The sequence below is a fragment of the Malaclemys terrapin genome, chromosome 1, assembly GCF_027887155.1.
Source record: "Malaclemys terrapin pileata isolate rMalTer1 chromosome 1, rMalTer1.hap1, whole genome shotgun sequence".
Lineage (NCBI taxonomy): Eukaryota > Metazoa > Chordata > Testudines > Emydidae > Malaclemys > Malaclemys terrapin.
In genome coordinates this window covers 310230343-310353994 of record NC_071505.1, presented here as the reverse complement: position 1 = coordinate 310353994, position 123652 = coordinate 310230343, and the positions used below count along the sequence as shown (strand labels likewise).

Sequence of the window (123652 nt, the reverse complement as noted above, 5' to 3'; positions counted from 1 at the left end):
GGAGTGCTCTATACAGCCATGCTGGAACCCTAACTTGATTTCCACTCCTGCGGCTCCCTTTCTAAGCGAAAAGAGATTGTGAATAGTGTAAAGGCCACGCACTCCACCTCTGAGAGACAAGAGTGCCTTGAATCATTAATAACCACAACCTTGATGGGCTCCCAGACTGAAGCCAGTCCCATTCAGAGTTTCAGCTGGAAAAATGAAGGCTGTGATGCAGGAGCCAAATGTTAGTCCCATCTCTTTTGTACAACTGCACCTGCAATAACCCTGAAAAATTGGCCAGAAATAGTTAAATAATAACCAAAAAATCCACCATGTTCACTCAAATGACATAGTTTGGAAAGGGCAGGAGAATACAGTTCTTCGGACTAAATGTTGTTTTAATTTATTTTGTTAGCAATTGACTATAATGCTGATGAGCAGGGACTACATGGGTAACAACCATGAAAGATAAAGATATGATAGAACAGTCTCGGTTGGGATCTCTGACTGCTTCTGTAATAAAATAATAAGAATGCAAGGAACATTTGCATAGGGATTTTACTCTGATTTCGTGAGTGATGCTGAATTTTGTTATACTGATCCAGGACCTACCAGTGCAGAATAGACCATGAGGAGAGAGGAGCTGGCTGCCAGACAATATATGTATAGTCTCCAGGCCAAGTTCAAGCCGGTTACCTAAACTCTTTCACCCAGTGTCCAAATTCACCTTATCTTAATTTCTGGATCTCCTTCCTCATGTCCTAAAGCCCAGACACAGGGATACTGCACTCCAGCCTCTCTCTCCTGGCCTCAGAGGGGCTTAGTGCTAGTGCTCCTCCTTCCCCCAGCAGCAGTTTCAATATTTTGAAAATCACAAGGAAGGAGAAATCCTTTATAACAGAGGTCGGCAACCTTTCAGAAGTGGTGTGCCGAGTCTTCATTTATTCACTCTTAGGTTTCACGAGCCAGTAATACATTTTAACATTTTTAGAAGGTCTCTTTCTATAAGTCTATAATATATAGCTAAACTATTGTTGTATGTAAAGTAAAAAAGGTTTTTAAAATGTTTAAGAAGCTTCATTTAAAATTAAATTAAAATGCAGAGCCCCCCGGACTGGTGGCCAGGACCCAGGCAGTGTGAGTGCCACTGAAAATCAGCTCGCATGCTACCTTCGGCACGCATGCCATAGGTTGCCTACCCCTGCTTTATAAGTTCTTCACAATGCTCTTTTCTTCCTTGTGAAATGCAGGTGGATTTTTTGGCCTTACAAGGGCAGCTATGCCCCTCTCTTTGCTAACCTCTTTTCTTCTCACACACACAGCTCTGAACTTTGCTGTCACAACACCCCTGTAATGTACAAGTCAGTAACCCTTTACTGGCCTGCAAAGTATCTGTCGTTATTGGCACTATCTGAATAACACAACACGTTAAAATGAGCTATCAAGTAAAAAACATCCCAGGTCACAAATTACACTCCCAAAGTAAAATTTAACATAAAGACAAAAGAGAAGGAAACAGATAGCAGGTAGATGGAAGGTACAAGCGATCATCAATTTGCATGGGCGCTGTGTTGATCTGCTGAGGGCTTGCTGTGTAAATGATAGATTCTGCCACATACCTATTTCTTTTGTACTGAAACCTTGTGATGGGATGTACCTGGCCCTTTGAGGCCCCCCTGCTGGAGGCCTCATGGTCCCCAGGAAAGGTTTCAATGGCACACGGGAGACCCAGGCTTTGAAAGGCCCATGTAATTCTCATTTTCTGGGACAGCCAAATGGTGGAAGTCAAAGGTTCAAGCTTTGAGAGGAAGGGAAAGGAATTTGCAAGCCCTTCCATTCTGCCAACACGAGAGCAGGTCAGAATATTGTTGACATGAAATTTCTGTGACATATGCTCTTTCAAAGACAACATTTTGTGGCGATTTAGTAAAAAATGGTGGGTTTTTTTGTTCTGGGGGAGACTCTCCCTCCACTCTGTAGCCTGCTGGCTAGGGATGTGGGACTTAAGTCCTGTCAGGGACCATGGGTCTTGCACCCTGCCCCACAGGGTTCTTAGGAGTTAGGCAGTCCCAACCTGCCATCCTGGGACCTGCTAAGGGCTGCTAGAGTAACAGAGCTGAACTCTTAAGAGGACTGCAGTCCTAAGCTCTGATTGATGGAACCCTGGGGGACAGGATTGGTCCCCAGCCTCAATTTAACCCAAACACAGGAACAGAAAGTTGTCCATGCAACTGTGTTCTTCCTGCTCAGGGGGGCTTCCCTGGCAATACCTGTTCCTGCTGCTAATCTCCTGGTAACCTGACCCTGCCTCTTGACAACTGACTCCCATTTTGCCCTCTGACCTGGTATATGACCCAGCCTGACTCCCAAATCCTGCTTCAACCACTAAATCAAACTGCCCACATCCCGGTTGTGATAAGTCCCTTCTGCGCCTGACGCAAAGCAATCTGGGATGAAAATCTCTGCTCTGAATCAGGCACAGCAGGGATTTGAACCTGGGTCTCCTACATCTCTACCCACTGTCCAGCCGACAGCATGCATGTGCATGCACACATACACACACCTCCCCTGACATAATTCCATTTTAGAAAAAATGTTCAAAATTTTGTTTTTATTCCCACGTGGAAGGGAAAATTTTGAAACCCCAAAAGTTGCTGCAAAATGAAATTATCCTCTGTTCAGCACCAATTTCATTAGTACCAGAAAATGCTACGCTTATATTTACTTCCAAGGGGTACTGATGGGTACTGTCTGTCAGATGAAAGCTGGCAAGGAGCAATGATGGTAGAGACACATAGTTGGGGCAAAACCAGTTTAAAATATTTTCTTGATGATGAGGAGTTAAACTCTGGAGTCAAACTTAAGTGGTTTTGTTTAAAATTAGTCCAGGCTATACAGTGTAGATGGGTACAATCATAAAACCAATAGAGGAGAATATGACATTTTTGCTCTAAAGAAATGTGATAATAGAAGTATTTAAAACCCCTGTGAAAAGACAGACAAAAAACCCAGCCACCAACATTTTTTAAAACTGCACAATATAATTTTATAAGACAAACTGCTGAGGAATATCAGTTTTGTCCATTATTTAATTAAAACATACAGTAAGAACAAAATAATGCAAATGTAGGTTTGTACTCATTTCCAGAAAATAGATTCATTTTGACAAACCACGTATTAAGCGGAAATAAATCTTGCAACACACTGATTACTTCAGAACAAGTCACCGCAGTCCTATACATTGTACTTTAGCTGTCAACAGCCAATTCATCTGTTCTGTAGCCATGACACTTGATTTACGTGTAACAGCACGCAGATGGTAAGATGCACAAAGCATGTACATAAGATAAAATGTTACAAAAACATTTGTCAAGTAAAATACATATGCAAGTCATCTCTAATATTTACAACAAAGAGTCTTAAATTACAGGATCATTCAGAAGGCATCTCGTAAATACAAATGCCACAGATATAGAAAAAGAAAGGCAGTCAATGAAAGGTAATGTATTTGTTATGGCAAAGAACCTTTGGCTCCCAAACTCCAAGTTATGATCATTTAAAAAATAAGTAAATGTGGAATATTTGTGTATTCTATCTTCAAACTCCTTCACTGCTTTTCACTGTTAAAAATCAATGTGAAATTCAGCATGGCAAAAGCCACTTGTAAAACAAACTTATTTTGTAGTAAGATCAAAACTCTTAGATGCAGTTACGTTTTGGCATTATCCCAACCCAAAGGAAACACATTCAAGGAAGATTGTTTTAATGCTTTTCAATCATAAAAGTCTGAGGTTATCTGCTCAATAGGTAATAAGGAAGGCTCTCCCCAGCCTGTGCTTTACCTACATGAGGCACAGCTGTGCTTAATTGTTGCATTAGAACATGAAATAACTTAAAGCAAAGAAAAATAGGATGACATTAATAGCTATTGAATTCTGATTTTTCTATTGATATGCACATGAAAAGCCATTTCATCAGGAGTCAGATAATGACAAGGTTCTTTTCAAGGTAGATTTTGATAAACTACTACCCATCGTATTTAATTTGCAACTGTTCTCCCATGAAGACTCTACAATCATGCTGAACTTCTTGGTTAATAGGTGCTTTGATTGTTGGATAATGTAACTGAGTGTTTAACTATGATATCTTCAAAACCCTGTGATGGAGTCTCCCTTTGGCCCATTTTGTGTCATCCTGCCATCAGGTGAGCACATTCTTAGACCACGGATGAATAAATTAGTCAATAAAATGTACATAAACATGCCATATTGATCTCTCTTTTTCCCACCTGGTGCAAGATTAGGCTGCATGGAAAGACACACAGAAGATGATAAATAAACCAGATGCATATGCAATATACTGTACATAAAACTTATCCTGAATAATCTGCATCGTGAAATGCTTTGCCTTGCATCTCATTGAAATGAATGAGGTTCTCCTGAAGAAAGGAACTCGTGTGTCCAAAAGCACATTCAAACCTTTGGCTTCATTTCCAAGGCTAAGCACCGCTATGCAAAGAAGAGTCTTTGTAGGTACTCACATGCCAGTAAGTACATTCAGAAATCTAACTTGCTTTCCAGTATTGCCACAGGGACTAGCTTTTTGGAGTGGAATAGTTTTTATCTAAGACAAGTGTATAACCATGGATGTGCCTCTCAAACTCTTTAGGCTCATGCCAGCATGACATAGAAAGCTGAGGGGGTGGAGGAACAGCTGGGTGTACAATGCAGCCCAGGAATCTTTTCCTGTGTCTAGGGCAAAACTTTCCAAATGTGTGTGGTGAAGCTAGGACTTCAAAAACGTCTGCTTGCCTACTGCATGTGCGTAACTTGCACTCATACAGCAGAACTGAGCAACTGTGCAGACAAATGGCTACTGAGAAATACAACATGGCTACCCATTTTAGTGGGAGCACAAGTTTAGGTTCCTTCATCTGGAAATACAATCCTTATACTTACACTGAACATTCAGAATTATCTTTAAAAAATCTGAAAGGAGTTGGCTTATATTACACAGACATTAAAAAAATACCCAGCAAGTTGTTTCGCTGGCTTTCCCGCACACTTTTTTTCAAATTGGATCATTGCTTAGAAAAAAAATGCCTGTGAATAATTTGATCTGCCATGAAGCAGTTCTCAAACATTTCAAGTTTTCACTCTACTAATAAATAGGAAAAAAGCACAAGCACTAAGGTTTACCACACACTGGACAATTCAGTTTAACATCAGCAGATCTTCCCAGTTATTGATAAGCTAAGTACAGAAGGCATTTCAAATGTACTGTTCCCAAAATGCATTACTTAAAGTTAAAACCACTTGTTAGTAAAAGGTCATGTATGTATTCATCGAAAATTGAAGTGTAAGTATTTTTCTAACACATCTATTGACAAACATTTATTGGTGTGCATCCTCAGTGAGCTTGTTCATGCTTTGTAGACGCTACTATGGTTATTAAATTATTTTACACTCCAACTTTTGGACTCTACAAGACTGGCTACAAGTAAAAATAGAAAGAGTAACAACAGCAGAGTTTAAAATAAGGCTTTTTACATTGTCAATAAGATGCCTTCCCATTAACCTATTATTTGTTCTTCACATATTTTTACACATTCATGGCAAAGAAGATTTTGTTCATTTGTCAAAGAACACCTTTGTTCTGGAACTGCCTTTATTATTAGATAATGCCCCTAATCAGCAGCATAGGAATCTTGTAATGGTAAAATATTTGAAATAAATCCTTTACAAACCAGTGCTGAAACCTATGGAGTCTCTCCTCCATACTTTTTAATAACTCTCATTAGCATTAATGAGAACTACACATGACCACTGGGAAAAATCAGTGCTGCCAGTTCCAAGATCCTATTTTCTCATACTGGATTTTTTTTAAATGTATTCTTTCAAATCAAACCATATATTACAGATCCTGGCCAGAGCTGACCTTAGCGCAAAAAAAAAAAAAAAAAAAAAAAAGTCATCCTTCTCCAAGAGAAACTGATGGTTCTCAGTCAAAGCCCATTTCTGATTCCACCAACGTCTTTTGTCCATACTGGTGGCATCTTCTCTTTAACATTTTGAAGTAATAAAAACCCACTGTCACTTGACTGATGTGTAAGAGGCTCAGAATCAAAGACAGCTTCAGGAACTTGATGGAAACTTTTGTTACAGTTCATACACTTTAAATTCCATCCATATACAACTTTCCAGTTAAAGTGTGAATTGTATAACCAAAGCTATCTAGTGCCAGCAGTCTCTCATGGTTCCTTAACTTTGCATTTTTGTATGTTCACATTAGCTTCATTTGATTAAAAAAACAAAACACTTTAGTTTTTACACTGAAACACAGGCATACTGGAATTACAGAGAAGAGTGTCACAGGATAAGAGGTGTGGGCAAGAAATGAAATGTATATGGAAGTGCATACTAGAATGCAGTATGATGCCTTGGTTGGAAAGAATCATTTGGTGGGTCCTTCCTCTTTCCAGTCCTTGTATGCAGTAAATACATAAATCCTTGCAGTCTTTTTTGTTCATTTTCCGTAACATGGAGTCAAAAAATGTCTCTGTTCTAACCTAGAAGATAAGGCCTTGCGGGACTTCCTATTGCCATTTGGCAAATGTAAAGAAACATTGAAAAAGACAGGAAGTGTTAAGGTCCACTAGTTTCTGCATCCACATCAAGTTAAATCAGGTGGGATTCACTCACCTGATCCTGATGGATGACCCCTGCTCAGTGATCCAAAGGAAGAGAAAAATCTCCTAAAGTCCCTTGCCAATATGCCCTGAGGGAAGAATTCCTTCCTAATCCTAAATTTGGCCATCAATTCACTATTAAGAAAAATGAAATGTTCAAATGACCCTACCATTAATGCAGTGCGACTAAAAAGAGAGATTAGATGCTGCTACTATAGAATAACAGCAATTTGCCTTCGTCACCAAGTGATGTGCTCCTCATTAGCAATGCTTATTGACGCATGTCAACATTTACTTCAGAACCATCTGGATTCTTCATCATAGAACCTCATGAACTTCATTTTCCTTCTAGACAAAGGTGATGTTTTTGGCTCAGGCAGAGCTAGGTCTTTACCTCCAAAAGAGAGAATTCATGGTTTTCCAGCTCAAACATGTTCAACTATGTCCCAAAGGTTCTTCTCAGGAAGACATCTCTCCTTCAGCCAATGTCCTTCCAATGACTTTGGCCCTCTCATTTCTTGAATGGGGTAAGTTTGTTGAAGGTGTGCCAGAAAAGGGATGGCTTTCGTTTGGGTTCTGCCAGGGCAAAGACCTGCTGCTGTGGAATGCTGGTGGGGACAGTGATGTGGCGTTGATGAATAGGATGTAAACTCTGGTGTGGAGGAGGCATGGGACATCCATTATAACTTATACCTGCAGAAGGAAAAAATGAAGAATGTGTGAGACAAATGACAAAGTAATCAACCCAGAGAAAATGCACAGAGCATATGGGCCAAATGCAGCTCTCAATGAAGTCTGAAACTTGCCATCATAGTCAATAGGAGTAGATCAGATCTTATCATATCTGACTTTCCACTTTTCTATTTTGGTCTTAATTTTGATTGGGTAAAAAACAAATAATTGTATGACCTCAAATAACTTTACAGTAGTGTCCAGAAAAACAGCAGTAGTTTCACAAAACCAGACACGTGCAGGAGCATTGTGCTTTTAAGAGGAAAGATAGTTAATGTAGCAGACACTTCGACTTTTTAAGCAATAGCTGGGTAATATTATGTAAAATGTTCTGACTGGTGAAGAAAAGGTACCTTGGAGGGGAAAATAGTTTTCCAAGGTAATGCTCCCTGACTTTGACATTTGAGTATTGAGATCACAATCTCCTGATCAATATTTTACAGCCATTGACCTGAAAATCTGGCCCAATTTGTAACATGCCATTTATTCATATATATTGAGAGATAGATATGTTTACATATTAATATGCATATAAGAATCTATCAACTGCAGATCAAAATTTTGACATTGATGAATTTGAACAAAGACAAAAGTCATGCCTCTTCCAACCTTCCAGGAAAGCACCCTAACCATCTGCCCACTCAGACCCAGGCTGTCTCCCAGCTGCTCAACTCATCCACTCAACCCATCAAAAAGTATCCAAATCTCTCTCACACACACACAAAACCATTTAGAATTTTATTTTGAATACAACAACATCTCAGTCCAAAGAATATTTTAAATCAACAGTGTTGAATTCTAGAGAGAACTTGGGTGGAAGGGTCTGAACATGGGAATGGAACCAGGGATTCCTGAGTTTCTAATCCCATCTAAACCACTGACACCCTCTGTACCTTTAAGCAAATCACTCAACTTCTCTGTTCAGGTCTTCTTTTAGGTGGGGCTAATACTAACTTGCCTGTCTGAAGGCTTTTGTGAGGATTATTTAGTAAATAGTTTATAAAGGGCTTTGAAGTTGAAATACATGCTAAATAAAATCACTTTAGAAAGTCTAACCCCAAAAGAGATTTGGAAAGGATCAAAGAGAATGACTATATTTGAATATGTAAGCAGAGTCTGAATGAGCTTTCCCTTGACATCTAGTGATGAGCTGTGGAAGAGGACTTCAGGAGCCGATCTCGTTTGCATGGGCACACCCACCTGGCCTAGGTGCTTGGCATGATGAGATTGCTTGCCAAAATGGTCACTTTTGACGGTGTGGGATCCCCAGTCTCCTTGTTATTGGGGCAGGAGTAATAAAGCGTTGTTATCATTATGTGAATCAAGGGCAGGAGAACTGAACTTGGCATTTCCCAATCGTGGGACTCACCCTCAACTAAACAGCACTCACTAGGCAGGGGACATGGGTTCCAAAGCCCAGTGAGTTGAGACCGGATAGGAACAGGTACTTGTCCCTCATTGGGTTCGTCTTCACTACCCGCCGTATCGGTGGGTAGCAATCAATTTATCCGGGATCGATATATTGCGTCTCGTTAAGATGCAATATATCGATCCCCGAACGCACTCACCGTCGACTCCGGAACTCCACCAGAGCGAGCAGCAGTAGCGCAGTCGACAGGGGAGCCGTGGCCGTCGATCCTGCGCCATGTGGACCCCAGGTAATTCGATCTTAGATACTTTGACTTCAGCTACGCTATTTGTGTAGCTGAAGTTGCATATCTTAGATCGATTCCTCCCCACCCCCGGTGTAGACCAGCCCATTGTGTGGGCCCTGCCTAAGGGTCCCAGACACCATCAGACTCTTCCTCTCTCTACTGTGTAATAACAGAGCCAATTTAGACTCAATTGAGAGTCTTGTTACATGCTGCAGGGCTGAAATCACTGATACCTAGGTCTAAGTATGAGACCTGCTTTGGGACAGTGTCTCTGATGTAAGAGACTGCCCAGTGTGCATCAGGTGAGGCTCCCCCACTAACAGCTGAAGTCACTGACAGCTGTGTTAAGTGGTGGGCCCTGAAGATAGTAGGGCAGCTGGTGGTGAAGCAGGGTGAGTGGGCAGAAGGGTGGCTGGCAGAGAGGGCCGGTGAATGAGTGCCCGAGCAGTGGCATGAGTAAGGTGCCTCCTTACACCCCCCACCTCCACCCAAGGTGGGAGGTGAACACTGCAGATACATCTCTGAACTCTGGGTCTGCACTGTCCAAGGACAACTGTGAGTGGGGTGCAGAGAAGGGATGAGCACATTAAAGGGACTTTGGGGTTGCTGAACTTAAGAACACTGCCCAACGTACTTGGGGGGTGGGTCTTTCACTCATGGTTTATGTTTATGAGTCCTGTTTGGGATGTTTCCCCAAATTAATGCCGAGTTACCTCCCTCCTTTTATTAAAAATTTTTTTTGCTACACTCAGACTCTGTGCTTGCAAGAGGGAAAGTATTGCCTCTTAGAGGTGCCCCGGGATGATGTGTAATTGTCCCAGGTCACTGGGTGGGGGCTCAAGCCGGTTTTGCATTGTATTGTTGAAAAGGAACCCCTCAATACTGAACCCGGCCCTTGTTGTTGCCAACTGTGACTGGCAGAAGGGTTACAAATATCTTTCATCATAAGTTCAATACTGAAAAAATAAATGATATATTTAAAACTTACAATAATACTTAAATACTGTACTCACCTTTAATTTTTCCATGCCTTGATTTTCTCGCATTTTGCATGGCTTGTTTCTTTTGATTTTCTGATATTTCCATTCCTGGATTTTAAAGTACATTAGGGTCTCAGTATTAAGATATTGTATCTGCTATTTGATAACAGTAAATTAAAAAACATTTGAGCACAAACTATTTTAAAATATAATTTATTGATTTTTAAATAATTCTTAATAGTAATGTACCATATGTTTTTGAGAAATACAGGTCCAGATTTTACTGTTTCACCAGTTTAACTCTGGCATTTCATTGGCATAACTGAGATACTAATTTGGCCCTTTGAGCACAAATTGATGCCAACCTGTGCTGAAATAATTATCTCCAGCTGGTGGTCATTGGGGATCTGACTAGCTACTTGTCATTTTACAACTCTCGCAGCTAAATTGGTGATGACAAAGCAAACTAACACCTAGGAAGATTATGTGGATTTATGACACTTTGGGGGCCAATGGATCCACAAACCAGCTATTGGATTGCTAGGAGAGATAAATATGAGGCTTGATTCTCTTCTCACTCACACTGGGGTAAACCTGGGATAACTAAATGAAGTCATTAGAGTTATACTGGTGTAAAGCTGGTAAGAGAAAAGCAAGGTTACAGTATGTATAGACATAATCCTGCTTGTATTCTGTAAAAGAAAACTGAGCCCATTTTCCTCAGACCAACACTTCAATTTTTGCTGTTCCTGTGTTTACTGTATTGGTGTTATACATTTTATCTATGTTGATACAAATGTAATAAAAATATATATTTTAAAAGCTGAAAAGCTACTCTAAGAATATGAATGAATTTCAAACTACGTCACTGTTAAACTGGCATTTTACAAAATATAATGTCTTCAGTTTGAACAAACCAGGTGGTGTTTTCTTTTAACAATGAGCTTGTAGCCTTCTTTGGTGTGTGTTATGCATGTCAGTGTATTGAGGGATATTAAATACACTTGTTTACACACTTACATGGTCAGTGTCATGTTACATGATACCATGGTCTAACCTAACACTAGTACATTACAGTAAATTGTTAAGTGTCTGAGGGATTTCAATGTGGCTGAGAGAGGCTGGCTCCCAAAGAGGACAGGCACCTGCTATTAGTGTAGCTAGAGGAATTTTTCCTTACATCTAATGGACTATGTTTTTGGAGTTCAAGTACTGATGTTCTAGTTCCATCTCCCTATGTGTGAGATTCATCTAATAACTGTGCATGTTGTTTGCAGCATATGAATGTGTTATATTAGCACAACTAAAAAGGTGTGTGCGGTGCTTCTCGTTCCATTCATATATATACAATGGACTGCAAAGTGCTGCAACCGAAAGCCAGGTGACCCAACAAAGCAGCCACTTGGATTCCATTCTGCTCTTCATTCACACTTTTCAATTATTTTGAATTCCCTGCACTTTTTGGCCTGCATTCATGGAGGAGTTACATCCCTCAGGCGACTGTTTTTAATATAATCTGACCATACTCTTTCAGTTACCAGTTATTCTTTTTATTTCATTTGTAATTATTCAATTCTTTTCTCTCTTCCTGGAGACAAAAAAGCAGCCAAAGAACTCAAAAATTTGCAGCAACAGGAAGCAGACTGTTTTCTTAGATCTACCATTAGTGGTTTTGGAGAAAGAGCTGCTGGTTGTGGCCCATTCCCAGCATGCACTTATAATAGCTCAGAAGAGTTGGATATGGGTTTGGGAGGCTCTGACCTCTACTGAAATGTCTTTGAAACAGAACTAGTCATTCAAGCTTTAGAATTTGAAGAGTGATTTATTTGTTCCTTGAATAGTTAAATTAGAGACTTCATCTGAATTCCAGCATGATAAATTACAAAATCAAACAAGATGTTTGAGGTTGAGAATACCAGAGGTCTTCCACTGGCTTTGGCTAAAGGATAGTCTTCAACTATGCCAAAAAAGTGAAATTTTAGAAAACAAACTCTCCTGGGTAATGGAGAAGAGATCCAAGCCATAGAGACTTATGAGGGCATATCAACATAAATAAAGTGGGTTTGGACATTAAATTTGAACCATCCCTTCTATAGCATAAGATACCTATATAACACAGGATACTACTAGGTCTGAACCATGGGCGCTGGAACGGGGCGGCCAGGAGGCATGGCCCCATCACTTTTAAAAGTGGGAGGGCTACGGCCTCCCACTTTTTACCTGCCTTAAGGGCAAGCAATGCGGGGTGGGACCTTGGGAGTAAGAGGAGGAGCGGGGGCAGGGCCATGTTTTGGGCGCTGGTAACTCCTCTAACTTCTAGGGAGCTTCTGGTGCTCCTGGTCTGAACAAGCATTTGAAATGTCTGATAAAGGATATTTTACAGCAGCCTACATGTCACACATATATGCAGTGATATATAAAGCTGGATTTATGAATCTAACATTATAGAAAATACATTTTCTTATTATTCTGTTTTTGTTTGCTACACACATCACTAATTAATATTTGTACAATGTTTTGTAGATATAAATCCCTAACTTGCACTCCTTGCATTGAACACAATGGAAATGTTGGGACTACAAGATATGCATGATCAAGCCCTCTATAAATGCTAAGTTATTATTGTCATCATTATTATAATGCCCACTGCCAGTTAAGTCATGAGATTATACATTCAAATATAATATGTAAAATAAAAAATTCAGGGATTTGGCTGCTGCAACTTTCCTTAGAATGGTATTCCTCAGTCTTATCAGTCTCAGGCCTTTTTATGTGGCTATTTTTGTTGCAATATTACTTTTGGAGGAAGGTTTGGCACCCAATCACCCATGTGTTTTCTTGTAGGAAGGTTCCAAACCTTCTCTCCCACCATATGAGTTTTGATAAACTGTACATAGCTCTGCCAGCAGCAGAAGGCGCCAGCAGTAGCAGTACTGTCTGGGTCTACTGGTCGGCACTTCAAAATCCCCAAAATGTGTAGTATTTGGGCTGACAAGGTGGGTGAAACAACAACTCTTATTGGACTAACTTCTGCTTGGTGAGAGACAAGCTCTCAAATTAAATAAATTAAATTAATGGAGATATCCCATCTCCTAGAACTGGACCTTGAAAGGTCATTGAGTCCAGCTCCCTGCCGTCACTAGCAGGACCAAGTACTGATTTTGCCCCGGATCTCTAAGTGGCCTCCTCAAGGACTGAACTCACAACCCTGGGTTTAGCAGGCCAATGCTCAAACCACTGAGCTATCCCTCCCCCTCTTGAAAGCTTAATTTGTTTTTTATCCAACAGAAGTTGGTCCAATAAAAGATTACTTCACCCGCCTTGTTTCTCTAATATTCTGGGACTGACACAGCTACTTCCTAGAAATTTGTGCTGTCCTGCATACTCTCTTGGTTCCATTTTTGTGGAACCCCCCAGAAAGGAACTGCTATAACTGTAAAGAGCTCAGATCCTGGCTCACAAAGCTAAAGTGGAGGAGCTAAGTGAACCCTGGAAAGGTCCAAAGATGAACAAAGATTAGCTGTTGATCTCCTTGTGCCCAGTCCAATTCACAAATCCCCATCTGCAATGTGCCCAGTCATCAAGTTTAATGGAGCTAAGGCCCATCAAGAATTTGGAAATTAAGTGGGGGCCGGGGTAGAGTGGGGATGTTGTATTTTGTTTTTGTAAACAAGGGAGCCCTGCTCCTTGATGTGACAGTCTTTTCACTATTAGTCCCTCATTTTTTGGACAGCTTGAGCTAGTTTGAGTCATTTTGTTGTGATAAATGGGATAGATTGTATATTAGTTCCCAAATGCACTACACTGTTCTTCTATTTCCCATCAGCCATCCTGCCCCAATGCACATGTTGTTTTAGAGCTCCGCTGGGCTAATATTCAGTAGTCTGGAGATGGGCCCAATAGTGATAAGTGTGTGCCTGGGCAGGGTGTGCACTCCATGTAGAAGCCGCTTCTGAAAACAATGGCTGGGGTGCCCAACAGGAGTATAGGCTCCCAGTGCACTGCAGAGCAAGGGAGAATAGGGAAACTAATTTGCAAGGTAGTTTGTTTAGTTGTCTCAGCTCCATCTTTTATTTTGGGTACCAGATACCCTTGGCTACTTGTAACGTATGGTCCATGGGGGAAAGTTAAGGCTGATGTTGGAATATTAGCTGGTAATGTCTTGATTTTTTCTTTCATTACGTGGCGGTGTGTGTATGTGTGTGTGGGGGGGGTGTTGAATGACGACTGATTGCTCATGACATTTATTTTCATGAATAAGGAGAAGGATAACTTTAGAGCCATAAACTATTGAGCTTCTCAGCAGGAGAGAAAATAATGGCCTAACAGAGAACAGCCACTATCTAGAATATATACACAAGAGGCCTGATTCTTGTTTCAATTACACCGGGGTAAATCAAGAGGAAGTCCATTAAAGTCAATGGGGTTACACTGGTGTGAGATTAGAATCAGCCTTGGCATACATAGGGATTGCTCCTATTTTATGGGTGGGTTGGGAATATAAGGCTCTTAATCATGTTAAAGTTTTAATGACTTGTGAGTTATGTCATCCAGGAAATCACATTCAGAGCACTTTGGATTTTAATTTGCTGTCATTTAGAGCCATTTCAGTCCTGAAGAATGTTACTTATGAGTTATCCCAGCTCTCCCCATTAAAGATAAATGTCATAACAGAGAGCAGCCATCATACATTACACACACACACACTGGGATTTTTTCCCTCCCACCATTGCCTTAGGAATGTAAAAATCAGTTTTATGTTTCCTATCACTACTGTCCTCTTATGTCTCTATTTTCTCAGTGCAATTCTGCTGAATCTTTTACCACTGATTTTATTAAACTGAAGCAGTTATGCCCAATATTAAACTGTGAAACAAACAATTTTAAATTAAAATCCCAAATGCACGAGCACACACACACACACACACACACACACACACACACACTACATTTTGGCCCAAAGCTGGTCCTAGGATTTGCTAGGCCCTATCCAATGTCAGACATGCAGGGTTCTACCCATTCCCCTCCTCACTTATGACTAGGCCTTTCCTCCTCTATAACTTGGCTGAGTGCTGCTATACTACATAGGTTGCACAGACCTAAGGATACTACTGCCTGGCTTTATAACAAAATGTTCTTAGAAAAGTGGCTGCCAACCACTAGTTCACTTATAAAGTGTAGTCCATGCTAAAAAGTTAGATCAACCTAGCTACATAACTCAGGGGTATGAAAAATCCACACTCCTGAGTGACGCAGTTAAGCCAGCCTAACCCCAGGTGCAGACAGTGGTAGGTCGATGGAAGAATTCTTGCATCAACCTAGCTACCACTTCTCGGGAAGGTGGATTACCTACGCCAATGGGAGAACCCCTCCTGTCAGCATAGGCAGTGTCTCCACTTAAGTGCTGCAGCAGTGCAGCTGCAGTGCTGTTGCTGTAAGTGTTTCACCTGTAGACAAGCCCTCGGTACTGGTATGTCAGGTTATTGTTACTGGCACTCTAAGCTCCCCCTCATGAGGTGAATTCTCTCACATCTCTGAAGCTGTGGAAGGCCCCCAATAACCCAGTAGAACTACATGAAGTTCTACTATGCAGTCAGAGGGAGCTTGAGGGATTCCACCCCACCCCATGCCCTAGAAGTCAGCTACACAGGGTCTCTTGCTGCATACCTGCTTTGAGAGGACTAGCGGGAGAGCAGGGGAAGGCCATAGAATGGGGATTAAGGAGCTACTGTTGATCTAGGGCTGCAAAAGTGGCTGTGGGGCAGTTTTACTGCTGCTCCCTGACCAAATAGTGAGCATTCCTTCCCCCATCCCTGTAGAATCTCCCTCCACAAAGCTTTTCAGCGGGGGGACAGATTTTTGCTCTCAATGAGTAGTCTGTGCTGCAGTCAGTGCACTCATCCTGCCTCCTGCTCTGTGTGTTATGCAAGATGTAACCCACCACAGAGCCACAGCCACTCCAATCCCCAGTCTCAGGATCACAGAGCTGACACAACTGAATGGGAAACAACAGACACTTGCTTGTATAGCTGAAGTTTGTGTCTAGTAAACAGGCACAGCTGCCCAAAAAGGGTGAGAACCCATTTGCACAGAGCCAAAAAGGAGAGAAATCCAAACTTTGCCTTTTGATTTAACACCTCCCCCCACACTGTACATCTTTGCACTCACCCATTTCTTTGTCTTCCTGCACTCTTCGCCTTTCATTTTCACATGCCTCCAGCCACCTTTTCTTATCTTCCTGTTTTTTTGCACAAAACAAATGAACCTCTTCTGTTGCTCTATTCACAGTTTTGAAAGCATTCTTGATATTAATGTTAAAGTCCTTATCTTTGCCATCCTCAATGTCCACAAGTTCCATCTCATCCAGATCAATCCGACCTTTGTAATATAACATGTCCCGTCGCAGCAGGTCCTTCTTACAGAACACAAGCTGATGGTCAAAAAGAAAAAAAATCCTCTGCTGGCTTTTGCCTTGCTTTGAGATTTTGGTCAGTTCGCCCGAGTGGATCAGTTCTGAGCTTCTGGCTAAAACATCCTGCCCCTAAAATATATAGAAGTGTATGTGTAATAAATAAATACACAGTTTTAAGCGATCATATTACTAATTATTATTTTTGTAGCATTTGGTCACACGACAGACAGAACTGTACTTCAGTTTCAATGAACTTTTTTAAAATCTATAAATATAAAAAGTAGATCAAGCTGCATTCACAAAAAAATATGGGTTTGATTCTGCTCTCAGTTTCACCAGTGCAAACCAGGCGTAACTTCATTGAAGTCAATGGAGTTACCCGACTGTAAAACTATCAAGAAATCAGAATCGGATATAATGGTCCCAACCTAAAAGAAAATACATTTTGTTCTCTTTCAACATGTCTTTGTAATCTCAAAGATACAAATACGTGTTATAACTGTTGCTCTTTCTGAGTAAGACATAAGATAATCAGTAATAGAGTCATTGCAAATGAAGTATCAGGGGGTAGCCGTGTTAGTCTGTATCTACAAATACAACAAGGAGTCTGGTGGCACCTTAAAGACCTATTTGGGCATAAGCTTTCGTGGGTAAAAACCTCATTTCTTCAGATTGCAAATGAAGCAACTCAACTTTTAACTGACCAAGGACCACATGAAATGTATGCACATAAACTACTACCATAGAAAAAAAGATGCCCCCCAGAAGTCATTTAAGTACATTTTAATCTTAAATATTTCATGAAAATGGAAGAATGATACCTACCTCCCAATCAACAATAGATACTTGCCAGCGTGCAATCTTGTCTATGCTTTCCAGCCTTCGTTTGCGCTCATTGATGAGGCATGCTACATTCTTCATGGCCTCATACGCTGCCTGTATATTGTTATAATCACTGTAAAGTGGAAGCAGATTTCAAAGACATTATATGCACTGGATATAACACATCAACACAGTTTACCTGACTGTCTGAAGCATGATTCTCTACAGTATCAATTTATCCCCCTAACCAGAGTTCTTAAATCTGAAGGGCCTGATTCCCCACTACCTTGCATCTTGTATAGTCATTTATATAGTTCTATGCTACCCTATCACCCACTTTGCACCGGTGTAAATTACTACACACAGGGCAAGGAGGTGGAGAATCAAACCTAAGCTGTGATATCCAGGCTCCATTGAAATCAATGGCACCAGTCCCATCAACTTCAATGGGGACATGGTTTCACCCAAAGAGTTTATTTATAACAGGAATCCAGTTGTGTAAAACAATGTTCTCTTTAATAATTTATTTTTAGATTATATTTTCCTCTCCCTCCTCCCCAATAGCTGGGAATGAGGCATGGGACTGGCTGGGGTGACTTGATAAGGGGAGCACAGCTTAGTGTCCCAGCTGCTTAGCTGCAATGTTATAGGCGGTGAGAGGAATGTCCTCTTCTGTCTCGTACAAGGATTCTTCTTAGAAAGGCCAATGAAAGGATCCAGAGGATGAGGAGTTGCTGAAATCTACCTAGCTGTTGTGAGTTAAGGGGGTCATGAGCACAAAGAAGGAGAAATGAAAGGAGGAAGGATTGATTCTTCTTCTTCTTCTTCTTCTGCATGGCTTGGGTAGATAGATATAAATTTGTAGTTGTTGCTAAGTTTGATAGCCCATACATTGCCGCAGCAGTGAGCTGGTGGAATGTCCTTCAGGCCCCCGGCAAAAGAACAAAGGGGACATTCAGATACGATGTGCTCCATCATTTGTACCTGGTGACCACAGGTGTATGCCTCATTTTCCACTTAAAGAGGGTTTGTTCACATCTCCCATGAGATGTCATGATGCGATTCAATTTGCACCAGTCTTTCCGACATAAATCAAAACCTGGTGGTTCCTCAAGAGGATCAACGACGAGCTGTTTGTTTTGAGCGGTCAAAGTGCTTCATGTGACTCTCCATTGAGCCTCAGCATCAAAGTTGGGTGTAAGGATCTTCATACGGTTCCATAGAGGGTTGCAAGATTTTAATTTTGTCTTTGGTGGGTTTTGCAGGTCACGGTGCAGTGGGATCCTCGAATTTGCATTGACATGAGTAAGAAAGCGAGATGTCTGAGCAGCTCTTCTAATCTGTGGAGGCTGATGTGCGATAGGATTGGGAACCAGTCAACTGGAGTAGATTTGAGCATCCCTGACACTATGCCCATAGCATTATTGAGTTGAGTGTCAAGGAGTTTAGTGTGACTACTATGAGACCACACTGGTGCACAATATTCAGCTGCAGAATATACCAAGGCAATTGCGTCTGACGAAGTGGGTATTCACCCACAAAAGCTTATGCTCCAATACGTCTGTTAGTCTATAAGGTGCCACAGGACTCTTTGTTGCTTTTTACAAGGCAATTGTTGCAGTTCATAAGGTCCGTGGACTGGAGACCCATGATGTTCTGGCCAATTTCTGATAAGTGCGACACTAGACCTGACCTTATCGTGGGTGTTCTCGAGGTGTTGTCGAAAGGTCAAACTCCAGTCCAGTGTAACGCCAAGATACTTTGGATTAGCTTCATGGCTGACGCTCTCACTGCAGAACTGCACATCAAGTTTGGTATTAGCCATTTTATTGTTCAGATGGAAAGCAGTTACCATGGGGTTTTTTTTGGATTAGGCATAAATTTCCAGCATTGGAAAGAATCAGCTACTCTGCTAAGATCTCAGGTTAGGGTGCAGCTGGTGGTATGTAGGCTTGTGTGCTGAACAGCTAGGGAAATATCATCCACATACATGAATTTCCTTGACTCTGTTGCTGGTATATCCACGGTATATAAATTAAAAAGTACTGGAACCCTGAGGGATGCCTGAGTTAAGAGTTCTTGGTCTACTGATCTGGCCATTAAGGTGTACCTTAAAGCAGCGATCCCCAGTCATCGCTGCCAAGAGGCAGATCATTCACCAGCAGTGAATGATGTGGGAGACCTTGAGAAGGAGGCCCTGTCTCCAGACAGTGTCGTATGCCGAGGACAGATCAACAAGTGAAGCTACTTGGTCACAGAAGTTTGGGAGGAAGACGAGAACCCTCTCGTGGTGCTTCTGTTAAGTGCTGGTGTTTTCTGTGCTCTGTGTTTTGTGCAAATCCACCAACATACCAATATCAATTGGCCACTGGATCATTTTACCGACCTCCCAGTGAACATAGAGGGATTGATTAATGGCTGCTGACAGGCTGGGCCATTGCATGTAAACAGGTGTTTGAGGGGCAAGACTGAGAGCCCTGGCTTCCCCTCCACTTCTGCAAATTTCCTCACGTGCTTCTGCCTTACCACCTGCACACGTCTGGATGTGTGTGTTCACAATCCACCTCCCTCTCCCTATTCAAATACCCACTAGAAACTCTCTTCTGCAACATCATACATAAGAAGTGAGAGTAACACTAATAAAATCCCACTAATGTAAGGGTGGACATGCCTTATTGAGTGACCGCACAATCTCATCACTGTTTCCCTTGCCCTTCCTACCTTAGTCCCCCTCTTTTTGGTCTGTCTATTACTGCCACTTGTTGTGTAACAGGTGCCCTTACTGGCAGACTATAAACTCTGTGTCTTTAACTGTTCTATGGTGCCTCTCACACATTTTGGGGCATTTGAAAAATAATAATTAGTTTTGAAATAAAATACTGAAGTTTAAATAAAGAAGAAAGCAGCTCCCACCAATCCAAAACAATCTTCTTTGGCCTGGGTTGTGTGGGTGAGTCTGGTGGAGGAGAGGGAAACAGAAAATGTGGGGGAGGCTGATGATACCCTGCCCTAGCTCTACCCACAGCCCAGTATTACTGGAGGCTCCTGCTCAAAAGTTACCAGCAGTGAAACAGCTACACATACTGGCATTCAAATTGATATCATGGGGCTTCCAAGTTAACCATGGAGATGAATAATGGCAGTAACCATGGAACTGAATGGCAATAATCCATCTCTCTTATTGGGCAAAATCCCGCACTACGTCCACGAGCAAAAATTTCATTGTATTCAATGGGAATTTTTCCAAGGTGAATACTGTAAACGTTGGACTCAGAGAGATTGTTTCAGGCTGGGTCTCTGCAGACTGGTTCATAGAGGGACCTTTTCCTTGCAACCGTAAGGGCTAGAAACACAAATTTTAAAGATAAAAGCTTAATTTAGTCAGAAAGTAAATCAGCACAGGGAAGTACTTAGAATGGCTATTTATTAATGATTTATGACTTCAATGGAGCTATTTTGATTTATACCAACACATTATCTGGCCTCTAGCTTTTACAATAAACAAAGATATTGGAGGAGCGCAAGAGGATAAAATCACCCTTTAACTTCTGACAGCCCAAGCTTGCACACAGATCTTGCCCATAACAGTGCTTTTCATGAGTTCATAGTAAAGTCAGTTAGTTAGGTCTCCGTTCAGCTTTGTATGGTTTATAGAGTGTATGCCAGAAACTCGGATTCACTGCTTGCTTACTAAATGAATGGACTATAGTTTAAATTACAGTCAGGCAATCCACATACTAAGTGTGCACTAGCACACAGTATACATTAATTCATCACTTAAATTAGCAGGAAATCATAAAGAACAAAATTAAATTCCTAGTTTTAAGTTTCACAATGACAATGCTCCAAGTAGATGTCAGACAGTGTGGGCAAAAGGCAGCAGCCTTGCTGGACTCCAACAGTGGTGCAAAACCACTCTCCTATTGTGCCATTGAGGAGAACTGCATGGCTGGTCTTGGCATACGGTTGTTTAATGGTAAGAATAAGCTTACAACCAACATTGTACTTCTTCATGGGTGCCCAGAGGACTTCGTGCCATACTCTGTCAAACTCTTGTCTTGAAGTCAACAAAGACATGGTAGATGTCCTGCTGGTTTTGTAAGTACTTCTCACATAGAACACGAAGGTTGAAAATCTGTTCTGTGGTACTTCTTCCAGCATGAAAGCCAGCCTGGTCTTCAACAATAATATTCTCCGCTTGTGGCTTCAATTTGTTCAATATGACTTTCAACATCACTTTGCTGGGATGTCTAATTAAGCTTATGGTCTGGTCATTTTGACACAATTGCAGGTTGTTTTTCTTTGGCAGAGTGATAATTAGTGACTGTGTCCATGTGGAGGGCCACTCACCGGTCTGCCGATCTTGTTGCAGATCTTGGTGAGTACATTACTATTTCTCCTCCAAATTTCATCAGTTAGGCTGGGATGTTGTCAATACCTGTAGCTTTTCCATTCTTGAGTGATTTCACAGCTGTCTCCAAGGATGTCCATTGCTGCCTCATTCATTACAGCATTGAAATTGTCGGTCGTTGTTTCTACGTCTTCCTCTAGAGCAAGCAGCGGGGCAAATTTTCCGCTGATCATTACTTGGAATGACTCTGCAATGTTTCGGTCTCTGAGTCTTTCTAAGTCAAACTTGGTTCTGGTGAACTTTGGCCTGACGATTTTCCTTAGCTGCAGCCAAAAATTTAGCATCACAAGGTCACACTGTTGGAGTCCGGCAAGGCTCCTTCTTTCGCCCACACTGTTCAACATCTACTTGGCGTACATAATGACTGATGCCCTAGAAGATCACATATGCACAGTCAGCATTGGGAGGTGAACAATCTCAAATATTCGGTTCACTGATGAAATTGATGGCGTGGCAGGCAGCAAAGATGAACTTGCCAACCTTGTGAAATGATTGGATGAAACCTCTCCAAAATATGGCATGGAAATCAGTGCAGAGAAAACCAAGCTGAAGACAAACAAATGTGATAGGATCAGCTCACATATCACTGCCAGTGGAGAAGAGCTGGAGACAGTGAAACAGTTCAAGTATTCAGGGGCAATCATCACTGATGAAGGATGCAAGGCAAGAACTGCGCAAACAACAGCAGCGGCAAAGCTAAAGCCAATTTGAAGGAATAAGAACATCTCCCTGGAATCCAAACTGAAACTGCTGCACGCATTGGTCATCTCTATTTCTCTGTATGCGTGCAAGACATGGACCCTTATGGCAGAACTTGAACGGAAAATACAGGTAGTAGAGACGAGATACTTCCGTAAAATCCTGGGCATCTCCTACTTTGATCAAATCACTAATGAAGAGGTCTGCAACATCATTACCCAATGCGCTGGGTCATATGAAGACCTCCTGACAACCGTGAAGAAGCGCAAGCTGAAGTGGTATGGCCATGTAACAAGATCATCTGGCCTATCCAAAATCATCCTCCAAGGGACAGTACAGGGGAAGAGAAGAAGAGGTAGACAGAAGAAGAGATGGATTGACAACATAAAAGAGTGGACAGGAATGGAGTTCGTGGAGACTCAAGCACTGACACACAATCGTCGGGGTGGAGACAATTGGTTGATTGCTCATCAATGATGGTGCGCCAACAACCAATGCAGTTATGGGAGTGATGATGATGGTGATGATGACAACAACAACAATGCACGTAGCTGAATGGTTCTGCGTATATCTCAAGATACAAGCAGGTTTTGCAGACTTTTGTTCTCTTATCTATTATAGAAAAGTCCTATAGAGTATAATGGGGATTAAACCAATATTAAATAGGGCTTTATAGAAATTACTACAATAATATAATTTAACAGAGAATGATAATCTTTCAACAGTTTTTATACCAAACTACAGAATTTATTGAGACTTGTACAGAACTAAAGCAGGTATTTAATCTCTATTAAGTTCTATAGTTTGGTTCAGTATTCTACAGAAAGGAGATCATTCTTTATTAAGCAGCACTGACTATGATTCCATGAAGAAGGCAAAGTCTGTTTCTGGTTACCACACAGGCTCTCTTAGGTCTGATAAACTGGGATCCTCATGGTGAGTTGAGAAAATGACAGCCTCAGTTCCTTTGCACATTTAGTGAACAAAATTAAACAGCTCAGACCAAGGGAAGCCCATGGCCTCTTTCCACACAGAGCACAGATAAGCATTTTCTAAGTGAATTTTGTGAGGGCTCTGAAGAAATTTTGAAGGGGAAAATGGGGTGGGGGAGAGACCAAAACAACTGATAAAACCCAAGACAGTTGAATCATGGGCATCATCTGGAAAAATATATACTGGAGAAGGGATTACAGGGTTAAGAAATAGTGCAGTAATAGCAAAGGAAATGGTAATTTCCTGAACTGGCTGCCAGTTAACCAAACACTGAATGAAGATCCATATTCGAGTGATTGTCAGATCACCGGAAAATATTCAATACCACCTTTGGAGGGAGTTTTTCTTGAGTAAGTTCCTATGTCCAGGGTTGTTTCCTACACTGAAGATAGTAACAATGAATGTAGATAGTCTGGGTATCTCTCATTAATATATTTTTCCACCACAAAATTATTGAGTCTTTCTATACTGGTTGTTTCTTCTTCCACCCCACCCCCTTTGATTCACTTGTTTCTTGCAGTATCTAACTACATCATTTCATAAGGATTTTTCAGTATCTTTTTTCCCCTTGAACATATTTTTCAATGTTTAATGCTATTAAACACTTTCAGTTTATGTTGTTCTTCTAAGACCATCTTCACCTCTTCTATCTCTAAGGGTGTATCTACACAGCAAAGAAAAACCTGTGGCTGGCTGGGCTCTAGAACAGTGAGGGGTGAGAGGGAAGTCAACACAGCAATGAAACAGCCCTGCAGTCCAAGCCTGGCAAGCCCGAGTCGGCTGGTTCAGGCCAGCTGCAGGTTTTTCTTTGCTGTGTAAACATACCCTGAGACACTTCTCTTTTCTAATTCTTCCCTTTTCTTCCCTACATGTATCCCTTATTCATTTTTCCCTTGGAATCACTAGTATTTTTTCCACTCTGGTTTACAAATCTCTTCTCCTTCCTTCCTTCCTTCCTTCCCTCCCTCTCTCTCTCTCTCCAGATCAGTCCCCTTATACGCAAGGGTGACTATTTAACATGTATATTGTTTCTGAAATATTTTTTCACATAGTCCCAGGATGATAAACATATTGGGTGAAATTCTGTCCCCACTGAAGTCAGTCACAGCTTTGCCATTGATCTTAAGGAGCCAGGTTGTCATCCACTGCCTGACCAAATCTACCTTAGACTGCTTTAGCAATAAGGTAACATTATGGTCTAAGACAGATCATTTTAATTCTCTCACCCATGGTCTTCGGTAGTATATTTGAATAACTCTGCAAGCTGAAGAGGGTATTTACAGATCTTCTGAACAGGTGTAAGGAGAAAGCCATCAATAGCAATGTCAATCATCTGCTGAAGCAGGCGACAGGCCTCAAAGAAGTGACGGTATTTGCTCTGTTTCATTAGGTTGGAAAGCTCAAGGCAGGCACTGGGATGATTGTTACAATACTCTGAGTAGATGGCAAAACCTTCTTGCTATAAAGAAAAAACAAAGCTTTAGCTAAAACATTCATCTTAAAAAGACAAAACCAAAAATCGATATTGAAGTTATAAAACACTTCTGGTTTCACTAATTAGACAGTTTGCTAAATTACACCCAAACTGAATAACAATCTATTTAGAAAACACAGAAGAATCTATTCTACAATTGGTAATAGGTAAAACTCCTGTTAATATGGATCGCAGGGGAGTGCATTGACTAGCAGTGCTTGCTGCTTTCTGAAACGGAAAAAAACCAAATATCTCTTTACTCTAACCAGATTTGTGAATTTCAGTCATACAGGGTTCTCTGTGAACACTGAAACAGAGGCCTCCACAAAATCACAATAATCAAACTCACTTTAAGAAGGAGTTTTCTTTGAGGAGCCTTGGAAATTGGAAGCCTCCTATGGTTATTGGTAAAGCTGAGCGAATAATAGATTTTTTGGTTAAAAATAATAATAATGATAATCTAGTTCAATTTGAACCAAACCAATTTTTAAGAGATTTTTTCAAATTGAAAAAATGTCATTTTGAGTTGAGTGAGATGTCTGAATTGACTCTAAACAATTTTTTGTTTAGTTTTTCTATTTGATCATTTTTGGGGTTTCTCCCCCCCACACACACCCTTTTTTTTTTTTTAAACTGGCCAAACTTGAGAACAGCATTTTCTTTTTAAGCAAAATGACTTTGAAAAAAAAAATGAGTATTTTTCAGCCTGAACTATTCAGTGAGTTCTACCCAAATACATGAATAGTTATTGAACCCTCCAAAATGCATTTTTCGGTGACATTTTTATTTGCCAAACTTTTTTTCTCAAGTCTATTTGGAGGTTATGTAGGTGATTAGCAATGATATGCGACTCTTTTCTCACCTTTATCAATCACCCTGGTTAATATTTTCTCTGGGAAGATACTGGATGTAGTTTTCATAGAACAAAATCAACTCAGATGCCTGCAGTTATGTAAATGTTAACCTGTGATCTGTGTTCCCTGTAAGCTGTGCGCTTGGGCTGCCAGGCAGGAGAGATTTAAGTGCCATTCTGTGCACAGGAGGCAACATGTGTTCAAGTGCCCCTCCCCCCCATGTTGCCCATCCTGCAGCTGCTCCTGGGACCTTCCTGCTGGCTGTGCAGAGCAGAAGGTGGGGGAGGGAGGAGGGTGCTCTCAGGATGTCACCCTCCCCCCACCCCTGTACCTCATGTCTGCAGAGCAGGGCAGAGGGGATAGTCTGGCTCAGGAGGACTAGGAGCTGCTGTGGTCTGAATGGTGAGTAGCTGTCGACTGAGTGCCTTTCTTAAAGAGACAGTGCATTGTTTCTGACATTTCCCCAGAAGACAGCTCACACAGTCTCTGTCTCTCTCTCTCTCTCTCACACACACACACACGGAGTCTCTGTCTTTCTCTCTCTCTCACACTCACACACAGTCTCTGTCTCTTTCTCACACACCTCCCAACACATACTTGTATTATTATTATTATTGTTACTTCTTGGTACTTCCTGCAATGCACATATATGCTCTGTAATTTTATTCTTTCAAAGTGTTATTTTAGTGTTTTGACTGGTCTATGCATTTCATAATTTTTATTTCTCTTACACTTAAATTTAATTCTTTGAGTAGTGAGTTCTAAAATGCCTAACCTGTCCTGGCTGGAGTAATTATCCCTCTGGTAACTTTTAAAATATATATATTATATCTAAGATTTTTGTTTCTACTGGTGGTGCATATAGGCACATACCTCAGTGCACATAAAAAAATGTATTCCACATATGGATGGAAAAAATTAGAGGGAACATTGCCTGTGATTGTTGGAAACAGTCCTGTTCATCTGGGACCTTGGGATCACCATAGCTATGAAAATGGAAAGACTGTTCACTTACAAGGAAAATAGGCCTACTCAAAGGGTGGAGGTGGAAAAAAGGGAGGGATTTTAAATGTTTTCATATAATCAGCACTAACTAAAGTGTCTTCCTCATGGTAGTTTAACATTTACTAATCATATTTTGTTTATTTCATAAGCAAAATGGAATTAAATGACATACATGTTGAAGAAAGCAGGATCCTATTTCACTTAAATGAGGTTCCTCTTTGTTGTACTGTTTCTCAAGATCTTTCAGAAACTTTCTTTGGAATTTGTAAATATCTTCAATGTTTCCAAAAATGGTGTTTAACTGAGCCGCGGTGAACATTCCTGTATGTTTACGACACTGCCGAATATATCCCTGGAAATAAAACAAGAAAACCTCTTTGTATCAAATCTGAAAGAGATCAAGAGCTTGAAAATGGAGTTTGTACTGAACAAGGCAACTCAATTTGATATTCTGCTTTCCTAGGGTTACCATTCGTCCGGATTCCCCCGGACATGTCCAGCTTTTTGAGCTAAAAATAGTGTCCAGGGGGAATTTGTAAATGTCCGGACTCTCCCCTTCCCCCACCCCCCCGCAGAGCGCGCGCGGCTAACAGGGCACCCGGCCGGATGGTGCCACTTACATGGGGCTCTGACAGCCAGAGAGCGCCACTCCTCCTCTCCCCTGCAGCAGAGATCACTCCCTCCCTCCCTCCCTGCATTCGCAGATCGCCTCCGGCAGTCTGGAGCTCCTCCCCCACTGCTGCCCAGCGTGCCGGGACGAGCGGCTCAGGCCGTTCCTGAGCAAGTTCACAGAGACATTAGGCGAAGGCCAACAACAAGGGAGCCAGGGGGTCGGAGAAGGGGCAGGGAGGTTCTGGAGGGGGCAGTCAAGAGACGGGGTGGGGCTTTCTGGGGGGGGGGGTGGATAAGGTTTTGGGCAGTCAGGGTACAGGTAGGGGGTAGGGTCCTGGGAGGCATTTGGGGGGCGAGGGTCTCAGGAGGGGGCAGTCAGGGGACAAGAGGCAGGGAGGCTTAGGTAGGGGGTGGAGTCCTGGGGGCGCAGTTAGGGGCAGGGGTGCCAGGAGGGGGCAGTCAGGGGACAAGGAGCGGGGGGAGGGTTGGAGGCTCTGAGGGGGGAAGTGGGAGGGGCAGGGGCGGGGCTAGGGCAGGATGGGGCAGAGCTAAGGCGGAGCTCCTCCCATCCTCTTTTTTGCTTGCTTTCCAAGGTTAGATTTTTGCAGTCTCTGATTTCAAGGCCATATTCACTACAAAACTGGATGTACAAATTCAGATGTGTGTCTGAACAGTTATGTTACTGATTCTCCCAATCCTAATTCTGTTTCACCCTAGAGTTGATTAGTCAGGAAGCCAGATGTCAGCACTTGTATAATATCTAATACAGAGCTGCATCTTATTGTTATAACTATCAATCCAGGAGGAGAAGAGCCTGCACTACCAGTTTTGCCACAGTGTTTAGTAGTAACTGCCCCAACTGTGCTATGACAGAGTTTGATCTTGCCTGTACAGATGAGACCAAATTCTGTAAAAACACTGTCTAAAGATAATCTTTGCTAGGGCTAGTGTAACCCACACACCTCTGGGTGATGGTGTTCTGTCCCATCTAGTGGCACCGAAACCACTTAGAGCAGTGGTGGGCAATATGTGGCCCACACACGGCCTGTTGGGATAATTTGCTGGCGGGCCGCCAGACAGTTTGCTTACGTTTGCACGGCTGCCTGCAGCTCCCAGTGGCCATGATTCACCGTTCCAGGCCAATGGGAGCGGCGAGAAGCAGTGCAGGCTGCAGGGACGTGCCGGCCACTGCTTCCTGCAGCTCCCATTGGCCAGGAATGGCGTACCGTGCGTACTGGGAGCTGCGGGCAGGTGCCGTGCAAATGTAAACAAACTGTCTGGCGGCCTGCCAGCATATTACCCTAATGGACCGCATGTGGCCCGTGGGCCGCAGGCTGCCCACCACTGACTTAGAGAGAGATTAATGAGTCTAAGGGCCATATGGCTTTGCAGTAGAGGCTCATGCACTAAGCTCCAGAGGTCCCAAGTTCAATCCTGCCTGCCGACGACCAGGGGTCTGTTGGTGTTACACTAGCGCATGGTTCTTGAGTATTTCAGGGCTTGGTCCCAGCCACATAGATAAGATTACCTTGTTATAATACGCTTGAAGTGCTACTGTGTTTAAACATTGCTTAAACACGGCAAAATCTATAGCATGGACAGGACCCAACTGGTACTGGAATGACTGCTACCTAAAAACCCAAATGCTCCATTAACAAATATTTCTCTCTCTTTTATATCTATCTGTATGGGTTCAGTTCAGTACATCTGTCTCAGTCTCTAAGTAGATATGTTACAATGCTCCAACCCCACAAAGCACTTGAAGTAACTTCTACTCTGCATTCAGTACCAAAGAGCAGGTAATACAAACAACTGTGCAGCCAGGAGGAAGAGAAAGGATTAGGGTTCTACTGAGGTAAGTGGTCAGCTTCTGCCGCTTGTCACAGAGAGGCATATGATCAACAAATATGTAGCAGCGAGGCACACCTGGCAAGCTAATAAATATCTGCTGTTTAACGCACTGTGGGGAGACTGGGATACAGTATGCTAAAATGGCTGCCAGAAAACATCTGTTGCACACAATAGGGTACGGAACCCAGGTGCATGTGAGCACTGAGGTTAAACCGTGTGGTTAGGAGATGTTTGCCGTGTGGTTAGGAGATGTCTGTACCTTTGGACGCTGTCAGGCATGTTGCTCCCAGATCTCCCCGTGAGCTGCAAGCACCAAAGAACTTGCAATTGCTGCAGTGAGGTAACTAGGTTCAAGCAGACTCTTGGAGTTTCTGAATACCATTTCTGGGTACTGCTGGGTGCTACCATGCATGTCCCTACCTTCCCAACCCCTGCCTTTTAAGGGAGGTGCCAATGCTTCAATCCAAGTTGGTGTTTTTTGCCTTTTGCTTTGGTGCACCGGCTCCCACAAAGGAAGTTATTTCTTGTGCAGATCTTGTAACTCTGGGTCAGCCTCTGGAGTAAATTTTTCTCTGACTCAGACCTACATGTAAGCACACCACCAGCCTCACTGTCCTGCTTGCACAGCCATGAGTGATTCACTCTTTGCTGAACTTGGGCACATTTATTCCCCTTGGAAAACATGTGCATTAGCACTGGTCCACTAAATGCACAGCCACTCTGTCTTTAAAAAAAAAAAAAAAACCACAGATGAACTGGATTAGTGATGTTTAAGAATTAATATCAGTGGGCCAAATCCTGAGAGCTCCAGCTCCTCCTGACATCAATGTATGTACTGATGTATCTCAGCAACAGAATTAAGCCAATGAAAGTTAACGTTAGTTTCTCACACATACTGCATCACTGGTATTCTTCTAGCAACTGCCAATACCTGATGCTTCAATGGAAGAGGAAATTTACCCACCATGAAGCAAGCCAAATGTGTCAGAGATACACATGTTGGTAAAAATCCCCCCTGACCTTTTATAGCTTATGTCCTGAAGTATAAGATTTAATTACACTTACCCTGGCATAGATAAAAAGTGTATCTTAATGATGATCTTGCTCAAGGAATTGAAATTTAGCAAAACATTTTAAAGATTACCTGAAAAAATGGGTTTGTGCCTTTGTTTTGTTTCTTTAGGCCAGATAAAAAATAATCTGCTTGTTTGCCACACTAGAAGGGCAGCTCTTATTATTTTTATTTTTCCTGGAAGATTCTATATATGACTGGAGAACTAATAGGACTATGACATAACAAGCAGAAAGGAAGTGAAACCTAACAAACTGAAAGGAGAAGTGATTTTTTTGGTCAGGCTGTTTACCATCCTTCATTGGTTCTTTTTTACTATTCTAACTCAAACACCCAAACCACACGTGGGAGAAAAAAAGTTCATAGTTAAAGGCTCAAACTTCAATTAAGGTGTGAGAATGCTCCTACTACAGGTCTCTGGTCCTCCAAGGAAACTCCAGCAAAAAACAAACAGAGAAGGTAAGTCTTGATACTACTGATCTTTCTGCAGTTTAAACAAGCAGAATATTTTTAAAAAATAGAATCCAATTTTTCATTTTTGAAGGTGGCCTGCAGAAAAAAAAGCACAAATCCAATTTTTCATTTTTTCCTCTGCAGGCCACCTTCAAAATGTTCAGACACTAAATTGTAATTAGATACCCCTCTACCCCGATATAACGCTGTCCTCGGGAGCCAAAAAATCTTACCGTGTTATAGGTGAAACCGCGTTATATTGAACTTGCTTTGATCAGCCGGAGTGCGCAGCCCCGCCCCCCCGGAGCACTGCTTTACCGCGTTATAGCCGAATTCTTGTTATATCGGGTCGCGTTATATCGGGGTAGAGGTGTACTACAGTATTACATGGGTTTACAATTATATACAGAAGCAAAGTGGTAGGAAAGCACTGCAGTCAGGAAAGCAATGCATTGTTAACAGGTACAAAATGAAGTGTTCTTTCAAAAAAGTATATTATGGTGTTCAATAAAGAAGAGAGTTAGAACTGCATAAGAGAGCATTCTCATTGACAGCCTTAGAATTGCAAGGATGAATCTTTTGACAACAGAAAATGCTCAAGTTTTCTCTCATAAGGGACATTTCTTCAAACTAGGTCTGTGGAATGCTCTAAGTCTATGGCTTGATACTGTACCTCACAGATGTCCTTGAGATGTTTGATATAGACTCTCTCCGTGTTCATTATTTCTTGTATCACATTGGTTCTCATCTGATCCTTGTTTTCAGCAATTTTTTGGCGATGTTTGCTAGCATCTGCATGTTGCTCTTCATCCTGGATGCTACCACAATTTTCTCCAAGTTCTTCCTGATTAACTCGTAGCTGCATTCATAACAGAAAAGACAGCTAGAGTAGTGCAGCAAGGTATTACAAAAACAAATGTTAAAAATTATTACAAACTTTATTTAATTACAATAAAGGCAGCTCATAACTGATTATTAATTATTATTATATAACTGGTCCCCAGTCCTAATAAGGTCTATCATGTAACTCTTATGCAAGTATTTCCACTGGCTACTAATGTAAAGGTTTCAGTAATGGGCCCACTCTTTCTTTCCGGGTACCCATATGGCCTTCAACACCATAGTATCCGAAGGCCATCATATAAATGTTGCCTGTATTTTTTGTTAACAGAAGTGCAGATTTATTAGAGAGACCATGAGCAGTGGGCGCTCATTGCCAATACTCAAATAAGTAAATTGTGGCTTTATTTTTCATGTTAAATTCGGATGACACTGATCTGAAGTAATCAATTACAGTAATTTCTTCTTTCCCCAATTGTCCTCCTTTCCCAAAGAATGGGGCACTCACACTCACACTGATATCTAAAGTTAAAAATACATTTTTCTGAAGTGAGAGTATCAGAAGAGAATGCTGAGTAGAACAGATGTTCCCACCTCCATCCCCAAAACTGCTGTGCTCTTTCTGTACATATTGACCACTCTTGAGTGGTATTAGTGCTGGTTCCTTTACCTCCATGGGACATAGTCCAAATAATAATAATGATAAGCTGGGTCTCTGTCCTCATTTCTATTTGGATTTTGAAAGGGTTACCCAGGAGTAAGTGACAGTAATATGTGGCCAAGTAGATTGCAAATATTTGGGCCTGATTCTCTTTTGCCCTGTCCCTTGTGTAGTCTTTTATGCCTGTGAAAAGTGGTCATAAGGTGTTACAATTTTGATTTGCAAATGCAAGGCAGTGGAGAATCAGGCACCTAATTTCAATTTAATATTGGTTTGGGGCATTCAGCATGAAACAAGGATATAAAGATATGAATGCTTAATCGAGAATAGCAACATTTAACAAAATAAAACAAACCATTGTTATATTGACATTTTACCAGGAAACTGATGTAAAGCTGCAATAATGCAGTGGTGAATCAGGCCCTGGTTGTAGAAAAGAAACAGACGTAGGTTACTAACCCTGACAAAGCTAGCTGGAAACCAGGCTTCCTTGTCTTCATTTCTTCCCCACCACCAGTCTTTGTTGGAAGCTTCAAGGACTCTGATGACATCCCCAGCTTTAAAGCCTAGCTCTTGATCATCCATAGTCACGTGGTCCCACAGTGCCTCTGCATAAACCATGCTGCCATCACTTATCAGCTGAAATGGGGGGCGGGGGGGGAAGAGAGTTGGTGAAGGACAAAAGCTCAGCAAAGACCAATCTGTAGACGGCTAGAAAACTAAACAAGCATAATTAAACAAAAAGGAGATAAATAAATACAACCTCTTGCAGGATGAGCTGAGTATTTTGAGAAATCTGTCCTTGTATAATTATCTGTCTGAGAAATTAGATAATGCAGCAAAAAGGTCTGGATCCCAGACTCCCAAGCTTGAGTACAGTTATATGAGGCATCATCACTTTAACCAAAAGGTTAGACATACTGGAAAGTATCCTCCTCTTACCTCATTAATTGCTAGCTGTTCCCCTCCAGGCTGCAGGTATCTAGGGCTGGGTTGGCAGAGCTCCTCATAACTGTAATCCTCCTCACTACCATTGTCATCAACTAAGGCAGAAGATTCAGTTCCACCATCTGTAACAACTAAAACAATAGTGACAGGCTTGAAACAGAGTAATTTGGTTTAATCAAAGCCTTCTCAGAAAAGCAAACATACAAAAACCATTTAATAAAAAATGTGAACATAAAACTGCCAATAGGCTAAGGCAAAACCCCTTAGAAAGTGCCTTTGCTCTTGAAAATATAACACCACCACATTTACTTAAGGAGTAATTTTCCTCTCATTTACACACCCATACAAATTGGGAATAACCCCACTGAAGCAAACAGAGCTACACAGAAGTAGACCTGGATGTAAACCATTAAAATTTTTGGGCCTGTGTCACAGGTAGGTAGATACAATAGTTTCCTGCAGGGTCCCTGGTTCAGGGGAAAGAACTTAGGTCCAGATTTTAAAAGGTATTTAGGTGTTGTTGAGCTCAGGAGTCCAATGCCTAACTTATTTAGGAGCCTAAGTTAATTTTCAAACAGGGTTTAGCCACTTAGGAGCCTCAATCCCATTGACTGTCAAAAACAATTTAGGCTCATAAGTGCCTAAGTCTCTTTTGAGAATGACACTTAGGGTATGTCTTCACTACCCACCGTATTGGCGGGTAGCAATCGATTTATCCGGGATCGATATATCGCGTCTCATTAAGACGCAATATATCGATCCCTGAACACGCTCACCGTCGACTCCGGAACTCCACCAGAGCGAGCAGCGGTAGCGCAGTTGACGGGGGAGCCGCGGCCGTCCATCCCGCGCCGTGTGGACCCCAGGTAATTTGATCCAAGATACTTCGACTTCAGCTATGCTATTTGCGTAGCTGAAGTTGCGTATCTTAGATCGATCCTCTCCCCCTTCGCCCCCCAGTGTAGACCAGCCCTTAGGCATTGCAATTCTGAGCACAGCAATGCCTAAATACCCTTAAAAATCTGGGCCATAATCTTTATATGACTCTTAGGCAGATGGTCAGAGGCAGCGGCCATAATAGGCCAGGTTAGTCTCCCCTAACTTAGGCCATGGGCCCACCCATACTCCGCCCCGAAGCTCCACCCTTGCTCTCCCTTCCCCTGAAGCCAGAAGGGACTCAGCTCGGGCTGGCGGCCTGGCAAGCTCAGGAAGCTTGGCTGACCAGCAGTCGAGGGGTTGGGCCAGTGCTAGTGTTACCAACTATCTAATTGCAGAAAATCGAACACCCTTGCCCTGACCCCTGCCCCGCCCTGACGCCACGCCTCTGCCCCACCCCTTCTCTGAGGCCCCGCCCCTGCTCACTCCATCTTCCCTCCCTTTGTTGCTCACTCTCCCCCACTCTTCCTCATTCGCTCATTTTCACTGGGCTAGGGCAGGGAGTGGGGTGCAGGAGGAGATGTGAGGGCTCTGTACTCTGAGGTGAGGCCGGGGATGAGGGGTTTGGGGTACAGGAGGGGGCTCAGGGCTGGGGCAGGGTGTTGGGGTGCGGGAGGGGATTGGGGCACATGCTCTGGGTAGCACTTACCTCAGCCAGATTCTGGAAGCAGCCAGCATGTCCCTCCGACTCCTAGGTGAAGGGGCGGCCATGGGGCTCTGAACACTGCCCATGCCTGCAGACGCTGCCCCCTGCAGCTCCCATTGGCTCCCATTAGGAGCAGCATGCAGAGCCCTGTGGCTGCCCCTTCACCTAGGAGCCAGAGGGATATGCTGGCCACTTCCGGGAGCCATGCAGAGCTGGGTAGGGAGCCTGCCAGCCCGCCGCACTGGCAGCACTGCCAACCATACTTTTAACGGCCTGGTCAGTGGTGCTGACCGGAGTCACAAGGGTCCCTTTTTGACTGGGTGTTCCGGTCGAAAACTGGACACCTGGCAACACTAGCCAGTGCTCGGACTGGCCTGGGGGTCAGGCCAGTACTTGGGCTGGCCGGTGGCCACGCCGGTGTTGGGCTGGCCGGTGGCCCTGGCAGCTGAGGCAGGAAGGCCAGTGCTCAGGCCGACCGCCGTGGCTAGGATGGGCTGCCCAGCAGCCACAAGATGCTAGGGTGGGTGGGCCGGGGCTTCTCTGGCCATGGTGCGGGTAGGGGTAGGTTCAGGGCTCCAGGGGGCAGGGATGAAAGGGGCGGGGCCGGGGTAGCCTCCCCGAAGGGGGGATTCATGCGCTGCCCTTGCAGATGGCCTGCAGTGTAATCCTGCATGGAGTAGGCTATGAAGGAGAAAAAAGCAGAGAGTAGAACTAGGTGGGAAATGGTTTTCCTATCCCATTAAAATTTTCAAGATTCAAAAAAAATTCTCCATTCTGTGGTGGGATGAAATCAAGCGATTTTGAATTTTTTTGTTTTTTGTTTTTTTTTGGTGAAGAAAGGCAGGAGAGATGGGGAGATTACGGCACTCACATGGAACCTGGGAGAGTCAGGTTCAAGTCCCTGCTCTGCCAGATTTGGAAGAGGGACTTGAACCTGACTCTCCTACATCCCAGGTGAGTGATCTAACCAGCAGGCTATTGGCTATTCTAGGTTGGATTTCTCCCTCTCTAACTCTTGTTTTGACCAGAAATTCCACCTTGAAGCTGAAAAACCTCCCCAGCAAAACTTTTGTCAAAAATTATACATTTCCACAAAAAGGTTGTTTTTTTGTTTGTTTGTTTTTTGACAAATCAGCATTTTTTGACAAAAAGCCAGCCAGCCAAAAAATTCCCAACCACCTCTACCAGAGAGGCTTGCCTTGCTTTTTGGATCACACGCAGATAGTCTGTACAGTGTAACCCATAGGTTTTCATGACAGTATAGATAGCCCTGTCTATATTAGTGCTTACACTTGCACCCTTGCAAGCATTTCCGTTTACATGGATACTAATTTTTCCAACAGTAATCAAGGCCATAGGATGCAGAGATCAGTTAAAACATTTACCTTGTGGCTTTCTTTCTTTAGAAGGGCACAATTTTGCCCTTAGTCTTGACATAAAACAACACAGTTATTCTACCCACCACAAAACATTTTAAAATACACATTCATATTAATGTCTCATAGAGCTAATCAAGGAGGCTGCAAAATTCCTATTAAAAAGTTGAGATCTCTCAGCCATAGGCTTACAAATCTGAAAACTAATAGAACTATATATTTTAAAAGTGGTATAATTTAAAACTCACTGACATTGTTTTCCCGAAAATCTGTAAATAAATAATATATACAAATCAGCTTCTAGCCTCAAATCTGAAGTGTTAAATTTCATCCCAGATCTCATTTTTACAGCCGCATTGTAATGTCAGTACTGACAACTGGTTTGTTGCAGCAAAGATAGTAGACATAAATACTCTAAAACATTTAACTAGAGATGAAAAAGGAGTGTAATTTTGGGGCTGGTAACTGCTCATGATTCCTTACCAGTCAAGAGGCTTCCATTGCCTTGGTAGCTAGATTTAAAACAAACAAACAAACAAACAAAAACAACAACCAATCACTTTCTCTCTGTATCTATTCCTCTAATGTTTACCGGCAGGAGTAAATATTTTACAGATAGGGATGGGTATCCCTGGAGCTCTAATGGATTGCAAAAACTTAAGACAATGTGAGCCTGATTCTGATCTCTATCCAGCTTTCCATTGGTGGTAACTGTTGATTGCAGTGGAGTTTACATTATTTACAACAACATGAATGTGATCAGAACGAAGCCCAGGGACACTAACACTTGATAATTTTAAATCAGAAACATTACAGAGAATAAAAGAGTGAACCTTCTACTCACACATACCCATCTGAAGGCTCTCCAGACTCCAAAATCGTGCCATTTCCCACCTGGCTACCATGCTGCTGTCAAAAACAACGTACAGAGTAGGGGCTTGGCCTTTAATAGGTGAAGCTTAGTCCTAAAAGGTTCACAGAGAACCAGAAAGGCTTAGAGCCTTTGAGCTACTGAAAATTCAGAAACAGCTTATTCATTGCTTTGAGCTTCTGTATGTGCATATCAGGCCGGAGCCTACTTAGAAACTGACAGCGCACTCACTGTTCCGTATAGCTGTGGGTTTAGTGGATCAGTGACATCATGGGGTACCCTTAGGGAGGAAGTTACAGAAAAGAAAAAACCTGTATATACAGTGTTCATTGATAATGTACTTACAGTCTACTGCACTGTAGCTAATGACACTGCAATGAAGAATGTTTTTCAGTCCTGTCAGTGCCAGAGAGTGTATTTGCTACTTTTCATTAAAGCAGCTAAATGTGAATTAGAGTTTCAACCTAAATTCAAAGGATACATCTCTTTTACTCCAAGTCACAGGAAAAAGCTATTGGGAGTTACAATTTCTTCTAGCCATATGCAAAAATATGTCTTCCAATACTGCTTTGCATAACATTGTGCATTTATGATATTATTCCAAAATGTAATGTGTAGGTATAACTATACACCCAAAGGTATTTTTCATAGTTCTTATATGCTGCTGTTACTTCACAACTAAACTGTGATATATTTGTTTGGTTACAAGTGACTATCACTACATTATAACCCAAATTCTAAACAGCAGCCAATTGCTCTGAGGGGTGATGGGGCAGAGGAGGCATTCCCTCACTCAGGCCACAGCCTCAGTGTAACTCTACCACAGGGGGTAGAGAAGGAAGGACACGAATAGCCACTTAGCCCTGTCTCCACTCATTCCATAGCCCACTTCAGCAATGACCCCACCAACCCTCTCATGTCAGAGCACAGGGGATGCTATGGAGATTAGTATCTATCATCCCAGCATTGTGCTCCCCTTTGCATAGGGGAATTGCATCGGTTCTAGAGGCAAGGGCAGGATTTGCCCCTACAGTCAAATCATGTACTCTTCAACAACCTGCATTTGTACTAATTTTTTGAAAACTGGTATAAAAAGAAAATCCTGAAATAATTTTAAAAGAAGTCATGGTGCTATATGTCTGTGGATGGGACTCAGAATTACTGATTCTCTATATGGAAACAACATCCTTTAGCTATGCCAGTCCTGTTACTAGGGGCTGGTTTCTCTAGTAATATGCTCAGAAAACCACCAAGGGACTTTGCATACAGCATATCACAACACCCACAGAAATCACATGGTTTCCTATTGTACCATCTCGGGGAGAGAATGAAATTCCAAACTTATAACAGAATATTAATGACGTTTGTTTACTAAAATCCAGGATCTGCTGCATTTTGAAGACGACCAGGGGACATGAAAAATACAGCTCTCCCGTCTGAATCATTGAACTGCACCATAATTCCCTGCTGAGAACAGACTTGCTGAATAATCAGTTACAATAAGCTACCGTATATTATGAAAAGCACATATACAGCACAGTTGCAAGGTGTCTTGCAATACAAATCAGTAAACAACTAAAAAATGAGTCATCCGTAGAAAATTCCTTTGCTTAAGTCATAAAAAGCCCCCAACCCTGGGATCTGCATCAACGACTGAAGAATTCACACTGAACAAGTGCTGTCCAGACAAAATCCTAAAACTATAACATAAAACAGGTTCACCCCTTTGAATTACTCTATCACACCTCTGAGAATGTGAGTAGGCAAATGAAAAAGGAATAACATAAAATATGGACAAAAAAATTAAGTTAAGATGGTTAGATCTCACTACATTGAAAACTCCTTTCAGTAGCGACTCAAGGGACCAACAAATACCTGTTTGTTAATTATGGTAGCTGTCTAATATCCCCTGGCCTTGGCCTATGTGAAGTCAATAGTGAACTGTCATTGATTTCAATGGGATCAGCATTTGCCCCCAAAAGTTCTGTATGTCCTTGTGGTCCCAGCCCCATGCTAAGCAAGGCAGCCAAAATATCACATGAGTTATTGTGGGCCAGTTGCTTGTTGCACAAGAGGATTGGGGGAAGGGGAGAAGGACGGGAATGAAGAAGCACAAATAACTGAGGACACCATCAGACATGCAGAAATCTAAATGACATCAACTGCATCCATAAATAAATGCAGACACAAAAAGAGAGGCCAAAATGAGGCATCCCTCACAATAAGAACACAACTCTGCACCAGCACCTCAGCAGGGCTTGCAGGGTTCTAGGCCATGTATATGAACATAGGTCCAGCCACATTCCACCTCTTTTCAAGTCGTAACAACTGTACAGTTTACACAGTTCCTTCTTTCCTAGGAAGAAAGAAGAAACATCAATACTGCTCAGAAGTTATTGCTTCAATATAAAAATAAAAGCCTAATCTCAGGCTTTGGGTCTTAGAATCAGGTTTTTCCATGGTAGGATTTCTCATTGTCCTCAGGTCTGCTTCAGAGCCCTGGTCTACACTACGAGGTTAGGTCAAATTTAGCTGTGTTACGTCCATTTTATAAGCAATGCGTCTACACACCCAACACCGTTCCGTCGACCTAAAGGGCTCTTAAAATCAACTGCTGTACTCCTCCCAGGTGAGGGGAGTAGTGCTAAAATCGACCTTGCTGGGTCGAATTTGAGGTAGTGCAGATGAAATTCGACGGTATTGGCCTCCGGGAGCTATTCCAGAGTGCTCCAATGTGATCGCTCTGGACAGCGCTTTGAACTCCGATGCACTAGCCAGATACACAGGAAAAGCCCCAGGAACTTTGAATTTCATTTCCTGTTTGATCAGCGTGGCGAGCTCAGCAGCATAGGTGACCATGCAGTCCCAGATTCGCAAACAAGCTCCAGCATGGAGTGAATGGGAGACACTGGATCTGATTGCTGTATGGGGAGAAGAATCTGTGCAGGCAGAACTCGGATCAAAAAGAACAAATGCTAATATATATGCCAAAATCGCACAGGCCATGGTGGAGAGAGGCTACAACAGGGACACACAGCAGTGCTGCATGAAAGTTAAGGAGCTCAGGCAAGCCTACCAAAAGACAAAGGAGGCAAACGGTCACTCCAGGTAAGAGCCCCATACATGCCGCTTCTATGATCAGCTGCATGGCATTCTGGGGGGGGACTCTACCACTATCCCACCACTATCTGTGGACACCTGCAAGGGGAGAGACTCACGCAACAGGGAGGAGGATTTTGTGGATGAGGAAGAGGAGGAGGAGGAGGAGAAGAATGCGCAGCAGGGAAACGGAGAATCCGTTCTCCCCAGCAGCCAGGACCTTTTCCTCACCCTGGAGCCAAGACCCTCCCAAGGTGGGTTCCCAGACCCTGAAGCCGGAAAAGGGAAAAGATCAGAATATGTAAAAAAAAAAAAAAAAAAAAGGCAAATTAACTATGTGACCTTCCATTATTCACTGGGACTACTTAAAAAACTCTGCAACCACTGCCAGATCATTTCCCAATATTTGTGGTATGGCCCCGACAGAACCTTATTTTCCTTTTTACTTTCCAGCTTTTTCCTGCACAGTAACCGACCCCACCATGAAACTCTGATTGGCTGTGGGTGAGGGAGAGTTGTCATTTAAATCCTCTCATGTCCAGCTAGCATGAACTGTAACTCCAAATCGAACAAGAGTCAAGTCTGTTGGGAAATTCTGAATACTGAATCTAAATTCCCACCAAACATGTTCCTGCTACCCCTAACAAGAACCTCATCTCTACTTGTGCCGCTTGCACATCAGAGACCCAAAAAACAGCTTTTAGTGGGTGTACACTATGCCCAGGGGTGAAAGTGAGCTGGTACGGCGTACCGGTAAGAAGCCGGTACTGGCCCGTACACAGCACGTTAAAGCGCTGCCACAGCAGTGCTTTAACGTCCCTGCTCCTTCCCCTCTGCCCGTAGGGACCCCGTACTGGCAGGGCCACCGACAGGGGAGGCAAAAGGGGCAACGATGTTAAAGTGCTGCCGCCGCACTTTAATGTCATTGCCCTTTTTCCTCCTCCCTCCCCCCCCCCGGCCGCTGACGGGAGGGGGGTGAAAGGGCAGCTGCCCCAGGGCTAGCGATTTAAAAGGGCCCGGGGCTCTTGGCTACCGCAGCAGCGGCCGGAGCCCCGGGCCCTTTTAAATTGCTGCCAGAGCCCCAGGTGGCAGGGGCCAGGCAGTGCAGATGGGCTGGCTGGGGGAGGCGGAGCACCCAGCCCGCATCCCTTCCACCCGAGGCCCTGCCCCTTCTGTGGGCCAGAGCCACCCCCGTACCGATAAGCATTTATTATTACTTTCACCCCTGACTATATCTATAATTTTATATTAGGTAACACAAAATAAAACTTTCCTATAACTAAGAAAAAATAGAAGTATTGCTCTTGCTGTCTCCTAATATTCCGCCCACTTGCCATCAGGACTTTGATTTAGAAAGCTATTCACGCATGACTTTTGTAGTTATAATAACTAGTTTGCTAACGTAATATCTAGATATGACCAGCACTGCTTTGATTTCACTCCTTTCCCAAATGATAGAAATCCTTACTTTCATAATCTGTTATCCTCAAACATTTATATTTATGAAACCTTGGATATACTAAAGCTAAAATAACAAAGAAGAAATTAATCTGAGGTAGCTGTATTTGTTAGCCAATGCTATTTTTCCAAAGATGAAAAAGAAAGCATAACTTTAAAAAAAAATCCCCACTTTATGATATTTAAAAGCCTGACTTCTTCATCCTAGCTCATGATGGATTAGTTCCTTACTCAGTGAGAAGTCCTACTGGAATCAATGGGATTACTCATGGTGAGAGGTACTACTTAATCATTTCAACTGGACTATAAATTCTTCTACACTTAGAACTGTCTCCAATATTGTAATATTTACACACACACACACACACACACACACACACACACACACACACACACACACACACTCAATACTACAGCCAGTAATTCCCAAATTGTGGTCCATGGAGCACCTGCTAGTGATCGGAGGAGAACTGGCTGGTCCCATTTCTAGCTGTGAAATTACATTAGAAGAGGCTAAAGGTACCTTGAATACTTACCTAATATTACTTTTCCATCTCAGTGATTGTCTTCTGTGGATTTTAGCATGCAGTATGTAAATACCCTGATAGCTAAAATAATGTATTTGTGGATTAAGGGTCTTCCTTCCCTGGAATTTAGATAAAGTTGCATGATCTAGTTAACAATTCAACTTGGAACTGGTATAAATCTGCAACAAATACAGGCTCCTGAAAAATTATTTGATTAATGCTCTTAATTTTTAATAAAGAAACACTGAAAGTGCTATTTGATAAGATCTTCCACTTCAGTCACAGTAGATCCTGATTTCAACACTACTTACTCCATGTATATATGGAGCAGTACAGTGAAGGTTGTAAGTGGCTTTACAGCAGCTATTCTTTAGAATACTGAAGTGAAGGGGCCTGAAGTGAAGAATGCACTTTGACTTTTTAGGCCCTTGATAATGAAAAATGTTCTCTAGTGTCTGAAAGAAGACAGATGGTATTGACCAAGCTTCTTTTTAATATCTCCTGCCAATTAATGATTTATGAGACGATACTATTGTTCTTGCTATCAGCTTGAGATAATGTGGCAAGTAAGTGCTAATGATAAGCAGAACTGGAGAATAAATGTAAGGGGCAAAACAAAAGGACATTAAAAGACACTGCTTCAAAAAGGCATTTGATTTTACAGTCCTTTCTAAGGATTTGTACTTCACATAAAACTGGATAAATGTCATGGGCTACATTCATTCTTGTAGTAAGTAGGTGCAACTCCCATACAAATCTCTGGGACAAATCCTTTGGTGATTTAGGGTTTTTCTACATTGGAAATTAATCTGAATTAACTAAAGGCGTGAATTTAAAGTGCTTAGTTAAAGTTCATTAAATCCCTCTCTGAACACTCTCTTTCAGCAGTTGCCACTTGACTTCTGAATGAGAGCCTCCATACAAAGGCTTAGTGTGCTTTAATGGACTTTAAATTTATACCTTAAGGGCACATCTTCGCTAGCCCCGTGGCAGTGCTTTAACATGGCTGTGTAGTCGTGGCATAGCGACCTCCACAAGAGGAATAGCTCCCAGAGCTGGGGCACCGTCTACACTGGCACTTTACAGCGCTGAAACTTGCAGCACTCTGGGGGGTATTTTTTCACACCCCTGAGCAAGAAAGTTGCAGCTCTGTAAAGTGCCAGTGTAGACAAGCCCTTAGTTAATGCAGCCTACCTTTCCACGTAGACAACCCTTCAGAGAGCAGTAGGGAGTACATGGATTGAAATATGAGTACAAGTGGTAAAGGGGAGCAACTTGAATCAATTTAACATTCAGTGAGTGTGCAACACAAGTGTAACTTGAGCGTAACAGGACAAGCACTAACAGGAAGGTATCAAGTAAAGCAGCTTCATCATAAGCTACTTTACCATTTGCATCAATTTACATCCTATGTGTAGTTTACACCCGCCATCCAAGGCACTGATGAATTGGCTCATTCTCTCCATTTTTGTAACACATGTGGTTTGTAACCCCTTAAAAAGACCTGTAAAACTTACCATTAGATGCTCTCATTTGCCGCCTCCGTCCCACTCGATCCAGGCCAATGGGGGTGCTTTGTGAAAAGGTGAAGGGCCGGAACCTGGCTGAAACAGCTTTATATGGGGGAACTTGGTGGGCTGGAACAGGTGGCCGTGTTATTGGCTACAGAGAGAAAAAAGAAAATCCATTATTATTATTAATAGTAAAAGCTACTAGTAAGCCAAAGACAGCTACAGGTATGAAATGGGGTTTCCTTACACTCTCAAGCTAACTATATGGACACTAAGAACCCCTAGTTCAAGCAGTCATTAAATTGATTGAACACCACATTCCATACACAATATTATGGTAAATATCTTATAGCATTAAGGTTCTCTGTTATATTAAAAACTCCATAACCTTCTGTTATGTTTAGTGACACTGTATATTCTGCTTTACAGTCTTCACTCCATAATATTCCATGTCTAAAATGCTCTGGTAGCTAACATCTCAGAACAGTTTACTGTAATGTCAGCCAACTATAAATATGTAACAGAATGGAAACACTGAAAAGAAAGAAAGAATAGACATTATACAACCAGGTGTGTTAATTTCCCAGAATGTTGTTTGAGATAAATGTCCTGCTGCTGAGGAACATACTTTATAGTTCAGCCAAAAAAAAGAATCTTAAACCTGATTTTTTTTCTTAGAGCTTATCTGCATGGCCCCTGGACTACAGGGGTGTGAACTGAAGTGTTGCACTGTCACTGCCCTGTGTAGACGCTGCTAGCATGAACTAAAAGGTACCTAGATCACATTAATGTAGTCCTGTTTGAAATGGGACTACATTAACGCAAATTAGGCATCTTTTAGCTTCTCCTGCCGACCGACATAGCTACTGACATTCATGAAGGTGGTTTTATGATGTCGACAGGTGAGCTCTCTCCTGTCAGCATGGTGACTACACGAGCGATCTTACAGCAGTGCAAATGCATCGGTACAGCTGTGCCGCTGTAAGCTCACTAGTGTAGACATGGCCTTAGTTTCTTAATTGTTTTTCCTCTTAGGCTTGTAAATTAAGCATATAGAAACACCAGATCCTCTCTATGAACTATTTGTTGACTCACTGGTATGACACAAGTGATTTACTATTGCGAAAGCTTTTTCCCCCGCACCAAGTTGTCAGACAAAACAAAACGATTTAACAGCACTTTTTTCACATTCCACTGATGTTCAACACTTCAAAAAAAAAAAAATCTGCTACATGAAAATTAGGCTTTAAAAGCTCTTTATGAAATAGTTCTGATATATGTGTTCCTCAATTATAAGTCTTTTTCATACATTTTAACTAGCAATTTAACTACCAAACACCAGACTGAAAAATATCTTGATATATTTTAATATGATCTAATTATTATTTCATTCTTTACAAATTTTCTCCTCCTATGGTATATCAATATCTCAGAACTGCACTACTGAACTAAAGCAAGAAAAGCAACTCCAAATTGTTCCATAACAAACACCCAATATCCACAATGCCAATTACTTTTAATGTATTTATTCCTGGGCAATTATAATTTAATCATTAAAGTGTTGATCCTGATCCCTTTGTAGGCAACAGAAGAACCGCCATTGAACTTCAATAGGAGCAGGATTGAGACCTAAATGTCCATTGTTATTGGTCATAAAAATGTACCTACCTTGGAAATTGTCCCATATTTTTGGTCTTAACTCCAAAAACAATGTATTTGTTTAACCCCATCTTTGTGGCAGAAAAGGCCAACAAAGGGGCCAGTTCAAGTAGTTACTCCTGGGGGCATTCTGTACCAAAAAAGTCTGTGCCAAAAAAAAAAAAAAAATTCTGCACACAGTATTTAAAAATTCTGAAAAATTCTGCAAATTTTATTTGTTAAAATACCACCACATAATCACGCCAGTTTCAATTATTTTGGTAATTTATTTCAAAATGCCTGTCTACAAGTATGTCTGTAACAATACAGACAGAAAAAAATTCCCCCAGGAGTAAAGAATTAAAGAAACCCCTGTTACAACCCAGTTCCTGTTTCTCTGCCCCCTTCCACTCCCCCGAAGCCCAGGCATCCAGAGGGAGAAACCGCCTGATGATCGGTCCCAGGCTTGCATGGAGTTTCCTGTGCACCGCCCTCTCCTTCCCTCAGGACATGCTGGGATCTGCAGCTGTCAGGAACCCACTAGCCCCCTCCTCCTCCACCTGTAGTGTCTTCATGTGCGAACTGGGTTCTGCTGGGTCCAATGGCCCCTAGTGGCGGCCAACAGCACTGCAGCCCATTTTGTGAGGGAAAGAAAATTCTGCCCGCACGTTAATTTCTGCAAAATTCTGCATTGCACAGTAGTGCAGAATTCTCCAAGGAATAAAGTAGTGTGTGTTTTTCCTGTGTGAATACCTGTCAATTAGAAACTGGACTGAGACCACTAATTTCTCACAAGCTACCCAAGTGCTGTCAGATTATATCAATTTTGGTTAGCTGCTGCTCATAAGCATATTTAAGCAAAAGAGATTGAACCTGAGCCACAACCCATTAAAGTCAATGGAAAGACTCCATTTCATGTTAGCAAATCCCTGAGACATCCAGTCTGGGATCCTGGTCTGTTCTACAATGTTTTTGAATGGATTATCCATTTAACTAGACGTGTGCTAATACCAAGCAGTTCATACCCATAGCTTTTTAAGGGGCTCGGTTTCAAAGGATTATAAATACTTTATTGTATTTATAATATTATTTGTATGCACCTCTCACTTGAATTCTACATCCTGTGTGTTGTAGACTAATCAAAAATACATGTGACCTTATTATAGACAAATAAGCATTTTTAAACAGCTACTGGAAATAACGTCCCAAGAAAGAAAGAGGGTTAGTTTACAATGCAAGCAAGATTATCCAAAAGTCAAGATCTTATGTTATGTTTTCTTTTTACAAAAAATTAGAGACAAGGAAAGCGAAACAAAGTATGTGATGTCAGCTTGGAAAAAGAGAAGAAAGGAAAGGAAATGTCCACTCTATTTTCTAGATTGAAGATAAAGGCAAGGAGGTGGAAGAATCTTTTGTAGTTTGCAGAGAGCACATCTTATATCTTACTTGTGTCAGCAGATCTTCTATTTCTTCTGTTTGGCTGCTCCCATAGAAACTGACCCCACCTATTACAGAGATGGGTCTTTGTTTTCGCCCTCTTTGGAGGCCTACTGTACTGATTTGAGCCGTAGACTCCACAGAAGCCAATCCAGGCTGACTTTCACCATCTACACAGTCTGTTTTCTGAGACTCTACTGCAACTGAATCTTCTGGTATTGAGAGACTCCTGCTTGCCAACTGACCATAGTCTGAGAGTGGCCTTGGCCGAGATCTTTTTCCAGAGCCCCATCTTCTGGGAGTGAACTTTTGTGCATCTGTCCTTTCTTCATCCTGGGATGGGGACATCCTCCACTGGTCATCAATAACAACCTTTTTAAAGGTGAACAAGTCAAATAAGCCACAGCATTTTCAGATACAGAAAAATTTTAAATATGTTTTTCATATGGCATATGGTTTCGCTTGCTATAAAAGTGTTACAGTATTCATAAACAACACCATATTATAATAAATGAAACTGACGCTTCAGGAACAAATTAAATACATAACTTTGCCACAGAGACATTACACTGTATGTAATGGCTAACGATGACCCATAATCATAAGCACGAATTAGGCAAATGAGCATTGCTAACAACATTACTATGATTGGATTATTATCTTCCCAGTGGCAACAGATCCCGACATAAATACCAAATTTGCTGAACAAACAGCCTGAAAATAATGTCTGCACAGAAAATATGATACACGGTTTTCTCTTTTTTAAAAGAGCTTTATGCAAACATTTAACAGAAATGTATTATTCTGCTCTATTTTCCTTCCACAATGAAAAGAGGTAACATTGCAGGCAGCTAACAAGGGTAGTTGTGAACTCGGCAACTGAGCACTGAGTCTGGGAATCAGGGGAACTGAGCTCTAGTCCTGTCTCTACAAGGGACTTAGTGTGTGACAATGAACAAGTCATAGGATCTACTGCTTCAGTCTCTAAAATGAAGATAGCCATGCTTACCCCCTTTTCAAAAGTGTTGTAGATCTGCTGGTGCTGTGCATACCGATTGTTAATTACTTTCATGAACAGTGAATTTCAGCCAGTTTCATTGTGACTTAGTGTGGGCTTTGGTTCATCACTTCCACAAGGCCAAAGCATGGATGCTTGAAAGGGAAATCTGAACTCTTACTGTGTGGCCTGATTCACAATCTATTGAGAACAATTTACATCTATATAAAATGTAATTGCTAAGATCAACCCACTGAAAATGATGCTGTTGCAGACTATGGGCCCTCGGGCTGTGTGTAGGGGGAGCAACCCATGGGAATTGCATAGAAAAGGGAGGTGGAGTTGAATGGAGGAGAAAAGGCTGCTCAGCTGCTCGCTCATCTACAGTACATAGCCACAGGCATCCTCTGTGCTGCAGCTTAGCACAGGGCAAAATCTGCAGGCATTTGGGGTAGTGAACTGTGGAAGAATTTGTAGGGCATGTGGTCTGTGTGTTTTTCTCTTAGTAGAAGTGGTCTTAGCTTACATAGCAAAGTCACTTGTGGGTTAACGTAGCAGTTTTTTGGCATTAAGTTCTGCTCTGTGACACCTCCAAAGACAAGCACAAGATGCATATACAGGTAGTCAAAAAGAGAGAACCAACTGCAGGCCAGCACATCCACCTGCCACACCACCAATACAGGGGGGAAGGAAGCTTGATAGGTGCATAGAGGGATGTCAGCGCTAGAGAACTGCAGGATTCAGTTCAGTGTCCTTAGCTTCTTTCCCTTGGCCTTTGTGTCTTAGTAAGGGAAGCATGTGGCAGAACAGCAGCCCTCCAATTCAACAGAATTTTGATGGTATATTTTCCCATTCCACAGATTTTTACACCAAAGGGAATAACTTGGCCTTATATTACGGTCTTTGTGTGGTCAACCAAAGGCTGCTTCAATGAAACCATCTTTGACCCATGGCAGAGCCAATGGATTGTAACAGAGATTTCAGTCCCTTGTGTCATGATAAATGCAACACAGAAACTCTTAAGCAGCTTTAATAGTACACAAGAACCAGAAAAGTGCTGAATCTGCTACAACTGGCATAATGCTCTGTAGAGAAACAACCTAACTTCTTGAACAATTTTGACTGAGAGCCAAAAGAGAAAGAGAGAGAAGGAAAATAGTATCCCTGGGCTGACAACCAACTTGGATGGATGCCTGATGAGATTTCAAACAGCTGAATTAGAAAGCTCTTTAAAAAAGACAGGCTATAATGGCTATAATGAGTCATTGCTGAGCTAGCAGACCCAGTTGTAGTAACGCAAACATACCACAAGCTTGTGCTGTTTGCTTTCGCTTCCTTCCTTCCTTCCTCTTTCCTCCAGCCCATTTTTTTATTATAGCTTGCATTACAATTTAGAAAATAGGTACTATCTTCTCAGTGCTCCTAAATAACAAATATTTCAGCCTGCGATATTACATTTATGCGAACGTTAAAAGATTAGAAATGACACATATTCAGCAAACAAGGAAAGCACTTAAGATACAATATTTGGTTGTCAATTAGAGCAGGGCACCATGGCATTTCAGCCATTTTCTATTGCTGGAATTTTATATATTCACAGAACATGCATAATCTATGTCTGCCCACCTTTTTGGAAGGCCACCATCATTAAGCAGCCAATTTTTGTTGGTCCTTCGAGTGCATCATTGTGTGCAATAATTTTAGGTACTACAAGGAATTTGTAGTCTAAATATTTAATTTGATTATTGCAATAAGAGGGGGGAATCAATACAGGTAGCATTCTGCACTAAATTATTCCACTAACAATGCAAAATTTATTATTATAAATAGAGCAAATAGGTACGAATTCTATTGCAATTTCTGTAGAGAACAATTAAAATTGATCTCAAACAAATCTATAGATCCTAGCAAATGGCTAGTACTTTAACTGGTGTAAATAAGGTTAGCTCCACTGAAGTCAATGGAGCTATGTCAGTTTGCACCAGCTGAGAATCTGGCATTTAAAAACTACTCCTCTGATAGCAGCAGCAGAACACAGATTTAAATAAGGTCCTAGAAAGACCTACCTTAGGGTCTGACATGGATAATGGAGCTCCACATACACACTGAGAGAGCAAGGAGTTGACTCGAGTCATTCTATATTTTTGTTTTACATGGATTTTTTTCTTAGAGAAAAACACATCCGAACAGACCTGCAGTGCAACTAGTAAGGCAAAGCATTCATTCCATGACCTTGTACTCTTATACTAAGGAAAGAACACGTTACATATCATCTCCTAATCTGCTGTTCACACTCCCATCTTGAGCAATAAACCTGTGCAAACAGACAGACTGTTCACCATTTGCAGCACTCCACCTAAAGTACAGTAGCAGATCCATATAGTAGTGCTTAATTTCTGTTTTCCAATACATGATGCTAAAGTACGTCTATTTTTGGGCCTAGATATGTAATCGATAACATAAAGCACTGATACAACAAAGAACATAACCCTCCCAAAACCAAAATCATAATCTCACTCCCATTGGTGATCAGTTACTTGCTAAGTAGTAGTCCCACTGATGTCAGTCAGAGGACTCATACAAGCAATTGCTTATCAGTGGGAATAAAGAGTTCATTATCTAGCAGGCAACCCCGATCCTGCAAGCGTTTAAGTATGAGTGTGACTTGTGACATCAGTGGGATAACTCATATGTGTGCAGAATGTACAGGTCTCAGGCCACTGGGCCCCAGTCCTGATCTCTTTTACACTGGTGTAACTCAACTGACTTCAAAGGTGTTACTCTTGCTTTATACTGGTATAAATCAGATCAGATCCACACACATTACTACCATCAGCATTTGTAAAGAGCACTACAGGTGGGCAGACTGCTTCATGTAGGGTGAAAATCACCCCTGTGCAGTGGGTCCAGCACACACCTATGCACCATTTCAGCACAACTTAAACCACCACCACCTTTGGATGAATTTCAACACTCCAGGGAAATTAAAGGTCTCTCTCGGGCTAGGTCCACACAGGAGTCTCCAAAATTATCCTACTGTTGATCTAGTTCTAAAGCAGCTCCATTAGTGCTAGCAATGGGGAATCAGTAGTGTTTTATATTTCTAGTGTAGAGAAGGCTCAAGGCTTTTGTCCTTGCTCAGAGCAGGTCTAGATCACATAACGGTAAGAACACTGGCAGTCGCTCTACACTAGCACTCATGGCTAGCACTAGTGGAGAAAGCTAATGTTGGGGAAATTTCAGAAAATCCCCAAAGCAGGCACAGCTTGAGAGAGACCTTAACTCCTTGGAGTGCTGAAGTTTCACCTTCCCATAAAGTTTAAAAACAAAATGTCTTAAAAAGAAAATTAGAGAGTTAGGCTGAAAGATCTGTTCTTGTACAGCAAATACAGTATTCAAATCTGTCCACCCTTCCCTTCCCTCATCACTTCACATAAATCTAAAATTAAATTCTTTGGGGCTTTATATTTCTCTTTACACTGTCAAGTCCCCAGGATTCTTGCAAGCACTGTAAAGGATAATAAAAAAAATAAACAAACATAATCACTGTTCAAGCAGAGTTCTAGTTACTTGCACTAATGTGGGAGAATAAAGGTTGTCTGGGGAATTAAACAATGCTTGTAACACTCCATTTTTCTTTTAGTATTTCCATAGTTTTTATTTTTTCACCATGACAGCATTCCTAAAAACGTACCATACTACATGAACAGTTGCTAAATCACAGCCATTACTTTCTATGACTATGTAATATCTCACTGTTAACCTCTTGTCTGTGGGCTGGCTGATCTCACAGACAGGGGGCAAGCTACAGCAGTTCCATAGTTAGAACCTCACTTACCAATGCCAAACCAATGTATAACTCTACTGACTTAACTGGAGTTATTACTGCAATAAGTATTATTAATATCAGTGTAAACCAGATCAGCATCAGACGTTTAGCAGCTTAAATCTTAGCTCAGTTTTTATAGCTAGATAAGGACCAGTTCTGCATTCATTCTTTAAGCCTGGTCTACAGTTAAAATTTAGGTTGACATAGCTACATTAGTCCGGGGTGTGAAAAAAATCCCATCCCTAAGCACCGTTGCTATGCCGACCTAACCCCCAATGTAGATGCAGTTATGTTGACAGAAGAATGTTTCCGTCGATGTAGCTACCATCACTCGGGGAGGCGGTGGTCCTACATGGACAGGAAAAACCCTTCAGTCAGTGTAGGCTGAATCTATATTACGGGGTTATGCCAGTTTAGCTACGGCACCCTACCAATGCCAGTGTAGTCTCCACAGTGCAGACATACCCTTAGACAAAACTAGTGACTTCATACATTCAGTCCCATGCATTGTCTTCTGTGGGAGTTTTGCCCAAATGAGTCCTCTGCTGCCAGATCTGTTGGTGTGATAGAAAGTACTGGTCTACTCTTAAAAGATTTAACAGTATAACCGTCTTTTAGGGGTGTTGCCAGTAAAAGACCTACTGTAGACACAGTTGTACTGATATAAAAGTGCCTTATAGCCACATAGCTTATTCCAGTTCCTGGACTGGAAAAAGCTATACTAGTATAAGCACTTGTATACCAGTATAACTGTGTCCATAAGCCCTGAGAGCATCAGCAAAGGTCTCTGTTGTTACCAGATATGATATTGTGGGGAAGCAGCTAGCTTCCTATTCTCTGAAAGATTAGCCTTTCTTCAATCTTGCTTCAGGTATCATCAGGATATAAGTTGATTCTCTTTTAAAGTCAACATTAGTAGTTCCATCAGGATCCAATTATTACTCAAATTTCAAGGTGTATCTCTGAGTTCATTCCCCTTATACTCCATAGCTATTTCTCACTAGAGTATTGAATTAACAGTTCTCAACCTTATCTGTCTGGCTCCACAAGGAAACTTTCACAGCGTTCCATTTCAGTATCTCCAAATTTTCCCATTTGCTCCATGCTGCACTGCTGAAGTTAGCACTGGCTAACACTCTCTTAGGCAATGTCTACAGTAGAAACCTTACAGTGGAACAGCTGTACCGATGCAGCTATGGCACTGTAAGATCTCTTGTGTAGCCATTCTATGCCGACAGGAGAGCTCTCACATTGACATAATTAAACCACCACCAACGAGCAGCAGTAGCTATGCTGGCAGGAGAAGCTCTCCCACTGACACAGCACTGTGAACACTACTACTTATGCCGGCAAAACTTATGTCATTCAGGGGAGTGGCTTTTTCACATCCCTGAGCGACATAAGTTTTGCCAACATAAGTGGTAGTGTAGACATGGCCTCAGCTGTTTCAAACTCTGCCTCTTTCATTTTCCAATTTACTCTTACTTTGATTCCCATGCACATGTAGCTATTCTTTGTACCTTCTAAAATATTGCTGTTTGTGTTGATGAATGTGCGGAGGTTTACAAAGCTAATCTAATGGTACTGTAACGGGGTACACTCACCTTTTGTAAGCGCCCCCTTGGCTAGGTGTGTGTGCCTGTACACTCTCTCTCCGATTGTCTCTGCTATGGGATAGAGCAGTGCTCCAGGACTCCTGCCCTGGAGACAATGTATTTGCCTTCTGGGGCGTCCTGGTTATAGCTCTCCAGCTGGGCCACTATAGTTCAGTTCCCCCTCTGGGGTGCTTCAATGTCCAGGCCACTTCCTCCAGTGGCTAATGGTGGGGTGGGGGGAACCCAGGCTTGCCCACTATTCCGGGTCCCAGCCCAGAGACCCTGTAAGTAGCAGCCATCTGCTGTGTCTCTTTAACTATGTCACATGGCTTCTCTAATTCCCTGGGCCACTTCCCCACAGCCCTGCACCATCTTCATCCTTAGCTCAGGGCCTTAGCCTAATGGAGTCTCAGCAACCAGCTCAAGGCTCCTTCTCGCTCTCCCCAGCTTCTAGCAGCGCTGCTCTGTCTTGAGGTTCTGTAGCTCCTCCAGCCAGCCACACCCCTACAGCTCCAGCAAGGAACTGAACTCCCTTTGACGGCCCTGCAGCTCTTCTTATACTTGGCTGCTGGGCCCTAATTGGCTGGATCCCACACAGCCCCTCTAGGCAGCTTGGAGACCCTCTCCACTGCCCTCTTTTGGGGTGTGGTGTGGCAGGGCATGAGGCCTCCAGCAGGGGGCCTCAGAGAGTCTGGTATACCCCGTCACAGGTGGTATTAATTGTCAAAGGAAAATTGGCTCTGTCTTCAACTGTTTTGCTAGTTGTCAGTCATGGTAGCATGAAAGTAAATAAATACCTTTAATGTTAGAACATAAGGACATAAGAATGGTCATACTGGGTCAGACCAATGGTCCATCTAGCCCAGTATCCTGTCTTCCAACAGTGTCCAATACTGTTGGAAGTATCCAACAGATACTTCAAAGAGAATGAACAGAACAGGGCAATTATCAAATGATCCATCCTCTATCATCTAGTCTCAGCTTCTGGCAATCAGAGCCTACGGTGCACCCAGCACATGGGGTTGCATCCCTGACCATCTTGGCTATTGGTGGACCTATCCTCCAGAAACTTACCTAATTCTTTTTTGAACCCAGTTACTCGTTTGGCCTTCTCAACATCCCCTGGTAATGAGTTCCACAGGTTGATGGCATTGTGTGAAGAAGTACTTCCCTTCGTTTTAAACCTGCTGCCTTGTAACAAGACAGCCACCTCCTGTATGCCACCTTATATCACCTAGAGTCATGCTACAGGTAGCCTGTCTCAGTTTCTCATCTTGGACTATTCAAATAAAACTTCACACAGGCTTTATGTGGTCAAAATACCCCTCCTTGAGGACTGGGTTTATTCATATAAAATGAACTCCACACAGAACTTAAAATCCCAGAACAAAGTCCATCCAAAAGTCCACACAAAGCAAAGGCTTCTCTTCCTCCTCCCAGGCGTTCCTGCCTGGGGCCTGTCCGGCTTTGGCAGGCCACTCCCAGGCCCAATTCTCTGCTAGACCCCCCCCCTCACTTCTGGCACACGCTGATCCTTGATCATTCCCCACATCTTCCTGCTGCCCTTTATAGGGGAATCATCTGTCCTTCATCAGGCCCCATCAGGTTGCTAACGCAGCACAGGTGTGATTCCTTAGTAATCAGGGTTGACCAGCCCCAGGCCTTCCAGGCATACCACCCTGTTACAGTCCCTCAAGTTTGTAGGTAGAACAAGAAGTGTAAAGTATATCCTATATGGCCTAACCAGTTACAAACTAATTTAAAAGTTATAATGGACAGGGCCTTTAGCCTTAGTATTTTCATTGAAAAGGTTATTTAAAAATAAAAATAATCAGCATCCTTTTTCTAACTTTCAGGGAAACTAGAGATAAAAATCTAATAATGCCTATGTAAAAAAAAATATGAATTTCTGATGGCAACTTATAAGCAGGTTTAGTAAGCTAAACAGAAGATAAAAATGCTGACAGAGTGAGTAACAAACAGATGAGAGCAGTTTGAGAGGTTTCAGAACTGAATGTTTTCATTGAAAACTTGCAGTAGATAATCCATCCCATCCTCACATATATGACAAAAGGCTCAAGGCAGACACTCAAGTACTGTACAAAGCAACAGAAAAAAAACCCCAAATGTTATTTTATGTAGCTACCTGATAGCTCTGATAACTTTAGTACAAATTTTAGTGTGTTTTTAGTAATGTGTGAAAATGTATGAACCTTCTTATTCCTACAAACCCATTGTTATAATTGCTGACTATTTAAGTACTCAAAGTTCCTGTGGAGTCTGAGAGCTGACAAATACTAAGAAGTCAATAGTAATGTCAGAATAGGTTTTACAAGCCATATGCCCCGGAACAATGTACATGAGCATGTGGGAACAATGTGGTCATAAATAATTTTATCATCTACACTTAACAGTGTAAAAGGCCAGATAAAGTATCTCCACCCAGTTAAATTATAGGAGCTAACCTTTGCTCTTTCTCTTGTTGCTAAACAGTGGCAGGAAACTTTAGCTGAAGCTCACACACATAGGGGCTCGTTCACCTGCACATCTACCAATGTGATATATGCCATCATGTGCCAGCAATGCCCCTCTGCCATGTACAAACCAGACAGTCTCTATGCAAAAGAATTAATGGACACAAATCTGACATCAGGAATCAAAATACTCAAAAACCAGTGGGAGAACACTTTAACCTGTCTGGTCATTCAGTGACAGACCTGTGGGTGGCTATATTACAACAGAAAAACTTCAAAAACAGACTCCAACGAGAGACTGCTGAGCTAGAATTGATATGCAAACTAGACACAATCAACTCCGGTTTGAATAAGGACTGGGAATGGCTGAGCCATTACAAACATTGATTCTATCTCCCCTTGTAAGTATGCTCACACTTCTTATCAAACTGTCTGTACTGGGCTATCTTGATTATCACTTCAAAAGTTTTTTTTCTCTTAATTAATTGGCCTCTCAGAGTTGGTAAGACAACTCCCACCTGTTTATGCTCTCTGTATGTGTGTATATATATCTCCTCAATATATGTTCCATTCTATACGCATCCGAAGAAGTGGGCTGTAGTCCACGAAAGCTTATGCTCTAATAAATTTGTTAGTCTCTAAGGTGCCACAAGTACTCCTGTTCTTCTTTTTACTGCTGGTTAAGGTCACAAAGATCATTTTATATTTGATGGATATGATCAATATTTTATTTACAAAGCAGTAAAGGGTCACAGATATAATCAAACTGACTACTGTGAAGGTTTTCCATGTCAGAAAACACAAAGCTCCTGCAGTCTTTCAAAATTTCAGGTGCAACAATCATTCCTACAATGAGCCTGAAGTGATACCAGTGTGCAACAACTCACAGTTGACTAGGTCTGAAAGATAGGCAATTTTCAATAGATTTTAGTGTAGGCATAGTCAATATACCAATTGTTACCACACAGATGAATATTTTTTCTTTAGACAGAAACTACAACAATCAAGATTTTGTTTGCATCTTTTACCATGACTTAATCATCCGCATTAACCATTCCATTTCATACACAGGATAAAAGTGTTCAGGTTTCCCTTATGGTTAAATGCAACTCCCACAAGCATATCCTTTCTCTGCCCTCCCAACTCTTCACCATCAATACTGTCATTTAAAACAAGGAAGGCTTTTAAAGCACTGGAATGAAATCATTCTTTCCTAGGAAGTGCAATAAATAGTAAATGATAAATATGTGATTTAATCAAATTCTACTCTTAGGGTTTGTCTACCTTAAAAATGTTTTGCACTGGTTTAATTGCTAATTATGCCTATGAAACCTCAGTGAAGAAAATGGGGTTGCATGGAGTGCTTAATTTGTAGTGAAAGAGGTGCTGGAACTACGGTGACCAGACGTCCGGATAAAATTGTAACTGACCCAATATTTAGTTGTTTGTCCCGCGTCCCAACCAAGGTACAGTTGGGATGCCATTTGTCCTGATATTTCGGCGTGGAGCGGGAATGGACTGGTCACCCTAGCTGGCAGGCTCCCTACCTGGCTCTGCACAGCTCCTGGGAAGTGGCCACCAGGACCCTGCGGCCCCTAGGCACAGGGGCAGCCAGGGGGGTTTCCGTGTGCTGCACCCGCCATGAATGCCAGCTCTGTTGCGGGCAATGGGAGCTGTGGCGGAGGGGCGCAGACCCCCCTGGCCGCCCCTATCCCTAGGAGCCAGAGGGACCTGCCAGCTACTTTCTGGGAGCCGCCCCAGGTAAGCGCTGGCGGGACCCAACCCCTGGCTGGCTCCAAGGGTCAGAAGTGGCAGGGAGTTCTGCACGCTGCCCACAAGTCCTGCCCCCGCAGCTCCCATTGGCATGGTTCCTGGCCAATGGGAGCTGCAGAGCCGGCACTTGTAGCAGACGCAGCACGTGAAGACCCCTCTGGCTGACCTTGACCCTAGCAACCAGAGGGACCTGCCAGGTGCTTCCCAGGAGCCACCCCAGGTAAGCACTGCTGGGACACAGCTCTTCCCCTCCCCCACTACCCAGTGGCTTTCCCCACAGCCCCGCCACAACTACATAGTGCCCCACACAGGCCCGCACTGCCTAGCACCCCAAAACACACAAACCTCCCCCATTGCCCTCCACCCCCTCACAGTCCCACACCACACCACAGGCCTCCCAGACACTCACTTCCCCACACCCTGCCTCCTGCCCTGGCCACACTCACCAGGAGGCAGGCTGTTCTGTATGGATCCAGATTCACCACTTCTCTGGGGACACACACAGCATCCACCACGCCTGATTGCCCCCCACACACATGCCCTCGGGTGCTAGGACGGATGGACAGCTCCAGGAAGGAGCCACAGCCCACTTCGCTGGCCTCACAATGACACCAGCCTATTTTCAAGGGAAGAAATAGGTCGGGGAGGAATAAAGCCTGCGGGGGGTGGGGGGGGGGGAGAGAACTCCAAGAGGGGACAGTGTGAAAAGCACAGAGAGGCGGGGATGCCCAGGGGCCCAGCAAACAGGGAATGGAGCCCAGGAAGGGGAGAGTCTTAGAGGGGGGCACTGGAGCCCATGAATGTAGGGGGCTGGAGCCTGTGAAAATGGGGGGCCCACAGGGGGGACAGAGCCAATTGAGGTGGGGGCTGCTGGAGCCCCTGAAGCAGGGGACGGAGCCCATGGGGGGCAGGGTTCACGGGGCGCTGGCTGTGTGAGGCAACTGGGGGAGAGGGACAGCCCTCCCCACATATGGACTGCTGCTGGGTCCGAAGCTCCCAGGCTCATCCACTGCTGCCTTTCACCAGCGGAGTCTCATTCGCTCTGGGAGGAGGGAGGCTGCCTGTTGTGTGCACATTTGAACCTCACCCCCTCCACAGCGCACGCCCCACTTTGCTGCCAAGGGCCTTGCGCCAGCACCTGGGAGTGCGCACGCACCAGGAGTCTGGTGGAGCGTGCTCAAGCTGCTACTGCTGCAGGGGCAGGAGTGGGCTCTGCACTGAGTGTCCCGGTGCCCTGTGCATCAAGCGGGGGGGAGGGGTCGGGGGTAGAGAGGAGCTGGCAGGTGGGGCTGGGAGCGGAGAGGAACCAGTGGGCTCAGCGGGGCCTGGGAGCGCAGTGCAAGTGAAGCAGGCCACACCGGGGCCCCTTCTGCGTATGGGCCCAGCGCCACTGAGTCACCATTGTAAACTCGGTACTGGAAAGAGCTGCCCTTTCCTTGAGGCTGAGAACAAAAGTCACGCTTCAAGTCAGCTGTCACCAGCCAGCTCTTTGTGACCAGGCTTAGTGCTGCACCAGATCCAGACCCACTCTTGGCGAAGCAGCTTTGGGATCCGAACGATCCAAAGTGAACTGAAGTCGACCATTTATTTTAAGGGGTGGAGCAGCACCCCCAGAAAGCTCTGCCATCAAGGAGACTCACTCTGCAGAGACAACAGAGAGGAAAACCCACCCCCGTCAATTGAGCCCGGGCGGCTGCTGACCCCCAGCCCAGCCCCAGGGCTGGAGTGTTCCAATGGTTCTCGGCACCCAGGGCTGAATGACAGCCCTGGAGCGGAACCCCTTTTGGGTGCCCCTAAGAAGGGCTGGGCAGGGCAGCTCGCAGGAAGTCCTGGTTCGCAGAGCCAGGCAGGAAGTCCCCAGCAGCCAGCTCTGTGGATGCAGCGGAAGGGCAAGAACTGCCAGCTGAAATGAGATGCGGCTCCGTGTTCAATGGGGGAGGCTGCTAGAATTGGAGTTGCCATTTCTAAGCTTTTTTTTTTTAACCACCTGTTTTTGGACAGGGGGGGGGGGTGGAAGGGAGGGGAGCAGGTGCCCCGTGGAGGTAATAGCTGCATCCTCTCCCCAGCAGTGTGTGTGCAGACCGGCCCAACTAGCTCATAGCGGAGCCAGGGAAAGGACATGCCTAGCCATGCTGGGGGCAGGGCTGCAGAGGCTGCTGCTAGAGCTCTGCATGTGCTGATTCCACCCAGGGCAGGCCCGGGCTGAGCTGCTGCCCAGGTCACTTAGCCACACTGGCGAGCAGGGGCTGCACCTGGGGGCATGCACCTGATTGATGTACAATTGGGACGCCATGCTTGACATAAACCCAAAGTTTGCCTTTGTGTAAGGGGACCGTTGCCCCTTACTAACACTCAGTGGGGGTGTTTTGGTTGGCTAGCTCCCAGCACTAAAAGGGGAGGGGTCGATGGGAAATCAGGACCCTGAGACTGACAGTCCCCAGGAACAATGGCAAGAGGCCAATGCTCCAGGTCAGCCTGATTGACAGGGCGGGCAGGCCAATCAGCATGACAGGAGGCCAGGGTGGGTCCCGTCCTCCATGTGAGTTGGAATTGCCTGGGTCAGACTGAGTGGGGCCAAGCTAAGGAGAAAGCAGGGGCCCAAGCTGAGCTGGAGAGCAGAACCGGGCCAGATCCAGAGGGGCCAGAGACTCAGCCACGGAGCCAGAGACGCAGCCCAGGGAGAGCAGATCCTGTGCTGGGAGCAGAGCTTCAGCCACAGAGCCAGGTGTGGTGAGCAAGTGGGGCCAGCCAAGGGGGGACCTTGGGCAAAGGGCCCAGCACAGAAAGACACCCCCAGACAAGAGCCCTTGCAGGCCAGACTGGGAGGGGGACCTTAACCTGATGGGGGGCTGACGCTGGGGAAAAGGGTCCCACCACTCAAAGCCCGGAGGTGTGTGGCCACCACCATTGCAAGTGTCCAACCTGCAGCATCCCTGCAGCAGAGCCAGGGCCTGAGAAGGAAATCTGGGACCTACAAGGAACAGACTGCGAAATGCCCTGATGTCCAGAGACACTGTTTGTGATGTTCCCTGTCACAGAGCGGGTGTTTTCCTTTAACCTCTCCCATTTTTCCTTATTCTTTTATTTAGATTGTTAATTAAACAACTTGTATTTGCTTTAAATTGTATGGAATAATCAGTGGGTCAGGGAGGTGCCCAGTGCACAGAGGGTACCCCGGAGTGGGGACACCCTAGCCCCTGTCCTAGGTGACCACAGCAGGGTTGGGGGTTGAGCCCCCCAGGAATCCTGGGCCCAGCCTTGTTGGGGTTACGAGGACTCTGCCAGACAGGAGAGTGGAAGGGGAGCCCTCAAGGGCAGGGAGGCCTCTGGGTAAAGGGAGTGGGAGCGAGGACTCAGATCCTTTCGCTAGCCCACTTCACTGGGGTAGTGCAGAAGCCAGGGAAGTTCCCCACAATAGCGAGACCATTCCCCTGCTTACATTTGCACAGAGGAGTGTTAGACTTTCTCTTATAGAGCTCATATGCTCTATTCCCCAATGTCCTGTAGCATCTCTAGGGGTAGTGCTAGTATGTGTGTTATTCGTGTGTTGGGCATTGCTCATAGAGGGCATAGTTCAGATTGCATTGTAGGCGTGGTGTGCACCTTAATTATTCATTTCCTGATTGTAAGCTGTTAGTTAGCTCCATGCATCTCAGCAGATGTTTCCATCCTCCCTCCTTGGGGTATGTCTACAGTGGGCCACTGTAACACTTCAGTGTAGACAGTACATATGCTGATGGGAGGGATTCTCCCATCAGCATAGGCATTCCACATCCATGAGAGATGGGTAGCTAGATCGATGGAAGAATTCTTCTGTCGATCTAGTACTGCCTACAGTGGGGGTTAGGTCATCTTATCTACAGCCCTCATGGGTGTGGATTTGTCACACCCCTAAGCAATGTAGATAAGCCAACTTAATTTTCTAGTGTAGATGAGGCCTTGGTCTCAGCAATGTGGTTGGCTGAATGCTCCCAGCATGCCTGTTCTCAGCTGAAAACTACAATCTCGGTGCTATACACTATGCCACACACTGAACAGGCTCATTCCACTCCTCACTCATCTGTGCATTGTACTGTATGCTTGTTTTATGCCAGAAGCTTGCCTGTTGTCAGCTCCCTAACTCCTCTCAGCACTGTGTGCCTGTTCCATGCACTGACCATGCTCATTCCCAGATCCCCATCCTGGGCTCAGCACTGTGGGGGCATGTTTTGAAAGGGAGACAGAAATGGGGGGTGTATAGAAGTGAGGACATTCAGCAGGGCTGAGCTGAAGCACCTCTATATCCTCTTCTACCACACAGCTTAACTACACTCCTCTGACCTCACTCTCCCTCCAGAAGCATCATCATCAGGAGGGAAGAGTGAGCCTGGAACCACTCCCTCGCTGCTCGACACAGGGGAGTTCTAGGCTCCTTCCCCTAATCGGGGAGCAGCCGTGGGGGGGAGGAGGGCAGAGATGACTTCACTTCCCTTTCCCGGAGCATGTCATTGTCAATATGCCCAGCTTTCCCCCTTCCCCACTATATTCTTGCTCTGTCAGCTCTCCTCAGCTCCCAGTGCATAAAGTCCCTTTGAAGACCATCCCTTATTCATTGAGATATCACAGAAAAACTATTTTTCTGGAACCTCAGTTCTCCATCAAAGCTCTAGCCCCTGAATTGGGTTTTCAGAAACACGGCATTTGAGCGAGCCTTGTACTACTGAGGATTGTTGTGTAGGGATATGCTGGCCCGTTAATAGCTGTGCTGGAGAACAGCCCTAGAGGTTGGCAAAGGGGCAGAGCCATCACGCTGCATCCTCCCAAACTCTACACTCCCTGCCCTGATCCAACACACCCCACAGTCACACTCACTGCCCCAATCACACTTATTCCCTAGCTTGGCACCGAAATAGTTATAATGATCTGAAAATATTATGAGCCGGTCATGTTGTGGGGAATGTATAGCAGGAACCCTTTGACCAAAAGACCATGCAACTTGCTTTTCTTTGACCACATTCAGTCCTACTGTTCAGGAAAGAGTGAAGGACATGAGCCATGACTGCATTACTCTTGGCTCTTTCATCTATTTAGTTAATGCTAATTGCTTTGACAATACTTATAAAGCAAAATCAGAGTCTGCACATGGGATTTAGAGCACTTTAAAGTATTGCTCTTAAAACAGAAATATTGGTCTCAGAGCAAGACTTCCAAAAGGCGCCCCCCTCAAATGCAGATAGAGAGCAACTGGTGTGCACAGCACATGATCTCTCAAAGCTGCCAAGGGTAGGGCTCAAATTCACAGTGCCTGGGTACAGCTCAAGTTCAGCGGCCACAACATGTCACCTTGAGCCTCCCACTTACTGTGACAACAGACTGCCTGCAAATCTTCTAGCTTTTAACAGAGTCTGGTCTTGCTACACATGTGCATTTCACTCTCTTAGGTATGTCTATGCTGCAGCAGCTAAAGTGACAGCTATTGTGCTGCAGCTGTGCTGCCACTGTAGCGTAGATGCTTCCTACATCAAGGGAAGAGGTTTTTCTGGTGATGTACATAATCCACCTTTCTGAGACGTGGTAGGTAGGTAGGTATGTAGGTAGACAGAATAATTCTTCCATCAACCTAACTGTATCTACAGTGAGGATTAGATTGATCTAACTATAGAGCACTGGGTGTGAAATTTTTCACAGCCCTTAGCAACGTAACTAGGTCGATCTACGTTTTGGTGTAGATCATGCCTTAGGCATGACTAGTATGTGCCAACCTGGAGGATTAGAGCCATGTTTGAACCCCAGCTGTGTGCAATAAAACATTAGAAGAACAAGGTGATTTTGTAAACAACTGATTTTGTAGGAGCCAATTGCTCAGATGACTACAACTCACTAAGCCGGTCCTGCACCCTCATGAGGCACAGCAAATTTCAACACAGTCCAAGTCAGCACGTGGATTTTAGAGCACCTAGAATAGTTAACCTGTAGACAAAAAGCATCACTCAACCTTAGTTACACAGAGCTGCAATTGCTATATTTTAGATTTATAATTCTTCATTGTCCTGCAGGTAGAGCACTGTGCTTGAATTATAATAAAGTTGATGTAATTTCCCCAAATTACCACTAAGGCTACTTATATGGAGTAGTTTGTGCTGTCATGCTTGTGGTAGACAGAGCCTATGCATCAGAGAGTTTGGTTTCCTCTGCTGTGGCAAATTTAGACCAACAACTAATTTCAGCAACTTCAGTGGTACGTGCGAGTCCACAAGCAAGCCAGTGAAGTGTTGTATGTCGTTAGTATTTACAATAATGTGTACATCTTAGAATAATAGAATTGTAATACTGGAAGAGACTTCGAGAAGTCATCTAGTCCAGTCCCCTGCACTCATGGCAGAACTAAGTATTATCTAGACCATCCCTGACAGGTGTTTGTCAAACCTGCTCTTAAAATCTCCAGTGATGGAGATTCCACAGCCTCCCTAGGCAATTTTACTCCAGTGCTGAACCACCCTGACAGTTAGGAAGTTTTTCCTAATGTCCAACTTAAACCTCCCTTGCAGCAATTTAAGCCCATTGCTTCTTGTCCTATCCTCAGAGGTTAAATAGAACAATTCTTCTCCCTCCTCCTTTTAACAACCTTTTACGTACTTGAAAATTATCATGTCCCCTCTCACTCTTCTCCAGACTAAACAAACACAGGTTTTTCAATCTTCCCTCATAGGTCATATTATATAGACCTTTAATCACTTTTGCTGCTCTTCTCTGGACTTTCTCCAATTTGTCTACCTCTTTCCTGAAATTCAGACCCTAGAACTGAGCACCATACTCCAGTTGAGGCCTAATCAGCATGGAGTAGAGCAGAATTCCTTCTCGTGTCTTGCTTACAACACTCCTGCTAATACATCACAGAAAGGTCTGCTTTTTTTGCAAGTGTTACATTGTTGACTTATATTTAGCTTGTGATCCACTATGATCCCCAGATCCCTTTCTGCAGTACTCCTTTAGTCATTTCCCATTTTGTATGTGTGCAAATGATTGTTCCTTCCTAAGTGGAGTGCTTTGCATTTGTCCACATTGAATTCCATCCTACTTTTCTTCAGAACATTTCTCCAGATCATTTTGAATTTTAATCCTATCCTCCAAAGCACTTTCAGCTCCTCCCTAGTTGTATCATCAGCAAACTTTATAAGTGTACTCTCTATGCCGTTATCTAAATCATTGATGAAGATATTGAACAGAACTAGACCCAGAACTGATTCCTGTTGGACCACACTCGATATGCCCTTCCAGCTTGACTGTGATCTACTGTAACTACTCTCTGGGAACTGATCTCCAAACAGTTATGCACCCAGTTTATAGTAGCTCCAACGAGGTTGTATTTCCTTAGTTTGTTTATGAGAAGGTCATGCAAGACAGTACTAAAAGCCTCACTAAAATCAAGATATACCATATCTACTTATTTTCCCTCCCTCCACCCCCCCCCTCCAAGAAATCTATTAGGTTGGTTTGACATGATTTGTTCTTCCAAGCTGCTAGTTACTTATCACTTTATTATCTTTTTTGTTTGCAAGTTGATTGCTTAATTATTTGTTCCATTATCTTTCAAGGTACTAAAGTTAACCTGATTAGTCTGTAATCCCCCAGGTTGTCCTTATTTCCTCTTTATAGATGGACACTATATTTGCCCTTTTCCAGTCCTCTGGAATCTTTCCCATTTTCCATGACTTTTCAAAGATAATCACTAATGGCTCACATACCTCTTCAGTCAGCTCCTTGAGTATTCTAGAACTCAGGCACCCACTTCCAATTGTCCCGGGGGGTGCTCAACCCCCACTCAGCCCTAGGCCCCACCCCATCCCTTCCCCCATGCTCCCACCCCCGCCTCTTCCCACCCCACCACTGGCCCCGCCTCCATTCCACCCCTTCCCCCAATGCCCCACTCCTGCCCTGCCTCTTCCCACCCCACTTCCCCAAGCACGCCCCATCCCCACACCTCCTCCTCCCTCCCAGTGCCTCCTGCACACCGCGGAACAGCTGGTAACGCAGGCAGGAGGCACTGGGAGGGAGGGGGACAAGTTGATCGGCAGAGCCGTTGGAAAGCAGGAGGCGCTGGTAGGGAAGGGGAGAGATTGGCTGCCAGTGGGTGCTAAGCACCTGCTAATTTATTTCCATGGGTGCTCTAGCCCTGGAGCACCCAGGGAGTCAGAACCTACATTCTCCAATGTATTTCATCAGGCCCTGGTGACTTGAAGACATCTAACTTGTCTAAGTTAAAAATTAACTTGTTCTTTCCTTATTTTAGCCTCTGATCCCACCTTATTTTCCACTGGCATTCACTATTGCTACTAACCTTTTTGGTGAAAACTAAAACAAACAAGTCATTTAACACTTCTGTCATTTCCACATCTTCCATAGGACTCGTCTTTAGGGAGGACAAGAGCATGGGAAATATTCCAAACCCATCATCATACTTAATCTATTGATGCCAGCTGAAAGCAAAATGTGTGTTACAAGTGCTATAGAAAAGCATAATGCAGAGGAAACTAGATCTCAGCAAGGGCAGCAAAATCCTGATATCTGGGGGGAATTTAGCTCTTGCCTACACACAAAAACTTCACCAATTTAACTAAACAGATTTAGTTACATTGGTGCAATCCTCTTGTATGGACACTCTTAAGTCACTCCGTTATAGCTGAAAAAAACTGACAAGCCAAATTAACATAAGGCATTCTTAAGCTGATTTAAGTGTCCTCACAGGGGAGTTGTGCCAATTTAGTTAAAATCAGGACAATTTGCATGTGTAGACAAGGTCTTAATTTTCAGTTCTAGTCACAGATATAGATTAACAAAGTTTCATGAAGTTTATTTGCTAGTTCTCTGGTAAGTACTTACTAATTGACTGGGTAGGGCAACTAAGGCCTGATCTACACCTAAAAATGAGATCAACCTAGCTACACTCAGGGCTGTGAAAGATTTCACACTCTGTGAACATAGTTAGGTCAACATAAACCCCCATCATAGATGAGCTAGATTGACAGAAGAATTCTTCTGTCAATCTAGCTATCCTCTCTCAAAGAGATGGATTAACTACATCGACAGAAAAACCCCTTCTGTCAATACAAGAAGCAGCTATACTACGTGCCATTGTAGTGTAGAAATACCCCAACACTTGGCTATTTGACCTTTAAACAACTTTTGCCAGTCCTTTGAAAAGGAGAAGGCTAAAAAGAACACAGGACTCAGCTGAGTTTAAGAGAAACAAGGTGGTCAGATTAGAAATGTAGAGACACCAAGGAAGTCTCTTTCATTAAGGGACAGACCCTGCAAACACTTGCTCACATAAGTACTCTGTTTTTAATACTATAGTTAATCTACATTAGCCAAACATGAGTTGCCCCTCAGCTTGGTTAGAAGTACTTTGGTAAGGACTGCCAGGAGTAGGGGTTTCCAGGGTAGCCCTTACTGCTCCACTGACAGTAACAACCAAAGACAGTGGACATCTGTAGTGAAATTGACAAGGATACATGCTCTAGGGAGCACCCAAAACAAGGCCTTAAAATAAATAAATAAATAAGTAAAATGGTCTCAACCTTCTGCTTCCTGAATTTAGTAGCTGAGTAGACCCCCAATCCTTCATGCTGATCTGCACAGGCTAACATTTGACTTCAAGGGGCTCCTCATGGGTGCAAGAGTTTGCCCCTACAGAATAGCTTGTAGTCTCAGGGCTTAGATCACCCATAACTCACTTCAAAGAAAAACACATTTGGGATAAGTGCGCTATGTCCTTGTCACCCAACTTCTGGGAGAAGGAAAGAGAAAGAAGAATAGATCCAGAAAAGGCTGCAGCAGAGCTATGAGCAATAGTGCTACTAAGTATGATGATGCAGATTTGTTGGTTAGAAGACAAACAGGTTATCCAAGTAGGTATCTCATTCCCTCTGCCCCATATCAAGGCAATTCCTCAACATAAAACTATCCTTTGAGGTGTTTTGACCTTCCTAAAAGGTCAACCCAAAAAATTTAGGTAACAAGCATTTAGGTAACTTTCAGGGGTTTATCTTAAACTAACTTACCTGAGAACAGTTTGGGGCCTGAGGCAAAGGAATATGTCGATTACGCTTAGATGGAGTCTGTATAAGATTCAAACTGGACTGTACCACAAAGTCAAAATCTGGATCTGAACTTTCCCCAAGTTTGCTGGGGCTCTGTGGTTTTGGCTTGGCTTGGGCCTATCTCTGTTCAGCATGATGTGTATTGCATATTTAATTATGTAGATGTGACCACAGAATGCTAATGGATGCATTGCATAAGTGTACAGATAAGATCCAATGAAACTCTGAACCTTTGGAGGATTGCCCATCAGCGTGTTGTATTTATCATTAGGACTCCATCCTAAGATTTGTGTACTCGTGCTATCCAAAGTTATATCTTAAATGATAGCTTATTCTGAATGCTCTGAAACTGCCACAAATGCATTTTTTTTGGGGGGGGGGGGGGAGAGGAGGGGAGAGAATGCAATGCTGTAATGGAGAGGTAGAAAGCAAAGCTATGAAGGAATCCCAGTCAAAAGTTCAAACCAGCATGTCGTCACGTGGCATTTAGGGTTGAGCCTACTGGCTGAATAAGCACAGATTTAAAATATTTCTCACATCTGAGGTGACTGTAAACTTGGGCACAAAGCAGATGCCATAGCTCCACTCTGCTGGGAAATGTGGAGAGAGCAGAGCATGCTCTCCCTCCCATCCATGGCAACTCAGGGATTGTCTACACTGACAGTAGCACTTAGTGAAGACACTATCTATGCTGATGGGAGAGCTTCTCCTGTCAGCATAGGAACTCCATGTCCCTGAGAGGCAGTAGCTATGTTGACAGCAGAAGCCCTCCTTTTGACATAGCACTGTCTACACCGGGGGTTAGGCTGGTATAACTATATCACTCAGGGGTGCGGAAAATCCACGCCCTGAGCGATGTAGTTATACCAACATAAGTTGGTAGTGTAGACCAAACCTCGAAGTGACTATGGCTTTATGGCTCTGGATGAGGTGGGGAGCAGATAGGAAGAGAAGAGAAAGTTTCCACTCGCCGTGGACGGCAGGTTCCATGCACAATTTGTATCCAGGTATCCACCAAGTTAACATTGCTCCTTGCATTATTAGCTTCCGCTCCATGCCTGTATCCTCCTCACAAAAGGCACAAACATTTCCTTTGTGCAGGCATGGGCAGAGAAGCCAATGGTTGAATGCCCTGAGGCTGAGGGGGCCATTAGAAACTCCACTGGATTTTCCTGAGTTCTTCATCTTCCTCTTGTGGGTATCACCATCTGATGTGTCTCAAAATACATAACTACCACTAGTGCAGGGTGTGCATTTCAGTTTAGACAACTGAAGGAGATAAACTGCAAAGAAAACTCACAGAAGTACTCCACATCCTCACGGGTAAAAATCATAGTCAATATTAACACCAAGATTTGGTTATTTTTAGATAAGTGTCAGAAAACAGGACATAATACAATATTTAGTAATAACCTATATGTCTGATGTACACATACATCAAAACCCATGTCTTTACAGCAGTGGGAGGAGAAGGCAGGAGTTTGGATTCAATGCTTGATATCATGGTTATAGTTCACCACTAGATGGCAGTTAAGTAGCATTAATTCTGTCATTTAACTGCTACATATAGTTTCCAGGAAATGCAACTAACATACATTAGCATTCTCATGTCTCCAGGCTGTTAAAAAGCATCTCTGCATGTGCACTCTGGGTGTGAAAACTGCAGAATGAAGCAGACTGGTTTTGTCATCCCAAGAACTAATGAGAAACTCTTCTACGGCCCTGATGCATATATAGTACATATTTCCCAATTTTACCACAATTCTGAGTATCACAGTAATCTATTTTTAATTGTATTACTTTGTCCAGAAGAAAGATGCTGCTTATAATGAATATTTACAGTCACTTTTTACAATATGCATCAGGCTTCAATAACATAAGAAATCCTCACCCATCTCAAATCTATAATTTGACTAGCTGAGATTTTTGTGATTTATAATTAATGCCGGCACTCCACATTTTTGTAGAAGTATAATGGTCATTCTGACAAACAGGAGGCAGCAGAACATATCATAATCTTCTGATTTTATAAACTTTTCATCTGGGATACAAAAGGGAGAGACCTTATGTACAATGTTTTTGTTTTGTTTTTGGGCGCACTGGTGCAGTTAAACCAATGTAGTTGTATACCCTTAGCACAGATGGGCTGCATCAGTCTAAACTGTGACTTGCACCAGTTGTACTTTGAAAGTTAGGTAAGTCACAGTTTAAACAGGTGCATGATGTCTACACTAGATTTCTGCACTGATTCAGCCTAGTGCAAAACCCACACTGTACATAAGACCTTAACTGTGTCCCATTTACTCAAAAATGAAGCACTATAACTGGCCACATCCATTGATAGTGGTAAGTTTTTAATTAGGTGCAATGAAATCAATTATAGTTAATAGCAACATATTAAGTCTCCGCCCATCATTTTAAAAACATTAATAGACAACTACAGGTAAAATAATTGACTGCTTTTGAAATATGCCTCCAAATATTTCATTAATTTACCAACAATCATTGCTGGTAATGCACAGTAAAAACAACTAGAGGTTTGATTTATGTTGTGCTTTTCAACCCCTTTGTGCTCTACAAACATTAACATTTTCTGGTCCAAGGGAAGAGTGCGACCTACTGAATTAACATGACTGGACGGAGCACCACTTACGTGTTCTTCAGCAATCTCCCAGCCAAGAACTGACCCAGCCAGTCCTGGCTTAGCTTGGTAAAATCCAACATGATCACGTCACAAGGTGGTATAACCGCAGGCCATAATAAACTGCCCTTGAAAATGTACTTGAGCAGCTTTGGTGCCAACACTTTCTTTAATATTAACATGCACAGGGAAAAATAATTTGATGTTAGCTTCCAAACCTGGTATTTAAATAAATTTTTAAAAAAATCATTGCTTGCTGGCTGTCAGCATATTTTAGCAGTAACAAGCTGCAACAGCTCCTAGCATTCAGGTTGTCATTTTTGTATGAATAAAAACAAACCTTGCAACTTAACATCTAACATATAGTGGGGTTTGCTTTCCTTCTTACCTCTTCCTTCTTTTCTTCGGTACCAGAAGCTAAATTGAGGCTCAGCTGAGAGTGGCTGCTTATGCCACTGTCTTCATTTCCATCATCATAGTACCCAGTTTGCACTGAGTCCTGGAGGCAAACAGGATTTCTCCCCAACTTCGGAGCAGGTAACTCAACTCTTTCCTCGCTTTCCATTGAGCTCAGTGACAGTGTACTGTGACGATCCGGGCAATGGAAATTAATATTGCACTTGACCTTCTCAGCACTGGGGCTCTGAGGTTTAGGGGCAGTGGGCCTAAGAGGAATGCTAGGCTGCTCAGACTCACACGTAAACTGGCTGGTACTTTTTGGTTCATCAGAGTCTTCATAAAACACTTCATTAGGAAGTGCACTAAAGTCGTTAAAAGCGTGTGAGGAACGGACATCATCTAAGACACATGATAATGTTCTGAAGCTGTTGGTCTCACCAGTAAATACATTTGTTTCAGTGTCTGTATCCTGAGAAACAGTTGGACTATGAAGATGTGGCGTTCCAGAAAAGGTAGAATCTGGACTGCACACAGGGGAAATGCACCTCCGTCTGTCATTTTCATTGCTACTAGAAACCCTGCGGGAGTAGTCATCATGTAGTCTGCTGTTTGGCCTTGTTCTCTGGTTTTGTTCATTCAGAGGAGTCATCGTGCTCTTAGGACCATCTTTCTTCCATGCAACATCTGTAACATTGCTTACAAGTTTCAAAACTCTGTCAAAATCCTTTGCTCTGATAGGGCTCTTCCAGCGTTTTGACCGTCTCTCTGGGTTTCCACTGGCTTTGTCGGAGTCAGCAGAGGAAGTGCTTCCTGTCCTTTGTGGCACTTGCTTTTCACTTGCAATCTTGAGGTCAGTGAGATTTGAGGTGGACTTTCGTTTGAACGAGCTCTTTTTCAGAAAGTTTAAGCTATCTGTGCTTTTGCTTCTCCTGTAGATAATCCTGTTGTTTTCAGGATCTTTCACTAAAATTTCACAGATCTTTGGCTCCTGGGTGATGGGAGACGTTGGCCTCGTGCAGTTCTGCTGACTCTGAATTTTATCGGTGTCTAATAAATTGATGCGGCCAACACCATAGGCGCGTCTGATACTGCGTGATCGGTGAGTATTCCTCAGGAAGGAATCATCACTTTCCTCTACATCAGAGCAATCAGAAGCCAAACCATCCACTGCATTATGGGAATCATGTAAAGGCCCTGAATAAGAATACCGGTTAGTCTGAACTCTCACCACTGCACCATTCGAGACATGTTTTCCCACAGTGTTCTCATTTAAGACATCTGAGCTTTCTCTGGCCTGAATTCCTTGAAGAACTGAAGATTTTAATTTCTTGAAAGATCCCATTTTTCTAATGGAAGACAAAGCATTCCACGTTGAAGAGCTGCCCATCACAATCAGAGAACGAGGCCTTTCCGAGTTGGAGGTAGTTCGTTTCCTAGGGGTGGAGAAAAAGCGCATGATTTTTGAAGGGCTGAGATGGTCATCTTGTATTTCCTCTTCAGCACTGTTGTTGCTATTGCATCCCCCATTGCTAGTTATACTTCTTGGTTCTTTATTATCCATTACTATACAGGTAACAGTGGTGCCATTTCCGCAGCCATTCTGAAATGTTGTCATGTCCTCAGTGCCATTAGCATGAGGGCAGAAGGTGCTATGGCTCAGATCCACAATACCATCTTCCTCAGTTGTCCCAGGTCCCAGCCCTTCATCTACTGCACCTCTTCTTGCCTTGTTTTCACATCTACTGTGTGAACTGTAGCTGAGCTCTTCAGACTGCACTGCCTGCATCAAGAAAACAAAGCCAGCAGTTAGCCATTTTCCCCCCCACAAAATTCCCTACGAAATGAGACATGGTTCCCTATGAATAAAATCAAGGACTATTAACTAAACAAAGCTATATCATGGGGCTCGGGGAAAAGCTGTTAATAGTTCACTTTAAACAACAAGAGGTATACTTATGTTCTGTTTAGTTATTTAAAAGACCAATTTAACTTAAATATGTTTTTGTTTATCTGACTCAGATAATCAAACCTACCTTAGCAGAGCAAATATACTGTAATGCTATGTGAGTTATTCTACCCAGTTTAACAATACATTTTAAGCAAATATAGTCCCACCTCTAAAGCACATTACATTATACTAACTATTGCAAGAAACAAAATTATAAGACTGAAACACAATGACAGATGCTTCAGCACTTGCCTTGCTCTTTCTTTTATACTTAACTTGAAGCAAAATGGAAACTTAAAAAAAAATACTATTCTGGGGGGGCAGAAAGGAGAGAGAGATCCAGCCATTTTTCTCATCACAGTACTAAGTTCCTAAATTCCAAGACACATGACCATATATGCAACCAAGGGGAAAGACTCGCATCAAAAAGACTGAATGCCTTCAGACTTATAAATTCCCTATCATGTGCCACCTACTCCTAGAATATTGTTGACATAATACAACAATAATAGAATATGTTTGTTGCTATCCAAGGGCCAAACTTTGATCACTTTACTCATGCATGGAGTATCACTGAAGTAATAAATGCAAGACACTCAAGTATCTCGTAATTTCCTTAGCAGACAAGCTTAAGTCAGTCAAATCTACAGCAATGTAATTTTCTCTAATAAAAGAAAAATATATAAGCAGGTATTTGAAGCAGTAAAAAAGTAGGCAACGACATATAAAAGCCTGTCCTGATGATGTGCTGTTAGAAGAATGACCTAGGGCAGCTGATGGTGGGATGTGATGCAGATGAGCACGGGAGGAAGCAGCACGTGTTGTGCTTCATGTACTACAAACAGACAAATTAGGATTCACTGGGTTGTGCTTTCCTGACCTTTTGGTTTATATACTATCCACAGGTGCTGGGAGGGATGGAAATTAAACAAGGGTGGTAAACAATTAATTAAAGTTCAGGGACCCTCAACCTTAAGCAGCTACTGCCCTTACCATGAGAGCAATGACAAGTTTCCTTGGTACTGTCAAATTTTGCTAGGGCCAGTGGGATCAGAAATAGCCCATTCCTCGATACCTGGGTCTTGGCCATAAAATAAAAAAAAGTAGGACATGTACAGATATACTAAACGAAAGAAGTACCCGTGAAATCTGCTCCTTACGATTAAAAAAAAAAAAAACAAAACTGACCAAGCTTCAGAGGGTAAGGTCTTGGTCTCAAGTAGTCATGTGAACTTTAAAGGCTAATTTGAAACAGGAAGTAAAAGCCCCCTAGCAACCAGAGAAGCCGGGAAGAAGCACTTAGGCACAGCGTGAAGTCAGAAAGCTTCCCCGTTCACAGGGTTTAAACAAGCCATTCCCATCACCTCTCCACACTTGGCAGGTCAATGAATATTAAAGGGAGAAGCCCCAGTTGTAAATGTACCAACCCTCCCCCACCCCGTGCACATATAAACAATTATCGCCACCTGGAGTACAGTACATTCAAAAGTGCATGAAGCTTTTTAATGGTTACATTTCCCCCTTAGCATGAATCCATACTAAACACACTATAAATAGTAAACAGTGCACATGTCAAATTATAAGCAAACATAAGATACCCCAAATCTTAAGCTTTTAGGAGTCTTTAAAAATATTGGATCCAGACTTTCGAAGTTGAGTCCCTCCTTTTGGAAAAAATTTAAATGGAGGTTTTAAAATCTTGTTCCCTATGGAGTGTGTTTCGATGTGACGCTTAAAATCCTCCTCATATTTTTTAATCCCCCTCATTCAAATTGTCTCAGCTTGAGTCTGCCTGGGAGAAGCTTATTCTAACGATTTAACAGAAGCTTTGTTAACTAGAAATGGGCAAGAGCTGTCTGACTAAGTCCAAACGGCTTGAAGTTCAAGCCTGCCCCTCATTTTGTTTTATATTCAAAACTGCTGCTACTTTTACTCTATTGTCATGCAAAAACAAGAGGATTTTTGAGCAACATGGTTTTCACCCCCCAAAACACGCCAACTTTCCAAGTAACGCATCTTTTCATAACATTTCTTCCACCCTTAGCACTAGTCTGGTGGGAGAGCGGTGTGTGCAGAGAGAAGCACACCTAAAAATAATGCCACTGAGTCCAGTACAGACCAGATGCTTATATTTCGGGTCCTCCAGTCCCTCAAGAAATAACTACAGGGGGGGGAGGAGACAAATGAAGGGCAGCGAGAAGACTAACTTGCAAACGTTATTTACCCAACACAAGGACGGTAGAAAGCACGCCGCACACTCCTGGTCCCATGGGGCAGCCAAAGCCCATTCATGCCTCAGCCACCCAGAGGGGCCTGGGGTTTCCCAAGTGTCGTCAGTGTTCGCTTGGTCTGGCTCGGGCAGAAGCACCTGCCCCGCTGCTCACCAGAGACGGCCTCACCCATCCTCCCAGCAGGAAAATCGCAGCTAGGAGAGCAGAGAAAGCGGTGTCCCCTCCCCTCCCCTCCCTGCCCCAGTGCGGGGACTGAGAAGGAGCAGGAGCCCATTACCTGGGAGGAGCTAGTAGGCACAGGACAGTAGGCAGGACTCAGAACCCGAGGGGGCAGCCCCGCTCCCAGCCCTACCCGCAGCAGCTCCAAGGAGTCCTTCCCCCGCGCTGCTCCCCTGGAGACAGAGCGATCTGTTTCCACATCACTATGGCAGCAGCCGGGAGGGAAACGCTAGACCCACTGAGGGAGGAGGCAGCTCTTCAGAGACTTGCAGGAGCAGTGCTGGGTTCAAAGGCTGCGTGCAGGGGCTGTGCAGAGCAGCCTGAGGAGAGGCGAGGCAGGGGAAGAAGCTGGTCTCTCTCACCAGCAAAAGTTAGTCCAATAAAAAAATATTACCTCACCCACCCTTGTGTCTCGCCCAGCAGCTACTATGTCAGGTTGGGGGCCTGCCGCTGGCCTTTCTAGGGAGGGGCTAGAAGAAGCTATTCTTCCCCCACTGCTCGTTTTTCAATGACAGATTCCCCAGCCTTCCTCAGCAAGCCAACAGGCGGGGGAGTGTCCCAGCTGCTGGCCCCCTCTGGCCTTTTCTCCCCTCCCACCTGGGAGGCAGAGTCCACGCTCCCCTGCATCTGCAACTAAAACAAAGTTGGCCCAGGCCTGGGGCTGCCGATAAATAATACTAGGAATACTTAGCACCTAGCGAGTGATTTACGTTTTCAAAGTGCTGTGCACACAGTAATTAAGGGGCTGATTCCCCTTTCCCTCCCCTCCGCCTGCAAGAGACAAAGTGGGGCTGTTTGTTGTGTTTGAATTTAATTATCATCCTATCAAAACAGATAAAGATTAAACTAGGAGGGTGGTGGCATTTGCACACATTAATAATGAAGCAATTGCCCTTCCGTATTGGGTGTCATTGCTGCTTACTTTGTTCAAGTCGGCTGCCAATTAGGGATTGAATATGAAGGAGGTGGGGGAGGCAGGAGCAGGAGAAATTGCAGCCCTCCAAATTATCTGTTCTCCTGATCTTAATTTTCAACAACCTCCCAACCATTGAATGTATTTCTGGTTCCCACACCCTCTCCTCAGCTGTTGGTCTTCTACAAGTTGCATTCTCATTTGCTGTATTGAGAAAATATGTACTTTAATCTTCAGCTTCAAAGCTAGTCTTCCCCACCTCTTGCAAAGACTTTCACTTGTAATGCCTGGTTTTCCATGTGAGTCTTCCAAGCTGTGGTTGGTTTAAAACACTTACCTTTTTATTTCAAATGTGTAAGGCCAAATCCATCCCTGGTGCAACTCCATTTATTTCTATAGTTACTCCACAGGTGGATTGGCCCCATAGGGTTGATGCTGTCAATGCAAAACACACAGAATTTGTGATTGGAGAGAACCAGTACTCCGTGTCAGGCATGCCCTGCCTCATTTTGCTATTCAATATATATTTCTAGTTATTACATGTGGCTGAATTTAATTATCTCTGCCTTTGGTCAAATTTTCATTATGTACATTGTCTTCAGCCACTGTTCCACATTCCAATAACAATCTGGTATAAAATGATCACCTTCATATCAAACATCTTCCTCACTTAAATATTTAAATTGCAGTAATGTCTCAGCCATCCTGGCCCCATTATGTAAGGTGCCATGCAAATATATTGTCGGCCCTCTGCCAGCTAATAGTAGATGTTGGGTGATGCACATCAGTTTCCCATTAGAGAAAAAATCAGTGATGCAGAGTAATCAGTGATGTGGGGTATTTCCTTAGGGTAGCTTGCTTTATTTACACTAATACACCAGTCCTTTAATGGAGGTAGTTACAAACAGCAAGAGGGCAAACCTCTTTCAGAAATTTCAGCCCAAACACCAATGCCTGGTTCCCGGGATTCAGAGTAGCAGCCATGTTAGTCTGTATCCTCAAAAAGAGCAGGAGTACTTGTGGCACCTTAGAGCCTAACAAATCTATTTGAGCATAAGCTTTCGTGGGCTACAGCCCACTTCTTCGGATGCATATAGAATGGAACATATAGTAAAAAGATTATATATATATATATATATACACACACACACACACATACAGAGAACATGAAAAGGTGAAAGTTGTTCTCTGTATGTATATATATCTTCTTACTATATGTTCCAAGCTTATGCTCAAATAAATTTGTTAGGCTCTAAGGTGCCACAAGTTCTTTTTGTGGTTCCCAGGATATGACTCTGTCCCAAGCATTGACTTGAATTAAAGAGATTAAGACAGAGAACAATCGTAAAACCTACAATACCATCCAAGTCTGAACAGTGCTTGCATGCAAAGGAAAATAAGACCATCTGGTGACTCCTACCAAAACCATATAATAAATAACAGTCCCTGATCCAAAACACTGGGGCACAAATCCTCAAAGATATTTAGACACCTAATTCTCATTGATTTCAATGGGAGTTAGGTGCCTAAATAATGTTGAGGATCTGGGCCTTATGGCTGGTCTACACTGGGCATTTACATTGGCATAGCTACATCACTCAGGGGTGTGAAAAATCCCCAGTGTAGACAGTGCTAGGCTGATGGAAGAATTCTTCCATTGACCTAGCTACCGCCTCTCAGGAAGGTGAGTTACCTATGATGACAGGAGAACCTCTCCTGTGAGTGTCTCCGCTGAAGCAGCTGTAGTGTTTCAAGGGTAGAAAAGCCCTTAGAGTCTAAAAGGTGACATAGCAAGTGGATGAGACAAATGGGCCAGGGGAAATGTGGTAACACATAAATATAACAGCATATGTGGAATTCCTAGCCAGTCTGTAGTAGTGACTGTAGCTTTTCACCTGCCTAGCCATTACTAGGCTGTTCTTTATTGTATGTGTTAACAGACAAGGTGAGTTTTGAGGAAGGGCTTGAAGGAGGACAAGATACTGGCTTTATGGATCTGGACTAAGGAAGCCCCAAAGTGCTTATTAGAGAAACGGAGAATGAGTCTAGAATCACTAGTGGAGTGATGGCAGGAGGTGGTCTTGGAATAAGATAATAGGTCTGATATCAAGGGAGGGGCTAAATTGTGGAAGGGTTTGTAAATAAGGACAAGAAGTTCGTGTTTCATGCATTAGAAGAGGGGGAACTTATTGAGGGATTTAAAGTGGGGGTGACAGACTAGAAGGTGATTTTATGATCAGCATTTGGATGGATTTGAGGGGGTAAGTACATCACATTGTACATGAAACAGCAAATATCAGAAATGGACTGTAAATATAGTTTTACCACGTTATAATAGTGCAGTATATCAAACTTTCACTCACTCTCTCTGATAGAAATATTGGTTAAGTGCCTATAAAGTTCTGCAGGTTTGACCTCATATAATGGTCACTCTTAAAAACTTGCCTTGGATAATTAGATAAGATTGTTACATCACTGTTTGTAATATCCCTTATTCTTGTCTCTACATACTATAGGGAATACCTAGAATGTTGCGATTACTAAGGTAACGATTATATAAACCTCTGTCTGAGGTGACTGCATGTTTCTAAGGCTACATCTACACTACAGGGGGGGAGTCGATTTAAGATACGCAAATTCAGCAACGTGAATAGCATAGCTGAATTCTACGTATCGCAGCCGACTTACCCCACTGTGAGGACGGCGGCAAAATCGACCTCTGCGGCTTCCTGTCGACGGCGCTTACTCCCACCTCCGCTGGTGGAGTAAGAGTGTCGATTCGGGGATCGATTGTCACGTCCCAACGGGACGCGATAAATCGATCCCCGAGAGGTCGATTTCTACCCGCCGATTCAGGCGGGTAGTGTAGACCTAGCCTAAGACTGACTGCTGTATTTTGTATTTCACAGACCTGTTTGTGTTACATACTCGGTCATCCGCTTATGCTAAAACCCATTTCTGACTTTTGTGGTTTCATTGGGTCAAAGTACTGCCCTTGCATACATGTATACAAGTTCTGAATTCAATGGGAATTTTGTGAGTATCTGAGGACAGATTTTAATTTGCTGTTATCGAGAATAATGAGTGTCTGTACTTTCTCCTTAACTTGGATATCCTTTTTTTTAAATAGGCTGATTCAGACCCATATATACAGTGCCCCAAGTGCAGCTATATCAAGGTCTACTATAAAGATACCAGCCAAAATTATGGGGATTGCCCTAGTGTAAGGAAGAAGAATATGGCCCAGTATTCTTCTTTTAGATTTGAAACATTACTCTATTTTTCTAGCACATATTTCTAGGAAAGAAAGGTGCATAGATTCCCAACAGCTAAGGGCTTGTGTACACTGGCAATTCACAGCACTGCAACTTTCTCACTCAGGGGTGTGAAAAAATACACCCCAGTGAGCAGCAAGTTTCAGTGCTGTAAAGCGCTGGTGTAGACAGTGCACCAGGGCTGGGAGCTACGCCCCTCATGGAGGTGTTTTGGTTTTTTTTAAGAGCACTCTGCAGCGACCACACAAGGCACTTTAGCGTTGCCAATGTAGACTAGCCCTAGGACATGGCCAAATTTCAGTAAGTTAACTCTTCACAGAATATAAATGTCTGTTTCACTATTCCACAAATACAAAATGTCACCCACGTTTATTACCAAGGCAGGCTGCTTTAAAGCAGAAATAGTGGCTTGTTTTCCAGTTTTTCCTTTCTTGAGAAGATAAATGTTATTTGTTACTAGAGATTGTGCAAAAAGATGGAAATAAGAAAAATTGAATAGCACTTGTATAGGTACTTCTGAGAAGGTGCATTATACCCTATTATTTACAGACTAATTGACCCCAGCTGAGTAACAAAGGATGTAATTCAATCAGTGGTTGTGCTGGCATTATAAACTGTGGGAGACCAAGTCCAAAAGAACTCCAAGAATAAATTCCAGATTGGTACATGCACAATGGTATTATTAATTACTTGATAATGATAATCACAAATAGCCATAGCAACAAAAAATTTAACTTGTTTTAGAAGTTTAAATCTGCGATTTAAAAGAGGTTTAAAGTGCATGTGACAAAGAATGAGAAGGATTATTTGAAGTGCAATACAGGTGGAAAAGGATTATAAAAAATGTGACACTGGAAAAGCGATATTAAGATCTTTCATGGTGAAGGAGCAAGATGAACTAGAAAGTGAAATGGAAGCTTTTAGTGGATATTGATATTTTTTCAAATATCACAGCACATCAATGGCTGCATGTCAGCAGCTCTTATCTAATCAAGATTGTCATCTTCCATAGTCTCAGGGTGGGAAAGTCTGAAGGAGAATAGTTCTGTTACCTTCTGTATGAAAGGATACTCCCAATGGAGGAGGAGGAACCCCAATGCTCATCCATTGATATTTTGTGATTCTTTCCTTTTAAATATACTTTTAAAATTCCAGTTTTAAAATAAGAATGAGAGAGAGAGACTGGGAGCTTATTAATACTCAAGAAAACCATGGCAAAAAAGAATTTGCTATACTGCACACAGCTGGGCAGGATGGTGGGGGGGTGGGGTAAGTGCAATATTCTGAATGTTTTTTTAAAAAAATCATCCTACATTAATAGGTACCAAATGCAATTTTGAATAGGTGGAAGTATTAGAATAACTGATTCTCTTTCATTAAACTATAGAGTGTTTTCTGAGGTTTACAGTATTTACCTAATGTTGCAATTTGTATCTGTCTTTTGCATCTCAGACAGACAAAGGCTCTGATCCTGCAAACAATTACCCTCATGAGAACCTTTACAAGTCCCACTGGGGATATTAGGCTGAGTCATGCTCTCAAGGAAATTAACAGCAACTCCTCTACTGAATTCAAGGGGAGCAGTATCAAGCCCTTAATTTGGACAGTTTAAAAGTGAGGAACAGTAGCACATTTGAATATGCACTGCAAACTAAGTTTGTCTGTTTTATGTATAAATTAGGTTTCAAATATACTAAGGTTGTTTCTATTTGTGTAAGTTTCTAACAGGCATAATAATACACCAAAAGGAATTCTCCAAATTCAATAGCTCTGTCATCTTGGCATTCCAGTTCATGAATCATCCTGTTAAGGAAAGGGCTCAAAGGGCTGCTTGGTTTAAACTGATTAATTTTCTTAATTTGACAGAGGCAAGTGAGGAGTCCTCACCAATACAAGTCTCTTCATATAGCTACTTTATAATTGTTCACTAAAAGCCAGGTTCTGATGCTCTTACTCACTAGCGTGGCCAGATAGCAAGTGTAAAAAATCAGGACGGGCATGGCAGATAATAGGTGCCTATATAAGGGAAAAAACCCTATAAAATCGGGACATCTGGTCACCCTATTACTCACATTAATACCTAAGTGAGTAAAGGTATAAATTCCAGCTCATTGAGCTACATCTGTGCTAGCTCTGATCGCATTCTAAAAACAGAAGTGTAACGGCAGCAGGAAGAACTAGCCACCCTGAGTAAATCCTGTCCAAGATCATTGGTACAAACTCTGGGTGGCTAGCCCCTCCCACTGCTCACGGCTTCATTTCTACTTGAGTATTCTAGCTCCATCAGGGCTAGTGCGGGTATATCTCCTGGAGCTGGAGTTTACACCTCCAGCTCTAGTGTAGATATATCCGTGCTGACTGCAATAGGACTGCTTGTGGAGTACAGAAATGATCAACGCGAGAAAGTGTGTCAAATATGGTTCCAAACGAGTGCTGAAATACAACTTATAAATAACTGAAATAGACTTCAGTTTTATCATTTAAAATGTTCTTTTGAATTTGCGTTGAGAGATTGTTTCACTTAGTTCGCTGCACTCCATTTGGCACACAGACCTAATTTAGGGTGGACACAATAGCAGGATGGAATGACGCCATCAATGAAAAAAAGACCCCTATGTACCAGGTTACCATTGTCCCCTCTCAGTGTTGGTCTTACTCATCCACCTACACGATTGCAGCTGCACACAACTTAACGAGGGACTCGGCCTTTCACTCTGTTCGAATGCTATTTATATCCCCATTGAGTCTCACTGTGATGCTATTATTGTGTTCCCATCCTCAAGAGGCATTATTAAGACAGCATGACATGAAGAGATGCTTCATACTACAGAAGAGCTGTTTTCAATAAATAGCTCATTGTGTCCAAACATAAAGACAACTTCCTCTTTCCAATTAGGAAGGCTGCATTCTACCTTTATCTTGTGACTCACAAAAGTTTAAGGGAACAAAGAAAGAGGGGAGGACTGTGGAGATGCAAAATACAGAAAAGTGGGAAGGAACAGAGATTCAGCAGTGAAGTGTGTTGCAAGTTTGGGCCCATGAACATTTTCTCTATGTTCTTGTAAAGTTATTAGAAATAGATTTTCTGTTAAGTGAAAAGTACATTAAGATGCTCGGGGAACCACATGTGGAGAGGAAAAGATACTGACTATAAGAGACAGCTAGAGTGGGCTCTTTGTTAGCACTTGATTATAGCCATTTAGATTCTATTTTTTTCTGTTCTGCTCTTTTCAGGTTCGTATACCACACCTATCACCCAGGTATCAGATTGCCTCATTGCCGTAATTTATCTATTATCCTTATTCTTAATATTTATATTTTAAAAAACCTATTAATAGCTCTTTATAATCCCCTCCCACCAAATAACTATCAAATTGTAACCTTCCCATCCTGTCATCACAACTCTCAACCGACCCCCACCAAACATACCTGGGGAAATAAATGGGTCTTGCAGTACGCTCAGGAGGATCAAAAACGTGGGCTCTTATAGAGCAAGGGGTTCTGAATTCTAGAGCTGAGGCCCCCTCACAGAGGCTGCCCTGCTCATTCAGTAAGTGACATTTTAGTGAGATTAAATAACAAAGGATAGGTGCACTCTCTGAATCAAAGGAACCGATTTAAGGCTCAATCTTGTTTCTGCTAATGGTCACCCCTTACATACTACTGAATCATGGAGTTTGGTCAGCTGTGAAGCTGGACCAAGCAGATTTGCACTGCCATAGAACCACAAGGCCAGCTGGACTGTCTGCTACATCAGAAGTTTGCTGACATATTTGCAGGTAGAGCTCTGCAAATCTGTGGATATCTGCTTTATATCCAAGGATATCTGCAGACCATGTTTGTGGATCACGGATGGATATGAATCCAAATGTTATATCTAGAGCCCTGCAAATCTGCAGATACCCACGGACTGTGTTTGCGGATCGGATGTGGATACAAATTTTGTAACCGCACAGGGTTCTACTAGGAGACACAGCTGGATATTGACTCTTCTCAGCTTGCATACAGAATTTCCATACAAAGAGAGATATGAAGCTTGAACACCAACTTCCCTACCCCCCAGCATCACTAGATAATTCTGTCTCTGAGACAGACTAACAATGGTGAAATGGACAAGGAAAGAAAGATACCCCACAACTTTATTTTGTTCCCTGAAGTTTCAGTTCAGTACCACAAGCCCCTTTCCATTGCAAACAGACATTGCACGGTGTTCATCCAATCACCAGACAGGATCCTTCTGCCATGTCATCTTCCAAGGGAGAAAGAACTGCTGTGACTAACGTTTCCTCAGACAACCAAAGTGTTCTACATCTGTGTTTTGTTCCCTTCCCAACCTTACCCCAACTCCAAATCCCATCCTGACCCCTCCCAATTTGATTCAGATAGACATTTACTAAATCATCCCAACATACTGCCATCCCACTGTCATAATTCCTGAAGTAATTGCACCTCTCACCCCTTTGTAGCCTCTATAAGGGTATCCCACTGGGTCTCAGGCCTCTAGCAATCACCTTTTTCAGGGCATGGAACCTGCAATCTCTTGCAGACCTGGGATTTAGGTTGCATTTCACTGTGATCACTGTAGCAAGTCTGAGTTCAGTTCAGCACTTGTCATCCTGCTCTCCCACAGGGGCTATAACAGGGTTAACCAGTGACCAACTTCATAAAGCCAAGTATTTATTTAGAACAAAAGCATTACAGAGAGAACCGATCTGCAAGCAATGAACAGCTTTACATGCAGGTCTTAGCTTATCAGGCAGCCATCCATCTTCCTCTTGCAGACCCTGGTAGGGACAGAGTAGTTCAAGTCTCTTACACACCATCTGTGTACATTAGTGCTCATTGGAGGGGAGGGATAGCTCAGTGGTTTGAGCATTGGCCAGCTAAACCCAGGGTTGTAAATTCAATCCTTGAGGGTGCCATTTAGGGATCTGGGGCAAAAATCTGTCTGGGGGATTGGTCCTGCTTTGAGCAGGGGGTTGGACTAGATGACCTCCTGAGGTCCCTTCCAACCCTGATGTTCTATGATTCTATGTTGTTTGCACATCATCCATAGCAGGGGGCAACGTTTCATCTGTGAGGCACAATGCATCCCACTGCTTCCTGTTGTGCTGGAGGTAGAGGAGTAAAGGGTGGACAGAGTAATTTGTAACACCCTCAACATGTAGCATGTCCTCCATCCTGAAGGCTGGTGCTTAAGAGGAGGCAAAGGAGTCAAGGTTCTACCTTATCCCTTTCCCAGGTATAAAAATCGACTAAAAATCTAGCTGCTGAAGAAGTGCCTTGTAATGAAGCAGCCAATACAGTTGATTAGAAATTATTTAAAAAAAAATCTCTGCAAAGTTCCACTAGTTCATATCTACGTTTATTATATTTACAGAAAAAACTGAAGCAACAGGTCTCGATAGCATGACTGAGCCAGTATGATGCAAGAGAAATACTCAACAGGCTTAACAGAGCTGTTATCTTGGTTGCTATGCCAATAAGCTCTGGACAATTACAGGTTTGTAAGTGCATAGGAAAGTCTCAGCAATCCAAGTCTGAACTATGTTAGAAAAGGGGAAGGGGGGAAAAAAAACCTCCACAAGAATTCTGTGCCTCTAGTCTATTTTCCTGTGTTATTAGTGTTTTAAATTAGCATGAGGACTTTTATTTGTTTAGTCTCTTTTTACAATTATATATGGTGAACCTCAGAGTTACGAACACCAGAGTTCCGAATTGACCAGTTAACCACACTCCTTGTTTGGCACCGGAAGTACGCAATCGGGCAGCAGCAGAGACAACCCTCCCTCCCTCCCCCCCAAAAAAAGGAAGAAAAAGAAAATACAGTACAGTAGAGTGTTAAACATAAACTACTAAAAAAAAATAAAGGGAAAGCAGCATTTTTCTTCTGCATAGTAAAGTTTCAAAGCTGTAATAAGTCAATGTTCAGTTGTAAACTTTTGAAAGAACAACCATATAGTTTTGTTCAGAGTTACGAACAACCTCCATTCCCAAGGTGTTCGTAACTGAGGTTCTACTGTATTGCCTTTATTATTGCATAGTGTAAGCTGAAATTAACATCCGTGGGCATGTCTACTGTACCAAAAGATTCAGCTATGATCTCTCTCATGTTTCTATCTATATTCCAATAAAAAAAGTCTTCCTCTTGCTAATTCTACCTCTGGTTTGTCGTATAGCCGCCACATCTTTGATTTTTTTTAAAGTTATTTTCCTTTTAGTTTCAAGTAAACTGCTTGATCACAAAATCTTGTAATGGGAAAGTTATAGAAAGAATACATTAAAATAGGGATACAACAATGAAAAGCTTCATAGGTTACGAAAATGACAATATAATTTTGGGATAATTTCCCATTAAATGATGATACATGTGCTAAGAATGCAATGTGGCTGACAGCTTTAACTATGAGCCTGTTATTATTAAGGCTACAATTTTGGCACAGAAGCCATAGTGTTTCCAGTAATCGTGAATTTGAATAAAATACATGATGAGCCCGCTCTGCAGTGGAGCCTCCTGTCCTGGGGATGGGGAGGGCCCAGGCCTGCCTCCACTTACGCCAGAGACAAGGGGGCCAAAGGGCCATTGCCCCCTTTACATTTTAAACCAGCGGATTGTCAGTCGGGAGGGTAAGGTAAGGAGGCCCTTGGGGAGAAGGCAGCGACTCCAGGAGGATCGGGTTAGTGGTATTGAGGGCTCCCGAGGGTTCAATGGGGATTGGGCTGGTCATGAGGTCCTCCCTCTAGGGCTCTGGGAGGATCATCTGGTGACCTTTCTGTAACATATTGCTTTTTTCTCTGCACCTCTGCCATGAAATTTACTAAAAATTTCCATGCCAAAATCGTAGCCTTAGTTGTTTTACTATTATTATTACAAGCCTTTATTTGGTATCCATCACAGTGCTATCTCCTCTTGCTTAATAACCATCTTCTTCTTTAATAATACTAAAATCAATGGCAAAATTTTCAAACTCGGGTGATTAAAATTCAGCATCCCTTCATATTTTGGCAGCTAAATGAATGGCTAGCTTCCTTTGCATTGGATCACTGTATACATCATTTTAACTGACAAAAGTCAGTAATAAAAATCTCAGATTAATTGAAGCTACAAGTAGCTCATTTCATGCAAGCTATGCACAGGGTTGATATCAACTCCTGTTATACGTAGGGTGCCCAATTCTTTCCTCAGACAGTCACAACTCCCAGTGACTTCTATATGAAGGCTGAATTGGCACCAGTAAGACTAACAGCCCGAAAGCTAAAAATTTAAAATTACTTCATTTCCCTTCAGTAGCAGCCACTGTCTAATTAGTTAGGGTCATAGAATCATAGAAGATTAGGGTTGGAAGAGACCTTAGGAGGTCATCTAGTCCAAACCACCTGCTCAACACAGAACCAACCCCAACTAAATCATCCCAGCCAGAGCTTTGTCAAGCCGAGTTGTAAAAACCTCTAAGGATGGAGATTCCACCATCTCCCTAGGTAACCCATTCCACCCTGCTAGTGAAATAGTTTTTCCTAATATCCAACCTAGACCTCCCACATTGCAACTTGAGACCATTGCTTGAGACCCCCTTAAGGTAGTTGAAGGCTGCTATCAAATCCCACTTCACTCTTCTCTTCTGCAGACTAAATAAGCCCAGTTCCCTTAGCCTCTCCTCGTAAGTCAAGTGCCCCAGCCCCCTAATCTTTTTTGTTGCCCTCCGCTGGACTCTCTCCAATTTGTCCACATCCTTTTTGTATTGGAGGGGCCAACACTGGATGCAATACTCCAAATGTGGCCTCACAAGTGCCGAATAGAGGGGAATAATCACTTCCCTCTATCTGCTGGCAATGCTCCTCCTAATGCAGCCCAATATGCCATTAGCCTTCTTGGCAACAAGGGCACACTTGACTCATATCCAGCTTCTTGTCCCCAAGTCCTTTTCAGCAGAACTGCCACTTAGTCAGTCGGTCCCCAGCCTGTAGCGGTGCATGGGATCATTCCATCCTAAGTGCAGGACTCTGCACTTGTCCTTGTTGAACCTCATCAGATTTCTTTTGGCCCAATCCTCCAATTTGTCTAGGTCACTCTGGACCCTATCCCTACCCTCCAGCATATCTTCCTCTCCCCCCAGCTTAGTGTAATCCACAAACTTGCTGAGGGTCAAATTATTCCACTAGTTGGGCATTTACTTGGGGGGGGGGAGGGGGAGGAAACTCAGCAAATTTAGACTCACAGAATTTCCCTAGAATGATTCCACTGGGCCTGAGTTTGACTTCTTATTGAAGTAGCTAAGGGTTCCACTTCCTAAACTCACAGATCCCCTGAGCTCTGCAGATGGCCCATCTGTCCAGAGGCCTTGTACTTCTGCACTACTGTTGGTCCCCACTTGGACTAGTGGACCTGGTTTCCAAACTGTGCTGGGGACCACCAGTATGTTAATGCTGACAGGGACAGCACTAATTTACCCACAAACATGAGTTTCTGGGGTCTGTGGTGCGCCCCCTCTAAGGCCCTAGCCTGCCTCTGCACAGCTGCAGATCCTGACCACTGAAGAGCCCCCCTCAGAAAGAAGGGAAATGATGCCATAAATGTAATACTTTCAATGTCTCTGTGTCTCCCTGCCAAGCTCAACCTTCCCCTCCCACAGAGCAAATAGGCCCTTTGATTTAAAAAAAAAAGCAAGGTCTATCTACAGAGTCCTTTTCTTAGTGTCCTTGGACTTCGAATGAACTCAGTTATTCCAGTTGCTGTCAAGAATGAACCAATTGGAAATAAAAGTAGAGGTCAAATGTTCAGAATTTCACCAGTATTGGAAACAATGCCAAAGTCTTTAAAAAAAGGAAAATTCACATCTCAGACAGAGCAGATAGTGTTGTGGTTGAAGCACTGGACTGGGACACAGGAGTTCTGCGCTCTATTTCTGTGCGACCTTGAGCTCTCACTCTTTCTCTGTCTGAATTCCTCATCTGTAAAGAAGTGGGCGTAATAATACTTCCCTACCTCAAATGGGCATTGTGAGGACAAATCTATTAATGATTGTGAGGTGCTCAGATACCATAGTGATGAGTGCCATACAAAAGCCTATATATGAATAAAAATAATCTACTGCCCTTGTGCACCTGTGACAAGAACCAAAGCAAGAAGGCTAGTTTTCCAGAAAGAGTTCAGGCTAAGGTGGCTGTTGGAAGACCTTTCTACCTGATTTATTTTGATGCTGGAGTTTCTGAACTTGACTAATTTGTGTCTTATATAATCATGGTATCATTCTGAACCGTAAGATTGCAAGTTTCCTTACAACAGTAGTTAATTTACTTCAATAAGTCCTATCTTTGCATAAAGATTCCAAATAACAAAATGGACAGTTCTATTTTTGTCAGTGACTTTATCCCTTTTAAAAGACCTTGTCAAATCTCAGGTCAAAAAACGTAACTGAAATAACTTAGGGTTACCATATTTCAGCAAGCAAAAAAGAGGACGGGAGGAGCCCCGCCCTAGCCCCGCCCCTGCCCCTCCCACTTCCCGCCCCCCAGAACTCCCAACCCTCCCCCCGTTCCTTGTCCCCTGACTGCCCCCTCCTGGGACCCCTGCCCCTAACTGCCCCCCAGGACTCCACTCCCTATCTAAGCCTCCCTGCCTCTTGTCCCCTGACTGCCCCAACCCTTATCCACACCCCCACCCCCAGACAGACCCCTGGGACTCCCACGCCCCATCCAACCACTCCCCACCCCCTGACAGCCCCCCCCAGAACTCCCAACCCATCTAAACCCCTCTGCTCCCTGTCCCCTGACTGCTCCGATCCCTCTCCGCACTCCTGCCCCCTGACAGCCCCCCCCCAGAACTCCCAACCCATCTAAACCCCTCTGCTCCCTGTCCCCTGACTGCTCCGATCCCTCTCCCCACTCCTGCCCCCTGACAGCTCCCCCCCAGAACTCCCAGCCCCCCACCTCCCCCGCTCCTTGTCCCCTGACTGCCCCCTCCTGGGACGCCTGCTCCTAACTGCCCTCCAGAACCCCCCCCCACCTAAGACTCCCTGTTCCTTGTCCCCTAACTGCCCCCTCCTAAGACCCCCTCTCCCAACTGCCCCCCAGGACCCTACCCCCTACCTGTACCCTGACTGCCCAAAACTTTCTCCACTCCCCGCAAAAAGCCCCCCCCCGTTTCTTGACTGCCCCCTCCAGAACCTCCCTGCCCCTTCTCCTGCCCCCTGGCCCCCTTACCCTGCTGCTCAGAACAGGGTGTTGGGCTCTGTGCGAGCCGGACACGTGGCTGAGCTCCCCAGCACAACAAAACCCGGTCCCTGGCCCTGCACAGCGCTGCTGGACCGGACTGCAGGGGAGAGCTGCCCTTGTATCAGCACAAAGTGCTCTCGCTCCCGTTTTGCTACGCTGCATGGCAGAAACCGCTCCCAGTTGCAAAAGGGGAGGGCTGCACTTTGTGCTGATACACTTGCTCAGAATGCAGGGCGGAGCTCCTCTACAGCTGCTCCGGAGTCCAGCCCGGGACTTTCCTGCAGCCCTCCCAGCCGCTCGCTCTGCTCTGCCGGGGGAGGGGGGAAATCCCGGACATTGTGAGTGATTTACAAATTCCCCCCGGACGCTATTTTTAGCACAAAAAGGAGGACATGTCCGGGTAAATCCGGACGAATGGTAACCCTAAAATAACTTCAGCACCGACCTCTCCTCCCCAGTGGCGGATTAATAATTTTGCCGCCCCTAGGCTGGGAAAAAATTGCTGCCCTGGCCCCGCCCTGACTCCGCCCTTTTCCTGCCCCCATTCCAACCCCCTCCCCAAAGTCCCCGCCCCAACTCCGCCCCCTCCCTTCCCCTATTGGATCCCTTCCCCAAATCCCCGGCCCAGCCTCTTCGCCCAGCATGCGGCGTTCCCCCTCCTCCCCCCTCCCTCCCTGCCCCGCAAAACAGCTGTTTCGCGGCGCAAGCACTGGGAGGGGAGAGAAACAGGACGCGGCGGTGCGCTTGCAGAGGAGGTGGAGGTGAGCTGGAGCAGGGGGGCGGGGCGTGGAGAGGAGGGGAGCTTCTGCCCCTGCAAATTTGCCGCCCTAGGCCTAGGCCTTATCGGCCTAGGCAATAATACGGTCCTGTCCCTCCCCCACCTCCATGAATTTGGCTGCCTGTCTGTTAAAAACTGAGGCAGAGGTTTGAGCCCCAGTTCTAGAGCAAGTAACAAGGGAGGCAGTTTGTGACACTCCTAGCCTGGGGTTACTATTGCTCTAACTTGTACCATGGGGCTTGTGACATCTAGGGAATAGCAAAGCATAAGAATGCTCCGGCTCCCAGCCTGCTGTGACATTTCTAGAACACATTCTGTGCTCTGTGTGTAGGGTGACGAGGCAGCAAGTGTGAAAAATTGGGACAGGGGTGGGGAGTAATAGGCACCTATAAAAAACAAAGCCCCAATATTGCGACTGTCCCTATAAAATCGGGACATCTGGTCACCCTATCTGTGTGTGGTGTTTCACTCCACCACATGTTATGCCATGGACCCCTAGGTCCCCATCTCTTTCCTCCACAGCCCATCCTCATGCTCCCTGCTATTCAGCCTGCCTTCCTAGCTCCCCCTGGTCTCTGTGAGGACAGTATGGTAAATCGGGGCAGGCTGGCAGTGCTGGAAAATGGAACTGGCTGATGGGTATAAAAAATACCATTGTCTAATCTTGGCGTAGCTCAAACAGGTTATTATGAGTAAGGGGAATAATTCTCTCTGTGTATTTAGTTTTTAAATGTCAGAAGTGGCCTGTGCCTGAGATATTATTGGAATATGTGTGTTTGGTGTTTGTACAGATAGTGGTTGTTTAGTGAGAGGAACCCAAAGAAATGCAAAATTATCAGGGCAAAAGTTCAATCAGGGAGTATTTTAAAATATTGCCTCTGCAAAAGTGAGAAAATACTTTCATTTAAAAATTACATGGAAAATACAATTCCATGAAGAGTTATTGTGCCAAATATGAAAATCAGTCATTAAACAGAGGGATTCTAATTCTGCTTTATATATAAATCCCAAAGGCCTCCATAATGCATATGCCCATATATGTACATACATTATTTCTATATACCTCTAAAATCACTGTTTATAAAAATCATTCAGTAAACATACTGCCTGGAATAAATTCTTAAAGTGGTTAAAAAAAATATCTATAGCCTTATCTACACTAGGAAAAATACCCATTGCTGACAACGGGACCAGCAATTGGTTCAGCCAAACCTTTAACAGTGTATTAAAATCAACTCACTTTAAATCTGTTTTATCCATGATTTTCTTGTTCTACACTTCTGATTAGACCATGTTTAGCACCTGTTCACCTGACCCACTGCTGACATCCACTGTCAGCAACGGGTAATTATCCGAGCTAGACAAAACTTATGTGAAAGTTTTAATTCTAAACATCTTAAAGATCTGTAGGAAATAATCTTTTCACGCTGCTTTTCCTGTGAAAGAGTAAAATATTACAAACAGAAGAGTAAAAAAGTGCACCACCGTAACCAGCTATCTCAGCTGACTGATATTATCCTAACCGAGCCAAATCAAGAAAATATATGAATTAGTTTAAAAGCCTTTTGGAATTCACTGGGCCGTTATTTATTTATATATTTGGTATGCAGTGTTTTTTGTGGTCAGATCAATACTTTAGTTTAAATAGTTTATGTTGCAGCCAATAAATACACTAATCCCATAACATTCTATGCACAATGTTCTGTACTCTGAATTTTAAACACTTAACAAAGAACTGTGCATGAAAGATCCTAAATTTGTGCTTGTAAAAATAGTCACATTTGAGAATATTTTTAGTTGTAGATGTGAGCACAACTGGGAAAATTTGGGTTCTAAATATAAAAACAAATTAATTCTAGATTTAAACTGGTGTTAAATGAAAGGAGAATCAAATCAAGAGTTTTCAGTGGGTTAAGTCTCACAGTATTAAACATGTTTACATTTTGTTAATATTAATAAAATTAATATTAGTATGTAAGAACAAACTCATTAACACAAATAGGAAAATTATCTTCCCAGAGAGAATGATGTCTAATTGCTACAATTTCCTGCCATGGAATCTAATGGTGCCTGCATTTTACAGTGAAAGGATTTGATAAATGCTTCTTTGTTATGGAGAGCCCACTCTGTTTACATAAACTTCCACTTATATTTCCATTTTCCTTTTAAGGGGCAACCTAGTCATTTTAGCTTCCTACACATGAAAAATGCTAGATTAGCAAATTGTACCTTAGGTACACATGTGCCTCTCATTAATTTATGACTGTCTCCTACTCCACCTCTTTTTCTCACTTACTTCTTTTTTACTTTTGTTTACTCACAAGAAACACCTGGCAAACTCATCCCAGCAAACTGGCCATTCAGCAACTTGCTTCAGTGTAGCATACTTTTATCTGTACTGATTTCAGTTAAAATTAATCATTAAAGCCTTGATCCTGCAAACACTTACATGTCTGAGTAATGTTATGCACATGACTAGTCCCGTTCACTCACATGCATAAAGTTACTTATGTAGTCACATGGGACTATTCACATATGTAGGTGTTTTCAGGATTGGGGCCAAAATAGTCTCCAACAGTCGGGTGGTTTACTTCGAGAAGACACAGGTATTATCACATAGAATTATTTATCAAAACTAAACTAGGGCTCATCCTACAATCCCTAAAACAGCCATTGCTCCTTCCTTATAGTCATTTCTGTTTCAATTCTGACAGTCCAACAATGCTGCAGGCACTCTCCTCTGACAGACTTGAAGTGCAAGTCTGCATGCAAAATTATGTTGTTTTTTTCAGTTTCTAATTAGCACTAGTAGCAAGTGAATCCAGAACAAAAGTCAACTATTTTCTCCACACTTTCTTAATGATGGCAAGTGCCATTTACTAGTGAAGAGAGAGAATTCCATTTGTATACAACTCTCTTCGGTTATAAACAACACAGCAGTCTAGACCTGTTTCTCTGGAAAAGTTATATAAATTCCAGAGAAGGAGGAAGAATAAACACTCTAGTTTGCACATATTGTGCCAAATCCTGGTCTCATTAAAGTAAATCTGAATTTTGACATCAACGTCAATTGGGGCAGGGCTTGAACTATTTACTTGTTTTCCTAAAATGTAAGCAGCTGATCTGTTTCCTAAGTGCTGTCTCATACTTTTGACCTTTTAAAATTTCTGCTGTGGTAGTGCACATTTAAGTAATAAGAATTACATAAGTGTAATGGGCTGAAGCCTGATCTTACTGGAGTCCATAGCAAAACTCCCTCTGACTTCCAGTCGACCAGGATATTATTCGGCATACAAGGCCTACTCCAGCTCCTACTGAAACAAATAACAGGACTCCCACTGAGCTGGATGAGGCCCAGAGAGTCCACAACAATTGGCACAACCGTATTACTGAAAACACTTTTCCAGAACTGACCTTGAAAAAATGTTCAGGACTTGGCTGGCATGGATAGTTCCTAACAAACCAGTCCCCTAAGCTCCGATTTAAGTGTCTCCTGAATCAGCTTTAGCCATCTATGTGCAAAAGACTTCAGAGTTGTACAATATACAGGTGCAATAACATGTAATATACAGATATTCTATTTAGATAAATTACTCAGATCATCCACAACCATAAAAAACACTTTTCTACAGTGGTGAAAGTCACATAGAAGCTAAAGACACTAAAGAGTGAAAACATTCGTCTCAATCTAATATTCTGATTCTGGACACAGATCTGTTCTAGTAACACAAGATACAGGATTTTTTAAAAAATTCTTCAGCACCTAATTAGAACAACTGAGAACATAACAAACACTCAACATAATTAAATACCAATCCACATACCTCAATTTTTAAGTCTTCCAACAGCCATTGATTCTTTTAGATGAGATTTAATGTAAGTGCATGAAAATCCATTGCATGAAAATATTACACAACTACCATATGAACCTTGTCTCACACTAGCGCACAGAAAATCTGCTTGGTTTAAAGTGCCTGCTGTTGCCTGGGTATTAAGGGCCAGTCCTGCATGGTGCTGAGTGCGTTCCACTCCCACTGGGCGTGAAAGCCACTTGGCACTTCACAGGAACACTCAGTACCTTTTCGGATCGAGCTCTAAGTTAATATATAACGAATGGTTCCAACCAGTGTGTGAAATCACCAAGTTAAACATATACTTACAAAAATGAAGCAACAGAAGAAATCAGCATAACTTATACTGGTATTTCATTAAAGGCTCCTTTGTTTAAAACATTCATGTTCATTTGCTCATACTGAAGCAAGAGTTTAAGGACTGGCTTATTGTGTCAAATATAAAATTAGTACGTGGAGAAAGAAGAATGCAATATAAGAAGCTAATAACCACAGACGTCTAGTTAAATATTGTGCAGGTTAAGAGATGTTTACAATGGATCGGAGTCCATCATGCGTAAATTGCATTTGACAATGTCGACAAAATGGCAAACCAAGAGGAACACAGGTCAAACATCCATCTGCATAGAATTTAAATAGGAACAAGCATTAAAGATAGACCATACCATTTATTTCTACTATTTGCACCTGCAAAAATAATGACTGTGTGCAACAAGATTAATTACTGTAGTAGGTGAGTGAAAGTGAAACAGGCAAAAATAAAAGTTTGGGGCTTAATTATAACTCTGAAGGGTGCAAAATACTATCGGAGGGGGAATGAGTGGGTAGAGCAGCTTTCAGAAACCACAGATATAGCACTATATCAAGATGTAAGATAGACAGGCATCTCTCAGGCCTGGTCTACACTATAGGGTTAGATGGACACAAGCTGCCTTGCATGAACCTAGCTGTAGAAGCCTGTTATTGACTTTCAGGAGCCATCCTACAATGCTACACACTGACAATACAATTGATACAAGCGCTCCTGCGAGAGCGCACACAGGTGATTTAATCACTGCTGTGGCTGTGTGTCAACGTAAGTTAGGTCAACATAATACTGTAATGTAGACATGACCTCACGGAAGTGGCCATGCTTTGGGCAATTTGCATTACACTGCTCTACAGCCAAAATGCTTCTGAAATAAATGTAGGCAAACTTTACTAATTCTGGGTCACTGAGAATGAAAATGATGCTTAAAATTGTTGATTGGCTCTAGTTTTCAAGATATGCTATTGGGTCAGTATATACGACCCTTGACTTGGGAATGGTGGAGGATAAGTGAGTTATAAAGGGAAGGGATCTCAATTTAAACCAGAAATGACTAAAATACATTTTTGACTGGATCTATGAATAAATCTATGACTGGGTTTGGACAGTACTTGCTTTTTAGGCAAAACAATGAATGATGCAATCTGAAGCTGGTATTGCGTCATACATGATACGAATTGCATCATGTTATTCCTAGAAGTCATGGATGATGCAATCATAACAAAGTTTACATCACTCTGCTGAACAAATTGCCCTATATCAGCTCTAGAAATCATACAGTGTGGTGCTCTCTTATTTGTCAGTGTTTGATTTTGCAAAGGGACGCATTTCTGTTTAGCCAAAGTGAGCAGAGATGCCTCGTACTTGTGTGAACAGTGCACATAATTTCTGCTATGTTTGTGGTGAAGTGACTTTTGCATCACAAAAGCGCAGTATAACCACTATGGTTAAGAAAGCCTATCACCTTTATTTTGGCTGCAAAATTGGAGATCAGGACAAGAGGTGGGCCCCACACATATGCTGCAACACTTGTGCAACAAATCTTTGCCAGTGGTTGAAAAGGAAAAGGAAATCTATGCCTTTTGCAGTGCCAATGATTTGGAGAGAGCCAACAGATCAAACCAGCAATTGTTACTTCTGCATGGTGCCTCCAGTTGGGAAAGGTGTGTCAAAGAAGAAAAAGTGGACTGTGCATTATCCAAACATTCCATCAGCTATACGCCCAGTACCCCATGGAGAAGGACTGCCGGTTCCTGATGCACCAGAATCATTCTCACTTGAGTCAGATGAGGAAGAGGAAGAGGATGAAACTTCTGGTCCTGAACCATCAATGTCACAGGACTCACATTTTCTCCCATCCTCCTCCTCTGAACCACACCTCATAACACAAGGTGAACTGAATGACCTTGTCAGGGATAAAAACAACAAGGAGTCTGGTGGCACCTTAAAGACTAACAGATTTATTTGGGCATAACAATAAATCTGTTAGTCTTTAAGGTGCCACCAGACTCCTTGTTGTTTTTGTAGATACAGACTAACACGGCTACCCCCTGATACTTGTCAGGGATTTGGAACTACCCAAGAGTAAGGTAGAGCTGTTGGGCTCCAGACTACAGCAGTGGAATCTCCTGACAGGTGATGTTAGGGTTTCCATGTTCCATGACCGTCAAAAGGATCTTGTCCCATTCTTCTTCATGGAAGGTGATCTTGTAGCCTGCAACAACCTCGATGGTGTGATGGCAGCCCTCAACATCGTTCACGATCCAGATGAGTGGAGACTGTTCATTGATTCATCGAAGACGAGTCTTAAAGCTGTTTTACTGCATAATGGCAATGTTTTGCCATCAATTCCAGTTGGTCATGCAGTCCATATGAAGGAAACCTATGACAACATGAAACAACTTTTGAGGTGCATAAACTATGACCAACAGCAGTGGCAGCTCTGTGGTGATTTGAAGGTTGTTGCTCTCTTGCTTGGTCTGCAGACTGGACACACAAAGTACTGCTGTTTTCTCTGCGAATGGGATAGTCGTGCAAGAGATTCCCACTACATCAAGAAAGATTGGCCACTCCGACAGTCATTGGAGCCTGGGAGGAAAAGTGTTCAGCATCCACCACTTGTTGAATCAAGGAAGATTTTGTTATCACCCTTACACATCAAGCTGGGTCTGATGAAGAACTTGTCAAGGCCATTGACAAAACACAAGCAAGTTGCAAGGACCGTCGTGGAAAATTTCCAAGGTTAAGTGAAGCTAAGATAAAGGAAGGTGTCTTCGTTGGTCCTCAGATTCATGAACTTCGAGATGATGCATTTGACCATGCACTGCGTGGCAAGGAAAAGACAGCATAGAAAGCCTTCCAGTTAGTGGCAATAAATTTTCTCGGAAATAACAAGGCAGACAACTACAGGTTGTTGGTGGAAAACCTCCTCAAGGCATACAAAAGCCTTGGTTGCAACATGTCACTAAAGATACATTTTTTGCACTGTCATCTAGATTTTTTTCCACCGAACTGCGGAGCAGTGAGCGACGAGCACAGCGAGCGATTTCACCAGGACATTGTAACAATGGAGAAATGCTATCAGGGCAAATGGAGCCCATCAATGCTTGCAGACTATTGCTGGACAGTGACAAGAGATGCTCCATTTAATGAATACAAGAGACAAGCCAAGAAGCGCTGAGTAGACACTGAATAGGACTAAACTATGTACATAATTTTTTTGCCTTTTGTTTCATAATAAATTGTATTTATATAACCCTTTTGCTGATTTTTAAAGTGTTACATAAACAGGACAGGTGAAATATCATGTAAAGCAACCATAAACACATGAAAAGACCTAGGTTTACAATGTATGATTAAAACTCTACTATCTACACAATATACATAAAAAGAAGAACAGGAGTACTTGTGGCACCTTAGAGACTAACAAATTTATTAGAGCATAAGCTTTCGTGGACTACAGCCCACTTCTTTGGATGCATCCGAAGAAGTGGGCTGTAGTCCACGAAAGCTTATGCTCTAATAAATTTGTTAGTCTCGAAGGTGCCACAAGTACTCCTGTTCTTCTTTTTGCGGCTACAGACTAACACGGCTGCTACTCTGAAACAATATACATAGACATAAAATGTAAAAACTTAAATATCTTAGAAACAGTAGCCAATCAGTTGTTTTAATTGTCATATTTGAATTCAACACATCAAAATACATAATAAATAGCACATTTTATCTCTGAAGCAGACGACTTCTCAAAAGTTGTAGACCAGTGTTACAGATAGGCAAGAGCTCCACTACTTCATGCTCTTCAGTGCTAGAAGCAAATTTACAATTGCCTATGTAGCTTCACTGGGGTAGGAGAAGTACAATTTGGCCATTTATCTGTAGAGGCAGGGGCAGCAGAAGCTTCCTAACTGGGTGGAGATGGAGGGGGAGGGGAGGTGTGGCGGCTATGGATCAGATCACTGAAGTCAATGGGAGTATTTCCTTTGACTTTACTGAGCTTTGCGTAAACCCCGTGTTACAGGGCTCCATCTGATGTAAAAGTTGTTATATCGTTAAAGGACAGCCAAAAAATAACTACATTTTCCTTAGCCTCAAATCAGTCACCAGAGTCCTCATTTCCTGTGCTGCCATGTAAATGTATATTTGAGATGATGCTGTGGTGACACAGCAGACTTTGTTCTGTGGTTTGGCACTTCACGAGAAACTGAAATTTAGGTTCAACTGTAAAGTAAAAGGTCAATTCCCAGGCAGGTCACAGGTACAAAGTGTAACTAGGCATTTTAGTACTTGGGGCAAGCAAACATATTTGAGCCCCTTACCAGTTTTTTTCATCATTTTTTTGCTCTATTTCTCTACCCCCAGCAGCTTTGTGCCCTGGGCGGCTTCCCCACTGGCCCCATCCTGGTTACAGTCCTTCACAGGTATGAGGAAGGGAAGCAGGAGCCAGAATCAGAACCAGAAGGCCAAAAATAAAATAAAATAAAATCAGCATTCAAACCCACAAAGAAACTTGTCTGACAAATCTCTTGGAGATTTCTTGTCTTCATATGAGGCTTAGAAAATCAAGCACTGGTGTAGAAGACATTCCGAAGTTTTAAAGCTGCAGAATGCCTGTTTTCCTGGGCAGATTTACAGCAGAATTGTAGTTAACACCTCAGTAAGCAGAATAATCTTGATTGTCTTTCCCCTCAATGTACTGTATAATAGAAAATAATATTTTGCATTTCTATTACACCTGTCAGCTCAGGATCTTAAAGCACTTTACAGACATTAATGAAATTAGGCCTTACAACTGACATGTGAGTTAAGGCCTTAGTATACCAATTATACAGATGGGGCAAGTGAGGCACATATAGATTAAAGCCCAAATTTTCAAAAGTGGCCTCTACTTTCAGATGTTTCATTTTCTGGGTTGCCAACCTCAGACCCTAAGATACCAACATTTGAGGCATCTAAAATGAGTGGCCAATTTTGAATATTTTGGCTTTAGTGACTTGTTCAAGATCCTAGAGCAAGTCAGTGGCAAAACAAAAGGATCTGTTACTCTTACCTTCCTGCTGAAAATGCATGGCTCCATTCTCGTGATTTATTCTGATTTGACAGCTCAGTCCCTCTCAAGTTAGAGCCAAAAGGCAGTAGCAATGACTCATTTAAAACTGAGTCAACATAGACGAACTAAGGGGAAGGGAGTCTCTCCATTTGTTTGGAACATAACCCAGAACAGACAACTGTTGACAGAGCAAACTCGTTAAAAGAACTAATTTGCTGAAAATGAATTTTATTTGTTCACTGTGGTTCTTTCATATATCCCATAGTTACCTAAAATAGAAGCTGACAAACAAGTCCAAAAGAGCCGACAGCAGGCCAATTAATCAATCATTCAGCATGACCAGTTCTAATACTTGTCAAGGTGTCAGTCAGGCGGACTGGAATGGTCTGATTTTCAGAGATGCTGCAATTCCTGTTCTATTCTGTTCCGTTCAGATTCACATCACCATAGTACTGAGCATCTTCAATCTGAGTTCACTGGGAATTGTGGACTTCCAGCACCACTGCAAATCAGGCCAGAAGTATCACAAACTCAATGATGTGCTAATTCAATCTTTACCTGCAGTGTCATGCTCTGAAAAAGCTGTGAGAACTTACTTGCCTGCAGGATAACAGAACACTCTCTCTGGTTCTCAATGGCTCCACTTAAGACAGGCAAATGCCCTTGTTATCCTGCAAGTCATGAAAAGGGATACCTAGAAAATATGGACAGAGGAAGGTAAAGGTGAGGATCCTTAGAACTGTTTGACATTTCAAGACTAAGGGCTTGTCTTCATGTTCAATGCTACAGCACTTTAGTGAAGACACCGACGGGAGAATCCACCTCCCCAAGAGGCGGTAGCTATGGAAGCCTCAGTTCAATTCCTAGGGCACAGATGTCCTCATCACCACAATCTCTAGTACTGTTGCCATCCTTGGCAGCAGTCTCAGCAGACCAGTGAAGGGTACAGGCCTGGACACTAGATTATCCTGCTAACACCTACATGGTAAAATAGCGCATATCTACCTGGGGGTTAGGTCGTTACAACTGCGTCGCTCAGGGGTGTGCATTTTTCACACCCCTGAGCAACATAGTTGTACTGATATAGGCCTGTAGTGTGGACCTGGCCTAATTTCTCCAGCAGGAATAGGAAAGTTCTTTGAATGATTTCAGTGCATTCTAGGGCTGTAAAACTAGGGGCTTGTCTACACTGGCACTTTACAGCGCTGCAACTTTCTTGCTCAGAGGTGTGAAAAAACACCCCCCTGAGCACAGCAAGTTTCAGCGCTGTAAAGCACCAGTGTAGACAGTGCACCAGTGCTAGTAGCTATGCCCCTCGTGGAGGTGGGTTTTTTAAAGAGCACTGGGAGAGCTCTCTCCCAGCGCTCTGCCATGACTACACTGCCATGTTGAAGCGCTGCCGTGACAGCGCTTTAACGTTGCCAGTGTAGATTAGCCCTAGTCCCTGTGCACAGTTCAACAGCTGTAAAGTTCATGGTAGCTGGAATACTCCAAAGTATCTGAGATTTCTCACAATGTCATTGCCACTAGGTCAGTAATTTTCAACCTTTCTTCATTTGCAGACCCTTAAAAAATTTCGAATGGAGGTGTGGACCCCTTTGGAAATCTTATACATAGTCTGCAGACCCCCAGTGGTTCGCAGACCACTGGCTGAAAACCACTGCACTAGTTACACAAGGTAAGTGAGGTAATATCTTTTATTGGACCAACTTCCGTTGGTGAGCGAGAGACAAGCTTTCAAGTCACACAGGGTATGTCTACACAGCAAAGAAAAACCTGGCCAGTGCCAGCCGACTTGCAGGGCTGGCTCCAGGCACCAGTGGAGGAAGCACATGCCTGGGACGGCCCGTGCTAAGGGGCGGCATTCCATCCAGTCTGGGCTTTTTTTTTTTTTTGCTTCGGCAGTGTTCGGGAGCCGCACTCCCAGCGCTATAAGCTAATCCCCTTGTGGAGGTGGAGTACCTGCAGCGCTGGGAGAGCGACCACACTCGCACTTCAAAGCGCTGCCACGGGAGCGCTCCCGCAGCAGCACTTTGAAGTTTCAAGTGTAGCCATGGCCTAAGAGTACCTTTCCCAGACCTGAAGAAGAGCTCTAGCAGACTGTGTGGCTCAAAAGCTTGTTGCTTTCACCAACAGAAGTTGGGCCAGTAAAAGATACTGCAGTCCACCTTGTGTCTCTAATATCCTGGGACCAACATGGCTGCAAACACACTGCATTGCCACTAGTTGGAAGTCTCGGTTAAATTCCTAGGGCACAGATGTCCTCATCACAACAACCACTATTACTATTGCCATCATTGGCAGCAGTCTCAGCAGATCAGCCAAGGATATAGGCTTGGACACTGTATTACCCGGCTAACATTTACATGGTTAAGTCCCTTCTTGCCACACATCTGTAAGACAGTGTGGGGAAATCTGGCTCCTGATTCCCATGCTGTACTTGTTCTGTGAATAACAAGAGTTTCGCTCTCCAGGGCTATCAATTCAGCACTTTTCATTAGCACTAAAATCACTTGAGGATGTAGAAACATGAAATAATAATTCACCATGTGTGGGTCTTAACAAGTCTTTCGCTACATTAAAAGCAGCAAAAAATGGGAAGAAATGGAAATAATATATCACTGTGTAGGCTACCTCTGCATATTCTGTGTGTGTTTCATTGATAGCGCTTAAAATAAACTCAGCAATTCCACACAACACACAGCATGCTCTTTTAAGTAGGGAAACTCTTCCTCCAAATATTTAGGATAGCAACAGGAATGTAATAAAGGCAAAGATCCCATCAAGAGACCAATTCCTCACTGGGTCACAGAAAGCAAATAGATGTATCCACTAATTACTGGGGACAGAAGGAGAAAGGACTGCAACTTTAAAAGGTGTTTTAAACACTCCTGCTATGTTTTTAACAACATTGTTTCATAGCTGTTGAAAAGAGGATGGTTTTTCGCCAAAGAATTGCCATCGCAGAGGTACAATTGAGGCACTAGCATAATGCTCAGGGAGGATAATATTCTTTAAAGGACTTCAAAGTGCTATGGCTGCCATTTAACAAAGCACTCCATTGCCTCCTCACCCCTTCAATTGTGATTCTCTGAAGCAAGAGGGGGGAAATGTATGTTCTTTAAAAGACCATTAAGTCATTTTTTAAAATAGCAGCTTTGTTTAAAAGCCCTGAAAGAGCAATTCCTGCTCCATAGGTGTTACATAATCATTTCACTGTCCCATGCATATTGGATTTAGACAGTGATGTCAGATGCTGGCCTTTATGAGGAACGGCTCAATCTCCCCTTGTTTAGCTGGCTTGGCAGTTTCTGGAGCAGGATTCCATGACAGTAATGAAGATTGTACAAGAATTGCTATGTCAGACTTATGTTCTATTAGTAGTCAAGGAGTTGCATGAAGTTTTTTTTATATTGAAATTTAATAAATGGTAATTAGTTGCTTTTTTTCTTCCTTTCATGCACACATTATACACGGGCATACATATTTCACATCCATAAATACAAAACCGATACATGTAGATTCTTGTATGGTAAAATTCACAGAATACAGGCCCTACGTAAAGGTTTATGCAGCATATGAGGCCATTGGCTGTGCAGTGTTAACAGTAGAACGCAGTGGTATTTTGGTTATGGAAGCAAGGTGAAGTGCCTGACACTATACAAGGAGAAGATCTATTCAATATCATGCCAGATAAGAGCAGGTCAGCATTTTATGAAAAAAAAACCCACCTCTGCCCTGGGAGTTTATAACTAAATCGGAGAAATTCAATACAAATGACGAAAGATCAGGTGCAAGACTTGGGGCCAGATTTCCAGAAGAGCTGAGCTCCCATGTAAGCACCAAAATAAGAGCCTAGCTTGCCTCAAGCAGACCCGATCACTGCACTTACAAATTCTTAACCTTCCTAGAGGCAAGGAATCAAGAGGCAAAGATAGAAGGAGACTCCTGAATGAATTGATAGTCCTAGTTGGGCAATTTGTAAACATGCCAACTTCTCTAATACAATCTAATAGTGTTCTGAAGCAGCCAAACAGTCCTCATTGATCCTTTCAGTGATCACAAATTACTAGTATCAGGCAGGAAATTCATTTTAACATGTTTTTTGTCAAGATTTTTATTTACCCTGCCATATTAATTGCAATAGATTAATTAGTGCACTTAGCTATTTCAACAATAACTAGTACTACTTGGGTTTGGATTTGGTTTGTTTGGTCAGATAATGAATTGATATTCAAATTGAACTAGTTACATATTACTGGCTATTTAGAGATAGGGTTGTCTAGTGGTTAGAACAGGAGGATTAGGTTGTATTCCATATTCTGTAACTGAATCACTGTGCCCCCTTGGGCAAATCATTTGCTCTCTTAGCTTTAGTTTTCTTGTTTGTAAATGAAAAATAAAATCAGGTGCCATAAAGAGCCGAGAAACTATAAACACATTAATCATTACTGTAAGAAAGATCTATGGGGGGGATGACAAGGATAATGAGACATACTCCTCACCACTGAAAAGTGGTAAGCATTGCAGGATACATAAATAGATTGAGGATCTTTTGGAAAGAGTGACATGTCTCCTCTGGTAAAAAAGGAAGCAGCAGCAATGCTCTCTTTAATTTGTGAGCATTACATACAGAAATTATTTCAATCTACTTACCCTGTTTGCAGTGGCAGTAAAATACAAATGAGCCCTTAAGTGCCTGAACTTCTGTGAACATCTTCAGCCAACCTTTAGCTGCCATTCGTACACATTTATAAAAGCCTTTTTTATTTTCTCATCTTAGGAACTGGGGGATTTAAATTGCAGAGATAGATGAAAGATAAACACATTGGGATGTCAAAGAAATATCTACGTAGTGCAACAAAATTTCATCCAAGGCAACTAAATATGATTTAACATCCTAATTGGAATGACTAACCTACGAACGTCTCTACTCCTTAATTTTACCGGGGAAAAAATTCATTAAGACAACAACCCAAGATAAAGAATGAGCTTGTCGCTCATTAAGTATAACAACATGCATCTGTTGTAAATGAGCCGGATCAAGCTCACTTGACAAGAATTGGTTCTATCCCTGACATCTTGTTTTTACATGCCAATACGGTTATGATTTCATGCTATACGCACACCAAGTAGTGTGAAAGAACACTTTAAAAAATAAATCTTTTCTGTTACATACATGTGTGTGGAGAGCTACAAAGAATCCTATTTGTTTACCTTGATTAAGCAAATGAACTGTGTTTCCTGGGAACATAAAACATTTGTATAGTGCAAAGAAAGATGTCAGAACATAGGAAAGCAAAGGAGAAGGACTTTGTGTTCTCATATGAAAACACATGAGGTAAAATCCTGTCCCCACTGAAGTCTATGGCACAACTTCGATTGACTCCACCAGGGTCAGAACTTCACCCATGGATGGCAGATTCAACTACATTAGTAAGATTCAAAAGCCCCTAGCAATGAAACTGCCAGTGTCCACAAGGGTGAGTCATGGTAAGAGAGGAGGACATAAAAATAAGAGACACAGACCTCAGCAAAGGGGATGTGGCCAGAGCACCTGTACAGTCCAGCTATTCCTGCTATCCGTTAGAGGCAGCTGGGTGCAGATTAGATCAGTCTGAAGGCAGCTCTAAATTGCACCTCGGGCTGAAGTTGCTCACAGTCAGCCCCAGGATTGGAAAGCTGCTAGGGTTGCATAACATGATGTTTACCCACCTTCTACCCCCCGCATCAAATGCACCTCATCTGGACCCGAAAATCTGGGCCTAAGACTGACTGACTGACTTTTACAAAATGTACTACAGAATCTTTACTACTTTGTTATGTAGTTGTGATAGGGTGTGTTCCCCACACTCATCTTGAAGAGGTTAAGGGAGGCCAGAGGGGCCAATTAACCTATTAGGCTGCAAGATGGGAGAATTAAGAATTAAGGCTGAGAGGAAAGCCCTAATTAGGGAAAGCTCACCCGTGCAGGAACAGGCAGTAGAAAGGGGTTGTAGGGAAGTAGTTTGCAGTCGCTCCCTGCAGGAAGGGAGGAGTGTTTGTGGAATAGAAATTAGTCCACAGTTACTCCCTGAGAGGAGAGAGTTTGCGATGGCAAACCCAGAGTGGGGGAGTCAGACTGAGTAGGAGACTCTGGGAAAAGGCAGCCAGGTTCAGGATGGTGCAGACCTCGGCTGCATCATTAGAGGGTCCCTGAGCTGGAACCTGCAGCAGAGGGCAGGCCTAGGTTCCTCTACCAGCCACTGGGGAAGTGGCCCAGACCAGACAGAGGAGAGTAGCCTGCCTGGGACAGTTTGCCTGACTTTGATACTCCTGAAGGGGAGGACCATGGTGGCCTGGCCGGAAGACCACATCACAAAGACTAAGCTGGAGTGAGAGGGGACAATGAGTGAAGCGATCACCAGAAGAGGGCCTCAGGCCCAGAAAGAGCTGATCCCCAGAATGGCAAGGAGGCAGCGCCACCTGCGGTGAGCGTACCCCGTGACAGTCATGTTATCATAAGCAGTTAAAATGAAACTACATGTCTCAAAACAAATGAACAAAACACACTTAGTGATACTGTGTCCTGAATTTAAAAAAAAGAAAAGGGTCTGTTAATTTGTGCACAAAATTGTTAGGCCCCAATCTTGCAAGCGACTCTGCACAGGGGTCACCCACACAGAGCTCCTTGCAGGATCAGGGTCCTTACTCTGCAAAGGGTCTCCCATCACTTGAGTGAATTAGTGTGTTTCTACCATACAATATTTCATTTCCAAATCAAATATTTGACTGTATTTATGGGACTGGCTTAGTCTCAAGGTTTCTAGTGTCCATCTAGGGCTGAGCAAAAAGGTTCCCTGCTTAATTAATAGCTCACACTTTGAAGTTAGTGCGTTACTAATGGAAGGAACAAATGCTTCATATAATTTGGTTTCTGCTCAGTAACCCTTTGCCATCTGGGTCTAATTTAACTAATGGCCAAATAATTATTTACTCAATAAACCCCAGGAAGCATTAACTACACTATGTTAAAGCATCTCTAAAAAGCAACTCAGAGAACTTTAAAAGACAGCCTTAACAGCCTTTCTTCTCCAGGCTAGGATAGAAGCTCAGCTGTGTTTTCTATCACACTAAGCGGCCAGGTTGTAATTTCAGCAAAGTTTCCATTCATACCAAGAAATTTAAGGACCCTGGTGGCCGTGCTCCTATCTGTCTCTGTAATTTCACTGTGTCCTACATCCTTACCCCGCTCCATCGGCAGTGCTCACTCAGGCCTCGCCACATGACACCGCCTTTGTCGCAGACTGATCCGTTATGGCTGCCATACCAGCTATTTAGCACAGCCTGCATACAAAATGAGGTTCCTAAACATGCCTCCAGTACTCGGGATTCCTGCTCCCATCTGAACCAGTGGCAACGCTCCCTGTTGACTCAGAGTCATAGAAATGGGGGGCTGGAAGGGACCTCGAGACTTCAGATCTTTATGGCTGATCCTACAAGGTGCTATCTGCAGGGCCTTCTCAACCCACCTTCTAAATACAGACAGTGGCTCAAAGCCCCAATCTTGCCCCCATTTTTTTTTTCAAAATCATTTTGCTTGGATAAGAAGTAAAAAGAAAAACCAAACAACAACAACAAAAACAAGCAAGTAGCATTCTGAGAGCCCAGTGTCAAAAATCAACAAGCTCTTCAGTATACGGTTTTCTCTATCCACGACTGATCTGCTTTGATTGACAATACCTTCATTCTCTCTTCCAGGAAAGCATCTCTTTTAAAGTGTACTTCAAAATGCACCTTTTCAGGGATCGTAGGGTCATTATGTGGATGGATGCAACACTGGGTAACAAGACTAATTTGTGGTTTAAATTTTTGTGAGGGAGACTTAAGAAATGGCTGAATTCACAGAAGCTCGTTATTGTCTGTAGTTAATGTGTGCAAACCTTTCCTTCCCCTTCGATTTTCCCAGCAGGGAGACAAAGAAGGAAAAGATATCCGAGGATTGTTAGATGGTATAATGCCTTCAGCAATCAAGATGTGTAATCCCTTATAATGATGTATGCATTTCCCTTTCTAAATTGGCATTGCTTGCCATTAAGAATATCTTCATGCAGATAAGGTGACACTCTTCGTATTCCACAGACCATCTGTTCAAATCTACATTTCATTAGCACTCATGCCCACTTGAAACTGGCATATTACTGTGTGATAGCCAACTCTTAACACAATATATCTTGTTAGTGATAATCTGGAAGTATGGCTATATTTTTAATGGCAGATTTTGGGAGCAATGGTAGGGCAATGATATAACAGTGGCATAGATTTTTGCATATTACTGGTACAAATCTAAAGACCTGGTTCTGCAAACCCTTTCTTATGCATGCAGGTAGCCCCGATAACAATGGAAGTACTCATGCAGGATCAGATTCTTAAATACAGTGGTAGCACCATGAAAATAGAAAGGACAACTGCTCAAAACCCCAAACAATATTACAGTGCCAAAGTCTGATTGAAACAAAATCCCTTTTGACTTTGTCTAAGCTCAGGGGTAACACCGTGGTATCCCAGACTGTTGTTGGCTCTGTGAGGGTGCAGAGTGGGGCAGTGGAAGGAACTTTCCTTCTCCTATGCCGCCATGCAGGGACTCACCACAATTGCAGCTCTTATGCAAAGCTTGCTCAGGACTAATCTCTATATGCAATAACCATTCCAAAGGGGCAGAGAGGGATTGGGGTAATGGACCCACTCCCCGTAACACCAGCCAGAAGAGCTGGCCAGCCATGGAGGAAGCCCTCTCAGGGTTGTACTTATTGGCATAATTTGGGTCTATTAAAAACTTACGTTTCTCCAAAGATGACAGGAATTGTTGTATTTGTAAAAGGATCTGTCTGCTTTCTGGTTTTGTATTTTTTAGTTGTGCTGTAGTTAAAACAAATGTATCTTTCAATTTTTTGTTCCTACAGTTCAGACATTTGGGTTGGCTCTTTAAATATTTGGCTAAGGAGAAAATTGTGAAATTAAATTTTAACAGGAATGGATTAAAAGTTAGACCTTGGGTGACAGAGACGGGCTGAGATGCTACAAATCATGTACTGAACAGAGACACTGCTTATTACAACAATCTGTAATGTTCCAACACCCTCTTTTTGTCATATGATTGCAGAGAAGTAATAGGCCACTATCTTGAATGGTCCCTTACAATATGTGCTAACTACTTATGCTAAATAACCTGTTCCACCTTGCATTTTGCTGTGGCTGGGAGTACCTGAAGAACAGCTCTGTGTGGCTCAAAACTAAGCTTGTCTCTCTCACCAACAGAAGTTGGTCCAATAAAAGATATTACCTCCCCCCACCTTCTCTCTCTAATATCTGGGGATACAATTATACAGCATACAGTAATTGTAAATGGGGAATCATCACTGAGTAGTTATGTTTCTAGGGGGTCCTGCAGGGATCAGTTCTTGGCCTCATGCTATTTAACATGTTCATCAGTGAGCCGGAAGAAAAAACAAAATCATTGATAAAGTTTGCAGATGACACAAATATTGGGCAAGTAGTAAATAATGAAGAGGACAGGACAGGGATACAGAGTGATCTGGATTGCTTAGGGTGCAAGCAAAAACTGTTTGTATATGTGAGATGGGTTCCCTCCGGGGTGCCATCTGGAAGTGGAATACCACTGAGCCCCCTCGACCCACCAGCCTGAGCTCTCTCTTACACTGTACTGCTGTGACAAGCTGCTAAGCCCTGCAGGCTTCAGCCTGCACTTTCACCAGCATACTTATAGACTCATAGACTCATAGACTTTAAGGTCAGAAGGGACCATTATGATCATCTGGTCTGACCCCCTGCATGCTGCAGGCCACAAAACCTTACAGGTAGGGACACACCCAGCTGCAGTTAGGCTCTTTGACCAGCACCTGCATGGGAAGGCTTCAGCTAGAGCATCTCCCAGCTCCTCAGGCAAGCGCCCCCCTCCCCCCGGAGTATAAACCTAAAAGGATACCATCTTGCTCTGCACAGGGAACTGTATAGCGTACGTTCATCAAATTCTCCCCCTCCCTCAACATGGAGAGGAATATGTAACAGCCTTCTGCCCCCTGAATTATGATTTCCATGCACTGGTTTAGTGAAGCAAAAACAAATGTATTAACCACACAGGATAGATTTTAAGTGATTATAAGGGATAGCAAACAGATCAAAGCAGATTACCTAGAAAATAAACAAAAAATGCAGTTCAGCCTTTGTTCCTCAGGTGTTTCCACAAGTCCTCTTGAGTGCAGAGTCAATGAAGAACCCCAGGTGATGTCATTCCCTGCCTTATATCGCTTTTGCTTAAGATGGGAACCTTTGTTTCAAAGCTTAGTTCCCAGTCCGGTCTGTGGAAAAACATTGACATCCCAAGATGGAGTCTAGAGACATGTGGTCTCATCACATGTCTTTGTAGAGTCCTAGCAGCCATTACTCAGAGGCTGTCTGTAGTGTGGAAAGCTCCCCAGGTGGGGGATAAGTTTTCCTAAAGCCTATTGTTTTCCGAAGGGGCCATTGCACTGAATAGGCCCTTCCCCACCCGCTATCTAGAATGAAAACAACTTGTCTAGTGGGTGTTACACAGGTGTAACTACATTGGAAATAAAGCTATATCGTCAATATTCATAACTTCAGATACAAAAATGATACATGCATGCAAATAGGATAATCATATTCAGCAAATCATAACCTTTCCAATGATATCTCACATAACTTATCTTGCATAAAATACATCATACATATGTCATAATCATATCACAATAATATCACTATGAAGAATATGGGGTGCAGTGTCACAGTATACATTTAGCTGTATTAATATAGGAACAACGAACGTAAGCCACACTTACACAATGGGGAATTCTACCCTGGGAAGCAGTGACTCTGAAAAAGACTTGGAGCTCATGGTGGATAATCAGCTGAACACGAGCTCTCAGTGCAACACTATCGCCAAAAGCACTAACGTGATCTTTGGATGTATAAACAGGGGAATATCAAGTCGGAGTAGGGCCTGGTCTATACACTGTTAGGTCAACATAAGCTGCCTTAGCCAATCTAGCTGTGGAAGCATCTTCACTTAGATTTGGCTGCCGCCAATGTAAGGGCTTCCCTATGCCGATTTAGTAACACCACCTCCCCGAGCAGTGTTGAGCCACAGTCAATGTAATTCAGTCAATGCAATGTGTCAGTGTAGACACTGCGTTGTTTATCTCAACTGCTACTGTGCTTCAGGAGTTTGCCTATACTGACAATGCAAGTGCTCCTGGTGAGTACACACACCAATGACAGAAGAGCCAAGTGTGCATATACACAAACGATTTAATAACCGTGGTGGCTGTATGCCAATGTAAGTTAGGATGACATAATTTTGTAGTGTTGACATTGTCTAGAGAGGGCAAATTGCACCAGTGCCAACTACAGCAGCTAGAATGCTGTGTCCAGTTCTGGTGTCCACAATTCCAGAAGGATGTTAAGAAACTGGAGAAGGTTCAAAGAAGAGTCACAAGAATGATTAAAGGATTACATGCCTTATAGTGATAGACTCAAGACCTCAATCTACTCAGTTGTGCAAAAAAGAAAATTAAGGGGTAACTTGATTACAAGCACTTAAATGCGGCACAAAAATGTTATAATAGGGTCTTCAATCTAGCAGAAAAGAGTGTAACAAGTTCCAATGGCTGGAAGTTGAAGCTAGACAAATTCAGACCAGAAATAAGGCACCCATTAAACAGTGAAGATAATTAACAATTGGAATAACTTACCAAGAGTTGTGGTGGAGTATTCATTGCTGGCCATTTTAAAATCAAGATTGGATGTTTTTCTAAAAGATATGCTCTAGTTCAAATAGAAATAAATTCTGGAAAGTTCTATGGCCTGTGTTATGCAGGACATCCGACTAGAGGATCATGGTGGTCCCTTCTGGCCTCAGTTTTATATATCCTAGTGTAATGGGGTGACCCAACCTGGGACGGGTGCCCTCCTGCAGCAGGCCATGGTACAAGAGGTACTCCTACCTCCGTTTCTCTCCTTCAGAGTCCCCATGTCCGGCAGTCTTGCCTCTATAGTGCCCCTACTTGGGGCTGGTTTATTACAAAAATGTAGTCCATAACAGAAGTCCCAAACAAAGTCCATTTATCACCCAGTACATGTAGTCCTTAAAATCCCAAGATATCTAGTCCCTCAATGCCCCACATACACACTTCTGCCACACCTGGGCTCTTCTTCCGAACTCATCCATCCTTTTACCAGGTCACCAACCCTAGCCCTTCCAGCTGGACTGCATCCCTCTCTTTCCAGGAGGAGCTGCCACACTCTCTCTGCTGGGAATTTATCTTCATGAGAAGAGCATCCCTTACTCCCTTGGCTCTCAGCCTTCTGGCTCCAGCTCTTCAGCCTGGAGACTGTAGGAAACCCCCTCTGCTTCTCCCGTCTTTAGTCTTCTCCAGCTCTCACCTTTGGCTCTCCAGCTTAGAAGGCAGCAGCAGCCAACTCCCTCTGTTGCTCTCTGGCCTTCAGACCTCTCCAGCCCTGGCTCTCGGGCCAGCACACCCCTCTTGCTGTTTTCAGTCTTCCTCCATGAACCAGCTACAGCTTCCTTCAGGGACCTCCTCCAGTCTCTGGCAGCTCTCACCTTCTGATTTCCTGACTCTCTCACTCCCAGGCACTCTCACCTGCCCTCTCCTGACTGAAACAAGCAACTCACAGTTGCCTCTTTTCCTGACTGACTCTCACTGTCTGTCCTCTGGCTTCCTCCATTTATATGGCCGTACCCTCTCTTACAACAAATTGGGAGGCAGCTGACAAGTCAAAAGTGCATTGGACCTTGCTTTCTCTTAAAGGGCAAGTGACACCTATATTGGTGGTTCTCAACCTTTTCCATACCATGACCTCATGTTAAAACAAAACTAAGTTTCCAGATCAATGCACTATACTTTTGGGATCACTCCCCTCTAGACATAAAGAAGTGGAGGGTGCTCACAACACTACTGGACCTGTTTTCAACCCCTTCCACAGATTGTGTCCTCTCGGGTTGAAAACCATGGCCTAGATCATAGGATGGAAAATATGCTGGTGCCTGATCTACGCTAGCACTACTACTGTTGAAGGTCGGGTGGAGCTGCCCATGTGCCAGACCAACAGGAATTTTCCCTAAAATCCTCAGTGCAGGCACAGCCAGAGGATGGGAGAACACCCAGCAACTTCAAGAACATAAATTTTTGCACAATTAAATTCTTCATTTATATTTTCTACCTAAAAAGGCCAATTCACTGCCTGTAGCCTTGAGGAAATGATCATGAATGTCAAAGAACAAATCTGCTGCTTAGACAACAGGACTAAGAGGAGCAAGAGCAGACTAGCTAAATCTTACTCAGTTCAACAGCTCCTTTCCAGGTAGGAGTGTGCAGGTGTGTGAATGTGATTGTGTTCATTCCATAATGACAGTAGAAATCCCTAGATACCATCATGTGCTATGATAGATCTGATAATGAGAATGAGTTATAGTCACAATTACTGCATCTCTGACCTCTTCTGGGCCTTTTGGCCTCAAGCCATCACCTGTCTCAGGGTAGAATCACATGATTCTCCCACTCTCAGACTGGATCCCAGACTGCAGTCTCCGGAGATCAACTGCGATTACCTCAGCAGGTCTGACTTATGCTCAGTTTCTGTACCTGTCTTTGGGAGCAATGGCAGTGGTATTTAATAACCAAATGGACTTCTTAAAGCAAGGTATTATATATTTAGAACAAAAGTGTTCTAGAGAAAACAGATCTTAAAACAATAAACCAGACTATACATTTGCCTGCCTTTCCCTAAGGCTTACCATTTTCTGCACTGAGAATGGCCCAACTGCTTCAGACTCCTTCCGTGAAGTCTCTCTCTGAGCTTGTCTATATAATAGCGCTGCAGCCACACCGGTTTAACACTTAGTGAAGATGCTACTTACATTGAGCTTCTCCCATCGGCCTAGGTACTCCACTTCTCTGAGAGGCGGTAGCTATGGTGATGGGACCAAAGGTTAGGTCAGTATAACTGCGTTGCTCAGGGGTGACATAGTTATACCAGCATAAGTTGCTAGTGTAGACCCAGCCTCTGTGTCAGCCTGTCCACTGGACAGCACCTAACAATTCACTCCCACCTCCAATCCTGATAAGGCCTTTTAAACTGTTTACTGTTATTTTGATGTCTGGACTCCCAGGCTTGCAAAACAAGGCTTGCATCTTCATTGGAAACAGGATCTTCCCCCGTTGTCTTTCAAGGGTTTGCTGAGATGTTCTTATCTGGGAAGCCTTCCTGTTTGTTTTTTCCCCACAGCCCGCTGTTAAGTTACATCAGTACATTCATATAGGAAAGTCTTATAACCCACTATGCAGTAACTTCACCTCACTCACCACATCACAATTAATAAAATTATTACATCTGCCACAAACAGAGTACCCAAATGCTGCTGCCTGGATAGGAGTGTGCCCCTCTGTTCCAAAAACAAAATGTATAAGCAAGGGGTGATGTGCAGGTGGAAACAGATATGTGGGGGTCAAAGCACAGGGCTTACATAATGTAGTCCATTTCACCACCTTATGCTGGAATAGACTGTTTATAACATATGGAGGGGAATGATTATAATGGAACATTTTACTCTGCACTAGTGACATATTGATACCATGGCCAACAGGGTGTCACTGCAACCACCTCCTTATGATGTGAGACATTCTTATCACAAAAATGGAAGGAACGAATCACAGAAGTACATAACAGAACCAGTAAGTCCTCTCCCTTCCCTTGTGCAGACACACTTTTTCCAGAATAGGAGTGTCCGTCTGGGGAGTTATACTGGTATAATTATGCTGGTCAGTTTCCCCATGTAGAGAAGTCCTTCACTCAACTCTCATTTTAGAGCCTAGCATTTAAACAATTTAGAAAGGTTGATTAATCAATCCCACCATAAGGATCATCAAGCTTATAAGCACATGGTTGTCAAAAGGACTTTTAATCCTAACACAAGAAATGTTAAGGGTAGAAAAGATCCCTGCTAAATAACATTTGGATTTCTACATATACATATTCATTATTTGTATTGCAGTAGTGCCTATAGGCCCCAGCAACAGCGCAAGCCCCCATTGCGCTAGGCACTATATATATGTAGCTGTTCAAATTAATTTGAACCAGAACCTCATGAGAATCTTAAGGGGAGGTCTAACTGTCTTGTATAAGCAGAGGAAATCCAGTCAGCCCTTCCAAAAGCTTCTGAACAACGATGTGAGCTGGGCAGCTCCTCTTGCTGCTGTGTGACATGGTTACCATCTATATAGAATTTTATGCACATCTCAGGAAGCTTGGGGGCAGGACCGGCTCTAGGCACCAGTGAACCAAGCATGTGCTTCTTGGGGTGGCACAATTTCAGGGGCGGCATTCTGGGTGCTCTCGGAGGGTTCCCCCAGCCTCAGCAGTTGCACTCTCGGAGGTTTTTTTTTTTTTTTTTAACTTGGGGACGCAAAACCTGCTTGAGGGGATGGGATATGCACAGGGAAGTCGGAGGTGGGAAAGCAATGGTTAAATGGGATGGTATGTGCACAGGTGGGGATGCAGTGGTGATAATGAGATGTGTGCCTGAAAGGCAAGGTGGAAAGTGGTGGTAGAACAGGACAGGAACAGCAAGGGTGGAAGGGGATGGCATGTGTGCAGGGATGGCAGAGCAGAGGTGGAATGGGATAGCATGTGTGCAGGAAGGACTGGGGTGGTGGAATGAAATCCTTGCAAAGAGGGCAAGGTGAAGCGTGGTGAGGGAATAAGTTATGTGCAGGAAGGGCAGGGGTGGAAGTGGGAAGTAGGATTCTGTGAGGAGAGAGGCATATTCATAAGAAGGTGAGTCTAGGTGCCTAGGATACGCCAAGGTAGAAGGACTAGAGACTAGAAACAGGTTATGTGCAAGGAAGGGAGGGGTGGAAGAATTATATTGGAATGGGACAGACAGGTTGAGAGATGAAAAACTGAACTAAAACAGCAAGTTACACAATCTCTCGAGGTTTTTGAATTCCTGGATAAATTGAGTGCATCAATTAAAGTAGCCCCAGACAGCTTAACCTGGCATAGCCAGCTAGCAATCGTGCAGCAGCTCCCCTGAGGTCTGACTGACCTTGGCAGCCTTGCCGGAGTTATATTTTCACATGAATGACCTGTTCTTGAACAATTTCTCCAATGTATTAAGCACAAACAAGTTTTTCTTTAGCATCAGACAAGCAAGTCTCCCCATTCCAGCGATTTCCTCCCCTCCTATAATTGTATATTTGTGCTGTGGGACCCACTGAAAGCAAAAACCAGACTTCCCCTTAATTGCTGCATTCCCCATGATTCCTCCTGGTGTCTTTAGGGACAGAGTCCTTTACTGCTCATTTTATTTTGTGGAATTCTTCCTCTTCGAGACTCCTAGAGCAACTGGTAGTGTTTATTGATCTTTCCCCACAGCTGTTCTGTTTTTTTTACAGGAGGATTGAGATTGATTATCCTCAGCCCAACATGTGAAGCTCTGGCTGGGCTTTTGTCTTGCTTCCCTGAAGAGTTTTCACTGGCACCAGTGGCGGTAGCAGCTTTTCAGGGATCAGTATTTATGGATGCACACATGGCAGAAGTTAGACTCCGGCTCCCTCTCCACCGCAAAAATCACTGGGTTTTTTTTATGATGAATTCTAAGATCTCTTTAGAAAACTTTAGACTAGTGGTTTTCAACCTTTTTTCATTTGCAGACACCTAAAAGACTTCAAATGGAGGTGCGGACCCCTTTGGAAATCTAAGGCACAGTCTGCAGACCCCCAGGGGTCTGTGGACCCCAGATTGAAAACCACTGCTTTAGACCAATTTGGTGACAATAATTGGGGGTGGGGAGAGAGCAGAGAGCTGTGCTGGCAACAGAGGGAAGGGCTGGAGGATCAAACAGGTGGGTAGGATTGGAAAGAGCCAAAGGGAGCCTCTGGCGCAGCACTGAATGATCTTCTAAAGCAGATGGGCAATTCCCAGCATCAGCTTTTTCATTTCACTAATTTTCTTGATATCTCCCTGTGTGCCGAATTCTACTAGTCAGATCACCCATTTGACTAATTTACCAGACCACGTGTGAAGGGATATAACAATACTATGTATATATATCCTCATACACACAGAGTTATGTACATACACATACAACACACATATACACATATGCAAATTACTCTAAACCAAAACCCCAGATCCAAACACTCCTAAACTTTGGGGGTATTGCAAGCCCATATCCGGACTTTGTTGCAAATTTTGCAAGTGGCTTTTATTACAGAGAGCTGAACTCCAGAGCTGAACACCCTGAACTTTGAAATCCAGATTCAAATTTTGCAACTTGAGCCTGTCTCCATTAATTTACCTTTCATCTGAAATTGCTTTACAAACTACAGAAATGCAGCCACCTCTGGGATGGAATGGCAGCAGTCAACTGGCATGCAGTCAGCTAAACAATAGTGAGGGATAGAGTATGAATATAACATTAATGAGAGTCAGTAACTTATCAAAGGAAACAGAAAAAGGGAAAAGAAAGGGAAACTAATTATCCACAATTATTACTGTCTTACCTCTCTGTGGATTCAAAAGAAAGTGAAGCAGAAACCTTTAAATCACAACTCCTTTCCAGAAACAAGGTGAAGATCCCAGAATGTCTAGTAAGCAGCAAGAAGAAAACCTAAAGGCACTTTAGTGACCCTCCAAAACACCCCAAAAAGCTGTCCTGTTGCTAACAGTTTACCCTTCCTAAGCCTGGGAGGAGCATAGTTTAACTCCAAATGAGTAACTCAAAGGCTTCTCAAAGTGAGCTTGAAAGCTCAGAACACTAGAGTGTTTTCTGTAGGAACCTCCACACCAATCAGCAGCTTCTGTGCCTCCCCCTACTCTGTGGTGGGAGGTACAGCTGGAAGAGCATGTCAGTTTAAGAACAAGAATACGCTTCATAATTTTTCCCTCCGCCGTTTTGGAGACGTCTGTCCTTGAAAAAAATACAGTTAACACACCTAACTTTTTGCTGCTTCAGAAGCCGTCTGCAGAAAACAATTCATCATGAGAAAGATTTATCCAGCCTGCAGCACTGTGGTTTTACGTGGTTTTGCTTTTCAGTAGGAAAGAAAAATAGACAGTTTGTATTTATACATTGGAGACTTCACACCTGGCCCAGTTATGTCTCATTAGGACAGTTTTACCAGTTAGGATCTAAAGATCTTTAACATCTCTTAACAGGAAACATATTACAGAGTAAAAGGAAAACTCATTATTGAAATAAACAGTCCTTTTGACAAGCACAAACAAAGCAAAATATTCTGAGTTTGGAATTAGGTCCTTAAAAATGTTCAGTATTTTTTTTCCCTGACTGGCCCAAGCTAGTTGCTTGAATTCTTCTAAAGAAATGTAGTAACATCTCAAAACTTCCCATAGCATTTATAAAATACACAAAAAATATTTGGTGGAATAATGTAGTGCCAAATTCTGGCTTTAAGATACACATAAATGTGCACAGAACTAGCTGAAGCCAGAAAACAAACCTATGGCATGACACTGTTGCATCCTGAGCTGACTTTCCCAAAATCCATGGAGCTGATGCTCCGTGCACTCAGTCCTGTTGGATGGGTGGGATAGAGAGTATTCCGAGGCAGGGCTGACATGCATTTTAATGCACCTCCCCATCGGCTGTCCCTGCATACCTCTCCCCTTTGGATCTCGTGCTCTTGTCACTGTGGGAGCAGGCTGGTCTCAGGATAGGTGCTTTGAAAGAGTTCAGTTGAACTCATTTGGAAGGGGTGGGCAAAATAATGAGTGGTGGAATCTGGCCTATTGATCTGAAAAATGTTATTAGCAGCATTTTAATACCAATGTTATATCTTGTTTTTATATATTACTTAAAAAAATACATCCCATTTACAGATCTCTCAAGGGGCCAAATCCTGCATTCCTCACCTAGGGAAAACTCCTTTAGGTAAGGACTGAGTATACTCTAGTCTGCAAGCCTGGGCCAAATATTAAAATAACAGATCCACAGAGGGTCTTCATTCTCAGGGTTCTCATTGACATCAGTAGCTGGAATGCTGTTTTAGAAGCATCTGTGACTTGATAAACTGATTTTGACATTACATGAAAAAATCACTTTACAGAGAAGGAGGAGAAAGGAGCCTGGCTTAAGTTGTCAAACATGCCTTATAATGTGGGTTGCCTCTTTTTTTGGGCAGCCAATCGGAGGGATCCTGGTTCAATTCTGAAATAAAATTCCAGCATCAATATATGGGTGGATCAACATATTTTCAATTCAAATATAGAACTCCCATACAATAGATAATATCCTAGAACAAGCTCTTTTTATTTTAGAAAACCAAAATGTATGATGCTTATGAAACTATGGTGCACAAAATGCTGACCTGCAATTCATCTGGATTCTCTTGCTCCAGCTCATCAAAATCATACAGACAAAAAAATCTCAGCAGGGTACATCTGGCTTTTATAAGGGGTGGGGTTTTTAAAGTTCTTTCAGATATATTTATTCTTAAGAGATGGGGCTTGATTTAACCACAATAGTAATGCTACTGAAGTCAGTATGAATAAGGATCAGTCATATCACCTAGCTTAGGAAGGATGGTCCAGTGGTTAAAGCACTAGCCTAGGGCTTGATTGACTAGGAAGTCTCTGTTCCACCAAAGGCTTCCTGTCTGACCTTGTGCAAGTCACTTAGCATCTCTGGGTAGGTCACACAGCCCACGGCACTGAGACTCCCTGCCTGGGCTGACAGATGGGGGCTTGCCGGGCTCGCACTAGCACTCTACAGACAGCTGTGCAGACAGTGCTCTGCAGTTGTGGCTCGGGCTGGCGCTCGGGTTCTGGTGCCTAGGAAGGGAGAGGAGGGGTTCTTCAGTCAGTGTAGGTAATGCACTGAATCCTTCCATCCACCTAGCACTAGCTACACCAGGATTTAGGTTGGCTTAACTATGCCACTCAAGTGGAGATTTTTCTGAGCAATGGAGTTAAATCAACCTAATTTTCTAGTGGTAGACCAGGCCAATGATAGAGAGATGTGTCACATGCTCTGAATTTTAATTTCAGTAGGTAATTAGAGTACAATATTTCTGATCATTTGAACCTGGTTATCTGCAGGCACCCTGGATATATAAGTCCACTCTCCTCAGCATGGAGCTATCTTGTTCTAAGAGTTGACTTATATGGGGCTTGATCCTGCTTCCATCAAACATGGAGAATATAAAGACACACCACCAGGTAAAAAAATGACATTCACAGGAACAAAACTAGATTTGATTTCCTTCAATCAATCCTAGCTCATAGGCAGAGAAAATATTTTCGTCTTAGCCATGGAAAGAAATAGTGAGTACAACATTTCTGTATGTTAAACACAAATGACATGATACTATGAGCAAAATTTTCAAAAGTGACTTAGGAACTTTGAAAGTCAATGGCACTTAGGAATATAAGTCACTTTGGTGCTTTTAAGAATTGCACCCTATGTAAATAAAGTGAATCCATTTTCTGTGCAATACAATATTAATGGACAAAAACACCCTCATAAACATTTCACAAGTTATCATTAACAGGGTTCTAGAAATACCATTCCTAGTTAAGATACACACTATAGTTTTCAGTGTTGTTAGCTTTGCTTATTTGAATCTGTTTTCTGCCAAAGTGTGAAGAGATCATATTGACACTGTTGACTCATGCATTATACAATAACTGGAATGCCTTAGAATATGTAGAGGGTTTAGAATGGAGGTGTTTAAGCAGTTTCATTCCATGGGATGTCATGACATAACTGGAGATAGCTTAGTCTGGGTATTACAATTAGTCTCATAGAGCAAGAGTTTGACTGATCAGATTGCAGAAAGGTTCCATGTCATTTTATAATGGGACTTTAGAAAACAAAAGCACAAATCAGCATAAGAAACGGATTCTTGTGCATAAGTGTCATGCAAAAAAATCACTAGCAGCAGCTCACTGCAGTATTTGCCAGCTATCTTATTTGTGCTCTGGTTCCTGGAGAAGCACTTAATCCTCTGTGAATTCTGGCCAGGGTTTATGGTTAAGTGCAGATAGCAGGGGACAATCTTTGATTACCTGCTGTTTATTTCCAGGGTCTGTTTTGTGTGATAATAGATTTTCAGCTGGATTTTTAAAGCTTAATTATTCAGACAACATACTCAGCACCTATTGCATTGTCACATGTACTGGTGACGTATTTGATGGAAGATCACAGAATGGGATGAGGAAGCTTGCTTTTGTCCTTCCTTAGGATCTTTGCATTAAGGTACCAGACAAGGTGAAGTGAACCCAGCAAAATACCTCTCTGTGTCACCTCCTAAGTCCTTTAATACAAAATTATAACCTTTCTGTAGGTTTTTGAACTATCCTATCAAATTTAATTCAGAATTATATCCCTGCAAGAGAATTCTATAGGATGGCTTAAAAAATTAAAGAAAAAAGATCACTCTCTATTGAATTACATTGGGTTTTAAATTATTTATTTAGAACCCAGTTGGTTCCATCCCTGTTCCATTCTACAGAACTTTTCAATAAAGGGCAGCAGAACACTAAGCCAAATTTTTTTTTGAACTCCCACAGTAAAGACACACAGGATATTTCTATACTTGAAATGCTACAGCAGCAGAGCTGCAGCTACCACTGTAGTGTAGACACTTACTCCAGCAATGGAAGAGATTCGTCTGTAACTGTAGTAAATTCACCTCTCCAAGAGGCGGGAGCTAGGTAGACACTGGGACTTTGGTTGACTTAACTACATCTCTCAGAGGTGTGAATTTTTCCCATCCCTGAGTGAGGTCAACCTAACTTTCTAGTGTAGACTAGCCCCCATATAAAACAAAGAGCACTTTATGGCCTGCGCCTTCTGCTGCTTAAGTCAAAGACAAAATTCCCATTGACTTCAAAGGGAAAGAGAGAAGAAGTGGCTAAGGCTATGTCTACATTAGCATTGTGTCAGTAAAACTTTTGTTGGGCAGTGGTGTGAAAAATCAACCCCCTGACTGACATAAGTTTCACCGACAGAAGCACCCATGTGGACAGCACCATGTCGGTGGGAGAAGCTCGTTGGGGGTGCTTTAATTATGCCAACGGGAGAGAGCTCTTCCGTACAGCTGTGCCGCTGGAAGGTCTGTAGTGTAGACATAACCTACATGAAAAAGGCATAACCCGTACCCATAAACCAGAGACGGGTGAATTCAGCACCTGTAATTGTTTTACCTTTCTCATCCAATCAGCAAATTGTGCACTTGGGCCCCAATTCAGCAAAGCATTTAAGCATGAGTTTTGAGGTCAAGTGTTTTACTGGATGATTCTATTAAAATATCACAGATTTACAGACAAACACACAATAGCCAAGCTTGAGGCACATATACTGAGTCTCTGCTGCCTACACTTATATTTTCTGTAGCTACTAGGATCATGCACAGGCTGATCTGACTGTCTATGTAGGGCATAGTTTACAGGTAATCATCAATTCAGATGGGCAGCTTAAATAATTATTGGAGAGGGTATCATTCCCTGTGGTGCAAAGGTGTGACTCCTATGAAAGGGTTGATTTATGTAAGGCTACTGCTTCCCTGGGGTTGATCCACCAATGAACGTTTGTTCTGATGATGTAATGCCTGTAACTGGATAACCAGCCAGAGCGCTTTGGTGGCTGAAGTTTTTGTGGAGCCAGAGGGAGCTGGAATGCTCTCTGCAGCTTGCTTGTGCAGTTTCAGTTAAGCTCATGTGTATTAATCTCTTACTAAAATCAGCTATTTTCTTAATTCAGCTCATGAATCTTAAATAGTTTTACTGTAAACACAATTCTTCCTCCATGCCAGTACTAAAATCTTTATTTACTTTTGCTCATTAAAGATTTGCAAGGAGTAGGACAAAGTCTTAAGCAGGTGTTTCATTTTAAGTCCTGTTGATGCCAATGGAACTAATTACATGCTAGAAATTAAGCACATTCTTAAATACTTTGCTGGTTTAGAACTATAGTATGTTTTTCTTTTAAAAAAACCCTCCCAAATTGTATAAGAATTGCTGATAGAGAGACAGTTGTATTCACTGTACTCTTTAGCATCATTCACCCATGGTAACAAGTGTTTTTCCAGACGCCTCATTTACAGAGAAAAAGAAACCTTGTGGGTTGGGTGCCCTCCCTTCTTAAAAGGAAAATCCTGTTACCGTGCCTAGAACACTAGTATACAAGGCTCTTGTCCTGTTGGCCTAATAAGTTGTAAGACCAGTTTGCATTCAGCTTTGCCTGACAGGTTTAATTTCCTCCTTTACCCATAAATATTCCTTGTGGCTGGAAAGGGTGCTGACAGCAGTGGACTTTGCAGGCTGTGTGCTTTCTCAGGCATATCCGCTTGTGGGACAGGACAGCATTATTTGATCAGAGCGATTATGTCATTTTTGCATTATGTTCTTCCCTAGTTTAAGCCAAGTTCTGATACTAACAGTGGCCTTGGACAAATAACTGTGCCAGAATCCGCCACCATTACTCAGGCTGAGTAGTCCCAAGAAGAGCTGGCTACTAAGCTGCTACTCCGTGTGAGTGAGCATGTCAGAATCAGGCCCATAGAATTTTGGGTCTAAAACCTATGAATACAGGGGGGGAAATATCACCTTCTCTCCCTCTCTCTTTCCTATACACATAAAAAAAGTGATAACTAGATAAACTTCCATGTGAGTTTTTGTTTTTCCATCCTGACTCTTTAAAGGTTTAACTGCAAAATGGGTGCAAGTCAATGACACTTTATTTTGCACTTGTATGCTAACCGGTCTTGGTGTGCGTGCACAGCACCCTGCAGAGTTATCTACTGATGTTACTGGTTTTAGGAGCACAAACAATCCATGAAATAAAAGGCTGTTCCAAGGCTGTGGGCAGACCTGGAGAGTCTGCATTTAATGGGGATTTTAATAAGCCATTCCCTCTGAATTTACAGCCCAGCCCTTTGACAATTCCCAACCCACTGCCATGGGCTAACGCATAAAGATACTGCAAAATGCCTTCTAATTATGAACTCTGAAGTTTGGACGAGTCAGGGTGTGACAGTAACACCCCACATTTCAACTCCTGGCCCTGGCTTTCTTAATGCGTTTGTTCAGGTCCTACAAATAGATTTTTTAAAAAGAACTAATTAGACTTGTGTGCTTATTAGATTTCTGGAAATGCTGGGGGACTAATAGTTAACTTGTTCGTAAAAGTTTTTTAATTTTATGCAGATTTATCAGTATTTTTACATACTGTTCAGTGTAACTAACTTAGACCACAATAGTGAGTGTCCTGGAAAGGCTAGTGTATTAACTGAACCACTTTTCATATTTTACATGCTGTCTTTTGCTAATAGTCCTTAAGATTTAAATGTCTGGAAGGCGATGGAACATTCTCAG

General features: G+C 42.9%; 1 protein-coding gene across 6 annotated transcripts; it reads right to left on the bottom strand.

Annotated features, from left to right (window-relative positions):
* Positions 1–3056: 3056 nt before the first annotated feature.
* SPATA13 (spermatogenesis associated 13) lies at positions 3057–117036 on the bottom strand. 6 transcript variants are annotated; one of them, XM_054015419.1, is made up of 14 exons: positions 116821–117036; positions 76082–76179; positions 70423–72213; positions 46656–47018; positions 43578–43722; positions 33142–33278; positions 32659–32838; positions 31372–31557; positions 26883–27062; positions 24604–24836; positions 17278–17407; positions 16209–16581; positions 10074–10148; positions 3057–7366 (listed from the first exon to the last, which is right to left on the bottom strand). In XM_054015419.1, exons 3-14 carry the CDS (start codon positions 72046–72048, stop codon positions 7185–7187), a joined length of 3810 nt encoding a protein of 1269 aa, XP_053871394.1. In that variant the 5' UTR covers positions 72049–72213; positions 76082–76179; positions 116821–117036; the 3' UTR covers positions 3057–7184. The 6 variants fall into 6 exon arrangements, with proteins under 6 accessions (XP_053871394.1, XP_053871396.1, XP_053871393.1 ...); XM_054015421.1 differs by lacking the exon at positions 116821–117036 and adding an exon at positions 93834–93937; XM_054015418.1 differs by lacking the exon at positions 76082–76179.
* Between the last annotated feature and the right edge of the window lie 6616 nt (positions 117037–123652).

Coding starts and splice junctions, on each gene's coding strand:
- SPATA13 (XM_054015419.1), bottom strand. CDS start 72,048: ATGACAACATTTCAGAATGGCTGCGGAAATGGCACCACTGTTACCTGT. Junction 33,279..43,577: donor GCAAATGAGAGCATCTAATG/GTAAGTTTTACA, acceptor CTATTGTTTTAG/TTGTTACAGATGGTGGAACT. Junction 16,582..17,277: donor TATCTATTGTTGATTGGGAG/GTAGGTATCATT, acceptor TATATATTTTAG/GGGCAGGATGTTTTAGCCAG.